The following is a 101059-nucleotide window of genomic DNA, read 5'->3' as shown; positions in this document are numbered from 1 at the left end:
AGGTTTCCAAATGTTCTGGAGTGACTGAGTCCTGTACTTCAGCTGCTACTGGCTGCTAATTCTTTAGATGTGCATTACAGAGTGTTTGTTTGCAGTGTCCACACTCAGTAATTCATCACTTTCAATAAGTTCAGTTCACTGAGCACAGACATAGACAGTTCGGTTCCTCCTAATCGCCAACACCTGTGACTGATGGCATTGACCACTATCACTCTCCTCAGCCTACTGTACCATGCACCCCCTCTAGTGTTAGGGGGAATTATTAAATATTCAACAGAAATCAAATACATGGCTCTTATATGTTCTTTTTTTGACTGTTGTTAAAGGCAAGATACATGCATGTTTTACGTCTTATGCAGATGGAAGAGTTCAGGGAACAAAAATTTAAATTAAGGGAGAGTCGTAATTGTGATTGTAACGTGCTAGTTTTAATAGATGTGCTTTCTCTTGCTATGCAAATGTCAACATTATGTCATCACATCAGCATGTGACTCATGTAGTATTAAACATCCCTGAAAAATATTAGCAGGATCGGTCCACTCTACAAGTAATGGTGACTGGAAAACTGGCTTTGCATAAATGAATTAAAAATTAAGATCCTCATGTCATGCATGTTAATTCTGGTCTGTAAGGAATTACAAATGGTACGACCAGCTGCTCCTGTGTAACACAGGGTCAGTGCTGAATTACACAGGGTCTCCCCAAAAAGTCTGAGCTGTATTGACCATCCGGCTACACTATGATCAGTCAGATGTCTCAGGATATTCTAATTTGTCAAGAGGGTTGTAGAGTATTTTTACGACTTCTATCAATCAAATTAACTAACTGTGTAGACGTAATCAATTCACTTGTCAATAAGGAATGACACAAATGCTCCAACTGGTACATCTGCTGAGTTTTATTAACATTGTCATGTTTTGTACATTATCTGATCACATCCCTGGTATGAAATCGACATAAAAACAGTTGATTGACTGAAATATTGCTGATTTTCCATGAAAACTTAATGTTGTTTTTCAACTGTGTGAGTCTAAAAACTTTCAGTGGTTTTAGATAGTTGACATTTAGGTAGACTGACTAGAAATATTACATATTTAGGTAAAAGAATCTCTGAGTAAAAGTGTAAAAAGTGAAATATGTTACAGATGACCCTAAGCCCACCCTGTTTAATTACTGTTGCTTTGACTGCCAAGCTTTTCATTCTCGCCCTGCACAGATGCTGATGCTCTTTTCTCTAAACAACAGCGGAATGCTGCATATTGCATATGTGCAATACTGACCTAACAGTATGGTTTTATGTGCAATAACTTCAACTGTTTAATAATAATAATAATTCAATATTACAATACACAGGTTACAGTGGCATCACTGCTGCATTTATTTATTTATACTGTGCATTTAACAAGCAGCTGACTTATTGTTGCGATTTAGAGGTATTTCCTGATCATCATCAACTGCTAGCTTAGCTTTGGTGAGACATCCAGCTGTCACAGTGAGAACACAGGATCCAAACACCTTCAAGAGTCTGAACAAAACAGGAGATTTCTGACCTCCAGGCAGAGCAGCAGCAAACACACCAGCCAGGAAGAGACAACATGTAAATACTAACTAGTTATATCATCAATAACTGTGACTGATCTTCTAAATTTCTTTTTTTTTCAGTTACTAGTGTGAAAACAGCCAAACATCGTACATCATTTACATTCATAAATGACACTAAGTAATAATAATAAAGTATGTTGCTGATGACACAAGACAGATTTCTGTGTAAATAATCATATTTCCAAAACGTCAGAGAATTTTAAGAGTCTTGAATATTATAATTTGCAACTTCCTTGTTTACATGGAAGTATTATTTTGTTGCCATTCATCTCTGATGGTTTCTTTTGAACACATTAATATACAACTTTCTTTATTAATATATTCAGTTATGATGGACAGTAATACATGTTTAAAGCTGGAGCTCTCTGCTGATGTGAACATGTGGATCATGTGGAGATATTGATTATTGCTGTTTAATTTATAGTTGTTTGTACTTTGTTTCCATCTCTCGACATGGAGTTCAGTCCCACAGAGTTTGATCCTGTTTATTTGTCAGATAACCAGAATTCCTGCTAATCTGTTCCTTCAGTTTGTTCTTTGGTTCTTTGTTGCATCACTTGTATTTTTATTTATCTGCTGAAGTGTGTTAGCGTGTGTGTTAGTGTGTGTGTGTTAGTGTGTGTGTTAGTGTGTGTGTGTTAGTGTGTGTGTTAGTGTGTGTGTGTTAGTGTGTGTGTTAGTGTGTGTGTTAAAGTGTGTGTTAAAGTGTGTGTGTTAGCGTGTGTGTTAGTGTGTGTGAGCTGTATAGAATATCTGGTACACCAAACAAAATATAGTAGGTTAATCTAAATGAGTAGAATTAGTATTAGAGGGTTTAAGAACAAAAATGAAATATGTAAAATGTAAACATATGTTTGTATAATATTGATTCATCATCCACAAGGTGACCTCTGACCTCTCTGACAGTTAATTTTTTTAAATGTTTCTACATTTTTTTCACATTAAAAAAGCATTACATCAAATGTTTATGCCATTGTTGTTCTCGCGACGAGTTTTGTCCTTAGAGATTATATTTGTTCAAATACAACATTTAATAATTAATAGATTGTGGTCAGACTCAGCCAGGTGAGTGAGTGAGTGTGTGTGTGTGTGTGTGTGTGTGTGTGTGTGTGTGTGTGTTCCTCACCTGAGATCCAGAATCCTGAATCAGCTGAGTCGCTCTGCAGAGTGGAACAGCTGGGCTCGGTGCATCCAGATGTTCCTCCTGTAGAGTGTCGCTCACCATCACAGTCAGCATGGCGTGGGACCAAACCAAATCCAGGATAAAAACCAGTCTGCACATACAGAATAATCAATCAATCAATCAATCAATAACAATCATTCCTGTTTATCTTTCTGAATAAGTTTCCTTATTCATTTTCTCTTCTCAGAAACCAGTCACACATATAAACCATGGCTGTGAGGTAACTGCTGACATCACACCATAAATACAGCAGAGTTTACCTCAATAAAACCAGTGAAGGTCAAAGTTCAAATAATCAGTTTCACAGTTTAATTCAAATAAATTATATTCCTGAGAGACTCAGTGTTTTTTTAAAGTTATATGATGAACATGAAATGAATCCATTATCTGCAGTAGTGGAAAGAGTACTTAAAATACTTAAGAGTACTTAAAATCTGTACTCAAGTACAAGTACTGTTACATAAAAGTACTGGTGTTAGAAATATACTTAAGTAAAAGCGCAGTATTCGTCTCAAAAACTACTCAGAGTATTAGTTACTTTGAACCGCTGACGTCACAGTCACTTCTCCAAACTAGGGTTGTAAATTTAGTGTGTTAAAATAATAAAACTGAATATTATTGAAAACTATTTAAAAAAATTAATACAATTTCTTAGTGTAAAATGTTGCTATTAATATTAGCATTTAATATTTAATTTTAATTTAATTCAAATAAATTTAAAATGTATCATTATTTTGGTGTTACCTAATTATGGCAAAATTTCACAGAAACATTTAACAGGATAAAACAATGAAGTGATGACGTTTTACATTGAAAAGGTCAAAGGTCAGCGTCACTGTGACAGCATCATCCAACAAAACCACTGGAACTTGCTTGTCTCTCCTCTTTGCACAGTAACTGCACTGCAAGTTAGAATCCTGACCAAGAAATAAGAACAAAAAGACAAAACATTAGAAGTAAAAACGATGCGCAGCTCTGGATTTAAATCTGTAATCAGAGCTGAGACTGAACCTCAAGAACATTTTGTTCCACTGACTGATTTTATTTTTCTGTTCTCAAGTAATCCTGCATTCATGTAATGTTGGAATAATTTGAAAGATGAGCTCCCAAAATTCAAACATAACAATGATGTGGAAAGTCTGAGTTCCTCACATGTAGTTAGGTTGTAACTGTGGATCAGATGGTCACAGTCTGAGATTCTGATCTGATTTATGAGCCACAAGACAAAAAACAAGAAAATCCGAACAAATGTTCAGAGTTTGTTCGTGTGAACGAGGTCGAGAACAAGCTGTGGCTCAGCTGGAACAGAGACCTGAGACTGTTCCTCCAGGTCAGAACCAAAACCTGCACAAAATACCAAACAGAACCTGAAAGCAGCATGGAGACACAGACAGAAAACACAGACAGAAAACAGACAGAAAACACAGACGGAAAACAGACAGAAAACACAGACGGAAAACAGACAGAAAACACAGACAGAAAACACAGACAGAAAACAGACAGAAAACAGACAGAAAATACAGACAGAAAACACAGACAGAAAACACAGACAGAAAACACAGACAGAAAACAGACAGAAAACACAGACAGAAAACACAGCCAGAAAACAGCCAGAAAACAGACAGAAAACACAGAAAACAGACAGAAAACACAGACAGAAAACAGACAGAAAACAGACAGAAAACACAGAAAACAGACAGAAAACAGACAGAAAACACAGAAAACAGACGGAAAACAGACAGAAAACAGACAGAAAACAGACAGAAAACACAGAAAACAGACAGAAAACACAGACAGAAAACAGACAGAAAACAGACAGAAAACACAGAAAACAGACAGAAAACAGACAGAAAACACAGAAAACAGACGGAAAACAGACAGAAAACAGACAGAAAACAGACAGAAAACACACAGAAAACAGACAGAAAACACAGAAAACAGACAGAAAACAGACAGAAAACACACAGAAAACAGACAGAAAACACAGAAAACAGACGGAAAACAGACGGAAAACAGACAGAAAACAGACAGAAAACACAGACAGAAAACAGACAGAAAACACAGACAGAAAACACACAGAAAACAGACAGAAAACACACAGAAAACAGACAGAAAACACAGAAAACAGACGGAAAACAGACGGAAAACAGACAGAAAACAGACAGAAAACACACAGAAAACACAGAAAACACAGGAAACAGACAGAAAACACAGACAGAAAACACAGACAGAAAACACAGACAGAAAACAGACAGAAAACACAGAAAACAGACAGAAAACACAGAAAACAGACAGAAAACACAGACGGAAAACACAGACGGAAAACAGACAGAAAACAGACAGAAAACACAGACAGAAAACAGACAGAAAACACAGACAGAAAACAGATAGAAAACACAGACAGAAAACACAGACGGAAAACAGACAGAAAACACAGACAGAAAACAGACAGAAAATACAGACAGAAAACACAGAAAACAGACAGAAAACAGACAGAAAACAGACAGAAAACACAGACGGAAAACAAACAGAAAACACAGACAGAAAACACAGACAGAAAACAGACAGAAAACAGACAGAAAACACAGAAAACAGACAGAAAACACAGAAAACAGACAGAAAACAGACAGAAAACAGACAGAAAACACAGACAGAAAACAGACAGAAAACACAGAAAACAGACAGAAAACACAGAAAACAGACAGAAAACACAGAAAACAGACAGAAAACACAGACGGAAAACACAGACAGAAAACAGACAGAAAACACAGAAAACAGACAGAAAACACAGAAAACAGACAGAAAACACAGACGGAAAACACAGACGGAAAACAGACAGAAAACAGACAGAAAACACAGACAGAAAACAGACAGAAAACACAGACAGAAAACAGACAGAAAACACAGACAGAAAACACAGACGGAAAACAGACAGAAAACACAGACAGAAAACAGACAGAAAATACAGACAGAAAACACAGAAAACAGACAGAAAACAGACAGAAAACAGACAGAAAACACAGACGGAAAACAGACAGAAAACACAGACAGAAAACAGACAGAAAACAGACAGAAAACACAGAAAACAGACAGAAAACACAGAAAACAGACAGAAAACAGACAGAAAACAGACAGAAAACACAGACAGAAAACAGACAGAAAACACAGACAGAAAACAGACAGAAAACACAGAAAACAGACAGAAAACACAGAAAACAGACAGAAAACAGACAGAAAACACAGAAAACAGACAGAAAACAGAGACAGAAAACAGACAGAAAACACAGAAAACAGACAGAAAACAGACAGAAAACACAGAAAACAGACAGAAAACACAGAAAACAGACAGAAAACACAGACGGAAAACACAGACAGAAAACAGACAGAAAACACAGAAAACAGACAGAAAACAGACAGAAAACAGAGACAGAAAACAGACAGAAAACAGAGACAGAAAACAGACAGAAAACACAGACGGAAAACAGACAGAAAACAGACAGAAAACACAGACAGAAAACAGACAGAAAACACAGACAGAAAATACAGACAGAAAACAGACAGAAAACACAGAAAACAGACAGAAAACAGACAGAAAACACAGACAGAAAACAGACAGAAAACACAGACAGAAAACAGACAGAAAACAGACAGAAAACACAGAAAACAGACAGAAAACACAGACAGAAAACAGACAGAAAACACAGACAGAAAACAGACAGAAAACAGACAGAAAACACAGAAAACAGACAGAAAACACAGACAGAAAACACAGAAAACAGACAGAAAACAGACAGAAAACACAGAAAACAGACAGAAAACACAGAAAACAGACAGAAAACACAGACGGAAAACACAGACAGAAAACAGACAGAAAACAGACAGAAAACACAGAAAACAGACAGAAAACACAGAAAACAGACAGAAAACAGACAGAAAACACAGAAAACAGAGACAGAAAACAGACAGAAAACAGACAGAAAACAGACAGCAGTGTGTAGTTTATATCCAACTGTCTGTAACATGGACAAACCACAGTCCACTTCCTCCTCACCACAAAATATATTTAAAAATATATATTTACATAAATTCATGTATGTGGTCACAGATAAATTCTTAAATGAAAATGATTGCAGTATTTTTTAATGACTGACTTAAATAGATTTTTCTTCTTTTCATCCTCTTCAATCACTTTTTTATTTTCAGTGGTGCATAAAATTTGGCACACAGCTGTTTTCTTAAATGAATTTTATTTTGAATGATGTGGAAGTGAGCTCATTATTAATCCACTGACATGTTTAATCCAGCGGTGACCTGCCTGATGAGTTTGTCGTTTCTTCATTGAAGCAAAAAACATTTTATTTCCTTCATGCAGTGAACGATGTAAAAAAAAAAGACCAGAACATTTAGTTTACCGCGTGACAAACATTTTAGCGCCGCAGCGGTCAAACACCTTTTGTCCTTCCGGGTCAAACACCTGACGACAGTAACCCTGCTGCCTTTACACCTGAGCATGACGAAACAACAGCGACACCTCACGTTCAAAACAGTGAACTACAAGTGAAACCTTTGAATATTTCACCAACATATTTGGCTCCTATAAATAATATAACCGGAAGTTTTACTTATGTACCTGTTGTACTTTGTTTAGAGGTAGTTGTACTTACAGACTGTGGCCACTGCAGAAAATCAATACTCCTGCTAATCAATGATTCATTATTATTGAGGACATTATTTTACAACTGCAGGAAAGAAACCAAGAATGATTAGAAACTTATATTTTATTCTAATTCTTTATAGTTATTTTTAATAATAAAAACATTATCATTATTATTATATTTTATTAACTTGTAATATTTCTCTCCTGTTTTATACAAAAACAATAACATTATTATACTACTGCAAGAAAGACAGCAAGGATTCTTTGAAAGGTTATTATAATGTATTTTTCTATTCATTTTTTCTTTTCATTACTGAATTTATTTAGTTTCGATGTAATTCTGTCTGGCTTTATTAATATTAGTTGTAGTTACAGACTGTGGCCACTGGAGGGCACCAACACTCGTGTTCCTAATGACAATACTTTGATACAGGAATTAATCATTAATAATCAATAACAAACATTATTTTACTACTGCAAGAAAGACGACAAGAATTCTTTGAAAGTTAAATTTTATCATAATTTATTTACCTATTTATTTTTCTGTTTTCTTTACTGAATTTGCTTAATTTTCTTTCTCCTGTTTTAAATGTTAGTGACATGATGCTGTTTCATGCCATATTTTTTTTTTTTTTTACTTTTTGTTGATACTACTACTACTACTACTACTACTACTACTACTAATAACAATAATAATAATAATAATAATTATGATAATAATAATTATGATTGTTATTATTATTATCATTATAATTATTAATATACAATAATAATAATAATGATAGTAATAATAACAATATTAATATACAATCATAATTATTTTTATTATTATTATTATTATTATTATTATTATTATTATTATTATGCATTAGAGTTAAGACTCACAAGAAACAATAAAGTTTATTAGTTTGAACATTAAATTTGTCTTTGTTCTGTAATAATTTAATATAGATCAAAGAGGATTTACAAATCACTGCATTCTGGTTTTATGTGTGTTTTTTCTTTTGGAACTGGGGTTTTAATATTAAGGTTTTATAACAGCAAAAAGAATCATCTTATCCTTGTTAGTTTATCAAGTTAACTCTTGACTGGCAAAGACATACTGACCGTTCACCGGACTGGTCAGAGGACTTTAGCTCCTAATAGATCAGTTTTTATTTTATGCATTTAAACTGACAAAGAATTGGAAGTTGTATTGACAGCTAGTGAAATTAGAGAGCAGCTGTTTTCACCCAGAAAGGAGGAGAATCATGATGCAGAAACAAAGTACCTTGATGAGTTGTGATCACTGAGGAGGGTCAAAGTTCAACACTATGATTCCTGATTGTGTGCATACTGCTTGTAACAGTACATACTTTATATACTGCAGTACATACTGAGAGTAGAAAGTATCTGATTTAGAAAGCAGGATCATTGTTTTGAAATAAACAAGTTGCTGACTGATAATCTTGATATTTACTTTTGTTTAGTTAAACTTGAGTTTTAGAAAGTCTCAAACTGCAAATTGTTCTTTGAGCTGTGAATCATGTTTGTCATTATTTGGGTTCTTGAAAATTGAGTTATGACTGAAAATATTCACTTTGATTTATTACATTTTTACAAAAGTTTAAGAAAAAAGTTAAGCTCAAAAGCTTATAGGTTGGCAAACTTTAAAGCTTAAATTTACTTTTGAATCAAAACCCTAAGACAGTTTCCTTGAAACTTTTTACAGTGAAGAGAAAATAACTGCATTTAAAAATGAGTGAAACAAGCTGTAAACAAATATTGGCATTTTATTGATGATACTTGAGTGGGTGACAGAATGGATGAGAAGAAAAGCAGAATATTAACGCGCCTGAGCTCGTTACAGAGGTAGGAGGACACAGGTGAGAAAAGATGTTCAGTGATGACGCTGTTCATCGTCAGGAGGAGTGAGAGCTGCGAGCAGGAGATGTTCGGACACGTTTGTTACGCCGCTGAACACATTAAAATGTAAACAGCGGCTCGATTCATCTTGGATGTGGCGTCTCACATCTTTTAGTCTGTTCACACAAGACGAACCAGAGACATTTTGAGTTTGATGGAACATTTGAAACGCTTCAACTTCCCCGCTGGGGCCGAAGAGGAGGCGGAGCTTCCTAGAAACACTTGCGGTGGACGATGGCGGGGCCGGACTCATCGTACTCCTGCTTGCTGATCCACATCTGCTGGAAGGTGGACAGGGAGGCCAGGATGGAGCCGCCGATCCAGACGGAGTATTTCCTCTCAGGAGGAGCGATGATCTGGAGGAGAGGAGAGAGAACAGGTGAGACAGGAAGTAATGAAACAGAGTGGAATCAAACGCAACGGTCAGAAAAGAGATCCGTTCTGAAGGATTACAAATCAGACTCCCCAGAAAACTAGCAACCAAGTCCGTTCCTTCAGGGCTCTCCTGTACGCTTTCCTGAAAAATATGATTTGAATGATTTTCCATCATTTGCATTAAAAACAAAAACTGTACCTTGATTTTCATGGTGGGCGGAGCCAGGGAGGTGATCTCCTTCTGCATACGGTCAGCGATGCCGGGGTACATGGTGGTGCCGCCGGACAGCACGGTGTTGGCGTACAGGTCCTTACGGATGTCGACGTCACACTTCATGATGCTGTTGTAGGTCGTCTCATGGACACCAGCAGCCTCCATTCCTGATCACACAGAGAACCAGAGGAAGTCAACTTTTAGACGAGAATCTACTCCGATGACAATCCGACACCAAGATGGAAGCTGAGAACTTTCACCAGGACGTGTTCAGAAACTCTAAGATTCTTAAAATCTGTGATCAGTCAAAAAAAGAAAGAAAATAAAAAGTTTTGCGTTTGTGTTGACGTTCTTTACCCACCGAGGAATGAAGGCTGGAAGAGCGCCTCGGGGCAGCGGAACCGCTCGTTTCCGATGGTGATGACCTGTCCGTCAGGAAGCTCGTAGCTCTTCTCCAGGGAGGAAGAGGAAGCTGCCGTCTGCATTTCCTGCTCGAAGTCCAGAGCCACATAGGAGAGTTTCTCCTTAATGTCACGCACGATCTCACGCTCAGCTGAAAATCAAGAGTTTCAAGATTTGGGTTAGAAAAACTAAGTTAGAAGCCACAGATTCTGAACTTTGTGTTAGTGGGCGTTTATTCGTACCAGTGGTGGTGAAGCTGTAGCCTCTCTCAGTGAGGATCTTCATCAGATAGTCTGTCAGATCTCTGCCGGCAAGGTCCAGACGGAGGATGGCGTGAGGCAGAGCGTAGCCCTCGTAGATGGGCACAGTGTGGCTGACACCGTCACCGGAGTCCATCACAATACCTGCAAGACAAAAACAACGTTACAGACAAACTAGAATTTATATTTCATGAGGAAAACGTGAGCGCTGAAGCTGTTAGCTGCTGCAGACACTGAAATCTAAACACCTACATGTCAGATTATGACTTTGTTTACCACAGAATATTACATTAAAGACATGCTGCAGTTGGATTTAAACATGACACTCAGAGAAAGTTTCATTTTATTAAAGTTCTCTTTTGAAGATGTTGCAGCAGACAGAGACCTGTTCGAGTTCTCACCTGTGGTACGACCGGAGGCGTACAGCGACAGGACGGCCTGGATGGCCACATACATGGCAGGACTGTTGAAGGTCTCAAACATGATCTGGACCAAAGAGAAAGTTGATGCGTGTCACTATGGAAACCATGATAACTGAAACCCCTGCAGCTCGTCTCCTTCTTGCACAGAAGTTTTATCAAAAGTTAGAATTCTGACCAAGAAATCAGCATAAATTCCATCTGAAAAACACTAAAGGAAACTCCAAACAGGATTTTTGAGGACATTACTGATCATCAGCAGATACTTCTTCCATTTATGGTGCAGAAATGTATATTAACTGTTGTATCTGCTGCAGAGACAGCATAGTTTATTAAAAGAAAAAAATCTGACTGGCCTTTGTAACTATTGGAGCATCTTTAAAAGTGAAGAACGTACAGCTGTTAATGTCTCAGTCTGGAGGAGTTTTAAACCTTCGTTGAGTCCAAACTGAAGGGCAGTCTGTGCCACTGATCGATTTTTCTTTGTAAGATCGTGGTCAAAATAAAACATCAGACTGAGACTTTGTTTAAAACACACCTGTGTCATCTTCTCCCTGTTGGCCTTGGGGTTGAGAGGAGCCTCGGTCAGCAGGACTGGATGCTCCTCAGGAGCCACACGGAGCTCATTGTAGAAGGTGTGATGCCAAATCTGCAGGACGGACAAACGCTTAGTTTGACTGTTGATCATAAAGTTACTGACATTTCTGTCACATGTACAGAGGTGAGGACGGACAGAATTCATTGAAGTGTTTTCGGTAATGAAAAGGAAACTTGTAAAGTTGTTGTGGTTTGAACGCTGCACATTTAAAGCTGATGCTAAACTGCACTGCTGGGATTAAAAGTTGATTAATATCAGAAATGTATTAAAGACATGAATATTTCAAGGTTGTTGAAAAGCTGAACTTGCTGGGTTAAATTTGTGAGGAGAAGAAGCTGGAGGAGAACGAATGGTTGGAAAATTGTGAGAGGCTTCAACATATGAAGGATGTCTGAACATTTTAAGGTTTAAATGTGAAACGTAAAGTTTAGGTTCATAAGAAAGAAAGTATAAATGAGCAGATACAAGTTGAAAACTTATAGAAAGGAGTATGAATAGCTGAAAAAAAAAAAAAAGGATGAAGGAAGCAAAAGCAGCTGAGGGAGAATGAATTGTGGGAAAGAATTTAATTATTATGAATTTGACTGAAAATTTGAATAAATTTCATAACGTATGAAACATGTTGAAGATTACGGTTTGGATTTCTGGCTGGTTAAAGCTCAAACAAGTTAGCAAATCAGTTTCACTAGTGCAGTTTGAAATGCACACAAATGATCCATCAGCTGTTTCCTCGGCTACAATCAGAGGTTGCCATGGTGATGGAGCCGCTTCCTGCCTCCTGGTTCAGAGACTGTCTGTCTCACAGCAGTACAGACAGTCTGAACCTCCAACACGTCACTACAGACTACAGGAAGTACATTTTTATAGAAATCACAGCTGAACTGGTAGAAATACAGGAGCGTCCTCACCTTCTCCATGTCGTCCCAGTTGGTGACGATGCCGTGCTCGATGGGATACTTCAGGGTCAGGATGCCTCTCTTGCTCTGGGCCTCGTCTCCGACGTAGCTGTCCTTCTGTCCCATTCCCACCATCACACCCTGCACACAAACACTTTGACCATCACTGTTGTGCATTAATCTGAGCGTGTCCAATTTTTAAAGTGAGGACACGCAGGTGACGTTCATGTCGGTCTCAGTACCTGGTGTCTGGGGCGACCCACGATGGATGGGAAGACAGCGCGGGGGGCATCGTCTCCGGCGAAACCAGCCTTGCACATGCCAGAGCCGTTATCAACAACGAGGGCAGCGACGTCGTCCTCCATTTCTAAAAAAAAACAAAACAAAAACACATTTGGTTTAATGAACATCCAATAATAAACCCTAAACTGCTTCACCTTTTTACCCTCCCTCCTACAACAGACCACTTCAAAAAGTTAGGAATGCTCCTTTAAAGTTAAGCAACATCCTTCCAGCATGATGAATCTTCAGACTGATGTTGAACAAACATCTGGATGCACTCTTCTCTTCATGTTAATATCCCTCAAACTTCTTTCTGCAGAGTTTCAAAAGAAGTTTTCCCTCCAGCCGCCCACACGAGGATGACAGCGGTTTGTCAGGTGTGGCATTCTGGGTCGTCTGACCTGCTTAACTTAACTCATGTGACCTTTTTAAGTCCCATTGCTTCAGGACATTTCAAACAAGTTCAGGCAGAGCGGAAAACCACTCCCAGTTAGCAAACGCCTACACGCTTCACACCGTCTCTCCCAACATGGACTTAATGTTTTACATCAGAACTGCACCTTTAATTACATCATGTGAGAGGAGTTATCTGCTGCAACCAGTCTGTTAATGAGTCTGATGAAAATTCAGATGGTTTTATTTTGAGGGTGTGACACAGGAAGTGTTCCTTGATGCAGAAAGGAGCGGTTCTCCCCTCAGGACATTCACACACACTGAGGGCTTTTAAAATAGAGCTGCAACTAACATTTATCTTCATTCAGTGTCAAAGAATCCAGTAAATGTGTAAAGAAGCTGAAATCAAAGGATTTGGACATTCTTAATCTATAATCAATAGTAATATAATCTAATAATAATAATATAATCATTCATCTAATAGTTGATAACTTATTGATACATTGTTGCAGGGACAGTTAAAGTATATATTCAATAGTAGTGAACCAAATATTAACATTAAAGATTAAAAACACAGATTAACTGATGATAAAAGTAAAACTCATCTTTACCAGGTTGGATTTTTCCTCTAAATCTATATATATATTTTTTTATGTCAAAATAAGAACTTCTTATTTCCTGAAACTGTAACTCTAAACTTCACACAAGAAGGTAAATTAGAAAACCCCACAATTTAAAATTAATTAATAACCATGTTGTGATGTGGTTTATAAATGAGCCTTCAACTGATCTGAATACATTTTAAAAGGTTTATTAATTTCAGTTTCATTTTCTTCATGTTAACTTTAAATATTCTTAACAAAAATGGCTTTCATGAGTCACTTCCTTTTTGATTATTTGTGTTATTGTCCTCTGTTACTGATTCCATCATGAGAAATCCATTTTACTTTATTAGAATTTCTCTTTTTTGTCCTTTAAACTGGAGATTAACTGATTCAAAACCACAGACATTTGTGTTCTGATTTATTTATTTATTTTTTTACTTATAGCCTCCGTTACAAAGTTCGATCTTTGCGTTAAACACCAAAAACAACTTTACAAAACGAAGTACAGCTGCTTCATGTGAAGTCAGACTTTTTTAAAGTTTTACAAGTTTTCCAGGATGAACGCAAATCTGACAGATGCATTTTAAAGCTCAACCAGGCGGGTCTCACCTGTCTGTCACACCTGCTCTGATCAGTGTTGATGACTTTTGATCAATAAATCCGTAAAACACCTTTAAACGCCGCGCTGCTTCTTACCTGTTTAGGTGAGTGTCAGGTGCGTCTGTCGGTGAAATCTCGCGGGTGTGTCTGTGCCCCAGCTGTGCTCCTGAATGCAGCATCACAACTCAAACCGCACCGGTTTTATTCGCGCTCGCGGGACTGCTGGCGTTGTCCATAAAAGGTAACGTTCTCTCAGCGGGCGCTCTGATTGGTCCAGGTGAGCGGGATCCATCAGGTTCTCTCAGCTCGCGCCCTGATTGGCTAAAACAAGCATCTGTCAAGGAGGACTGAGCATGCCGGAAAAAAAAACCTGTTCCCACTGTGTCAGAACCCTGCGGGGGTTTTACAGAAATCCGGAGCAGCAGAGCTGTGATTGGCTCGTCAGACCGGAAAGTTTAGTAAAAGTTTGGAGATTTCAAGACAGACAGAGCTTCTCCAACAAGTTTCACTCTGGACTAAATGAAAACTTCTTGATGTACAAATGTTCCAGCTGGTGATAAAAACAATCTGCATTAAAAACCAAGAAGTTTTTAAGAGTTTATTTTACAGAGAGCTCTTTATTCCTCTGTGCTGATGGTTTTTGTTGAAGATGATGGATTAGAAACTCAAACTGACTTTGATTGGATGAAGATCAGAGATGACTGGGATGAGACTGAACACTTTTCATCATTTTCTGACATTTTATGGACCAGATAACTAATTGATTAATGGAGAAAATTATCAACAGATTAATAATAAAACAGGAAAGACTTGAAAATTAGATACAAACACATGAAGCACACAGATGTTTGGTATAATTTTAAACACACTATATTGACAAAAGTACCAGGAAATCTTTCATGACATCCCATTCTTAATCTGTAGGGTTTAAAATGGAGTTGTTTCACCCTTTGCAGCTACGACAGCTTCACCTCTTCTGGGAAGGTTTAGGAGTGTGTTTATGGGACGTTTTGATGATTCTTCCAGAAGTGCATTTGTGAGGTCAGGCACTGATGTAGGACAAGAAGACCTGGCTCGCCGTCTCTGCTCAAATTCATCCTGAAGGTGTCCTCTCGGATTGAGGTCAGGACTCTGTGCAGGACGGTCAAGTTCCTCCACACCAAACTCACTCATCCATGTCTTTATGCTTTGTGCAGAAAGGGGCCGTCCCCAAACTGTTCCTACAAAGTTTGGAGCATGAAATTGTCCAAAATGTCTCAGTGTGCTGAAGCATTAAGAGTTCCTCTCACTGGAACTAAGGGGGCCACACCCTGAAAAATGATTTATTTAGCTTTAAATTCTCATCAGAAGATTCTGAGCGTTAAAACAAAGTTGTTGTCTAACTGTACATAAAACTAAAATATAGACATAGAATAAAAATAATCACACACAACGTAATGACAGGTTGTTGAAACGCCTTATTTTATAATATTTTTTATTTTTTCAAGAAAAAGTATGACCACAATGCAGCTCTGCAGGTCTCTGCATGTAACACACGGCCAGATGAACCTGCTGGAGGCCCTGGGGCAAAGTTGAGCTGATGGGCCCCTGTTAAAGCCCCATTCACCCCACTGACTGTGCACAGTGGGGTTTATGTTGGAATCATACCTGAGCAGTGGTGTAACGTTGTTATCATGGACCCTGCAGCCTTCAGCATTACCCAGAAGTCTTTACTGCATATCACAAAATAACACAGAAAATAGATCATCCACTTAATCAAACTGTTTTTAATAGTTTATTTATTTATTTTATTGGTTTAGTAACAGGGTTAAAATTACAAACTTATTCATCATTTATCATTTATAAGCATGCAGGACAATAAGTTATAAAAAGAAGAGAGAATATTAAATTTATTAAAAACATTATTCATGACATATTTATACTACATTATTTAAATATGAGACACAGAGACTCATAAAACAACACATGCAAATCAAAGAAATGAGGAATATTAATGTTAATAGAAACATGGAATAAAGACACATTCAGTTATCAAACTTCAGGAACACTTTCTGATTCTTGTTCTTCCACCCTCAGTAGAGTTAACAGGATGGAGGAGCGAGGATGGGAGGAGAAGGAGATGGAGGAGAACAGGCTGAACCTCAGTCCAGTTCAGGTGGATGTTCAGCAGGATTCAGACGCAGCTTCGTGACCAGTCTGGATCGACTCACCTCTCCTCTCTCCTGTTCCTGACCAACAGCTCCTTCTTCAGGATCTTCAGCCAGTGGATCTGCATAAAGATCATGATGACAATAGAAGGTCATTTCAAGGTGCTTCAGTGTAAAACATACCAGATACACATCTGCATGACTTTTACAGTTCATGTATCGTATTAGTTTTTGCATTAATCTAAAATAAACTATTTACACGTGAACCAGCTTTGGAGGCGTCCTGCTGAAATCTTTTCTCTTTGTTTCCTCCTGATAAATCCACCATCATGCTGCCGGAGTTCCTGGTGCACCTGCTTCGTCACGGTGACTCTCTGATTGGTTCATTGCATGTTCAGCCTTAACTCACCCATGAATTAATCAAGGAACTTGTGCACAGCTGATGGTGTATCTACTACACACTGCTGGCACACACAGGGGGCAGGATGAGTCATTGATGGTTGAAATGGATCATGACCAGTATGTCAGCAGAGGAATATAACCACAGACACCAGATTTAAAAACTCTGGTTTCTAGAGCTGCATCATATGACCTTTAAATTATATCTTGATAGTTTTAGTAGTGGTGGAGGACCTGAGTCACATGATTCGACTTAAGTCAGACTTAAGTCACAAATTTGAGGACTTGAGACTTGGTTAAAGATTAAAGACTCGACTTGACTTTGACTTGGTATTCATGACTTGAGACAGATGACTCTTAAGGACTTGATTTTTTATTAAATATTTTTATTTTGAGACGGACACACGAGGCAGCGATCATGGAGGGAATCAGTCCAAATCGTTGCAGCTCTACTGTCTTTAAATGTTGAAACTGCAGGACATCATCAGAGTTTTGTATGACTTGAATTGTGACTTGCTTGACCTGATCAATGACTTGAATGGACTTGCTTGATTCTCACCACAGTGACTTGGGACTTGCCGGAGACTTGACGGTTAAGACTTTGCTGACAGTGAATTCTCAGCTCAAACTGTATATGAATTACAGTGAGACTTTTTATTTATTAACAGTCACGAGGTGACATGAAGCATGAAGTGAGGAGGAATGGCATGCGGCCAGACTCACAGTGTAATTACATGGAACAACAAGGGCAGCAGGACACTTTGTGAGTCTTTGTGAGTCTTTGTGAGTTACTCTTTGATCTTGTGAACCTGTTAGCTTGAATCAGCTCCTGCACTGCTTCGAGCTGCAGGGTTTTACACCAAAGAGATGTTTGTTTTGTTGTTGGAACCAAAATGATTTCAAAGTGTGTGAAAGCTGCAGAACAGGCGCCATGAAATTCAACATCACTTGATTAATTGTTGCAGCTCTACTGATCATAGACTCTGGAGGAGCAATAAAATAAATTTAATCAAATCATTTTAAAATGAACATTTTGTGTGTATAAGGAAGTTAAGGAGGTTCAGTAAATTGCTGTGATCTGTTCTGACATTACGGGCCAAGCAGTCGGGATCCTGCATCATCAAGTCAGGGTTTATTTTTTATAAAAAATGACCTGCTCACTGTCCATCATCCCTGACATGGAGCCAACAAAAAACACACAATATAATGAAATAAGTGCATTTTTAAAAAAGCACATTTTACCTTTTGCTTAAAGATTCATATTGCAATTTGACAAATGTGTAAATTCATGAATCTGACAAAATATTTTATTGCTCAGTATTTGTTCTGATTTCACTGACTTTTTTTTTTTTATTTAAATCTGTCTCAGTGATATTGGTCAGATTCTTTATTCTGCCACAGGTGATGTTATTGACTTCAAAACAAAAGGTTGAAAACAGGAACTTCAGTTTGAATGTTTGTGGTTTTGTTCTTGTTTTAAGCTGCGAGTAAATCCTGCATCGATCAGGACCAACAACATGAGCTTACAGGAGCAAAGATCCACTCAGTACAATATTTATTCTCCTCTGACTCTTCTCTCTGATTGATTTGATCATTGATCGTAAATGTTGGAGTTTCCTCCACAGTATTTGAGATAAAGCTGTGGATCTGAAGAATGTTTGGCTCCACACAGATGAGATTTTAGTGAAGAAGAAATGTGTTTCTTGAACATCTTAAATGTGCAGGAGTACAGATATTTGGGAGCAGTCTTTGATGACAAACGTCCTTTTGATGCCAACACTGATTTTATTTTCAAAAAACTGCCTGTCCTTCATATCATGTCCTGTCATCTCTCTGTTGTTATATCTCCAATAAATGCATAAAAATGCCCCCCAAAACTTACGGACAGTACAGAGAGAGTCGCTGCAGAAACTCAAACTCTAAAATTCTCAAATGTTAGCGAGTTGTCTTCAGTCTCAGATGTAAACAGCAGTTTTTAGCAGAATGTCGACTGTTGTGTTGCTGTGGAATTCAGAGCAGCTGGTTAATTGTTGTCTATTTGCTGCAGGCCTCTCATATGCACATTCCCCCAGACCTTCATCCTCCTCCTCCTCCTCTTCATCCTCTGAATCAGTGGCTCTGCATCCTGTCCACATGATCCCTAAACTGATTTGTGAGAAGTTTCAGTGACAAATGATTCACATATTATTTATGTGGTTTGATAATTTAGAGAAGTGAAACGTTTCAATATTGTAATTTCACAACTGCTCGTTCCGTCTATTATGAAATATTCAGATCTTTTACTTTCATATTTTCTTGATTTTGAAGTCTCCTGTGGACAAAAGTGGTAGTGTCTCAGCTGCCATACCCGCAAAAATAAAATGACCTAAATAAAAATCTCTGCTTACTTCTTTTCAACTGGCAAATGTAACTTTAACTGTGAAGACGTAAACACAGGCTCCATAAATCATTTTATCTGATTTCAAGGTGAATCTGATCTGCTGGTATCTGACGGGGCATTAAGATTAAAGGGATCAGAGGAGGACTGGAGTACAGGAGGTGGAAACACGCAAAGGGGTGTTCTTTATTTTAACTCGTCCTTTTTCTGCTCAAATAATCTAATTTAAAAAATAAGTGTAATCTACTGTTCAGTTTGGTTTATTGAATAATATTTGAGGTTGAATTATTATCTATGATGTTGTTTAATGTAAATCAGTCGACTGCAGTGACACACAGTCTGAACAAAAACTGTTTCACCACAGTTTTGCATGGCTTTATGTTGCAGAGGTGTTCCTGTTATTGTGTCCACACCCTGAACCTGCACAGACACGTCTGAACGTTCAATGACAGACACGCGACTGCTCCGCTTTCATTCACTCGTGGAAAGACGCAAAACGTTTTTTTTTTTTTCTTTTTTAACTTCTAACTCGGCCAAACACAGCGCAGGATTTCAGGGTGTTACCTGAATCTGATTTTTCAGAATCCAGGGGGCGGTCCTCGTTAGGTGAGGCCACGCCCTCTGAGTATCACACAGAAACTTCTTCCCATCTGTCCTTGTATGGACTTAACTGCAACTGAAATTCCACCAAACCACAGAACAGCTGCTGCAGCAGGAAGTGAAGGGAGGATTTACTGAAACCTGCTGAACTTTACTTTTACACAACATTTACCTGAAAGACACAGAAACCAGAGAGTGTTCAAGAATAAAGTGATGCTTTAAAGATTCAGAACCTGAAAATCCTTAAATGTCACGAACTGGGAGGAGAAATCAGGGAGTGTACAGTTTGTTGCTTAATTAATGAATAATTTAATGTTTTTGCAGAGAAACATTCTTCACAATGAATTTTTCAACTGTTTAATTTGAACTAATTTTTTACTGCTCATTAATTTGCTCTCATTAAACTGAGAATCTGTGTTTTACCTGTAAATGCTGATTTTGACGGAGACACTGAGCTGCTGTTTTCCTTATATGGATAAAAGCGCAGCTGAGATTCCAGCAGGTGAGGCGAGGCGCCGCTCTGCTGCAGGTTTACACAACATGTACCTGAAGGATGCAGGAAACAGAAAGTTTACACGCTCAGATTCTACCTGAAACACAAACAAGAGGCTAATAAGGTTAAACACCACAGATACGAAAAGTATTTTTACTAGTGAGTATTTTAATTTTCTGCCACTTTCTACTTCACCTCTACATTTCAGAGGGAAATATATGTTTTATATATTTATATTAAAGGAATAGTTCAGGTTTTTTGTGTGAGGTACTTATCCACAGTCAGTGTATCACCTACAGTAGTATTTAAGACACCTAAAAAAAAAAATCAGTTTAAGTGTATGCTATATTTAGAATATTTTCAATGCTTTAACTTGCTGTCAGACAGATTTTTCTGATGAAAACTGCTGTTATAAAGTAATGAGACAAATATCACTCTGGAAAACAATCAAACTTCTTTGACAAAATCAATATTCTTGCCAATTCTTGCTTTATTTCTGAACGCAGCAGTTTTCCTCTCTCGACTGAAGAGCAGGATCTGACTGTGCTGAAGTCTCCGGTTTGCCTCAGCATGCTGGTTTACAGCCCTGACCTGTGATCATCCCCTGCAGTCAGCCACTCCACATTGTCCACATTCTCCGGCTGGTTCGGGCCTGTTCACAGAGCCGGAGGAGCGTCAGTCTGCCACACCACACGCTCACCCCGAGACCGACTGACATGCAGCTACACAAAGACCAAAAAAGGCGTGAACGCAGGAGGAACTTCCTGCCTGGGTGGGAATCCTCCGTCTGCGTTTCCTCCTCAAAAATCCAAATGCTTTTTTATGAAAATCAGCGTGCAGAGACCTGAGAGATGATCCATCACATCTGTCCTTGATGTCTGTCAGAGTTACAGTCTTGTTTTGTGGACAGAATCATGTTGACTGACAGATTAGATGCAGGTTTCAGGTTTGTACAAGTTGATTTACACGATCATGACCTGAAACTACAGACTCATTCAGAAAAAAATGAGTTTGTTAAAAGGTCAGCAGTGAATATCAGTGGCTTCAAACTTTTAATAACTCACACTCCAATATAATAATAAAATAACTCACACTCTTCAGTCTCATGTGCAGTAAATTAAGACTTATGAGTTTCATTTTCACCCAAATCAAGTAAAACTTTGTACATTAAACATTTTTCAAAACCTGTGATAAAGTTACCAAGTTGATGCACATTTTCATACATAGTTCTTACTTCATTATTTACTATTTCTTTTTCTATTTTTCTTTATACATTGCTCTTGCATATATATATATATTGCTGTTTTATAATGTTTAATAAGACTTTTTTTTTATTCCTTTGTGTTTTGTTATATTGTAGCTATATTGTCTCTGGCAAATATTGTAGTAGAATGTAAATATTTTTACATACTTATTTTTTCCAATAATTTCTCTATGTTTATATATTTTTTGATTCTTGAATCGGCGCAACTTTTTTACTTGTAACAGAGTATTTCTGCACTGTGGTAGTACTACTTTTACTTAAATATAATATCTGTGTACTTCATCACTTCTGGTCATTATAGAAGTAAAAAATAGTGTTTGTGTAGCAGAGAGGAAACAGAGTGATCAGCTGTCATCACTGGTTTTATGTCTGTGAGGATTTTTGTTCTATAAAAATGTTTGGATGAGCTGTGAATCTTCACTTCATGTAAGAGATCGACAGCACCTCTGTAGCGCCCTCTACTGGCAGAAGAACATATGTGTCTGCACTCAGTTACACTGTTAGAGATAAAAAGGTCTGCTTTAAAAAAAAAAAAGTGAACAATCTCAGCTGTGTGACTGTTTCTGTGAGGAGAGTCAGGACATTTATCATTTCAAAGTATTTATTCAGGAAGACTGCAGGCGGGACACACATTCATTATCATATGGCTTAACAGTGATTTTGTGTTTCCAGGTGAAGTGTGTGTCTCCAGATTTAAACAATATTGCACAAAAACTATAATATGCAGTGCAATTTATCCTAAACAAAGGGAAAAAGAACGTACTTATCTCCACGATCCACTTAAAACACAAACATTAATAACAGGAATAGGAATCATATGTGATGTATTTTCACAGAGCAGCGACTGAACACGAATCACAAAACTGCTTTCAGAGACAACAAGCTGACTGCTCTGACTCTAAATATTTTATTTTTAAGACATTATACATTTTAAAATCACACAAAGGACGACACACAACAACTCTGTTCTTGTTAAACTGTAACTGACTGAATACTGATCTTCTGAGAATGTGGATGATTCAATGTGACATATTTTTAATTTAGCAGCTAATTAACAGAAAGTACCTGACCTTATCAGAAACATGTACCTTCATGTACTGAGACCTGTTAACTACTAATTATTTTATTTAAACCCATAAAACAGACCGATGGAAAAGGTTATCTTCTTCATCAGGGTTCATGGCTCCTTCTTAGTAAACTAAAGTGTCTGATTTTTGTTATTTGTTATTTTATTTGTTTGTTATTTTGTGGAAAACTACATGATATCAGCAAAAAGGTGGCATGTCTGTACTCTCTGGTACTATAGAAACCATTTTCATTTAGATATCCTGAGGTCAGAGGTCAAAGGAGACTTTTGAAAATGACCAGAACAAGTTTAGCTTTAGAGCATTATTATTATTTACCCCCATTTTTCCTGATAAGATTAAATGATTGGTACCAATGGATGCTTGTAAATCTTTTTACACCTTTTACCCCCTCAGAAAATATTAGATTCTTAAAGTACCATCAGTATGACCGACATTAAGATGCAGTAGTGTAGACTGAACCTATTCAGCTACAGACAGTTTACACAGGAGGCAGCTTTATTCCTGATAAGAAGATTAAATTATTTGTTAAATGTTGTCATCCACACTGTCCAACAGGGTCGCAGCAAAACTGGCACTTTTTATTTCCAACATTTCTACATTTTGTCTCTTTATTTTACTTCGTTTCTCTTGGCCTCACAGTTTAGCTCATGTAACTGTCTGCAGCTGTCATGGATGATGGATGGATGGATGGATGGATGGATGGATGGATGGATGGATGGATGGACGGACGGATGGATGGATGGATGGATGATGGATGGATGGATGATGGATGGATGGATGGATGGATGATGGATGGATGGATGATGGATGGATGGATGGATTGATGATGGATGGATGGATGATGGATGGATGGATGGATGGATGGATGGATGGATGGATGGATGGATGGATGATGGATGGATGATGGATGGATGGAAGATGGATGGATGGATGGATGATGGATGGATGGATGGATGGATGGATGGATGGACGGATGGATGGATGGATGGATGGATGATGGATGGATGGATGATGGATGGATGGATGGATGGATGATGGATGGATGGATGGATGGATGATGGATGGATGGATGATGGATGGATGGATGGATTGATGATGGATGGATGGATGATGGATGGATGGATGGATGGATGGATGGATGATGGATGGATGGATGGATGGATGGATGGATGGATTGATGGATGGATGGATGGATGGATGGATGGATGGATGGATGATGGATGGATGGATGGATGGATGGATGGATGGATGGATGGATGATGGATGGATGGATGGATGATGGATGGATGATGGATGGATGGATGATGGATGGATGGATGGATGGATGGATTGATGGATGATGGATGGATGGATGGATGGATGGATGGATGGATGATGGATGGATGGATGGATGGATGGATGATGGATGGATGATGGATGGATGGATGATGGATGGATGGATGGATGGATGATGGATGGATGGATGGATGATGGATGATGGATGGATGGATGATGGATGGATGGATGGATGGATGGATGATGGATGATGGATGGATGGATGGATGATGGATGGATGATGGATGGATGGATGGATGGATGGATGATGGATGGATGGATGCACGAGGATGCAGTTTGAGAATCTGGGCTTTAGGTCATCTTGTTTGTCTTTTACAGCCTCTGAAAGACACTGATGCTGGTTGTGGACATGACCACGACGTCCTCAAGGATGTCACTGTTGTTGTGTTGAATTAACTTTTTCCAGAGTTTTTCTTTCATTCAGGAGAAAATACAGACAGGCCTGTGTTGAATAACTGCAGCTGTTACCAGCATTAAGATCAAATAATATTTTTATAGATTAAGGTTTTAGCTGATTTTAGCTGCCAAAAAATCCATTCATAACTTGGTTATATGTTCCATGCAGTTCAGTTCATGATGTTAGTTTAGTGGACAGTAACTTTACTGCACCGACCAAGAAAACAGTTTGTTATCAACTTCTTGTTTGAACTATCAGACATTAATAAGATGTTTAGTGACAAACATCAGGCTGTAAATATCAGTCTGTTCTGTGTTAATAATCTGTAACAAAGACTTTCTTTCAGACTCTTTCCAGTTTTAGTTCAGTTTATTAAAGATAACACATGTCCCAGTTATGCAGTTGACAATAATAGAAACAATCTGAGGCGTTTTGACAATGTACACAAAAAAAATGAACAAAATAAATCAAACTGTCAGATATTATTTCATGATCATGGATAAATTTCAGTCTTTACACACAGAAATACAGGATGTATCCTGGTCACTGAATATACAAACAAACATGTCGTCTAGGAAATATTTATATTCTTGTTAAATCAAAATTTTCTCTTATCTATATACAATCAGTTATAAACTTAACTCCATCACATTTGTATGAAATATGTTCAGAATTTTCCAGCAGAAACACTTTGATCTAACAGTGAACACAGAGACGCTGTGTGATCGATGTCAGCTGATGGTCAAAGGAGTCATGACATCCGTTCATACCTGATAAAATCTCCAGGGGATTTCTCATTTATGTTATTAAAAAGTCAACAAACTATTTAACATACTGTAGAAACACAGAGAACAATAAACAGAGAATACAACGCACATTAAGAACAAAACCTACTCATTTTAACTTGTGGACTATGAAATAAAACCATCCCAAAAATAGTGGGTGTGTCTTCATCCCCTTTGTAATAAAGTAGAATCTGAAGAGGTATCTATTCCATCTGGGTTGTTGGATAGAAATGTCTTTAATAACTGCTCAGTGCTTCTCTTTTGTTTTGTAAATCTTTTTGATCGACTGTGATCAGGTGTCCAGATGTTGGATCACAAAGCAGGAACAACAACTTCTCTGGGGGATAAACCAGATTTATTGGATGTGCTGCTCCATCGACAGCATTTTACAGAGTTCAGACAGGTGAATTTCAAGGTTGTGGTTGTTAAATAACTACATGGCTAGATGTAATATTTACAGTCAGTTTGTCATATTCATATATTTGTAGGTAAATAATAAAAAGCATGAAGATAAAAAACGGAAAAAACAGGCAACCCAGACTACGGTACATAAATAAAGATAAAAGAACTGTCTACAAACAGGACTGCGTTTAAAACTGGGCTGCTGTTTGTTCATTAAGTTCAAAAGACTACACTTATAGAATAGAACACTGTGACTCTGGGGTCAAAAGTTCCTTTTTCAGGTCATTCATTTCTTCTTTGTGTTTTGTCTGCAGGTCAGTCGTTTCTTTCTCCTTTCTGTCTCTGTCTTTGGTCAGTTTCTTTTTTAACTCATTCATCTCTTTATCATGTTTTTTCTGTAATTCATCCATTTTTTCTGACACTGTCTGTTTGAATTTAACCATGTTTTCTCTATATTGTGTCTTTAAATTCTTAATTTGTTCCTTCCGATTTTCCTCCTGATTCTCAAAATCTTTTTTCATTTCATTCATTTCTTTTTTCTGTTTTCCAGACAAATCTGTCCTTTTTCCACTCCTGTTTTCTTCGTTCTGGGTCGAAAGTTCCTCCTGCAATTTTTTCATTTCTTGATCATGTTTTTCCTTCAATTTATTAATTTGTTCATTCTCCCTCTTTTTGTTTTCAGCTGAAAGATCTTTTTCCAGTTTATCCAGCTCTTTTTTGTGTTTTTCCAGCAAATTAGTTTCTTTCTCACTTTCTTTCTTTTGGGATCGACATAGTAGAACCAAGTCAACCATTTCTTCTTTATGTTTGTCCTGTAGTTCATTTATAACGTCTTCAAAACTTTTCAGGGTTGAGAGTTTGTTCAAGCAGTAATATTTCTCTTTGAATTCGTTAACCTCTTCAGCTTTCTTTCTGGCTTCTTCTTCATATGTCTTCTTCAGATTCTCCATTTCTTTCTTATAGTTCTCCTCAATCTCTTTTTTCTCTTTTTCCTCTTGTTGTCTTCTGATTCGATCCTCTTCTTTTCTTTTCTTTTCATTATTTTCTCTTTCCTGTTCATATTCTTCTTGCAGTTTTCTAAGTCTTTCTTGTTCCTTCTGTCGTCTCTGTTCATCTTCTTCATATCGTTGGTCCCACCATTCATTTTGTCTTTTCTCCCAGTTCTCTCGTTGTTTTCTCATCTCTTCTCTGCTCTCCTCCAACTTTCTGTCAATAGTTTCCTTTGATTCTGACTCTGATCTTATTTTTTGCTCCAAAGCTTCAAGTTGTTGTTTCCACTCCTGTCGTTTAAGTTCTTCCTGTTGTTTTCTCTTCCTGTCTTCTTCTTCTCTCATTTCTTGTTCTCTCTTTCTCTGTTCACGCTCTTTCTCAATATTTTCCTTCATTTCTTCAAGCAGTTCTTCTCTCAGTTTTCTCTCCTTTTCAATTTTTGCTCTCTGTTCTTCTTCAATCTCTTTCTTCTCTTTTTCCTCTTGTTCTCTTCTGATTCGATCCCCTTCTTTTCTTTTACTTTCATATTTTTCTTTTTCCTGTTCATATTCATCTTGAAGTTTTGTAAGTCTTTCTTGTTCCTCCTGTCGTCTCTGTTCATTTTCTTCATATCGTTTTTCCCACCATTCATTTTGTTTTTTCTCCCACTTCTCTCGTTCTTTTCTCATCTCTTCTCTGCTCTCCTCCAACTTTCTGTCAGTAGTTTCCTTTGATTCTGACTCTGATCTTATTTTTTGCTCCAAACCTTCAAGTTGTTGTTTCCACTCCTGTCGTTTAAGTTCATCCTGTTGTTTCCTCTTCCTGTTTTCTTCTTCTCTCATTTCTTGTTCTCTCTTTCTCTCCTTACGTTCTTTGTTGATTTTCTTCTCCTTTTCTTGAAGTTGTTTTTCTCTCTGTTTTCTCTCCTCTTCAATCTCTGCTCTCTGTTTCTCCATCCTTGTTTTCATTTCTTCCATTTCTTCCTCATGTTTTCTCTGAAGCTCCTCCCTCTCTCTCCTCATCTCTTCTTCTGCCTCGGCCTCTTGCAGCATCTCATTAGTGTAGCAGCTGCCTCCATTTGTCTTCACCATGGTGTCAATCTTGGTTATCAGCTCACTGACTTGTGTGCAGTTTTGTTTTTCACGGTTATTGAACACATGGTATCTTCCTCCACAGTCAGAGATCAGCTTCTTAAAGGAATCATCACATTTCTCTTCAATGTATTCTTCAACTGACATTTCATCATCCTCCAGTTTATCTCCTCTTGTGAAAAGAATGAAGATGAATTTCTCAGCATTCTTCCCAAATCCTTCCTTGATGAGTTTTAATGTCTCCTTCTCTTCTGGTGTAAATCTACCGATCTGCATCACCAACAGGAAGACATGTGGTCCTGGAGCCAGAAGACTGATGCATTTCACCATCTCCTCATTCACTTCATCATGAGACAAAGTTGTGTCAAACAGACCAGGAGTGTCGACCACAACAACAGGACGACCGTCCACTTCACTCTGGGATTTCTGACAACATCTGGTGACTGATATTTGACTTGATTCAGCTCTAAACTCTTTTCTTCCCAGAATGGTGTTTCCTGAAGAGCTCTTTCCACTGCCAGTCTTTCCTATCAGAACAATCCTGAGACTCTCTGGACTCTGCTGCTCATCATCAGCTGTGAAATAAGAAGATCAGGAGTTAATTTAAATACTGACAGAGTTACTTTAAATACTGACAGTTGGAACAATATAGACTGCAGGATATAATGTCTAGGGGGTGTTTTATGATAGGAAATATTACTGTGATTTATTATTATTTATATTTCAAATTGACAGTACTTACAGCTGATCATGGTCTTTGTTTTCAGGTCTTTCAGTTCAGTCTGTAGGGTGGTGATCTTTTCTATTTGAGCAAATACAAATGTTTCTGTTGTGTAGCTGCATGGTTTTTCTTTGTCGGGTCTCTGTCTCCTTTTTTCCACCATGTCCAACAGCTGTGTGATCTGCTGCTGGTCCTTGATGTTGAGGACAACATGTCTTCCTCCACAGCTCTGAAGGAGCTCCTGGATGTCTCTGTCCTTTCTTACAAAGTTAACAACAGCTGGAGCTGCAGGATCTGAGTCCACAGTGAACAGAATCATGGTGAAGTCATTGACTCGAGAGCTGAATGTCTTCTGGATGGTCTTTAACTCTCCCTTGTCTTCATCAGTGAGGGGACCCACAGGTAGGACCAGGATGAAGACATGGACGCCCTCAGGATCACAGAGGGAGATACACCTGAATGATTCCTCCATCACTGCCTCCTGAGGTTTTCCATACAAGGCAGGCAGCTCCACCACAGAAACCCAACGTCCACACACCTCTCCCTGATTTTTAACACACTCTGATGAGTCGGAGACTGAATGAAGATCTGTCCGACCTAAAATGGCCTCGGCTGCTGAAGTCTTCCCTGCTCCTCTCCTCCCACACAGAACCAGGTTTAAAGATGGTTTCATGTGTTCAGACTTTGGTCTCATGGTCTCTTCAGTGAAGGTGAGGAAGGTTCCTTTGTTTTCATCCACAATCTTCTCAGTCTTCTCCATCAACAGTCTGTGGTCATCTTCAGACATGTTGTAGTATCTTCCTCCACAGTCTTTAATGAGTTGATTCACAGTGAAACTTGTTTCTCTCTCTCTATCTGTGCTGATGACCATCGAGTGTTTAAAAGCATCTTGATCAAACAAACTCAGGATGAACTTTAGTGTTTTTCTGTTCTCTTCAGTGAACTCAGATGGTTTCACTAACAGCAGAAGAACATTTGGTCCAGGAGGACACAGACTGATGCATCTCTTCATCTCTTCTCTGACTTTTTCCACAGTCAGACTGAAGATGTCTGGAGTTTTCACTACAGTTAGAGGATTTCCTCTCCACTCTTTGCTCTCCATACTGTGTTTGGTTGTTAAAGGATTTTTCCATTGCTGAGTTTTACCAGTGATGAAGTTTCCAAGTGTCTTTTTGTCCTCTTTTTTCCCGAACAGCAGAATTCTGAGTCCACGCTGAGTCGACCTCACTGCAACAAAAACATAAAACACAGAGACGTTAACATCTGACAGGTTTATATTCGTTAATAAACTGGTAATTATGTCATGGGGGGGGGGGTGGGGGGGGGTTACTGCACATGATGACTCTCACTCTGCATCACTTTCTTCATCAGCAAGATGTTTTATAAAGTCACATGTTGAACTTTTTCACCCACAATTCTGTTTTCACAGCTGATCAGCCTTTTGTGTGTGAAGTTTGTTGTTAATTATGGAGCCAATTAAAATGATCGAAGGTAAAGTGGTACCAAATGACATCAGCACCAACCAGCTGCACTTACAAAACAACTTCATAAGTACATGTGCATTAAAAGAACTGTGTTTCTCTTCACGATGGATCTGTCAGACCCTCTCACACAGCAGAGATAACAGATGAGGGAGAGGAGACGGGAGATTGTCCACTAATCAATCATGCATGGTTTGACTCTTTCAGAGGGATAAAAAAAATTAAATGCCAACACAGACTGCAAAATATACTTGGATGGCTTTTTAAATAAAGTCTCTGTGTGGGGAAAACTGTCATGAGTTAGTGAGAGTGACTGACTGAGACAGAGACAGAGTGGGTTTTATCTAGAGGGGGACCTCAGATCCACCATTGATTTTACCTTTAGAATCAAATATCAAATGAAGAGGATGGATATTCAAGTCTGTACCTCGTTGGACACCATGAGCCCACATTACTACACACAACTGTAAATAGAAAAACAAAGTGTCCAGGAGGTGAGAGGACCTTTGTAAATCTTTGAATTCATGAAGACTTTGCTGTCCTACAGTGTCCTGCAGAGTATGAAGACCCTCGTCACCCAACTTAGGAAAAAAAAAATGGCTTGATGAAAGAATGAATGAAAGAATTTGTTGATTTGTTTTTGGATGTTATGCCACACAGTAAAAATGTGTGATATTATTGGTCCAAAGTCTTGCTTAAGTATTTAGTGCTGGTAAACAGAATTGAACAGTTGACAGTGTTGATCTACTGTACTGTTATTGAACAGGTGTGACAGGCTGAACATAATCTGTCACAGACTAAAAACTCATCTACTTAAACTTTTCTTTGGCCCATGAAATGAAAAAAACCCTCCCTGTCTCATACTGTTTCTAAATGACACTTGCATCAGTGAATCTTAATTTATTTAGATTTTGCCTGATTCTTGCAGTTGTTTTGGTTTGTGTCCACGTGGCTGAATACACTGACTGCTTTTACCCTTTAATTTCATACAGGTGTGTCTTCAGCAGGTAAGCTACACCTTATTATCCTATTATCCTACAAAGATGTCTGTACTTCAATGTATGATTTGCAGTAAGTCTGGAAATGGGTCTATACTTTTTACTATGTGTGTAGCCGATGCTAGAAAAGAATTCAAATCTGGTTAGAAATCTTAAATTCTGAAAAACTGCAAGAAAAAATTCTCACTAATAAAATAACTATGATTATTCAACATGAAAATTCTGTATCAGCACAATAAATATTGTTGGTGGCAAAAAAAGGCATAATACTCTTCCTGTGATAAAAAACTGACATGTCAGCATTATTTCTGAGAGAACGTGCACACAGGCTGAACTGCTGGATGTTTCTTTATCACCTTTATCACAGTCACCTTGACTGTCTTGTACCAAACTGTGTGTCCTCTTGCCCTTCTTGTTAATTTGACCCTTTGATTCGATCACAGGACACAGTGTCTCCTCTTCCTGCCCTTTATGTCCATGTGTGACTGCATCCTGTCTGAGTAACACAACACCTACCTTTCAGTACCTGACAACGTTAACACTACCATGCATAAGGTTAGCAGTTTTCAGGTCGGGTTGGATTTGGGTCATTGATTAGTGTAAGTGTCTGTGGTTGAGGTGGTGTGGTTTGGCTCTAACTACAGATCAGCTGACTGCAGTAAAAACCTTTGACCCACACACTAATAAACAGCATCCAGCAGGTTTCAGTGGGTCCAGACAGGCACTGGAGAGCCGGTCCAGCTTCAAGTGTCAGACGGAGAGTCAAGGGCAGGAGCTTCAAGTGTATAACCCATGAGGGGGTGTTTCAGAGTTGGTTTACTGGTCTGGCTGCTGGGTGTGGTTCCTAGAGGGGGGGACTAGTGAAGGCAAGGAGGCAGAGAGTCCTGCTTACTGAGAGCCAGCTGTGAGTATGGAGAGCCTGCTGGAGGTATCTCATTCATTCAGAAAAATATATAGATATATAAAATGTATATAGATACATAGAATAGTTTCTACAGAATAAGTAAATATTACATATTAAGAAACTGTAGAAAATATAAAATGTAGAAAATACTAAAATACTGAGCTTTGGTTCTGCAGCCTATGAATTAATTATGGTAATAAAATACTATACTTTATACTACAGCTTGGTTGAATACTTAATTATTAATATTTAATGACAGATTTGCATTTTGCCCTGTATGCTGAGCTGAACAACTATTTAAATTCAATATTTCATTGTGTTGATTGATTGCTTTCCATCTTAGCTGTAACTAAACCTTGACTGAGACGTTACATAATTATCATCTTATCTCAGTGTTTCTCACAGAATGAGTGTATCTGTGTATTTTACCTATTATTTTTTGTATTTATTTATTTAAACTACTTCATTTCTTCTCCTCACACACTCACCGTCTCTTCCTGTACACACCTGCTCTCCTCTGTTTCTCTCTCCATGTACAGTTTGTATCTGATCATTTAACTTTCTCCATCAGCAGGATGTTTTATAAAGTTGACAAAAAAAAAAACAGCTTGTGTTTTGGATTTATTCATGCATGACTCTCTTTTCACAGCAGTAACTTGTGGTTGGAGGAGGCTTGTTGTCAATGACATCGTATTGATGAAACGATCAAAACCAAAGTGATACTGAATGACACCAACCAGATGAACTAAGAGCTTAACAGCAGGAGTCTCGCCACAATCACTGCATTTAGAGGAGGACATAATACCAGACAATGTCTCTTTGTCTCTGTGTTTCTCTGCAGAACATGTGTGAGAATGAATGTAATATATATTGTTCTCACAGATACAAACTGGGAACATTGTGTCGCTGTATGTGGAAAACTATCATTTCATTTTAAATAAATACAAGTGTGTGTTCACTTCCTTACCTTTACCTGAAGAAAACCATCTGTGGTTGAAATTATTCCATGTATATTTTTAATGATATGACACAGAATAATAATCATCAGGTTTGAGTGTGTTCATCTTACATGTGTGTTGCAGGGAATAATTGTGTAGTTCTGTCTGATATTAGCCTTTATGATCTGTGTGCAATGTGTGTATAACCTCATTCACTGCCTTGACTAGTGTCCAGTGTGTGTACAACTTTGGCATAACACTGGAGCACTATGAACTTTTACACTTTTTTACACTTTTAAGTTCTGTTATCACTGTGATCTGTAAAACCCTCAGAGTGACAGAACTAATGCTGCTTTATTTTTTATTGCAGTTGGAGAACAAAGACCTGGTTCTGTGTCTGGTCCTGGTCTCAGATTTGATCTGGTAACATATACTGTTGTTACTGCAGATGTGACTGTCAGTAAAAATCTATAATCAAATAAACACTTTGTGTTTGTGATCATTTACTTACTTTTGTATTCCTCTGAGAGAGACGGTGTCTCCATGGTTTCTTTGACGGCGCCCAGATCTGTAAACAGATGACATCATGAACTCACAGCCTCATGTTCTCATGTGATCTATAATGATTTATGTAAAAGTTCTCATATCTTTATTAGAATTGTTGCTGAACTTACCAGCAGCAGAAACAGGATCCATGATGCCAAACTGAGTTTTCTGTTGTTTGGTTCTTTGTTTATCACCAAGTAAATCAGTTGCTTCTTCAAACACGTCACAGCTGACATGTTCTCCATTGTTCTCTTTCACAATTTGACCCAAACGTGTCAACAACTCTGAAACTTCAAGGTTCTCCATCTTCAAGTGTCTGTATCTGCATCTTCTAATCATGTCTTTCATGGGTTGGTGCTGCATATATTTTGTGATGTCATCTGAGCTCTTCTTTCTGTGTGTTGATATCAGAACCAGTGAATGATCAAATGATCGATCACTGAACTTTTCAAGGACTCTGCAGAGTCTCACTTTGTGTTCCTCAGTGAAGTTTTCAGGCTGGAGAACCAGCAGGAACACATGAGGTCCAGGATCAGAGAGTCTCACACAGTCTTTCTCATGTTCTGTCAGTTTGTCTTCAGAGATGTTGGGAGGCAGCAGATTTGGGGTGTTGATGAGAACCATTTCTTTCTCCTTCACCTGTCCTCTTTCTGTCAGACAGCGGTCTGGTTCTCTCTCAGTGTTGAACTTCTTCTCTCCCAGTATGAAGTTCCCCACTGAACTCCTCTGAAACCAGCTGTTCCCCAGCAGAACAACCCTCAGCTCAGACACTGAAACCACAAATGAAAACAGAAAGTTATGGAGGTTCGGTCCAGTTGTGCTGCTACACTGGATTTACAGTTTATAGATTAATCAGAGTAGAAATTCTACCAGGAGGGAAAACTTTGATCATTTATTGGAAACATGATTTTATATTCCCAGTCTGGGAGGTGGGTCACCTTGGGACGTTCTGACAGAAACACTACATTCATGTTAGATTCATAATCAATGTCCTGCCAGTCTTTAGAGACTGAATAACTTTTACTTTCAAAGAAACACTAAACTTCTGTCATTTGATGGAGAATTAGATCAAAGTGGACCAAAATCACTAGACACATTTGAAGAACAACTTTCATCACATGAATCTTAAATTAAATTTTAACTTTGTTCTTGTAGTACGATTCAGTTTGGGGTTTGACTTACTGGTAGGTCGCAGAAATTCATAGCTGCTGCTGCGCTTCACAGGTTGGACATCGTCTGACTCTGTAAGGACACATGAATACATTTATTTATTCATTCATTGACATGTATTTGATAATAGTCCTGTTTATGATGTAATAAAAAATAAAATAAAATTAAGTAAAATGGTGCTCTGAGTGTGCTGACCTCTGTCAGTGTCATTTATTGTATTTTGCACTGTTAACAACAAGTTTCATGAAAATCAGACCAGTAATTTTTCTGTAATCCTGCTGTCAGACAAACAAACAGCATGAAAAACATGACCTCCTTAACCTCGTCCTTGAAAGAGGTAAAAATAAATCATTGAACCAGGTTCAGGAATACAAGACCAAGACTACAGGGGGCCTAAACAACACTTTCTTCAGAGAGCTTCCTAATTTGTCTGGAGCCAAAAACTGTGAAATAACTTTATAAAACTTCCTTTAATGAGGACAACATGATAACCATTTGATATTGTCAATCCTTCTGTCTATAAAGTGGACATAATCCTTCATGACATCAACACATTTGTAATAAACATGCCTTCATTCACTCGATGTTCATTAACATCGTTATCCATCAGTCTTTAAAGATGATATATTATGATCATTTCCAGCTTTATATTTTCATTCTCTGGTTCCACTAGAGTCTCTTTACATCCTTATTTATCTTGTACTGGCCCTTTATTCAGTCCTTCTATTAACCCTCTGTTTGAAACAGGGTTTTTTTTTGTCTCTTAAGGCCACCCTCCCTAAAAGTCCACTGTCTTCTGATTGGGTAACTTTTTGTAAACTTGCTGAGAGACATGAGCTCCACTCTGCATCAGCAGACAGAGCAGAGCAGAGTGTTGGCTGGAAGACGAAGAAAAGGCAAAGGTACAAGACTGTGTAGAATAATTACAGAATTATTTTAAGAGAGAATAAACTACCCATCCCACAATCCATTGTTATTTAATCCATCGTTATTATATTGTTTTCTATTGTAATATCTTGTAGTTTGTGTTTCATATAAATTCTTTTCACTGCAGCAGAATTACATTATTTGTAGGGTTCATGTTAGCTACTTAACTAGCTAGCCAGCTAGCAGAACTGAACAGCATCTCCATAGTAACAGGGAGCTCTGCCAATCACAGACCTCGCTTTTACACTTTAGGATTGTGGGTAGTGTAGTACGTCTCCATTGTGAATAAAACATGCTTTTCTTAAAACAAAGTTGAAATCATACAGACTCTGCAGGAGGTAGAGTTACCAACTTTCTCACCTCTAAATAAGGGACAGGTGCATCATGTGTGAATACAGTGAATATTTATATTCTGATTCAACTGGAAATGCAGAAAATGTGTATATTCCCTTTAATCTTTACTGTATCATTAAGTAACCTCATACAAATAAACCTCAAAGAAAACAAAATTTGCCCCTGTACATAAAAAAAACAGGCAAAACAAGACTTGATGCAGATGGATGTGTGTGAGGGGGCCAGTGATTGGATGACAGGCGGTGTGATCGGCACATGATCTGCCACTGCCGTTTTATCTGATCTAGGACCTGTAGAGTGCAGTCTGCTGTATTTACAAGAGTTAACAGTCAAGATACGGACATTTGAGGTCCAGTATGAGACAAACCAATTTAGGCCAGTTTACGAGATGTCCTGGCTAATATGGGACAGCTGGCGACAACAGCAGGAGGATCTACCATCACTTGATAATCTCATAGCTTGTAATCAGTCCACAATGGCTCGTTATGACATGAGAAGTAATAATCTAAATCCTCTGTGCTGAATATGGATGTGGTTTTCACTTCTGGAACTGTTGAGCTCTTTTCCTTATTGGAGAAGAAACAGCCAGAGTTAATTTTGTCTGATTCTCTGATTGTTTGGTTTTGTGGCACAAATCTGACGCTGAGCCGACTTGAGCGAGCATGAAGTCAAAGTTGAGCTCCAACAGAGTGAAGAGGCTGAGTGACAGAGAGACCATCAGTGTGAGTTTGTGTGCAGCAGTCAGCTGTTCACAGAGCAGGAGCTTATGAGAGGACGAGTCAAACTGAGCCAGCGAGGTTATTATTACAGATTTTTATCTGCTCAAACAAAATGATTCTTTACTTTCATGTCAGTACTCTTCAAAATATAAAGTATGTGTTTTAAAAATAAACTTTTCTGTACTCAAACAGAATCAGACACACACACCTGCATGTGCACACACACACACACACACACACACACACACACACACACACACACACGTAATCTACAGCAGATCTGTTCACCCACCCATATCATCTTATACACCTTTGTAACTACTCTGTATGTTCTCTGTATCTGTATGTTCTCTATGTTCTCTTTATCTCTATGTTCTCTTTATCTGTATGTTCTCTGTATCTGTATGTTCTCTGTATCTGTATGTTCTCTGTATCTGTATGTTCTCTATGTTCTCTTTATCTCTATGTTCTCTGTATCTGTATGTTCTCTGTATCTGTATGTACTCTATGTTCTCTGTATCTGTATGTTCTCTGTATCTGTACGTACTCTATGTTCTCTGTATCTGTATGTTCTCTTTATCTGTATGTTCTCTATGTTCTCTGTATCTGTACGTACTCTATGTTCTCTGTATCTGTATGTTCTCTGTATCTGTATGTTTTCTGTATCTGTATGTACTCTATGTTCTCTTTATCTGTATGTTCTCTATGTTCTCTGTATCTGTACGTACTCTATGTTCTCTGTATCTGTATGTTTTCTGTATCTGTATGTACTCTATGTTCTCTGAATCTGTATGTTCTCTATGTTCTCTGTATCTGTACATACTCTATGTTCTCTGTATCTGTATGTTCTCTATGTTCTCTGTATCAGTACATACTCTATGTTCTCTGTATCTGCATGTTCTCTGTATCTGTATGTTCCCTATGTTCTCTGTATCTGTATGTACTCTATGTTCTCTGTATCTGTATGTTCTCTATGTTCTCTGTATCTGTATGTTCTCTATGTTCTCTGTATCCGTATGTTCTCTATGTTCTCTGTATCTGTATGTTGTCTATGTTCTCTGTCTCTGTATGTTCTCTATGTTCTCTGTATCTGTATGTTGTCTATGTTCTCTGTATCTGTATGTACTCTATGTTCTCTGTATCTGTATGTTCTCTATGTTCTCTGTATCTGTATGTTCTCTATGTTCTCTGTATCCGTATGTTCTCTATGTTCTCTGTATCCGTATGTTCTCTATGTTCTCTGTGTCTATTCTGGTTATGTCACTTTCTTTTGTCACGTTTTCACCAATAAAACACATGTCTTTGCTGAGTCTGCTCCCACCACAGTTTGTGTATTTCAGCGGTGTCATGTCTCTGTTTTTTTATAGGTGGTGAAAAGACTTCTGCAAAGAATACACCTGTGCATCCTGACTCAAAGCTCTGAGGCGAGAACTTTTTTCATCTTCTATAGGAGGCCTGCCTGAAAATACTTTGGAACCACCGTGTTAGACTGACTTTATAAAGAGCTGAGCTCTCTGTCTCTCTCTCTCTCTTTCTCTGTTTGCTGCCACTATAAATCAGCCTCACACTTTTCTCATTAATTAAATCTCAGCATAATAACTGTTATTGTTTCAGTTGTTCTTAAAAAAGATTATCAGAACTCTAAATATTTTTGCTTACTTGAAGACAGAAAGCAGCAGAGCTTGGTTCCTGTTCACTCCAGGATAAACCTGTGATTCTAAGTTAATTAGGATCCTCAAAACATTAATCAAACTATATGTCCTTAAATGTTTGTGTAGTGCTTTATGATGCACTCTGACCACATTCCTCGATGACGTTTCATTTATATTATGTTCTGATTGATGAATGCAGTCTACACCTAATTCAACTGTTATATTCATGTGAGAATCATGTGATCAATTTAACATTAAGGCCAAAACACACTGAAAACTTCAACAGTAAAGTCAATAGAAGCTTCTGTGGTTCACTGCAGGCCTCAGATTTAAAATTCAAACACCACAGAACCAGCTGTATTTTAGGAAAAGGTTACTATTTATATACATTTATTTATTTCTTTAGTATTGTTATTATTATTATATAATACTGCATGTATTACGCCTGTTCATGATAAAACTACAGGATCATTTCCATCAGAGTGTTACAGACCGCTGGCTGCACAGAGTCACTGACAGAAGAAAGATCAATGGCAGCAAATTTAAAAACACACCAGCTCATGATGTGAGTCTATTAAACTTTAATGTTTTATCGCCACCAAGTGGAAATCTGTTGCCTCTGCACCCTTTGATAAAAATTAAAAATTAAAATGTCAGAAAATTGAACTAGAAACATAAAACTGAAAACTGAAAAACTGCATTAATGTTGCTGCTGAGCACAAAATACCAACAAGTGAAGGAAAGTCAATCATTTAAATTGATCAATGATTGAACTCATGAATGACACAAGTCTGAGTGTTACTTCTTCTAAATGAAAACATCTTGGTGAATCACTGATGATAAACTGAAATCATGGTTCTGTAGTATGATGATGATGATGATGATGATGATGATGATGATGATGAAGATACAGTAGAATAAACCAGCAGTAATAAAATGTGATGTAAAGCTGATTGAACAGTGACTGTGGTCTCCTACCTGTGAATCTCTGTCTGTTCTGTCACTCAGCGTCACTTTATAATCTTTCTCACATTTACAGTCACATTAGATTCTAATGAGCTAATTAATTTAATTTAAGTTTAATTTGGGGTTTAAGTGTTTTTCTTATATTTATAATATTTAGACAGGGAGAGAAAAAAACAGGTGTTTTATTCTGATGAATTATTCTGACTGGACTCACCTGATCCTGCAGACGCCATGATGTCACCTGAACCTGCAGTCGCCATGATGTCACCTGAACCTGCAGTCGCCATGATGTCACTCACGACTCATTCACCTGAAGACCAACCAGCTGCTGCTTGAAGAACCTGAAGGAAGAATAATTACAATATTAATAATCTGGTTTATTCACACATGAAAATGTTTTTTCAGGTCGACCACCAGCCTTTCTACTCAGATTCAAACAGTTAATAACATGGAGGTCTGTGTGAAAAATTACATTCAACTGAAGAACTGAAATTATAAAATGATTTAGTCAAAGAAAAATAATATAAATGGATTAAAATGTATAATTTAGTGAGTATAACATGATAACAACATGTGGTTTAATGTTTAATTTTATATCTGTTGAATTTTGTTTCACAGATTTAAAACATTGCATCATTACTTGTTTATGTTTTTAAAATATTTTCATTGTTATTGTAAATACATGTCTGCATAAATAAACAAACATCATTCAGTCACTTTTAACAAACATAATTAAAATAAAATATAGATTTTGTTTACATTATCTTTATGATCTTATTATTTATGATTCTTCTGACTCAAACCACATGTGTTGAAAAAATAATATTTCATAAATGACTTTAATATTTAAGGTAACACCAACGACAAGTGAAAATATATGCGGACTTTAAATAAATACACAAAAGGATTAAAGAATCATTAATCTGTCATTTATGTGTATTTATGAAGTCAATTAATTCTGTTATAATGTAGATCCATAATCTGTGTTTATAAAGAAATATAATTTTATCATCTTATCGTTTCCAAAGTGCTGAGATACTTTAACTACATGTTTTACAGATAAATGTCTGTTGAACTCTGATTATTAATAGTTGTGTAACTTCTCTTCCTGTTTTTTCATTTCTGCTAAAATGGCGCCATGTGAAGCTGAAGGACGAACTACAGACTCACCTTCAGACAGATTCATCCGCTGGACACTCTGACAAAAATATCTAAATATATAATTCATTTAACTCGTGTGTTAATTATTGATGAATATTTCTGCCTCCAACACCTGAACACCTCATCTCTCATTTATTTATATCAGAAATCATTTATTAAATATTGTGACGTATTGTCTCAGTGTCAGTCAGAATAAAGAGGAAATGAACAGAAAACTGTTTGGAGATCAGTTAGTGAACTACAAGCTGTCGACTACATCCTCATCTTAATGAAGATATCGATCTGCAGCACTATTGATAGATTATTGATGTTATTTTGAGGATATTGTTAGAATTTACCTTTAGTTGAGTTCATGTTCGTCTGATGATCCGTCGCTTTTCACCAAAAGACAATAGAAAGAGAAAGTAAAGTTTCTCGAGGTCTGACGTGCAGCAGATTAAAACAGCTGTTAATGTTAGAGCTCCACCTGCTGGACAAAACATCATCAACACACAGAGTGAATCTGTCCTCAATGAAACCATGGTGACTGTGATTAGACAGGAGGACACAATTACATGTAATGAAGATATCGATCTGCAGCACTATTGATAGATGATTCATGTTATTTTGAGGATATTTGTTAGAATTTACCTTTAGTTGAGTTCAGGTTCGTCTGATGATCCCTCGCTTTGCGCCAAAAGACAATACATATATATATATGTATATATGTTGCATATGTTTTATATATGTATATTATATATTTAAATTAGTTATATTGTTCCAACTGAGTTGGCAGTTCAGACAAGCAGCAGTAAAGCCACTGACAGACACTTTTAATTATTCTCTCAGAATATTTCTCCTTCACCTGTTGAAGTTCTCCTCATGTTAAACTGCATACTGCTGTTCTCTCCTCACTAACATCTTCAACAACACAACATACAGGCAGATGTCAGATGATGACGCCTGAAGGCTTCTGTGTTAATGATGACAGGTTTGGTTGATTATAATCCATGTTCTTAACTGTTAACTGTTCTTTATTTAGCGTGTTAGCTTCAGTGAAAGCTAACACGCTAAGTTTGTTCTCTTTTTTGTTTGTTCTGTTGTGTTCTTTGACACTTTCATCACCTAAAATACACAACAAACTCTGTTAGGTACAATAAAGTCATCAGGCCGAGATGCTCTTAAATCCTCCCAGATACTTTTTCTTCTCTTGCAGTTATTGAACCAGCAGAGAAGAGAGACGGTTAAGACAGACTCAGTGTTACATCTGTAAAATATGATCATAAGGAACTTGAAACTTTGACAGGAGTGTTGTGTGCTGCTGAATCCTCACTGAATGCATCACACACACTGAGTGCATCATGTGATTCATGTGTCTCTGTCGTCCCCCTGTGGACCCCTGTCATGTTCTGCTGCTCCTGTCCACCGTCCCTCTCCCTCCTTGTCAAGTCAGTGTAAGGAAAATATACATGGTGGACATAACAAGGTAAGAAATCCAGCTTTCAGTGTGCAAACAGTTTCTGTATCTAAAAACATTATCAGCTCCTTCACAAACACCAGCTGTTCATGCCTTCATCCTTGTTTCAGTTCAGAGTAGAACTTCACAGTAGAACTCTGATGACTCTAGTCCAGGATGCCAAAAACTGCTTTTCCTATCACTAGCTGTTTGCCTTTTTGAATAATGCCTCAGTGTGATGATTAAAATGAAGCTTGTTATCCCGAGATACTTATATTTCTCTACAGTCCACCATCTGTCCCTTGATGATGGTATCTCAGTCTGATGTAGAAGAACTGAGTCTGACCTCAAACCCACCCAACATCTAACTGATCATGCTTAGTTAAGATACGTTAAGGTTCTTCAATTAGTACAAATCTCTTATATTTATTATCTTTTATGCTACAGTGTGTTATGCTGAAAGACTAAAGTCAGCAAAAAGGACCTCAAATCTTCAGACAATAGAAGGAAATTCTAAGCTTTGCAGTCTGTTGGTATAATATGAACCATTTATTATAAAAAACTGTTCTGTATATAACATTGTGTTATAATAGAATGATTCCAGTCTTGATGTTTAAAGAGAACATATATAAAAATGTAAAATCCTAACCTGCTCCTTGGAGGTGCTGCTCTGCTCTCTGAGCTCCTTCCTCCTCAGTCGGCCCTCCTTCAGCTGCAGGAACACCCAGGTTAACATAATCCAGATCACCCTGGTTAACATAATCCAGATCACCCTGGTTAACATAATCCAGATCACCCAGGTTAACATAATCCAGCTCAACGTTCTCCTGTGCACCCTGCTTCTGCCCCCTGCTGGCCTGGAGAGACATGACAGAACACAGATGTGACTTCACTCCTCTGTTCAGTTCAATGAACACTGACTGAGTTCTTCGTTCAGTCGGTCCTCAGAACAACAGACGTGTGTCAGTACCTTACAGTAGAAATAAAGGGCAGTGTTCAGCAGCAGCAGAGTCAGCGGCAGGACGACCAGTCTGATGATGAGAACTGTTGGATCTGATCAAACACGTGGACAGTCATCAATCACATCATATCACACCATCATGAGTTCATCAGCTGATCCTGACATCACTGATCCTGACCGAACACGCTTCACACCACAGAGGCAGTTAGATGTTCAATGTTCTCTACTCCTCCAACTTCTAACCACTCGACTCTGTTCATTATTTATTCATGGTACCTGATAAATCTGGATTTGATCCATCCTTCACCTCATGGATTAAAAGTATTAATCTAAATTGTGTAAATCTTGTGAACAGCTTTCACGTGTACAAACTATCAGATCCAGTCCTTTTGGATCCAGACAGGATGTCATTAGAAATCAAGTAACACATAAAGTATCACGATACACAGATGACTTCTTACTGCAGACCAACTGAACCAATTCTCAGTCTCAGACAGACATTGCAGCTGTTTCTTTACTTATCGGGGTATAAATGTTACACAACTATACAAAGACCTTTATGATCACAACTCCAAAGTGACATTAGAGTGACACACTCAGCAGGATTTCCGCAGAGAGGCGGTGCTTCCTCTGACGCACGCAAAGACGTTCAAAATGAAAATGACAACTGAATAGTCACATAACCAAAACACAAACAAGAACCAGTCCAGGTCTCTGTGGATCTAGCTGGACCAGCTGTTTTTGCTCAGGCTGCAGCCTCTTAAGCTCCGCCCTCACCTCATCTGCCGTGAAGAACGTTTGGGAAAAGCACTTCCTTTCAGTGTTCTGAGTCACTTGACATCAGTTCATTAAAGAAACACGTTCAAAGGTTTTCATTTTGAAAAGATTTGTTAAGCAAATTGTTGTTGTCTGAATTTTAAAATGAGGCGTCTGAACTCTGAAACACAGTCAGTACTGCTGCGATCAACCCGGGTCCATTACTGTCATTCATTATGTCATAGATGATGTCACTGAGGGACTTACCTGAACAGGTGAGATCCAGGACGGAGGAGGAGGAACTTGATGTTGTACAGTCCCTCAGAGCAGATCCAGACTGAACACAGTAAGACCAGATCCACCACGCAGATCTGTGTGAGGACTCGTCTCTCCGCTCTACAGACACAGCAGAACCACAGCCCAGATCTTTACAGACAACAGCTCCTTCCTTCAGGGTCCAGACAGGGTGACCCACTGGTCTCCAGTCTCCCTGATGGTTCAGCTCCAGTGTTCCTGCACAGCGACTGGCTCCTCCCACCAACCTGAAAGGTTCTGAACAGAACAGAGTCATCAGGACAAGAATAAAGAGAGTTTCATTAGAACAGAAATGAACTAAATCAAAGCTGCAGCTCCTCTTCTACCTGAACAGGTGAGTCCTACAGGTGAGCAGGTGTTTCTAACTGAGTCTGATCTTCTACAGTCCAGGAGAGCAGACTCATGGCCTCCACACTGGAACTCTTTGGTCCACATTGGAGCCTCCCCTTCTCCATAGAGCGCCCCCTGGAGGACTGAAGGAGCCCCACAGCCCAGCTCCCTACAGACCACCTCTGCATCCTGCTGGTCAAAGTCATCTTCACACACTGAGGACCACCACTGGTCAGACTGGTTAGACTGGTCAGACTTCACCTCCAGTCTGCCTGAGCACAGACTGGTCCCATCCACCAACCTGACAGAGTCTGGACAGATAATAGAAGATAAAAGTGTGTGTGTGTGTGTGTGTGTGTCTGTGTGTGTCTGTGTGTGTCTGTGTGTGTGTGTGATGTCACTGTTGGACTTACCTGAACAGGTGAGATCCATGATGTAAGAAGAGGCACCTGGTGTTGCACAGTCCTTCAGAGCAGATCCAGACTGAACACAGTCAGGTTTGATCCTCCACACAGATCTGTGTGAGGACTCGTCTCTCCGCTCTACAGACACAGCAGAACCACAGTCCAGATCTTTACAGACAACAGCTCCTTCCTTCAGGGTCCAGACAGGGTGACCCACTGGTCTCCAGTCTCCCTGATGGTTCAGCTCCAGTGTTCCTGCACAGCGACTGGCTCCTCCCACCAACCTGAAAGGTTCTGAACAGAACAGAGTCATCAGGACAAGAAGTGACTTTAATGAAGAAAATATGAAACTAAACTTCTTTATTTCTCTTTTCTTTCACTATTTACCTTCTGAGTTGGGTTTTCCTTCAGTATGAAGTCCTGAGGAGAAAATCAGAAAATAAATAAAGCAGCATTTTGATTGGAGGACAGCTGTGGACAGAACAAATGCCTATGGGATAAATATAAATATATATGTCAGAAATTAAAACAAAAAAAAAAAAAGCTTTGAAAGCTGGACACTCTGTCTTTGAAAGGTTGAAATCTGAAGACAAATGTGTGTAATATTGAATCTTATTTTGAAAGTTTGTATAAGGTTTGATGGGCTGGAAAAAGTTTTTACAGTTTTGAGTTTCAAATTTGTCTCTGTTCTCCAAGGATTTTATTTTGTTTTCCAGTTTGAAAACTTGTGTTCATATGTCAGGAATAAATGTTTTGAAGCACTGAAACTTAGTTTTGAAAGGGCAAATCTATTTTGAAAGTTTCGAAGAAGTACATTTGTCCCCTGCAGTGCAGAATCCTGATTCAGAGCTGATCTAACTTTCTCTTCAGATTTCTCCCAAGTTTCCCCTTTTCATCCACTATTCTATCAACAATGATGAATTTAGATTTTTTCCATTCTTGTTTTGATGACCTGTAGGCTGGATTTCACATCTTGAACGTCTCTTATTAGACCCCTCAATAATGATCTGAATGAGCGATTTAAAGCTTGAGAAATCAGAGACATCATGCTGATTATAACTACAGAGTCATCCTCTGATGAAGATGATTTCTCTTAGATTTAATCCACAGTCACTGATCCTGATCCAGTCCTCAGCATTGATGATGAGATGTGAGCGCCGCTGATCGTCCACGCAGTTTTGGTTCGCTCAAGACGACTTTCAAGCTCCTGATACAGTCAGACCTGTACACACACACACACACACACACACACACACACACACACACACACACACACACACACACACACACACCGCTGCCTTTCATCCCAACTTTGCAGACAACATGGCGGCCTCCAGTTCCGTAGACTGAGATGTGGACTCAAATATGTGTTTTTTTTCCCCTTAGATTAATAGTTTATTTTCAAAGACCGGTTTAGGAGAGGTAACACACACACACGTCTCACGCTGATGACATCATGACATAATAGGCACTGAGGTTGGGGTAACGATGTTCATCTATTTGTATTTTCTTTATTGTGTTTCTTTTAACAGTTGACCTTTTTTTTACATTTGTGTTTTTGAATGAAGCCTCTGGTGTGTCGTCACTTAAGATTTCCTCAGTTCAGTTCCTCTTCCTGTTTTTTGTTCTTTATTTTATCAGACTCATTGCTTTGGGTGTGTGTGGGTGGAGGGAGGGGTACTTGTGTTTAGTAAAAGCAAAAAGATGTCAAAAATATATATACTCAAGTACAGTGAAAATACTTGGAAATTCTAGTTAAGTACTGTAATGAAGTATTTGTACTTAGTTACCTCCCACCTCTGTCTGTCAGATAGAAATTTTATATGAAAGTCGTGGAATTATAATTTCAGACACTTAATCCAAAATTCAAGCACATCTCAAACCTTAAAAACTTTAAACTTCAGGTGTTTTCAAGGATTTCCAGCACCTGTAAGAACCTGGTTTTCAAAAAGTATTTCTGACTTTCCTCTGGTACCACAGTTTGACAAACTAGATTATATTTTAGATTTTAGATTAAACTGATGATGATTTATTTCAAGCATGTTAAAAGAAAATATAATTATATATTACAAAAACAAACAAAGCAAACAAAAGATGAATTTAATAGCAAACATTCAGCAGAAATAAATAACTCGTGTCCAAAAAGAAGGAGGAACAAGTGACTAATGAACTCCTGCCTCCTTTTATATATTTCATCTATTAACTATCTGAAGTACTTGAATATCGCAGCTTTATGCTCCAAATTTCACCAAACAAAAGTCAATCAAATCAGCAAATGTCCACATTCATACAGCAAGAGCAAATAATGAGAAGAGAACAAACAAAACAGCACAAACCTTTAGTTCAGGATCCAACAAACATATCTGAATAATAAGACATGATGTTTAAAGCAGAGTCTCACCTGAAATCCACAGCAGCAGCAGCAGCAGGTGATCCATGTCCAGGTACAGTCTGTGTGTGTGTGTGTGTGTGTGTGTGTGTGTGTGTGTGTGTGTGTGTGTGTGTGTGTGTGTCTGTTCTCTGCTCCGATCATCACATGTGCTGTCCTCTGTGTGTATCTGTGAACAGGAAGAGGTGGGGCTTCAGTTCGACATGAGGAGGCGTCCTGCAGCTGGAGACGTGATCAAGTTTTTCATCATCACCTCAAGTCTGGTTAGTTTTTTGTTTTTGTGTTTTTTACAGTGAATGTATCAACATTATCCTGTAAAAGGTTAATGTATGATTTTATTAGTTTAATGAAACATAAAGGCAGAAACTGAAGCAGAAAAGTTTGTATTTTGAGCAGAACCCTTAAAACTAGCTTTCTATTGTTAACACATCATATCACACGATTAAGGGAAATATTTTTATTTTTGTGTTTTTAAGTTTTATTGTCAGGTAGTGATATGTTGTTAAAACATGTATGTTTTAATCTCAGGTGGTGTTAAGTTTTCCTGCCTGAGTCCTCTACTGTTTTTAAACCTCTTTTAAAGCCACTAAAAACAGGGGATTTACCCTTTTCCCTCTGCCAGGAGACCCCTGTAATTCCTGCATGTTTGAGATGTTTCTGCTCCAACACACCTGATTCAAATGATCAGCTCGTCATCAAGCCTCTGCAGAAGCCTGACAACAACCTGATCATACTTAGTTACCACTGTTTTTTTTTTTATCTGAGACACAGACTGAGCAGGTTAAAGGTTCAGTAATACTTTATTGGGAGTATATAGGCTCAAATACATCGTCCTCTATAGAAGTCAACATAGCATACTTCATATACCGATACATGTGTCATATCTGACCTTATACATACACATATACAGAGATAAAGTGACAGTTGAATTATATTCTGGGCATAAAGCAGATCTCATGTTTATATTCACATTCTTTGACAGTTTGGAGCTTATTTACAGTCACTGATTCTTCAGCTACTCTGATTATTTAACAACATATTTATACAGAAATCAGAAAAAACATTTACAAAGATTAGAAATGTAGATTCTAATATTTTCTAACAGGCGTCAGCTGAACCTGCCTGAGAACCAAAACACGGAACTGAAGAACAACAGACAGAAAACATAACACAATAATAACTAAAATTATTTTATGTTTCAGGCTCTATTTTAATAAGTAATGAGCTTCTTTAAAGGAGTCTGCTGAGCTTTTAGTAGATTCACTGATTGGTCAGTAAAACTGATCTGATGACATCACTCTTGCTAACTTGTTAGCATGTAGCTAATTAAATTAAATTTTAAAATAATGTGCAAACAAGATGTTAAAAATATTATTTGGTGGTTTGTAAAATGCTGATGTGAGATGCTAACGTTGTGTTTTCTGGTTGTAGCATCACACCAACCATCAGCAAGCTAATGTAGACTTAAATGTTAGTGCTTAGGGTTAACACTACTCCACATAGTTTATGCTAAGTGTTAGCATGGAGCTCAACACTTTTTTTTTTCTTTCTAAATGAGGAAACAAAACTATTAGCAAGGTGTAAGGAAACGTACAGAAGCAAAGACTGGACATTTGTGCACTTCCTTTTTTATGTTTTAATAAGTTTATAAATGTTTTTACCATAATGGACAGATGGCAAAACTGATGTCACGACTGTTCAAAGTAAAATTTGAGCTTTAGTCAACATGGTGCTAACCAGCTAATGTCAAACTGCTCACACCAGAAAGTGTCGCAGCAGTTTATGTCTGTGTCCTTGTGAAATACGGCGTGTTAGCATGGTGACATTGTTGCAACTAGCAGGAATAGTTAGTTGGCACTCCGTAGCTAGCTATCCAGGTTAGCTAGCTTGCTAACAAACTTCCTAGTGTGGTCACTGATGGTACAAAAAATTCACACTGTCATTTTCTGAACTGTGAGTAAACCATGTCAGTACATTTCAGCATCTTATGTTCTGTTAGAAGAACTTCAATAAAAGTGAACAGAAACCATCACAGCTAATCGGCTACAACAGCTTTCTGTATTTTTGACTCTCCAGCTGTCTGTTCCCTCATTGGTCAGCTCTGCCAAGATAGTTTCCTGTTGGCTATTAGCATTAATTTGAGAGTAAACGTTTGCTAAAGTTGAAATAAAACTCAAAAAAAAAAAAAAACAGTGTGACTTACATTTTACTCTACAAAATATAAGCTAAGGTGCACACACACACACACACGTTCACACCTGCAGTTGGTGAATAAGTTCTGCATGATTATACTTTCTAGTTTTGGTCGCGAGCTAAGATGAAAAAAGATCAATCATATAGATTCTACGTAGAAACAGAAAGAACCACCTGAGGTTCAGGTTGGCTAACCTGTATGCTAACCTGTATGCTAACCTGTTAGCATGAGACTGAGTGTATGCTGGATGTTTGTGTGAACTGACCAACAGGACGATCTACCAGCAGCTCAGTGATTCCTGTGAAGGAGCCTCGGTGCTCAGACTGCAGCGCCCCCCAGTGTTCGACGCACACATTACAACCACTAACAGAGAACCACCTGCATGCAAACCAGAGCACAACATCATCATCATCTGAAAGATACATGATTTATACTGACGAGTCACAGGCGAACACTGTCCCAGCATGCAACTGTTATATGAAGCATTATAACAACTGTCAGTGTGTGTGTGTGTCTGTGTTGTTCAATAAATGTGTGTGTGCATGCATATAATGTACAAATGTCTGTGTTCAGTTTGTTTTTGATCCATCTGATTGATTTGATGTTCAGATGGTGTAAAACACAGAAGTCGTCTAGTTGTTGTAGGTTTTTTTTTTTTGTTTTTTGTAAATTATGACTCAGGTAATCCAGATCTGAGTCCAACAGAACTCTAAACATGGCGTCCGTGACAGGAAATGAAACTCTGGAACCATTTGAAGTTAATTTGCTGATTGCTGATTTGAAGTGTTTGGAGAAAATCTACTGGCCAACATTCAGTATTACATTTTTTTCAGTCAGTAAGAATATAAGTGAACTCACTGATGATGAGTGGCCACTTTAAGGCTCAGGTTTGACATATTTCACTGATTTGCCAAAATCAGCTGAAGTAAAGTGATGTGATTTGGGGTTCTGACTCTGGGTCAAAGGTTCCTCTGTCGGCATTATGACAGGATGATGTTTCTTAATCCTTACCTACAACTAGACTATTTGATTTGCTGAAATAATCTGAGACATGTACAGCAAGAGAGAGAGATCCTGAAGCACGCAGCTGAAGGCTTCAGCGCTAAGCTGCCGTTAGCCTGATTCACCTGCTACCTGGGTCAATTCAACATGTTCCTCCATGATGGATAAAAATACTCCAAATATTTTAGATTATTTTCAAGATAAAGAGGAAAACTTTTGCATACCTGTAAAGCAGACAGGTGCATAGGAGAGGACTGATGCTTTGGTGGGATTAAAGGCGGGGCGAGTCATTCTGGAGAAAGACAGTCAGTATTTGAACAGACAGCTGCTGAGAGCCGGACAGATGTTCGAGCTTCTGGAGGAAGAAACACAGAGAGCTCAGAGTTTATGTTTCAAAAGGATCTATCTTCACTCTTGCTTCTCAATTTGTCTATGACAGCAACCCACGGAGGAGTTGGTCCAAAGGAGACCCAGAGACCCACTTACAAGAAAGAAGAGAGCTCAGAGTCTGTATTTAAAAAAAAAAAACTTCACACTGTCTTCTCAATGTGTCTGAGGCAGCAAAGCATGGAGGGGTCATGGACCTGTTCACCAGCGAGAGAACGGTTTAAACTTTTAGGGTTAAAAAAAGCAGATTTATCTTCACTCCTGCTTCTCGACCTGTCTGCAGCAGCGACCCACGGAGGAGCTGCGGGCCTCTTTACCTGCAAGAGTGGAGCTCAGGGTTTTAAACTTTTGGGGTTAAAAAGTGGATTTCTCTTCACTCTCCCATCTCAGCCTGCCTGCAGCAGCGACCCACGGAGGAATCACAGACAACTAGACAACAGTGAGGAGATGTTTGCTGAATTTGATTAAATATTGTTTTGGATTAGAACAGCACATCCCACCTTTAAACTTTGTCAGGTTGATTTTAAAAATTGCTGAAATGTTGTTAATAAAATCTTGGATTGCAGGTGCAGAGGACTGCGTGGGAGTCTTTTTACTTTATATTAGTTTATTTTTAGGTTAGAGACGTGTCTGTCTGTGTTTTGGCGTCTGTGTGTCTGTGTGTGTGTCTGTCCTCACAGCACCATGGTGGGTATGTGATGAACCAGTGATGCAGGGTGAGGCATGGCGGTCAGCTGTGGCGGGTGAGGAGGAGGAGGCGAGTGAGCGGCGTGGACCACCACGCTTCCCCCCGCGGCCCCGCTGCTGTCTCCGGTGGGCCGGTGCCGGGCGCTCTTCTGGTGCGCCCGCAGGCCGGCCAGCTGCGAGTACGCGGACTGGCAGACGTGGCACTTGTAGGGACGCTCGCCGGTGTGCAGCCTCACGTGGTTCCTCAGCGTGGACGACTGGCTGAAGCGGCGGTTGCAGAAGCGGCAGACGAACGGTTTGTCCAGCGTGTGGATGCGCATGTGCGAGCGCAGGTTGCTGCGGGAGTTGAAGCCACGGTGACAGATGACGCAACGCATCCGACCCAGACTGGAGGAAGAGGAGGAGGAAGAGGAGGAGGAGGAGGAGGAAGAAGAGGAGCCTTCACAGGTGTGGAACTCATCTGGAGGAGGAAGAGGAGGAGAAATGATTCAGACAAGTTTAGAGCGGATTTAGTTCCTAATAATTGTTAAAGGACAAATCTGGTGTTTTTCTATATTTTTCTTCATTTAGAAAATTATTGCTAGACTCATTAATTCTAACAACATATTACAAACATATAACCCCAGTTTTAACTGGATGACATTGATTACCTGTATGTTTTACAACAGTATTAAAGATTTCATTTTTCATTTTTAAGGCCCATAATGTCCTATAATCTGTTCTGTTGTTTTATTATATTTAATGACTTATCATAATCTTTATTTTGTTCACTTTTACTTTTATGTTTTTATTATAATGCTTTTATTTTATTGTCTTTATTGGATTATGTTTTTATTTTGCTGTTGCAAAGCACTTTGTAACTGTGGTTTAAAAGATGCTTTATAAATAAAATATATAATTATTAATATTATTATTTTATTATCAGAAATGCTTTAACAAATAAAAAGTATTATGTGTATATCAACGCCTGATATCACAGTTGATTTAACAGACTAAATTTAAAATAAATATCTAAAATGTACACACTTCATGTTTTATTCTTCTTGGATGTGTTCACGTCCCTCTCAGCTCTGTTTCTGGTCATTTCTTCAGGGTCACAGATTTTGCTGCAGTTTCAGATTTGTGGACAACAGATCAGTAATCAATAATCTTTACCGCTCTTGGTCTTCTTGCTCTGCTCGTCGTCTCCTCCAGGAATTCCAGGGATTCCCAGGAAGGTGTTGTGGGAGTTTCCGTACCAGACGAGGAGCTCCTGGTCTGGAGGGATCGTCTGAGGAGAGAAACATGGAGGATCAACATCTGTCTGAAGGGCATGAAGACAAGTCTGCATCGTTCACTGACGCGTCCGTCTCACAGTCTGTCATCTGTGTTTATAATCAGTGTATATATGAATCATCAGCCTCTTTATATAGTCGTGTAGTTCAGGTGAGAGAGAAGAGGAAACTGGAGCTGGTTTGTTCCTCACTCAGCCAGCAGAGGGCGACACACTCCTGAACTCCTCCTCATGACTCTTCTTCTTTATGATTATTGCATCTTTTTAAAGTCTGTTCTTCAGTCTGACATGAGTGATTTAAACTTTGAAATTTGGGATTATTTTTTACCCACTTCATTCTGCTTTATTTATGTTTTGTTGTTGTTGTTGTCTAAAAGTTCTCAATATGATGGATTTATATTTAATTTTCACCTTTCTTTGGTTTAAATTTGCTGCCTACAAAGATAAATGTCAAAAAATAAATAATAGGATTTATATAGAACAGTTAGTCCATTGAAAGAAAATTAACTTAATTTAATAATCGATTAATAATTTCAGTCATTTTTTAGTCAAAAATATCAAACATCTGGCTGCAGCTTCTTAAATTTGAGGATTTGTTGCTTTTCTTTTTCATTTCTGACAATAAAGAGTCGTTGGGTTTTGGACTTTTGGTTGGACAAAAGAAGAAACATGAAGACAAACTTTTTCCCTTTTTTCTTTTTTAAACATTTTACAGACTAAACAAATAATCCATTATGAAAATTATTGTTAGTTGCAGCCTAATCTGAAGACATTAATATTATAAAATCTGATTTCCATTATTGATTAATGTCTTGATCATTTAGTAATATTCAGTTTGCTGAGAGTCACAGAGAGGAATAAAGAAGCCAGAATCAAATCATAGAATTGAGATATTTTCTTATTATTGAAAAATTGTATGTTTGGACCAATTTTTCAAGTTTTTCCTGCAATGATTTTTTTTCTTTATTATTGATTAATCTGTTCTTTATTTTCATGATCAATCAATAAGTTGTTTTGTCCATAAAACACCAGAAAATGTTGATTATTGATCCTCAAATGTCTTGTTTTGTCCTCAACTCAAATATATTCAGTTTACTGTCAGAGAGGAGGAAAGAAACCAGAAAACATTCACATTTAAGAAACTGAAATCAGAGAATTTTGACTTTTTTAATTTAAAAAAAATTGACTCAAAAAGATGATTGAGTTATCAGAATAGTTGTTGATTAATATAACTGTTGATTAATAATCGATCTAAGTTGTTAAAAAGACGACAGCAGGACGACACGTTTATGTTCCTGTCCTGTTTGGAAGAAGTGCAGCTGATGTCCTCTAAAGCTGACAGACGTGATGCGTTCACTGACCTCCACTGCCTTGTAGAAGATGCTGCTGCCGATCTGGACCACCTCCAGGTTCTGCTCCTGCTCGTTCCTCGCACACTTGATGTAGGTCATCCAGCTCCTCTGGTCCTCCTGACTCGCATCAATGAAGTACCTGACTGTCCCGTCCTCATTAAACACCTGAGGGACGACAGACAGCAGGAGACATGTCTTCATATCCACTTATATTTATTAGCTGACCTCTGGTCTTTGTTTTATTACCCAGGAGTTCAGATAGTTAGTTTAGTTTTGGTTCAAATAGAAATAACTTCATAAACAAAAAAAAATCAGATGTCGTTATCTTACTGACTAGTATGAAGGGCAGAGGTCACTAATATTAAGTTAGTAAGTTAGAGGATCAGTTCATAGTTAGTTAATAGTCAGTTTTTCCAAATCTGTTAGCTAGCCATAAACCACTTAGTCCAAACAGTCAGTCAGTTAGCTGGTTGATCTGTTAGCATCATAGCCGGCTAACAGAAACTAAGCTAGAGTTGTACAGATACTTACATTAGTTAGTTAGTTACTTACTTAGTTAGTTAGTTAGTTAATTAGTTTACATTTGTTTACCTCCCACATGAGGTTGTTGTTCTTGTACAGGTCGATGTGTTCAGGTGAGATGAGGCGTCCGGTGAACGGTCCCATCTCTGTTCCTGCTTTAATCCACGTTTTAGAGAAAATACCTAAACCTTCACCTGGAAAACAGCAAACACACACAGAGACACTGATATGAACATCACACACACACCTGCTGCAAATATGCATTCAGCTTTACTGTGTAAAAACTACACACGCACACACACACACACACACACACACACACACACACACACACACACACACACACACACACACACACACACACACTGTCTCCTTCAGTTCTGATCTCTGACCGACACCGAAGAGAAAACTGCTTCATCATGTCGGCTGGATCCAAGCCAGGTATCAAACTGAAAGTTATTAATGCAAATATTATTTATTTTATATTTATCTTAAGTATATCAACGAACTCTGATCCACATCAGAGCATTTACAGACTGAGAAACAGTGCAGTTACACAATCGAACAACTCAGTTTCATTACAAAATGACAGAAAACATTTATCATACCTGATCATTCCTGACTGTATTTATAATATCTTGGTTGTAATTTTAATGCTCAATAAAAAAAAAAGACCAATCGAGCAACATAACAAACAAACATGATGCGTCATAAATACAGAGAAGAAGAATTTACCTGGGACTGAACTCTGAGCGATGATCACCTCACTGGGTAAAACCAGACTGGACAACTTCTGCACCTCTGAACACAAAGAAAGTCAAAATACATTTATTGAGTTTCACTTTTTAAACAAATCCAACATCCTTTGGTTCTCTTAAAAAAAAAACCCTAAACGTTCATGACTGAAATTGGAGAATTAAAATATGGTAAATTAAATCTCTGAACTCCGTTCAGATTTTTGCAGATTTAACAGCCATGTTCTGTGAGTTTTATTGATCAAGAACATGATGTTTGTGTTTCTAAGAAGCTCAAGTTTCCCCACAAACAGTGAAAGCAGCAGGAAAGTGAGTTTTGGCGGAGAGAAAAAAGAGGTTAAATGCTGTTTTTCTGCATCACTGGTTCATCACATACCCACCAGCCCGCATCATGTCGCCACCTCCCGCAACGACGACTTCATCATATTAAACAAAAAGATCTGATGTGTGACGAAGAAGAAGAAGAAGAAGAAGAAGAAGAAGAAGAAGAAGAAGAAGAAGAAGAAGAGATAAACAGGATAAACATGAAACATGGAATAAAAGTTGAATAAAATAAAACAGAGAAGAGAAACAGAAAAGCCTCTGCGTGTTTTTCTCGCTCGGGATGAAGCGTGAAACAGTTTGTGACATTTAGGAGAAAAGAGATTGAAGATAAAAAAAAAAAAAAAAAAGTGCTGCAGATTATCCACATTTAAAACCAGCGAAGAAGAAAAGAGAAAACTCATAAACCACCGGGAGGATCGTTCATTCAGAGAAAAAAAAATTCACGGCTTTAAAAGTTCCTGCTGCGGAGCGAAATAATCCAGAAATAATCCGTTAAAAATGAAACGGGAGGAAGAGAGCAGCGGGTTCAACCCGTCACGGATCCACGGAAACTGTTCACAACGAAATTTACACCAAACACGAACGAATTCAAAAAGATCAGTGAATTAAAATATAAAATAACAGACGGAGAAAAGGCCGCATTCCATTTTTTATCGTCTCTGACGATGTGCGCTCGAAAATAAACAGAAACATCAACAAGAACTCCAGACGATTTTATGAATTAATTAACGATCAACAGGCGGCTGGATAATTAATTGATTGATTAATTGTAAGATTTTCGATTCGGTTGCGCGCAGCTGGAAAGAATCTGATCACATCAGTTCATGGCGGTCAAACAGTTTGATCGGTTATTGATAAGGCTGATCGTTATATTGTAATTAATGAGCAATAATTAACTCAAGTTTGTGGCAGATTAAACTCATTTTAGACATTTTTATCTTTAGAGAAGAATTCGCCAAAAATGCAAAAGCATCGTCTTAAATAAGCAGATCACTTTGATTGATTCCTTGAATCACAAGTTGGATCAAAATAAAAGCCACTTCACTTCTAAAACTGACGCAATTTATCGATAGTCTGGTAACGTAACAGAATCAATTTATCTCTTAATTAAAGGTGCAGTTAATTAAAGTTTTACGTCAAAATAAAGGAGAGTATCTGAATTTTTATGGACCAAAATCAAACAAACGCATATTGATCAGCGATGAAAGAAAAATGTTTTACTTTTACTTCACGTTAAACTCCTGCATCTAAAATTCTACTTCATTAAAGTAAAATCAATAAAATGTGATTCAAGTATTAAAAGAAAAGGTTCATGTGTGCGAAGTCTTAATAAAAGCGGAAACAGAAACTGTCAAATAAAAATAAAATTTCCTCTGAAATGTTGTGAAAGAAAAGTTTAAAATGAAAATATCAGCTGAGTGTTTACATTTAATGATCAATTAGGATCAAATATTGAATATCGATCAAGATGTTTAGCTGTATTGATAAACTTGTCTTTTCTTTTCACCCTTTTTAAATTGAAACATTCACTTTTATATTAAATGATTTTATTTGAACTTTTAGAAGTTTAAATTAGATTTCATTGATTAATTGATGTGTGTCGTCACTGACCTCCGGAGAAGGACTGCGCGAGCACCTCCGCGGTGAACGCTGTCTTGGGGCTCGCGCTGGGCGGCGCGGTGCGCTCCTCGTGCTGCGGGTGGTGGTGCGGGTGGTGCGGGTGGTGCTGCTCGCCCAGCACGTGCCTCCAGCGGCCGTACAGGAAGCTGTGCAGGATGTCTGACGTGATGATGTCCGCGAGAGAGAGCGGCTGCTGCGGCTTGAAGGCCGGCTTCAGGCCCAGAGAGGAGCCGGGCAGCACCGAGCCCATGGCGGGGGAGAGAGGGGAGCAGAGGACCGGGGTCAGCTGGACCGGAGTTTGAAAAAGATCCCAGAAGCTCACAGAGTCCTGCAGGAATCAAGCCTCCACCTGTTTCTTCTTCTTCTTCTTCTGTTAAAACAAGAAGCAAACGGTGTCTTTAACGTGTCTGCAGACTGTTTCTTCTTCTGTGGTTTAAATCAAGTTAAAATGAAAGAGTTTTAACAGGAGTGAGAGGAGCTGCTGAGTGTGTGTGTGTGTGTGTGTGAGTCTACATCCACTCTGTAATGAGACTCTGTGATCACCTCCTCCAACATCTCTATAAGAGGAGGGAGGAGTGTGTGTGTGTGTGTGTGTGTGTGTGTGTGTGTGTGTGTCTGCACGCGCTGTTGGCTCGTTCACAGCTCTGGCTCGTGACACCGTAGAGACACTCAATTAGGACTCAATGAGACAACAAGAGGACAGTTAGAGACCTGCTCCTGTCTGTGGTCTCTGAGAAAGAAAGAAAGAAAAAAAAAACAAGACATTTTTACAGAAATAAAATCATTTTCCTGCTCAGATCTCCCACTTCAAAGAAGCAGCATGTCCTCTCTGATGGTCCCTGTCCAGGTGTCCACAGGTGTCCACAGGTGTCCACAGGTGAACAGCTCAGTATGCTGGAAACTGAACTCTGTGATTTAGGCTCTCATGTGCATAATAATCAGCATCTAAAAGTAAAATTTAGATTATTTTATTAATATAAAAAAAACACTACAGTAAGGTGTCTGTAACATGTATTAGTTAACTACCCCCTTATAAAATGCTTATTAACATTAATATATGTAATAACAATTAACGAGTGCTAATAACAGCATAATAAACGTGTATCGATAGACAATAAGACATTTATAAGCATCGTGACAGGAAACTTGTTAACAGTGCTAAGTACCTGCTATAATAAGTTTATGTAGAATCTGAATCAAGTTTATTACAAACCTGCAACAATTACAACAATTTCATTGTTGATTGATCTGTTAATCATTTTCTGGATTAATCGATTATCAATCTTGAATTGATTCTAAATTGTATAATTTTTGTTACAAATGTCTGAACATAAACACATCCAGTTCAAAGCCAATATCAGTGAACAAAAACTTCAATTTCAATATTTAAATTTTGGATTACAACTCATTTCAGTAAAACCTTATATAAAGGTGCCTGTAATAACATTAGTTATTTGTATTAAGGCCTTCATAAGATGCTTATTAACATTATTATGTACCACTAAGACTACATAAGTGTTAATAACAGCATAATAAGCATGTTTGTTGTTAGATGATAAGACAGTTTTAAGCACCTATATAAAACTTGTTAACAATGTTAGTTAAGATTAATTAAACCTTTATTAAACAGTTATTAACACCTTTTAGGCCACACCGCCCTGCCATACTTTGGTCCGCAGGTTGAAAGATGCTTCATAAATAAAGCTGAGTTTGAATTGAGGTGAGTTTGTTTTCTCTCTGCAGGAGTCAACGTCCAATAAAGTCAAAAAGAAAAATGATATGATGCGTCTCTCTGCAGATCAACCGACCTCCACCAACAAAAAACTGCAGTTTTAGCTCACAGAACACAGGAGTTGTTGGTCTGCTGCTGCCGCCATCTTTTAGTTTGTCTGTGTTATTGTGTGACTTCAGAGTTGTTCAGGTAAAAAATCATTTATTGAACATCTTCTCACTTCCTCTATGACTGCCTGCTGGGAAGTAATGAATACTTCTGTATTTTACTTTACTTGAGTTTTTATTTCTATGACAACTTGTTGCTTTCATTCCTACATTTGACCTCAAACATCTAAACTTTCTACTGTACTTACATTTTCTAAACCTAAGGAGACAATAATAAATAGAAAAGATGATTTCTTGTTGTGTCCATCAGTGTATCACATATCAATTAGATAGTCATAACAACAAAATGATAAATGTCATAAGACAAGAAAGACATAAAAAGATGAAAAGATGTCAAAAGACAAAAACACGTAACTAGACAAAAAAGACACAACATGGCAAAAAAAAACCAAAAAACATAAAAGACGTAACAGACAAAGGAGACGTAACAAGATAAAAAAAACAACGTAAAAAGAAGTAAGTAAACAAAAAAATGGAGTAAAAGATGTAAAAAGACAAAAAAGACGTAACATGACCAACAAGATGAATTAAAATGTAACAAGACAAAAAAGACAAAAAAAAAACAAAAAAAACACAAAACAATGTAAAACAACATTCAAAGACCAAAAAGATACAAAGACAGACATAAAGAAGGAAAACTAACAAGATAACAGAAACATTAAAACAATAAAAACTACGTGAAGAAGACAGAGAGGAAGACTCTGGTGAAGAAAAGGTGAAGTCAGTAGAAACGTCCTTCAGAGGACTAATTACTTTTACACTTTGAGGACATTTCAGAGCCTTTTTCACTTTTACTGCAGTAAACAAGTTGTTTTTTTTACACACCGATCTGTACTGAACCTGAACCTGAACATCAGGGATAAAAAAAAAACACCTGAGTCATGATGTAAAGATGAAGATCAGCTTCACATCAGACTCGAACACTAAACTCCTCCATCAGGCTGTAGATTTAAAGACGTGCATCAAGACTAAAACCAGCCTTCATCCTCTGTGAAATAACCCTGTTGAATCTGCACGAGTTCTCTGTGTGTTTCTGTTTTCTGTACAACATTTCTGCTTTTTCTGTCTTCGATCTTGTTGTTTTTGTGCGACTGCAGGTCAAGTTTCCATCATTTGGGAAAAATAATGTCTGAACTGAACTGAATTTCAGTTTATTTGTTGACATCATGACCAGAATAAACTGGTGAAACTGAGATTAGTCAACTTTGTCCTGAAGATCTGTGTGTGCTGCCTTTTTATCTTTTTACCTTTTAAACTTTTATCTTTTTACCTTTTAAACATTTTATCTTTGTTGATTCAACATAAGATAAATGTGAGTTTGGATATTTACACCTTCTGAATGTGTGTATTTGGCCCCAGAATGCAGATTTATTACTGATTGTGTAAATATTATATGAATTAATACATCTGTTGTTTATTTTTTCTATTTTTGAAGAATATTTTAAAAGCATTTTAAGTCAAATGTTCAGCGGTGGAATGTGAGACCAGGAGGAGGAAGAGGAGGAGGAGGAGGAGGAGGAGGAGGAGGAGGAGGAGGAGGTGTGCAGCAGCAGCAGCAGTGTGAGTGACAGAGCAGGAAAACAGATTAGAGGACAGATTACCAAGACAACAGCTGCTTTCTTCATCCCTCCATTCACCCTCCTCCTCCTCCTCCCCCGCCGTCTCTCTACAGGATTATTATTCTCTCTTTCACTCTGATCTGTATTTATGAGCTTTTAAACATTTATTGTCGACACTCGTGAGTGCAACACACACACACACACACACACACACACACACACACACACACACACACACACACACACACTTCTTGTATTGTCGTCAGTCTGTCAGTTGAAACATCAGGATGAATTTAATCTGGTTCCATTCAGAAATGATGAGTTTCTACTTTTTTTGAGACAAAGAATAAAACAGAATGAAGTGAACGTGTTGGAAATGAAATGAAATGAAATGAAATGAAATAAAATAAAAGAAAAATTCACAAAATAAAAGAAAATGAAAGCCAGAGTCACACAGAGCTGAGAGAAGTTATCTGAGAAAACCGTGGCAAAAATAAAAATACAAATCTATGATTCTGAAATTATATGTTTTATGTTTCATGTAAAAAGTTTGTTTTTTATGATTGGGGATTTTTGCAGACTGAAGAAAGAAAGAAAGAAAGAAAGAAAGATCCTCCTTTACCTGTAAATGTCTCCAGATTTGCAGGTATAATATATCAAATATTAATGGTATTTTTTTATGTTGTTTCATTTTCACAAAATTAACTTTCTTTCTTTCTACAACACTCCATATTCTTTGTGATTGTTATTTACTCTGTCCTTTAACATTTTCTACGTTTAAACAAAGAAAATAAACAAACAAACAATATGGTTATTATCTTTAAAATCTGTCCGTATTTAAAACGCATAATTCATTTTTGGATGAATTTAAACGTGTTTTTTCTCCTCAGCTGCAGTCTTCCCTCCCTCCTCCGGATCCAGCAGCTTTAGGGGGCTCGGTGAGACCTGCAGCCGGCTCTCTGTACTCCTCCGGCGGCCTCACCCCGCGCTCTCCCCCGCCGCGCTCCCCGGAGCTCCGTGCGTAACGGCTCGGTGCCAAAACACGGAGGCTGCGCGCTTTTGTCCCACGAGACAGAGGAGAAGAAAGGAGGGAAAATCCTGGAATAATGGCAGATCTGCAAATGTTTCTCAATGGATTTGACTCAATGAACGCTGGATTTTCTTTTCTTTCTTTTATTTTAGAGGAGAGTTTGGCTGCAGCCGCCACGCACGCGGGCCGAGCGGGAGTTTATTAATGGAGAGGCGCGTCTTTATTGAAGGAGGACACGCTTTAATGAGCTTTGGACAACAAAAAGCCTCAGTGAGTGTGTCCCTGTGTCCACACAGCCAATCAGAAAACACTTAGGACCGAAAAGACGACGGGAAGTCAGCGGCAGGTGACTGGCACGCGTAAAGACAAGAGAGGAGAGGAGAGGAGAGGAGAGGAGAGGAGAGGAGAGGAGAGGAGAGGAGAGGAGAGGAGAGGAGAGGAGAGGAGAGGAGAGGAGAGTCTGGTGGATGGATGAGGATGGAGAGGAGGTGGATGGGGAAGAAAAAGCAGAGGGGAGGAGGAGGAGGAGGTGCAGGAGGTGGTGGGAATGAGCCCAAATGGCGCAGTAATATTGTGAGGTTAACGTGATTAAGGAGTGCTGCGGCCTCATCAGTATTCATGCTGATAATCCTCCTTTAAAAAGCCTTTTAATGATCATCAGGAGACAAGCTGTCAGCTGCTTGGCTGTACAAATCAAACGCTCCCTCCTCTTCTTCTTTCTTTATTTTTTCAACAGCTTGATGCCGTTTTCTCACTGCTCTTCATCATCGTCATCATCAGGCTGCAGATTCACCTGCTGGAGCTCACAGAGTTCAAATACAAGAAATGTTTAATTTATCAACACAAACAGCTGATATGTTCAGTATTTATGAATGTGTGAAAGTAGTTTAAAAACCTGCAGGGACAAAAGTATTAAAGAGATTATATTCATGTTTATCTCAGGCTGTTAAATCATCAGAGGTTTATTCAGTGGGACACCGAATGTAAATGAGGGAGAAATTATAATTTTGTTTTTGTACAATCAGATCTAGAAATATTAAAATTTATGCCAGAAAACACAAAACTCAGTCTGATCAATTGAATTTGGGGACTTCAGCCACATAACCAACATAAACCAAACACTGTTAGAAGAGTCTTTATGTGCCGCTCGCAGACTGTTTATTATTCATCTTCATACTGTTACTGATGTCCTTTTCTTGTTTTTCAAAATATTGTCAGGTGATATTGTTTGGAGCTGGTTAATGAATCTATAATAAATGCTATTTGTTCACTTTGTTATTTGCAGAGATTGAAACATTCCTCTTTTAAAAACATATTTCATTTATGAAAATGTTTCTTTCTCCCCTGAGACAGAGAACAAAAATAGACAAATATGCAAGACAAAGCAGAGCAAACAAGCATGAAAAAGGTGCACATTCACATCAGTCTACACAAGGACTGAAATGTCTGCAAACACAGTCCATGCTGCTAAGACAGAGTGAGGTTGAAGAAATCCAGAAAAAATAAAAAGCTGACAGGTCAAAGCACAGAGCAGAGCAGTCCAGAGTGATTAAGTCCCAGTATGACACATCTCCCTCCTAATGTGACCAATAAAAGATCCCCAGATCTTAAGAAACCTGGGATGGGCACTGGACAGACAACATGGAATCTCTTCAGGATACAGACAAGAAACCATTATATTTAGACATTATTTAAGCAGTGAGGGGAAACAGATCTCCACTGTCTCAAACATGAGAGCTTGTTATCACACAGAGGGAAGAAAAGTCAGAGCAACACAGAATCACAAAAGACCTCCAGGGATTAACTGTCAAACCAGAATGTCACACCAGAAACAGCTTGGTCGTGGAAAAGCGCAGCTGATGACTTTAAACTGAACGAGCTGAAGTGCAGAATCAATAGAACATGTTTGAATCCTATTCAACCCTTTCACCCATAACTCCAACCAACCAACCGACCAACCAACAAAACCACCAACCAACCAACCAACAAAACCACCAACCAACCAACTTACCAATGAAACCACCAACCAACCAACCAACCAACCAAACCACCAACAAAATCACCAACCAACCAACCAAACCACCAACCAACCAATCAACAAAATCACCAACCAATCAACCAACAAAACCACCAACCAACCAACCAACAAAACCAACAACCAAACAAAGAACAACCAACCAACCAACCAAACAAACAAACAAACAAACAGACAACAAACCAAACAGCCATCCATCCCACCAATCAGTCAACCAACCCAACAAACAAACAAACAAACAAACAGACAACAAACCAAACAGCCATCCATCCCACCAATCAGTCAACCAACCCAACAAACAAACAAACAAACAAACAAACAGACAACAAACCAAACAGCCATCCATCCCACCAATCAGTCAACCAACCCAACAAACAAACAAACAAACAAACCAACCAACCAATCCATGAAGCCACCAACTACCTGAAGAAACAACCAACCAACTGACCAATTAATTAACAATGTACAATAATTCTGTGTCATTATCATTGTGCCAAAAGTCTCTTTGAGTTTGAAAATTAATCTATTAGTGAAGGACATCCTTTATTTTATAGCTACAAAATATATGAATGTTGTAACTTCAGATTTGAATAAAAATATTTTCCACTATGATGTCATCATCCATCCAGACAAATCCCAAACACTTCACAACAATATCAATATCAGTATCAATCAAATATATCTTCTTGAAAATAAATCAAACAGAAGTTAGTTTAGTGTTTCTGGTTGAAGATGTATTTCTTGATTTTTGAGGTTCTGTGTTGAAAACAGATGAACTGTTTCTATCCAGCACTGGTAGTACTGGTGTTAAACCAGTCAGTGAGTTAATCAATCACTCAGACTGATCAGCTCTAATGGAGCTGCACTAATTGATGACGAGTTTGATTGACAGGTTGATTAAATGTCTGAACAGAGAGAGAGAGAGAGAGAGAGAGAGAGAGAGAGAGAGAGAGAGAGAGAGAGAGCAGTGGTGCAGGAAGTATTCAGATCATTTACTGCAGTAAAAGTACTAAGAACCCCACCACTGTAGAGTTTAGAGTAAAAATACTGAAGTTACTGTTAGAACCATGGATGGAAGAAACAGATCTGCTTTTGAATGACTGAGTTAATTAAAGATGTGACTAATGAATCTGAAGATAAATCAGTCGTGACCTCAGTCAAACTGGATCCACTGGGTCATCATCAGACAGCAACAGCAGCCGGTGATATATGATAGAAAACATATTTCAAAGCCTGCTGCACACTGTTGTGCACTGATTGGAGGAAATATGTTGTTCAATCCAGAAACCAACCAATTAACCAACCAATCAACCACCACCAAAAAAGCAAACAATCAAAAGACCAAACAATGAACAAACCAATCAACCAAATAACCACACACCTGAACCACCAACCAACACCAACTAACCAACCAACATCAACTAACCAACCAACCCACCCCAGCCCATTAACCAACCCACAAACCAACCAACCAACCAACCAAACAACCAAACAACCAAACAGCCAAGTTAAAATCCTGTACAGCTAATTAGCATCAGGAAACGTGTTCTGTCGGACAGATAAAGTCTCCAGGATGATATTTATTAAAATGCTGCTGGCAGAGAAAAATATAATAAATGGCCAAAAGTCTGTGGACACCTCGTTTGCTCTGGTTTGAGTTTCTTACTTCCAGTGAAATTAAATGTTTCAACATGACGACGTCCTCCAATCAAACTGCTGCCATGATGAACTGGGTGTTTGTCATTCAGCTGTCCACAGACTTTTGTCAGTGCGGTGTGGTTGACTGAGACAGACAGTTTATTGCTCCTGTTGGTCCCAGAGCATCATGGGAAACACTTGGACTCGATCCAGATCACCATTACATTAATCTTTAATCAGCTCTGACCTCTACACACACACACACACACACACACACACACACACACACACACACACACACACACACACACACACACACACACACACACACACACACACACACACACACACACAGAGAGAGAGAGTTCATCTGTACTTACAGAGCTCCTTCCTGTACTTTATGACCACTGACACACCGCTGTACACCACACACACACACACACACACACACACACACACACACACACACACACACACACACACACACACACTGCCAGTAACAGTAGACTCCTCAGCTCTTGTTGTTTCCTGTCTTTCTCCATCACTCATTATCCTTCCTCTCTCTCTCTCTTCATCCCTCCATCTTATTCCTCCTCTCCTTCATTTCATCCTCCCTCTCCATCATCCATCTCTTTCACAATAAAAGTCTGTCTTCCTCTCTGTCTCCATCTTCTTCATCTCCTTCTGTTCCAATTTCAGATTCTGGCAAAATAAAATGAGTAACTGTATTTAGAAAATAGAGTGAATCTGAACAAACCCTTTAAAACTAATCAAACTAACAGACTGGTTTGTAAATATCCAGTCATTGTGTTGTTTCAGGATCATGTTTATCACTGTGATACATCAGCTTTTCATGGGGCCTTCACAGATGTGACACTTACCCATGATGCCATGGGCACCAACCAACCAACCAACCAATTAACAAAACTGTGTATTAACCAACAAACAAACAAATAGACAGCCAAGTAATCAGTGTTCCTGAGTCCATGTAGTGTCCTTTATACAATGATGTGGGGGTTTAATGCAGTTTTTAATGCAGTGCTGCCTGAGGGGTCAAAGGTCACAGACATTCAGTGTTGGTTTTCAGAGATTTCTCTGGATTCTCTGAACCTTTGAATCATATTATGGATTGTAGATGATGAAATCTATAAATTCCTGCAGTTTGTGGTTTGAGGTGGGTAAGTTTTGGGTTGGGTTAGACATGAAGAAGGTAATTGGTTGAGGTAGAATAGTAGGGTAAGCCAATCAGAGGCAGAGTAGGGCAGGACAAAGACATCAAATGTCAAAGACATAACAAGACAAAAAAACGATGTTAAACAAAAATGATGGAAAAGACATGAAAGATGTAACAAGTTGAAAAATGACATAAATGACATAGAACTTATCTGGGGTCTGTTTGTGAGGAAGTCGGACTGTGATGATATCCAGCTGCAGGGTGTGGCGCTCAGGGCCAGCGTGTGTCAGCCAATCAGCTTCATGGTGGTGGGGTGGGGGGGGGGTTCAGGAGAACCAGTTCCTCAAAGTTCTTTCAAATGTCTTTTAGAAGCTGCAGATTCTTCAGGCTCAGCGAACGACGGTGGAATCAACCTCTTTATCTGTTCTTCCTCCCTCAGTGACGTTTCATTCATCCCCAGAGGTCAGAAGGTGTGTGTGTGTGTGTGTGTGTGTGTGTGTGTGTGTATGTGTGATTACAGTAATGTCTTAATGACAGATGACATCACACCGTCACTCAGACCATCTGTCTCTGCTCTGGGAACATAAATAAATGATAAATCCCACTTTTCATGTCAGGACATGAAGAGACGCTGCGACGGCAGCTTACACACACTGACCCTGAGTCAGTCTCAGCACACACACACACACACACACACACACACACACACACGTTTCCATCACTTCAGACACTATATCGACTTACATTCTTTTCAACCTTAAAGGGACACTTCACACCAAAATCAAAAACACACATTTCCCCCCCGGGCCTGTTGTACTTTTCATTTCCATCATTGCTTCCCAAACCTTTTTTCTGGGGATCCACTTTTTTAAAACCACTGCGACCCAACTCACACCGTTAATATTTCACAATTTTAATATTAATATTTAACCAACAAACAAATTAACAAACCAACTGACTTGACATATGTATGTACATGTTAAATACTTTATAAAGGAGAAATAAAAGCAGTTCAGCTGAGTTATAAAGCCAAATCACTGATTTTAGTTCCTCATCAATAAAACAAAACGACTCAAAATTTCAAGGTAACTTATTGCAATAGACTTTTGAATGAAACTTTTAGACTTTTAAAAAGTTGTGCCAACTTAGTTAAGATAATTTAGTAACAACAACAACGGTAATAACAATAACAATAACAACAACAATAATAATAATAATAATAATAATCTTTTTTTCTATTTTTAATACCGGTACTATATTTGTTGTCATGCATCGACATTCCACAGCAAACTGTAAAACCCAGTCAAGTTTATCTAACAAAGAAAAGTTAATTGTCTCAACAAAACATCACTAGTTAGTAAAAGTCTTTTTTTTTAACTGAAGAGTTTGAATTGTAAATAGAATAAACGAATCTACTCCATAAATGAGACAAAAAAGTGCATTAAGGCAGAATTCACTTATATACACTCATCTTAAAAATCTGCTGTGACCTTCCTGTTCTCTGTTTGGGAATAACTGATGCAGATAAGTTTTGGTGTGAGATGCAGAGTTTTGGAGAGATGTCTGCCTTCTCTCAGCTTGTGGCGCTCAAGGAGACAAAAACTACATTTGACAAATTCAACAGCAGCGTCTCTTCCCAGAAATCGAGACCTGGTTCCTCAAGATCATCCAAAGACTTTTCTGTGAACAGTTTCATGGAGGAGCCATTTTCTTTCTGCAGTAGAAAAATATATATTCATGATTTTGGGGTGAACTGTCCCTTTAACTTAAGTCTTTGCCCTAAAATTTAATGACTTGCACTGTGGGGACATTTGTCTCCACAGGAAAGGCGAGTCCTCAGTGTGTGAACAGATTTATGTCCTCACAACATGAAATATTCAGTTTAAGATTTTGTGATGTACAGCAGGCAATGTTTTTTTTTTTTTTTTCCAGGATGGTGAAGTCATGACCCCGCCCTGCTCTGACTCTGGCTAGTTTTCACTGGTTTAGGATGGCTAAGTTGGTTGGGATAAGAATATGATGGTAAGTCATCAGAGGCAGAGTAAGGCAGGACACAACTGTGCCAATAAAAAATCGGAAAAAATGACATGAAAATCAAAATAAGATGCAACAAGACGAAACAACATACAAGACCAAAAAAAAAAACGTGTAAAAGATGAAAGAAGATGAAAATGTGTAAAAAATGAGAAAGACAAGACAAAAAACCCGACGTAAAACACATAAGATGAAAACGACGTAAAAGAAGACCAGAGGCAAAAACAAAGATGTCAAAGTCAAAACAAGACAAAAAATGGCATAAAAGACAAAAAAATATGTAACATGATGAAAAACGGTGCAAAGGACAAGACGAAAAGGAAGTAAAAGACAAAACAAGATGGAAACAATGTAAAAGACACAAAAAGGTGTCAAAACATGCAAGATGACGTAAAAGACATGATGAAAATGGCGTGAAATATGAAAAAGACATAACAAGATAAATGATGTAAAAGACGTCTTCTACGTCGTTTTCATCAACAAGAAGATGTAACAAGACAAAAACAACATATAAGTTCAAAAAAAAACAATGTAAAAAAACTACATGAAAGAAGAAGAAAGACGAAAACAACGTAAAAGAAAAAAGATAGAACAAGACAAAAAAAAGACGTAAAAGACAGAACGAGACAAAAAAACATAAAAAATGACAGATTTAACATTAACTGAGAAAGTAATCATTATTGGCAGCCCTAAAAACTTTATATTAGGCAAAAACATTTTCACCTTATTTTATACTGAAGTAATCCAAAAGTAATGGAAAGTAATGAAGTTTCATTACTTTTATATTGTGACACTTACTGACAATATTTTTAACAGGTAATTAGTAACTGTATCAGAATACATTACTAAAGTAACTTTTTTTGTTCGCGGTTCATTTTGGAGCGTTTGTGCAGCAAACATGTTTGTGAAACAGATTCTGGATCAGGACATAAAAACACATCAGTCAGAAAGAATGAGCCTGTTTATTAGCCCTCATGTTAATTATCATCATCATCATCATCATCATCATCCATCTTCCTCTTCCTCGGCCACCGACAGTCTCGTGGCTCGGGTTCATACACAACTCTATCTGTCAATAGAATCTAATAGAAAAATCTGCAGGTTACAGTTAGGACATGTGTCCATTAGAAAAACAACAGAAACCATGAAACCAAAAAGCTCCCCGTCCCCCCTGCAGGACCAGGGGGTGGGACTGGGAAGATCTAAACCGGAGCGGACGGCTCAGGTCGCATCCGGTCCGGCTTCTGGGACGATACCAAGCCGGACGCCGGGCCGCCGTCCACTCCGGCGTATTTAAATCTTTTTTTTTTTTTCGGGGAGTAAAACCCCCTCACTACAGCTCTCTCCTCGCCCCGGAGCCGCGGCGCTAACAAGCTGCGGGACGGTTCAACACGCCTGAGAAGATAACGCTGTGATCACATGGTCCGATTACAGACGCGTTGAAAAAAAAAAAAAAATCCCGCCAACTTTTTAACACGGCGGCGTCCAGACAGACATAAAGAGACATAAAGACGAGGAAAAGAGACAGAGACAGTTAGCCTAGCAGTCTTGAGAATAAAACACACACTCAGCTTCTCTTTGCAAATCGGTGAGACACAACATGTGAATTAAACAATCTCATTTTTAACAGGATAACAAAGTACATTTTTAACTGGAGAGCACCCGCCAGAGAGTGGAAATTTACACAAACCATATCATCTTATCGACAAACTGAATATTCAGAACTGGATGAACAGATTTAAATAGACCCCTGTACAGGAGAACTCATTATTATCATCGTCATTATTATTATTATCGTCATCATCATCGTCACACATACAAGAAGCAGAACCACTGATTCAAGATTCAACTCAACAGCCAGATCTCCCTCAACGCAAGACAAACCTCTCTGTGGTCCGACACACACACACACACACACACAGCGTTCAGCTACCAAACACACACAACACTCAGAAATACACACCAGACAGAGCACACACACGATGCTAACACACATACAGCTACAAGGCTGGAATCGCACCTCGACAAAGATACACAAAGGTCAACGTGATTTTATGGGTCAAGTTTTCTAATTCTAAACAACGAGCAAACAAATCGATCCAAAATCCTGCTGGGAGGTGAGTTTGACAAACAAAAAGCCAAAAAAAAAACCCTTTCACATTTGTAGACATATAAAACAGTCGGGCAAACTGCTCGGCCAACGGCTAACGTTCATGTTCGAGAAGCAAAGACCAACCTGAACACATAACGAGCGCACACGCCGCTCAGCTAACTAGCACACACAAATTTAGCAACTGCACAGATTAACGTTACGTTTTGCAAACCTGCTCACACAACACACAATGTTTAGCTAACGAACATTCGGCTAACACTGATTTCACGTCATGTGAAGAGGAGAGAATCAGGGAACGTGGACACGTTATCCAAAAGATGTTTGCTAGTCACGAAGTTACAGCAGATAAAGGGATATTAAGCAAAATCTTTTATCATTTTACATCGTTATGGCAGTTTGTCAGCTAGTAAAATTAGATGCTAACAGCACATAGCTTCTTTTTAATTATCAGAACTGATTATACTAGTGTTCATATGAGGATTGATGAAGCTGTTAATGCCAGTGACGGTTCTTTGGAGCCACTTTGTCACTGGTTTGCTGTTCTTTTAATTTTTCTTCAAAGTGAGAGATATCTTAGCTGTATGAAGTTCACAATCTCTCTGACTTGGAATTACAACTCGAAGGCTAATATCAAAGTTTTCTCTCAATCTCAATACACTACGAGCGCGCACATTTAGCTAACGGCTAGAAGACACATTCATTCAACTAACAAAAGAATTTAACACACGTTTGGTAAAAGCTAACTCAATGCTCACACGGCAAAACTAACACAACCACATATTGTTCAGACAACAGCGACGTCTTTCAGTTAACTTGTACATTCAGCTAATAAAACACAAGAGTCAGTTCAGCCACCACACTCGTCCTGCTAACAGTTAGCTAACAAACACACAGACAACAGAAACAGTTCAACCCCCACATTCACCACCTAGCATACAGTTGAGGTAACACACATCATTTTGCTAACAAACATCGTTTAGCTAACTTGCGCATTTAGCTAACACGCTTGTTTAGCTAATAAGTTGCTAATAGAATTGATAACTTCATTGTTCAGCTCCTAACACTTCTTCTACAAACAACTCAGCAAAGTAGAAATGCAGAACTAAGTTACAACAACAATAATAAAGTTTCACTCTGTAAGAAAATAGTCATTTTCCCACTTTTTGTAATGAAAGTGCGGGGAAACGTGGTGTGGGCTGCAGGTTAAATCCTGTGGAGGACACAAAGTGTTTGACCACAGAGAGATCTGGCTTTAGACAACGCAATATAAATCGTCATTTATTCATCATTACATCATAAAAACTAAAGAATCACTATAGAGATACAGATATAAGAACTATCATCAAACCAAAAGAAAACAATAAACGCGTCATTGCACCTCCAAGATGGCGACTTAACAGGAAAAATTAGATCGAGAACAAACAGACCCAGCGAGCACAAATTTAGTACAAAAAACAGTTTTGTCTCTGACGGTAAAACATTAAATTTCCATCTGACGCTATTAAAATATTTCTATGCCAAAATAAAAAAAATAACTGAGAGTCAACACACATAATCTGACGCATGCTTTTAAACATTACCATAAACAAAATAATAATAATAATAATAATAATATCTGATTTTCTTACTCAAGACTGCTAAGCCTTATACCGTTTTCTTATTGGAAAATAAAACTAGACAAAATATAGATTATACTGGATTTTTTTTTTTGTTCAAAGCCACACTGATACATCTTTAAGTTCAAGTTTGATAAAAAACAAAACAAAAAGAAAAACCAGGTCTACACTGTGGAGAGACCAGAGGCTAGTCCAAAAAAATCTGCCCGACAAAATATCAACTTTGTAAGGTTAAAAAACAGAAAGAAAAGAGTTCGTGATTTTTCAGTTAATCCTTAGTTTTTCTCTACAAAAGGAAGGAGGAAGCGGCAGAGCGTTGCTAGGAAACCCCGATTCGGTTGCCGTCGACGACCATCCGAGGCCTTCACCGGTGAGGGAGGAGCCTCTAGTGATCCTAAAGAGACAGGAAATGACATCATTGTTTACCGTTTTTCCTCACTGGTGGTTCCTGAACAAGCAGAAAATCTTGTTTCAGGAACTTTTTGATGTATATGACAAACCAGAACCTGCAACAGGTGAACTGCAGGTCTGAAACACAGGAAGTGTTGAGCTTAGATTAACAGCATAATGCAGTAACTTTAACAGGACAAACTGGAGCGAAAGAGAGGCTTCAATCTTAAATGTGACACTTACACTACAGAGGGAGTTAGAAAAAAAGGCCTGGTACCTCTGCAGTCAAGGTTAATAAAGGTTCTGGTCACTATTTGAGGAAATATGGTGAGGTTGCAGGTTTCTGACCAGCGTCCTGTGAGTTACCTGTATCTGGGCAGGGTTCCACAGGTAGGGCTGCTGTCTGTAGTATTCTGCTAACGCTGCAGTGTAGTCTGGCACCGAACTCTGCTGAGACGACTGACCTGCAGACACACAGACCAACATGAAGAAGTTGGTTAACTCTCTCTGAGGAGACTCTGAGAAGACAGATACTTCATGAGTCTGGACAGTGGCGTCTCTCAGAAACATGAAGCTGGCCTGGCTGGGTGACTCGTCTCAAGTCCGCTGCACTGATCGAGTCCCTGCGCTTCCTTTTCCCACGTTACTGAGTGTATTTCTGTCATCTATCATGTCGATATACCTGCTGTTTTTCACCATCTGCTAAAAATAATTAGGGGACACGTACTCATCACAGTATAACACCACGTCAAGTAAACGTGTGTGATATCGATCTGTCCAGTTACAAAGTGTAAGCGACTGTGAATCAGTTTCACCTGCAGGTGGACAGGAGAGGCAACAGCAAGACAACCCTGAAAAGAGGGAATGGTTTTGCAGGTGGTGGCCGCAGACTGTTTCTCTCTCCTAATCCTTCCTGGCTGAGCGTGAGGTGGGACCTGCAGCCCATTCAGGATGCACAGGATGGCACATCTATACAGTCCAGCACGAGAAGAAGACGAGTATGGAGGAGACGGGCCATTACAGGGGGAGAACTGGACTGGGCCGTAGAGGGGCAACAACCCAGCAGCGTGACCACTATCTGCTCCCAGCAGCCAGCTGGAACCCTACAAAATGACGAGGTGATGAGAATGATGAGGCTATGAGAGCCCGACGTCCTCTAATGAGACCCGTACTCACAGCTCCGCCCCATGCAGCTCGACTGGCGTTTGTCAGAGAACACCAGAATTGTCAGGATCCCCACTGGCGCCTCGTTCTCTTCACAGATGACAGCAGGTTCACAATGAGCACATGTGACAATCATGAAACAGTCTGGAGACACCGTGGCAAAAGTGAGGCTGCCTGTAACGTCATCCAGTATGAGCGGTTTGGGTCAGCGATGGGTCATGATGAATCCAAGTCCAATATTCTCTCTCTTTTAACTCTGTATTTGGTCTCCTCCACCTCCTGAGGGAAAGATCCGACTCTTTAGCTGCTAAATGCTCCACTGTGTTCACCAGCATGTCTCGAACTGTGTCCGTCTGCTGTCTGTTGGAGTTCAGTGGCTGTTTCTCTGAAAGCAATGCTATGAGAGCGCTGAGAGAAAATCAGAAAAGGAAAGTTGAAACACCTCTCATCTGTTTCCCAGGCAACTTTCAGCCCCTCCAGGATTTTCACGGCCTTTTCTGGGATTGTTGTGGCCTAAAATATCAAAACATTGATTCGGTTCACTGAGACGTACATATATGACGTTTATGCAGGGGACTGATCTGATTGGCGGCACTCACAAGGAGCATCGTAGATTAGTCAAATTAGTGGAAAAGTTTTGGACAAACTCGCCACGTTACTCAGAATTCACAGGACTGCTGCGACACAACATCACAACTTCCTGCAGGGACCGAACATAAACAACCGCCTTAGTGGTGGAGGACGACGTTCTTTCACCTCTTCTGAATGTTTTTCAGGTAAGAAATTTAAAAAGACAGAAATTATATATAAACAATATATTAAATATGTTTATAAAACCATTTTAATTTTCATGTGTGTTGTTATTTACTGTACATTTAGACAGACAGATGTCATACTTTGTTTCTTGTAGTAGTCCTCCCAGGCCTTACTGTAGTCTGTCATCAAGCTCTGAGGCTGGTTCTGCTGACCTACAGACACAAACACACAGTCAGTCTGACAGAGTTCACACTGAACCACAAATCACAACATTTATTAAACATATTCACTCAGTTCTAGAGGCCTGAGAGGAAAACTGAGTTCACATAAAACACAAAGTGACTTTTAAAGGTGGAATCACCTGCTGCTCTCAACACCAACCTGTTTAAATCTGATTTTAATGTTTAATGTGTCCTTTTTATTTATTTCTTAGCTTGTTTTTATCCTCTGTTTACTTTATACTGTTCTCTAGTTCTTGTTGCTGTGATGTACAGAAACACTCCAGCGTTCAGCATTAAATCTGAATCTAACAGGCTTTTTCGGGATTGGTGCAACTTAAAAACGTCTGATTTCACGGCAGCTTTTCTAAAAAACTGTGATGCTTTTAGGCTTTTTTTTGTGATGAAGCTGTGGGACCAAGAGAAAACTGCAAAAAAATAAGTTTTGTGTAATTCATTAAAAAAGAAGAACAGAATAATAAAAGTGCACCTGGAGGCAAAGTCTCTCTCAAACTCAGTAAAAACATCCAAAATTATTTAAAAAAAAATAAGTGTACTGGACATTAGGGCTGAACAATTATTAGAATTTTTATTGAAATCACAACATGCTCTACTGCAAAACTGTAGGAGGTGAAATGTTTGTTAAAGGCAAAATGTTTGTGAAAATACCATTTTTAATTAAATATTGTTGTACTGCAGAGGCGTCCTGTTCTACACATCAGATTCTACAGACGTTATTTAACATCTTTGATTTGTACAGATCAATGCCAAATTCACATCATAACCATTTTAATATGTTTGTCAATGAAAATGAAAACGATGATGTAAAAATTATTATTCCTTCTAATATCACAACTGCAATATCAGTCAAACTGATCGCAATCAGGTATTTTTTCAAAATCGTTCAGCCCTTCTGAACATTGATAAATGTCAATAATAAAGTATGTAAAATCCTGCAGATGCACTTCTTCATTTACAAATAAAGCATTTTTTTTTCTGCAACTTTCCGATGCTCCCTTCACTGCAAAAAAAAAAAACACCTAAAAACACTGCAACACGCGTCACAAAAGCTGCTGTGAAACCAAACATTTTAGGCTGCAACAATTCCTAAAAAAGTGTGTGTGAAATTGTGGCTGCAGGATGGATTTATTATCTCGGCAAAGAAAACACACTCACTGACACGGATTAGAACACATTTGAGAGAAATAAATCTTTAATGTGCGAGTCAGAGATCTTTGACTTCAACTGATGAAACATGGGAGCAAAAACACCGACACACTGATCAGACAGGAAGGGACACACACACACACACACACACACACACACACACACTTTAGATGAACCTGAGACTCTTATCTCACTGCTCTAACATGAAAACACCTCTGTGTGTGTGTGTGTGTGTGTGTGTGTGTGTGTGTGTGTGTGTGTGTGTGTGTGTGTGTGTGTGGACTTGCCTAGCTTCTTATAGTACTGCTCCCATGCTTTAGAGTAGTCCATCTGTCCTGTCTGAGCCATACTGTGACCTACACACACACAGACACACAAACACACACACACAAAGAGAGTCTTAACTGTTGAAGTCAAACCCAAGTGTGTGTTTACGTGTGTGTGTGTGTGTTTACATGTGTGTGTGTGTGTCACAAACTGAGAACTCTTCCATCCTCTTTGTTTTAAACACTGTGCAGCTCTTTGCAGCAAACTGATTTCTTCCGTATTTGTTGGTTGTAAATGTCTATTATTATGTTGATGGTTCATGACTTTAACAAAATACCAGGACACATTCCTTTTATGGAAAAACCTACTTATCAATAAAGCTGGTTTTGATCAGCTGTGAGATGTTAGTCTGATCAGGCCTGATTATCAACAGACAGAGTGTGTATGTGTGTGTGTGTACAGTATATAAGTGTGTGTGTGTGCGTGTGTGTTACCAGGGTCTTGTTGTCCAGGGTTCTGCCAGCTGGTCTGATAGGTGTTTCCCCAAACTCCAGTCAGGAAGGTCTGACCACTGCCACAGCTTCACAGACACACACAGACACACACACAGATCAATAAAACACACTCCACACACACATACAGAACATCTACAAACACACACTTCATATCGACTGATTCTGATTCTCAGTAACGAGGTCAAATGTTTGGTTGGTCCTGAATCCCACAGTGTGTCTGCTGCTACGAACCAACCAATCAGAACCCAGCAGGAGATGGTGCGGAATCCACTGGGCGATGACACGTTGTAAACGCCAGTTTTCAATAAAGTTTTAACATGTTTTGTTGTTTGGCTGCAGACAGAATTGTAATGTGTCTCTGCTGCATGTTTGTTTCATGTTTATTTCCACTCTGGGGTCTTCAATTCTGCAGTCAGTCATCAATAATCAATCACAAACTGTGTGTGTGTGTGTGTGTGTGTGTGTGTGTGTGTGTGTGTGTGTGTGTGTGTGTGTGTGTGTGTGTGTGTGTCTTACTTCTGGTGTGTAGCAGGACCCTGGGTGAAGGGGCTGAAGCCAAAACCTCCGTTACTCATAATACCTGAACCCTGCAGAGCAGAGCAGAGCAGAGAGAGACAATTTATGTTGTTAAATACATTCTACCTTAAATCAGTCCAAACATTTAAATCATTCCACCTTAAATATGCTGCCACTTCACACCATCATATAAACATCGATAGCATCTCTATGCATCGACTGTACAGTGGTGAGATTTCAGTTAGTTTGAAGTTAAAATGTTTCCTGGTGTGTTTTTGTCAGAAATTCAGTCACTTAAATTGCATGATTTTTGAATGGAGTTTGGTGACACTGAGCTGAATTGTGGAATTCTTTAGTTTTAAACCACATACAGTTTTTATTTAGCAAGTGTTTTTTTGCGACACATCTGTTTCTGTGAGATCGTTCCTTCAATCCAATTTGATAAAAGCTGGAGTTGACACAGATTTGAACCAATATTAGTATTAGATATCAATACCGACTGGATATCAGACTGATGTCACTGATCCACAGTGTACAATCTAAACTCTTTACAAATGATAAATATGCAATAATGCAATTACAAACTAATAACCAAAACGTTGCAGCACACATTAGTCAGTGATTAAAACAGTTCTACAAAGTCTACATATTTTTTGTCAGAGTGAAACAAACCAGCAGGTTCAGGTTCAGACTCAGAGCTAATAAATCTGGACTGTGACGACTTCAAACTGGATGAGGAGGTGTGTTTGCCGCAGGTCTGTCTGACGAGCACAAGGTTTCAGTTAGTGTCACTGTACTGAGGTGCGTTTGTTTTGCGTACCCCGATCTTGTCGTCTATGAGCTGGCGGGCCAGGTCCATCTGCTGGGCGGTGCCTCTGATGGTGAAGACCCGGGTGTTGGGGTCGGTGGAGGGGGGAGGGTTCCTCTGCAGCTCCACATGAGCTCCAGACTGCTGGTTAATACTCTTAATGGTTTCTCCTCCTGCAGACACACACAGCAGATCGTACAGGTGTGACGACTCCACACACACCGACACAAACTCAACTGTTCTACATACAGTCAAATCAGAGTCGTTCATATTCTGAGCACTGCTCACACTCGCAAAAAACCTTAATGCACATATAAAAGTTGGTGAATGTGTAATGTTTCTTTGGTCAATAAAAATATTGATTAAAGTCCAAGATGACGTCCTCAAATGTCTTGTTTTGTCCACAACTCAAAGATATTCAGTTTACTGTCAGAGAGGAAAGAAAGCAGAAAATATTCACATTTAAGAAGCTGAAATTAGAGACTTTGGACTTTTTTTCCCCCAAAAATGATTATCGAAACGATTATTGATAAACGATTATCAAAATAGTTGGCAATTAATTTAATATATTTGTTATCTAATCTTGTTTTAATTAAACTATTTTTTGTTCATTTTTAACTCAATCTGATGCCTGAAATTAAAAAATCATTTGTTTACATGACACTGCTGTGAAAAGGCGTTACTGAATGTGTGTGTGTGTGTGTGTGTGTGTGTGTGTGTGTGTGTGTGTGTGTGTGTAGACAGCAGGACATTCATCAGCATTGTCCAATAGAAAGTCCTGCCAAACAACAGACAACCACATACACACGCACATGCGTGCGTGTGCACGCACGCACGCACACACACACACACACACACACACACACACACACACACACACACACACACACACACACACACACACACACACCATATGGTGTCTAAACTTTGGAGCACTTGACATTTCTTTTTTCTGTCGCTTTTATTTTGGAAGCTGCTGCTCGACCCTCTTGACCTCCACACACACGCACACGCACGCACACACACACGCACGCACACACACACACACACACACACACACACACACACACTCACACACAGGCTGGTGAATGGCTGACGTCTTTAAGAGGTTCTTTAGAGACGCTGATGGAGCTCTCATCCTGGATCTTTGTTGTGTTTCAGGCTGCAGGTATCAGAGTTCAAATAAAGACTCATTAAATCCTCTGACGAATCTTCTGTTCACTTCTTCTTTAGATTAACAGAAACACAAGCCGTGTTTCTGGGGTTGCACCTGACGAGTATTTCTGAAACAATTTATCTGAATAATTATTTCAATTAATCTATCGATTAATACACTGGTTCCCAAGCTTTTTTCCTTGAAGTGTGTTTGTTTGGTTCAGACTCCAACAAATGTCACATCATCATGATTGAAATAGCTTTTTTTTTGTTTCAGTAAAAATTAAAATGATCATGAAAACTAATCTTATCACAGATCAATCACAATTACTTTGATGATACTGAAATTGTGATTATTAAACATGATTATTCATTGATTAGAAAACATCATATGTGTTTAGTGAAGTTTTTTTAACACGATGACTTTGAACTTTCAATATAACTGAAGTGAAAAACAAGAAATAAATGAAAATAAATAATGCGGCGTCAGCTCGTCTCTCTCTCTCTGGCAGTGTAACTCAGCAGCGTCCTGTCACGTCGTGTTTTATCTTTCTTCTCGACCAAGCGCTGCCTTTCTGTCGTCTTCTACAAGTTGTTTCAAATTCAATCAACACAAACTGAAACTGAAACTGACTGGAGAGGAAGGGTGCGCTACATTTACAACACAAGACAAAACACAACATGCCAGCAGAGCGCGCAGCACATCAACTATTTTATGTCCATTATCTTGTTTCAATGACTGTGGGAAGCCAATTGACCCTTTGCTAAGCTCCGCCTCCAAACAGCAACTGTCCAATCATAGGACTTATTTTTGAACCTATTTATCAAGTCTTTTCTGTAACAATTATTTTCATTATCAATGAATCTATTGATCATTTACTCTATTGTCCAAGATGACGTCCTCAAATGTCTTGTTTTGTCCTCAACTCAAAGATATTCAGTTTACTGTCAGAGAGGAAAGAAACCAGAAAATATTCACATTTAAGAAGCTGAAATCACAGAATTTAGACTTTTTTTTCCCTAAAAAATGACTCAAACTGATTAATCGACAAGCAAATTAGTTGACGATTAATTGATTATAATCAGTGACTGAATATGCTGACTTTTATGTTTACACCATCATCACATTAATAAACTCTGTAATACTGCAGCGCACACACACACACACACACACACACACACACACACACACACACACACACACACACACCTTTACATTCTTTACGTCTGGCACACAGGTGGGAACACAGTTTAATGTTCCTGAACACAAACGCATCACGAGACACCGACTCTGAATCAAGTTCAGGCAGATTTCTCCTCCTACCTTTGCCGATGACCAGGCCACACTTGTCAGCAGGGATGGTGTAGGTCACTTCCTGTAGGGGACCAGGAGAGCCCATAGTCCAATCACCACGACCTCTGACCCTCCCACCCCGCAGGGCGGAGCCGAAACCATCACGCTCCTAAAGAAAAAAAAAAACACACACACACAATGTGAAGAGGAATACTGTGTACAAAATCATGTCTTTGTGTGTGTGTGTGTGTGTGTGTGTGTGTGTGTGTTACCTGTGCAGTCTGGATGAGCTCATTGATGAGGTGGACAGCATGCTGACAGCGGTCTGGCTGACCCATCACCATGGCAACACGCTCCGGACTGATTCCATCATCTGCAGGAGACACACTCAGAGGTCAAACTGGATAATAATAATTTACACAGAGCTATTTAATCTGGATTTTTACTGGTGTAAACAGACGAGTTTAAATCTGAGTTATACTGTCGTAAACAGACCTGGTTTTAATATAGACTACACTTGTATAAACTGAATCAAATCAGCGTCAACAGACTGTCAACCTGGTTTATGCTAGTGTAAACAGACTAGTAGTGAACTGTATAACTGGTGAAAATAGACCAGACTGAAGCCGATTTATACTGGTGTAAATGGTAGTGTTCTCAACTGGATTATACTGGTGTAAACAGACCAGTTTAATACAAATACTGGTGACTAGTTTAAACAGGATTAAGGTGGATTATACTAGTGTAAACAGACCTGCTTTAAACTGGATTCGGACTCCTGCATCATTCTGGATCTTCTTGATCATTTCTCCGTTCCTGCCGATCACGATGCCCACAGCAAACCGAGGAACAGGAACCTGCAGAGGGACAGACTAGACATGAATGTACCTTTTAAGTAGTGATTCAATGGACACTCAGACATGCTAACTGCTAACACAGTGTGTGTGTTTGTTTCTGTATGTCGTACGTCCAGGTTGGTTCCTCCCAGCCGAGCGCTGAAGTCGTTGCGTCCTGACCTGAAGTCTCCGTCCTTCTCCCTGATCACCTCCAACACCAACTCCCTTGCTGCCTGAAGGTGCAAAAGAGATTTGGAATTATTTTCTGTCTTTTCTTACTTCTTCACGGGGCTCTTTGATTGGTCCAGACTTGTTTTTATTGTTTGATGAGCTAAGGAATTATGTCAGTGCTGGTTTGAATACTGTGTTTTTCACTGCAAAGTAAAATAAATTGATGATGTGTTGCTGACATTTGCAGTTTGATAACTGGTGAGATGAAACTGTTGTAGAACTTTGCAGGACAAATCACAGCAGTGTGAACCGGCCCATCTAGCACGACGCAAGTCAGGTGACTGTGTCGCCTGTGACTCGGCTTGTCAAGTCACCAGTAGCTGGTTTTAGGATGTAGGGCATTTCGACATTCAATTCCATTCAAAACTGTGACAGTATGGATTTTTTCTGACCGTAGTGACAAAGCAACATATTCCTGTGGAATGGCAGTTTACCACGTCTGCCTTAATAATTACATTTTATTTGACTTATTTGATGCATGCTGTCATTAGCACAGCATAGCTCCTTCAAGGAATGTGTAGCATGTAATGTATGTGCAGCGTGTACACGAAGCAGAACGAGCAGCAGAACGAGCGGCAGACTGACAGCAGAAATTTACATTAAACTGAACACTAAGTTGTCAGTGTGGCAGTAAATGTACAGTTCAGGTAACATTGTGTCAGCTAATAAACACTGCAGCTTAAAAGTGACAGGAAGTGAGGTATGCAGGAAAGGCTAACATTAAGCTAATGGTTATGCTACAGTTTTACAATGTCCGCTCGTTTCCCTTTCAGAAGCCCTGAACTGCGGGGTCTTCTTGAAGGTGCGGTAAAATAAATCCAACACTGAATGTCTTCTGTAGTTATTTATCCATTTCTCCATGTTTAAAACAGTTGTTGTTGTTAGCCGCCAGCAATCCCAAGATGCCTTAGGTTGAGTGTGTCAACCAATCAGAGGCTGTTTCTACCTTGTGTGTGACAGCATTGAACTCAACATGAGATTAACCCTTCAAAATAAAATTTCCAGCAATGACAGTTCCTCCAACTATAAAAGTTTGCAGCTTGGCTCTTAACTGCCTCCAAAAACGTGACGATATTATTATCTTATCTTATATTGGCTACCTGCATCTTTTAGAATGATACTTTTACTCACTTTAAAGGTCGTGTCTGGTACAGTACGTCCCTGCTACTCGCCTCCTATGACCAAACACCCACATTACGTACTTTAATAACCAACACTTGGTTTTTATGTTCGTATATTGCCTTGCTCTGTTTTATCTACAGAACTCTGTCAACTCTTTCAACAGCCAATCAGCTTTTAGTGCTGTCAGCTGGTTGTGTCTGTATGACAACGTCACCGCTCACTCTTTCCTCTGCTCCGCTACGTCACCGTCACTCTGCAGCTCACTCTGCTCAACCACACACTTCCTTTCATGTTTTTCGCTGTTTCACCAACACCAGAAATGCAACTGTCTCAGTAACTCGCTGCCACTGAGCTCAGCGTCAAGACCACCTAAAGTGAGACCACGTCAGACTGAGACAAGACCAAGTCCCATCACATCTGTATTAGAAATGAGTCAAGTGTTTGGTTCATTTGAAGCAGGAGGTTTTACAACCAATCACAGTACTGATCAGACGATACACAGACAGTTATCCTGAGATATCCTCACAGCGGGTCACGACTGGTCTTGACATCAAATCCAGAATCCTCTTTGATTAAAGAAAATCAAAACGATGTATTTTTCCGATGTTTATCCATCGAGATCAGTGATTCCCTGCAGCTGGACATTCACAGGTCATGAAAAATAAAATGTTTGTTTTTTTTTTATTTTCACTGTTTCACTTTTAATTTATTTTTTTTAGTATTTTATTCTCTTTAAGGTGTGTGTTTTGTGCCCAGTTGTGCATCATTGTGGCTATTTGTGTTCTTTAAAACACAACTTAATAAAAAGTAAATAACAAAAAAGGGTTCATTTATTTGTTACACCGTATTTGGTGACCTTTCACATCAACACCAGAAAATATTTTATCGGCAAAATTAGTGTTGTGTTGACTGTCGAAGATTATCAGATGTCAGACAGTTTATATGACGGCAGTAACATGGCACTCAGCTTGAGGAGCTCAAAGCATCAACAAAATACATCTGAAACAGTCAAACAGTGTCTTTTTCCAAAAATCATGACCGGGCTAGTCAAGATACTCCACAGACCTCGTTGTGAGCAGTTTTGTGTAGGAACTACTTTCTTTCTGCAGTAGAATCTACTGGAAGTACTTTCTTTTCTACTAGAATGAAAGTAGTTCCTGCATGTAACTGCTCATAACAAATTCTGTGGATTATTTGAGAAACAGGAGTTTCTGGAAAGAGACACTGCTGCTGAGTTTTTCCAAATGGATTTTTGTCTCTTTGATGGGAAAAAATATGTCATTGTGATTATTTTGACTGACATTGCAATTGCGGTATGATTGGCTATATTAGAAGTAATGATAATTTTTACATCACTATTCTTACTTTGACTGAAATCTGTGGCAAACAAATATGTTTTAAGTCTGTAGAAGCTGATGTGTAGGACATGACTTCTCTGCCTCAACACATTTATTCACTTAAACGCACATTTAAATATGTGTTTTTGATGTGGGGGTGAACTGTCCCTTTTAGACCGAGACCTTCAAAAAATAGTTTCAAGATCAGGACTGATCTTGAGTTCTACAAAACCACACAAATGACACCCAGCTCCTGAAAATCCTGCAGTTAGAGACAGCTGTTGCTATGGAGATGATACACCGTCTCGTCCAGTCATGTGGTTGTAAACCGGCAGGTTTTCAGAACGCTGCAGACCAGACTTGCCAACCTTATTCTTGCGTTTGTCCGTTTTATAGTTTATGCATGGCTTTTAAATAAGTAGGTAAATACTCTTCTGTTTCATTCAGCCCTCAGACACGCTGCAGTCATAATGAATCCAGACAACTTCCTCATGTAGATTGGACTGACAGTTGTTCCAGTTATATTGGTGGACAATTATTTACCTGTTTCCATCACATTATTTTACACCACGTGGATCCTCATATTTATATTCTGAATAGGAAACATGAGGTACCGTGCAACATGTAAATCACCAGTTCAAGCTGATGGGTGCTATGACGCGCAACTACACATGCAAAATGAGGACTGCAGTCCAAACAGCAAGTTGGAGCCACTGACTGTATATTAAATAGGTTGAAATGCTATTTAATATACAGTCTGAGGTTGAAGTGAGTTGTTTCCCTCCACCCCCTCCTCCCCAGACTGAAGTGCTGCAGGAGCTCTGCAGGAGGCTGGAAACAAAAGCCCACTGCTCTTAAAATACACACTCTGCAGTCTGAGCTCAGTGAGACTGTCTGTCTGTCTGTCTGCCTGTCTGCCTGCAGCAGTGACACTGCCTGTCTCACTGCTGCCAAACTACATTAACAGGTTTATCAATTTAAGCCTTACAAGCTTCTACTCCTTTTAAAAGATTATTAATGATTTCTTACTACTCATAAACAAACTTCAAAGTTTCAAAGGAGAACACCATAGCTGCAGTGTTGTTCTCCATGAAGAAAGTATTTCAGATTCTGATGACCTATCATGCTCATTTTATGATTTATTACGGTGAATATATTAGAGATTTCTCCTTTAAGACATTTTAGGACCTTTTAAGGACCCGTATCCACCCTGTTCCAGACTACAAACATCTGTCTGTGTGTGTACCTGCACTTTGTACGGGTCTCCAGAGATGCGAAGAGGTTTGTCGGCTCCTGTCGGCATCGGACCGTCCTGGATCATCATCATCTTCACACCCGCTCTCTCCTAACACACACACGCACACACACACCACATACATCAGTTATTAAAGGTGCAGACACCTCAGCAGCAGCAGGTGTACTTCCTGTCAGTCACTCACCTGCAGCTGTTTGATGGTGTCTCCGCCTCGGCCAATCACCAGCCCCACCTTACTGGCTGGGATCAGCATCTCCTGCACAGAGGCACCACCCTCTCCGTCACCATGGAAACCCGGACCATTTCTACAGCGATCCACGATCTGGACCAGCAGCCGCTTCGCCTGCCTGTAAACACACACAAACACACACACAGAGAAGTGAGCAGCAGGTGGAGGTGAGGAGGTGACATCATCAGAGGAAGTGAAGGTGGATGTAACTCACTCGATGCTCTCTGGAGTTCCGGTCAGGGAACATGGCCGCTCCATGAGACCTCCGCTGTCTGGACACACACGGACACGGACACGGACACAGACACAGACACAGACACAGACACAGACACACACACACACACACAGTGTGATCACAGTTTCTTCTGTGTACCTGCAGTAAATCAACGTGTGTGTTTTCTTTCTCAAACACACTCAGCTGGTTGTTCTGGTCTTTCTGGAAACTGTCTCAAACTGTCAAACTTTAAAATTCAAGACTTCAGAGTCGGGACAATATGGATTTTTTTCTTTTCTTTGTTTTTTTTTCAGCTGATACTGATAACTGACCCTTCGCTAAGCCCCACCCTCCTTAGTTACTGTTGCTACGACTGCTTAACTTTACACTCTCACACTGCTTTTATGCAGTTTACAGTGATAAAGGCGGCAGATTTAACATCGAAATTGTGGCTAACTGTTGAAACACGAGGTCTGTGATTCCTTAGAGACATAAACAAAAACAGATTCTCATTTCTACCATCCAGAGAAATGGAAAGCTTGACAGACCGAGTTATGGTTGCTAAGCTATGATTGGAGAGTTGCTGTTTGGAGGCGGTGCTTAGCAAAGGGTCAGTTACATGCTGCCTGTGGCCAATACCAATAATGTAACAGCTGAAGCAGCTGCTGAAGATATGAAGAGCAGAAGAGGAAAATATTTGCACAAATTAATTAACATCCACAACTGAGGAGCTCCACTGGAGCAAAACGTGTCTAAAAAGACTTCAGTCTCACCGGCAGCAATCTGGATTTTGCAGCCAGACTCCAACTGGATCCTGGTGATCTGTTCACCTCCTCTTCCAATGACTGCAGGAGGAACAGAGGAGAAACGAGCTCACCGTCTTTCTCATCAACGTTATGGATCAACATTTTACAAAGTCTGACTGGATTCTAGATCAGAGTCAGGTGTAGAGCTGCAATGATTAATTCATTAATCAATGTGCTGATCAAAAAAAATTAGTTGCCAATTAGTGTGATAATTGATTGATCATATCTGTCGTTTTTCAAGCAGTAATTTAGAAGATACACACAGATGCAGGCTATCACTCACATTTTAGTGGACAAAATACTTTTTGATGTACAGGCTACAAACTTTTACAGTCACAGAACGTAAGAATCAATTTACACTGAAAAATAAAACTGAGGGAACTCAACATTTCAAGGCAAGGCACTGAAATAGATTTTTGAGCTCAACTTAAACTCTTGAGCTTTGAAACAAACTTTAAAAAGTTTTGCCAGCCTATAATCTTTAGTTGAGATAATTCACTCTTCTTCTTTGGATAAACTTAAATCTTCATGTCAACAAAAGTTCTGTGGTCGGTAAAACTTTCAAAACTCAACAATCTGTTGCAGGACACTGCCTTGAAATTTTGAGTTTTCTCAAATTTTGCTTTTTTACAGTGCAGACCTACATCAATGATAAACGAAAAGGACTGAAGGTTCTCGGTTAATCGCTGAAAACCCAATAGTGAAGATTTAGATCAGTTGAAATCGATGATTATTGATCAATCACGTGTTGTGTGCTACAAAGTGTGAAAGTGTTTAAGGTAATAAAATTAGTGTGTTACAGATACGACCACTGATGTTTTCAAAAATATTAATGCTCGGGCTGAAAATTTGGTACATTTTCACCAAACTTGAAAATATTAATAACTGATTAATCATTAGAAACTAACACGATACTGACTGCATGTTTTTTACTTTCTTTTTAAGTTTCCCTCTTGATTATCGATTAATTAGTTAAATTCTTCACATCTATTGATCAATTAATGACTCATCATTTACATCCCTAATCAACACATTGAGACTTGATGAATAATCACCATTAATGTGGATACAAAGATCACATGGATCAAGGTGAATAATTAGTAAAAGTAAGTTCAGACAATGACGTCACTTTAAAAGACAACACTTACGCCATATCACGACATAAGACGATATCTAGTTTCATATCATGATATGATCAATATATTGAGAGGAAAAGGTTAAAAGGTTCTAATTAGTTTTATAGATTAAGAATCGACACAAAAAGGATGAAAATTATGAAAAAAGATCAACCGAGAGTCAAACTGGAATGTAGTTTTTCCAGAGTTCATATCAGCTGCTTTTAACAACTGAAATCTGATTGGACGGCGGAGCCTTCAGACTCCTGAGCAGCAGGAAGGACTGAGAGGTGGGAGGTCATACTCACTGAAGCCAACCATCCTGTCGGGGACCTTGTAATCCTCTGTGATTACCCTGCTGCAAAACACACACACACACACACACAAACATCCTGGTCACATGGAGAACACACCACCACAGTGTGTGTGTGTGTATCAATAAGTGATTATGTTTATGATGATGACTGTAGGAGGACGGATCTATAAACACTTATCTACTGTTTCACACTGATGTGTATTTGCAAACAAGACGATGATGCTGAACACACGTCATTATCTGTTTCCCTGCTGTGTGTGTGTGTGTGTGTGTGTGTGTGTGTGTGTGTGTGTGTGTGTGTAATCAATAAGAACTGCTGGTCGTACCTTTGATGCCCCATGGCTGCTAGCTGGTTACCTACTGAGGCACAGAGACAGAGATTAGACATGAATTCATTTTCAGTCTCTAAGTGATCTGATGGAGCTGCTGACCAAAGTCAACACACACGTTTCTCCGACACCACAGAAGAAGAAGAAGAAAAGGACCATGGTTCTAGTTTCCACAGCAGCAGTACAAGCGACAACTGGACTGATGTTACTCTAATAAATCCCATAAAAAGACCAAAACCACCGATGTGTTAGTCCTCACAAATATATCAAAATGATTTGTTTAAAACAACGGGCCTAGTAATCCTCTAAAATTCCTGAAAATTGTAGTTTTAAGTTCCGGTTAAAGGTTCTAGGTAAGGCGACATTCTAACGCGGGTGAAAACATCGTGTTTGTGGGAAAGAAAAGGTTCTAGCTCAGGTCAGTAGTTGCAGGTGAAGTTAAAAGGTTGCAAGTTAAGCAACAGGTACAAAATCAGGTCAAAAGATAAAGCTCAGGTTGAAGGTTCTTGGTTGGGTAGAAGGTTCTGGGTTAAATGTTGGGGTCTGGCTCAAGTGAGAAGGTTCTATCTTAGGTGGCAGGTTCTAGATTAAGTGAATGGTTCTAGCTCAGATTAAAAGTTCTTGGTTGGGTGGAAGGTTGAATGGAAGGTTCTGCCTCACATAAAAATACTCTAGGTCAGGTGATGGTTCTATGTGGAGGTTTCTAGCTCAAGCTAAAGGTCATTGTTTGGGTTAAGGTTCTAGGTTCAGCAGAAGGGTCTACTTCAAATGAAAAGACTTCATGTTGGGCAGCAGGTTCTAGATTTGGTGAATGAGTCTAGGTCAGGTTGAAGTTTTGGTTAAGAGTTCTGTGTTAAATGGTTGGATCTGGCTCAAGTGAAAAGGCTCTAGGTCAGCTGGTAGGTTCTAGATTAAATGCAGGGTTCTAACTCAGGTTGAAGGTTCTTGGTTGGTTAAAGGTACGGGGTTCCATGAAAGGGTTTAGCTCAAGTAAAAAGTCTGTAGGGCACACGATAGTTTTGTAGATTAGATGGAGGGTTCTAGGTCGGGTATCAGATTCAAGGATAGTTGGAGGGTTCTATCGCAGGCTGAGACTTCAGACTTCACACCCCCCCCCCCCACCCCCCCTCCTCACCTCCGTCCTCTCCTGGTCGTTTCTGGCCGGGGTAGTACAGCGAGGGCTCGACACTTCCTGAGGAGCTGTTGAGGTGGGACATGGATTCTCCGCCAATCTTTCCCACCATCTGACAGACACACAGACAGAAAGAAACGGCAACGTTAAATCAGATTAAGTTCTGTGTCAAGACGAAGTCTAAAGTTAAAGTCAAGACCAACAAGTCATTAGTTTAAAATCACGTTCAAGTCCCATGTCAAGATCAACAAGCCCACAATCAACTCCCAGATAAAGGCAAACAAGTTCAAAGGCAAATCTGGGGTCAAGACCAACAAGAACCAACTCAAATCCAAAGTTAAAGACAAGTCCAAAGTCCCAAGTCAAATCTAAAACTGAGACTAACAAGTTCCATGTCAAGACTATCAACTACCAAGTACAGACCTACAAGTCCAAAGTCCGATCCCAAGTTGAAACTAATAAGTCTAAAGTTCCAAATTAAGGCTGACAAGTCCCAAGACAAGATCAACAAGCCTCAAATCAAGTCACAGGTAAAGACAAATAAGTTTCAGGTCAAAGCTGGGGTCAAGATCAACAAGTCCCGAGTCAAATCCCAAGGTATGAATGCATCCAAAGACCAACAAGTCCCAAATCAAGCCTTGGTTCAAGACGAACAAGTGCCAACTCAAATCTCAAGTTGAAGATAAGTCCAAAGTCCTAAGTCAAATCTCAAGCTGAGACTAACAAGTTCCAAGCCAAGACCAAGTCTAAAATCAGAAAAGATTACATCCAGAGGCAAGACTAAGTTCAACATGCCTCAACTCAAGTCCAAAGTTGAGACCACCAAGTCCAAATTCAGTCTAGTCATGATGAGGCCTACACAAAACTTAGACTTTTTTTTTTTTTACAAAATAACAGTAATAATGAGACTGAAGACCAAAAGTGAAGTTTAGTCTGAGTCATGTGACTTTTAAAAAGAACAATCAGCCATTAAACTAAATTTATCATGAAAACAAAAGTGAAAATGAGTTTGAATGAAACTAAAGACAGTTTGTCCTGAGGTTGTGTTCATGGCGTCCAGGTGAACGTCCTGTTGATCTGCTGATGTTCCAGCAGAGCTCATGATGAGTGTGAATCAGCTGTTCTCTTCCTCCCTCCTCGCTCTCTGACCAGGAAGGCTCCTAATAAGGTTCCTTGTTTGGCTGCAGACGCACTGAGTTCCTGCAGAGTCGAGTTGGAGCGAACACACCGCACATGCTCAGTCTGTTCGACATGTTTAAAAGATCCTACTGGAGACGTCCCGGGCAGATCCTACAGGTCAGTAGATCAGTACCAGGACTATCCAGGCATATTTTCATGGATTCATGCAGAATCCATTCTTTACTGTGTCTTTACTGGATTCTACTGCCTTTTTTGCTGTACTGCTGACAGTTAACAGTAGGGTTCTAACATTATATACAGAACAGGGCCGCACAATCAATCGCAATAAAATCGCAATTTGGCCAAGAGCAGTATCAAAATTACAGAACCAAACCACAATTTTTTGAAAAAGGAGAAAAGTGTGAGAAAGATCTCCAGACGGATGTTTGGTTCAGACCTCAGTAAATATCATATCATCACGAACATGAAAATTGTAAAGCAAAACACACACATTTTACAATTGCAACGTCAATCAAAGTAATTGCAATATGACTTTTTTTACCAACTGGTGGAGCCCCAACACAGAAAACCATGATACTGCAATAAAAAAATGTCTCAATACCGTAGCAGACTGTGACAACATTTACTAAAATATCACATTGTTAATCATTTTATTTTATTATTTAAAATTTATTTTATAAAACAACTGCTGATGGCTTGTTTTGTTTTGCAGTTTTATCAACAGGATTCAAACATTCACTTCCAGAAACAACAACTGCCAACATCTGGGACCTTTGACAGCAGGAGGAAGAAATCTTTTGTTTTATACAAAGAAAAGACGCTGCATACATCAGATTTATTATTTTAAAAGGGTTTTAATCAACTAGTTAATTTTTAGTTAAAAATACTCAAAACAATTCATTGATTATCAAAATAGTTGTCAATTAATTGATGAATTGTTGCAGCTCTGATCAGCAGCGGCACAAAGTCAACCAGACGATACAAACAGCTGCTGGTCTGTTGTTGAAGTCGTCTGCTCTGTCAGACGCAGCAAAATGTTTGTGAACATCAGAATTTAAGGTGGATTTTATTTTGAAGGCCAGTTATTCCTCCAGATATGAGCGTCAGACCTGCTGTTTTCAGTCTATTGACTGCAGAGTCACTGAGTCAACAGCACCGCAGCTCGTTCACAGATATTAGCTTATAGCTGCTAGCTGACCTCACCTTGGCCAAGAACACACTGCAACAAATACTGCCAACAACACACACATACACACACACACACACACACACACACACACACACACACACACACACACACACACACACAGAGGGAGGTAACCTTGAGTGTCTTCGTGATAAAAAAGAAGAGAACAGAGCAGCAGAGAGACCTGTGGAGGAATCAGCTGCTCTCAACAAACTTTCATACACGACGACCTGCACTCTGAATCACTGCTACACCTGTCCACACCTGCCTACACCCACTCACACCCGCCTACACCTCCTCACACCCACCCACACCTGCTCACACCTGCCTACACCCACTCACACCCGCCTACACCTCCTCACACCCACCCACACCTGCTCACACCTGCCTACACCCGTTCACACCTGCTCACACCTGCTCACACCTGCCTACACCCGTTCACACCTGCTCACACCTGCTCACACCTGCCTACACCCGTTCACACCTGCTCACACCTGCCTACACCCACTCACACCTGCTCACACCTGCCCACACCCACTCACACCCACCCACACCCGCTCACACCTGCTCACACCTGCCTACACCCACTCACACCCACCCACACCCGTTCACACCCGTTCACACCCACTCACACCCATTCACACCCACCCACACCCGTTCACACCCGTTCACACCCGCTCACACCTGCTCACACCTGCTCACACCTGCCTACACCCGTTCACACCAAGCCACATGACGATTTTGATAAAATTTGGATGAGTTGTGCAGCAGCGTCTCCTGCCCGTTTCTGCTCTGTGCTTTGTGAACAGTTCTAAAGTCGAGATGCTGGAAAAATAAAATCCCACATTTAAGGTTGGAAGGAGAAACACGCCTACTTTTAAACTTCATGAACAACTTTGGATATCAGCAGGTTTTTGGATACTTCAGGGCTCAATAATAAGTCTTTTCCAACTTTGGGTAGAATTCTGCCTGACCGGTGGTGGAATATTCATTTTCATGAGCCATGTGAACATCTTAGTACAAATACTGTCTTTTTTTTAAATACAAATCAAAAGTGAAAGATTTTGCACATGTAAACAATCAGTGAGGTTAAACACAGACAGAGACCAACCTGAGCCCAAATCTGGCCCCCTGTGCTGCAGCTACAGACGCTGCACAGACACACAGGGCGGATGGATACACTGTTGTTCAATAAGAAATAGTTCCAGCACACAACTCCTCATAAAACTACAAACTGTAGTTCTTACATTCTGTTCCAAACTGTGCAGATGAATCCTGGTTGTAAACGGTCACCTTCAATCTCTGAGCAGTTAAAGTTTGACACAGTCGCACCTGATTGATTGATTGATTGATTGAACAATCAATAATCTGCCAGGTCAGAAACTCTGATCGTCTGTCTGCAGTTTAAGCTGATCACTGATCAAATTTCACAACATGGCTGCTGTCCTGTTAGAATAATCTGTAGTCAGCTTGTTTTAAAACCACTGGAGTATTTTTACATGTGGAGGTTTTGAGATTTATCTATCCTTTATTTTATTGATTGATCGAGGAACTTTTTGGCTGATAAAATGTCAGAAAACAGTGAAAATCAGTATTTTCCCATAGTCCAAGACCAACACAATCGTCGTAAGGACCTGCTTTTCAAGTCTTTCCTGTAATGATTGATTTCATTCATAGTTGTTTAGTCCATAAAATGTCAAAATGTAAATGTAAAGAGGACGTCATCAGACACCAGAAGGAAACCAGAAAATATTAAGGAAGGTAGAATCAGAGAATTTGGACTTTTTGTTTTTCTTAAAAACGACTCACGCACATTAATCAGTTATCTGAAACTCTACAGCCAGTGTTTGGTTTGTCTCGTCTAGGACACCGTAGAAACATGGCGGCTCAACATGGCAGGTGTCACAATACCGGGATTTTAAAATACAAAAATTTAAAAAATGATACTCGATATACTATACTCATACATGTAATATTCAGTCCTGCAGAATTTCACAGGCTGTTTTAGGGACTGTTGCAGCCTAAATACTTTTATCTCACAGCAGCTTTTCTAAAAAAAAAAAAAAGAAACGCAAATGTTTTTGGGATTAACTGCAGGAGCAAACTTGTTCCAGGGAGAACAAACACTGTTCTGAGGGTTCCACCTAACCTCAACAAAACGCTTCTTCAGAACCACAAGTAAAGTAAAATAATAATAATGATAATAATAGTAAAGAAGAGACCTGAGTGGTTTTATTCATACGTGCATGTTTGACGAGCGCACAGCTGTGATTGGTGGATCTTGTGGGAAGCTACGATGATTCGTCAAATTCGCAGAAAAGTTGCAGTAATTGGACAAAATGACAAGGTCGTGCAGAATTCACAGAGATTGGTTGAAATATGAAACGCGCAGAGTATTGATAAATGTCAAAATCATTAAATTAATCAACAAGTATTGTGATAATCAATCTGTTTGAACCATTTTTAAGAAAAAGTCTAAATTCTACTTCACATTCTATCCATTTTTCAATTAATAAGATTGTGACAGGATTAATTTATCAATTAATCTTTTTGAGTCATTTTTAATTTAAAAAAAGGTTAAAAATTTGAGACATCTGTGGACGATGATCGACATTATTCATTTTCTAACATTTTACATAAATAGAGCTGCAATGATTGATTAGTAACTGATTATTTGAATAATTAGCAACTAATCTGAGAATCGATCAATCCGTTTTGGCCACTTTCAGGAAAAAAGTCAAAATTCTCTCATTTCAGCTTCTTAAATGTGAATGTTTTCTGGTTTTCAAGAACGTCCTCTTGACACTTACATTTTTGTCATTTTATGGACCAAACAACTAATTGATTAATCAAGAAAATGATCAGCAGATTAGCACTCCACATGTCTGAACCCTTTTTTTAAAGTCTTTCCTGTAACAATTATCTGGGATCTATTTTTTTAAGTGAAAGGATGAATTAATCAAGAAAATAAATGTTGGCCGCAGCCCTGATTAGTTCAGAAATCTGTTCTTCCATCGCGTTGAAGAACTACGGCGGCCGCAAAACTCGTGCAAAACATGGAAATCTGTACCTAAAGCCAGTGTTTTGTTTGTCTGCTCAGGGCTACTGTAGAAACATGGCGGCTCCCTCTGTAGACAAAAATGTCTCATGTCAGTTTCCTGTAGCGCTGCAACAATTAACCAAACAATTGATTGTTAAATTAATTTGCTGACTGTCTTGATAATCGATTAATCAGTTTGAGTCGTTTTTTAAGGGAAAAAGTCTGAATGCTCTGATCTCAGCTTCTTAAACGTGAATATTTTCTGGTTTCCGAGGACGTTCTCTTTACATTTTTGACATTTTAACGACCAAACAACTAACTGATTAATCATAATCGTGTCAGAGAACCTGACCAACAGTCTGTGAAAAACATGAAAGTCAGTATGTTGAGTCAGTGTTTGGTTTGTCCATTCTGGGCTACTGTAGAAAGATGGCGGCCTCCATGTTGGAGGAGCTGCTCCCTCTGTAAATATAAAGAAATGTCTCATTCTAAAGGCAACAAAAACACAAGTTTCAAAACACACGGATGAACATTGAAAACATGTCTGACTTATTGTGACATTAAATCTGACAGACTGGACCTTTAAATTAGTTTATGAAGTTGACTTGAAACATCTGAACTGAAACATTTCACTTTAAAGACTGAAACACCTGCATGGACTCACACACACACACACACACACACACACACACTGAGGTGGTTTAACGTCCTGTCTGTCTGTCTGTCTGTCTGTCTCTATAGGAAGCAGACACACCTCCAGCCGGCTGTATATGGCTGTGAGGCTGTTGCATAACGTCAGCCTCGTTTCAACCAACTTACAGTAAACAGCAGCCTGTAAGGGAGGGGGGGTTCCAGCTTTAAGACAGTGTGGACAGGCTGGTTTCACTGTGTCCCCCCTCCCTACCTGGACGGTCCACCTTCCACTGTGGGACATTAAAACAGACTTTAAACTGTGTCCTCAGTGTTTCTGTCCGTGTTTCTGTCCCGCTGTCCAACAGGTTGTCTCCCCGCTGCCTCTGTGACACGTGTGGACAAACTTCTGTCCCGCTCCCCCCTCTTCTTCCTCCCTCCTCCCCGGTCCCCCTGCGCTCCCCTCCGGCTGACAGCTCCACAAACTCCCCCTAAACTCCCTGCAGGACCGGACAAAGTGTCCCGAACCACCAACTCCGAACTGCTCCAACTGCTAGTTAGCATGCTACACTGAGTGTGTGTGTGAGAGAGTGTGTGTGTGAGTGTGTGAGTGTGTGTGTGAGTGTGTGTTGACGGAGCTGAAGTTCGGAGCAGCAGCAGCTCAACACGGAGGAATTCGAATAAAAGTGCTTTGTGTCGGTGTAAACGGCCCGGTGGTGCCCGGGCCGGGTGTGTGCGGACCCCCCGGGTTGTTGTTACCTGCCGGGCTCTCTGTAACACATCGGCCAGGCCGTCTGACTTCAGCCCCGGCTGGTTCATCGAGGCCTGTCCCTGCACCAGCTCCGCCATCATAGCGCCACTAGCTAGCCGTTAGCCGTTAGCTGTTAGCCGGATTAGCTCGGGCTGCTAACTGAGCTGAAGCTGCTGTCAGAGAGCGGCGATAGAGGGAAGAGGTCTCACTCCGAGGGTTTTTTAGAAAACAAAAGGAAGTAGATCTCAGAAAATACAAATATTTTCTCAGAGGGAATTGTTATATTTATATCACTATATACTACAAAATAGTGTTATATTTACAACTTAGATTTTATGTTCAGTGGTATCAGCTCTCTGATGTGTGTCGCTTTGGATAAAACTGTCTGCTGAATAAAACTAAGAGTACAAGAAAATATGAAATTGTAAATTTCAATAAATAAATAAATTACTTACAAAAACCAACACAGTTTATATAAAAGTTTGCATTAAATTAATCAGATCTGACTGAAGGTATTTGATTTATTCACACTGACTCAAAATGATAGAAAAACATTGGAATTAAATGCAACACCTCACATTAAACTTATGAAAATTTACAAAATAAATTTTGGGGTCAGTTATTTTTTGGGGGTGAACATTTTCTGTAAACCTGCAACAATTAATCGAATAATCGATGATTAAAGTAATTGCAAACTATTTTGATAATCAATTCATCAGTTTAAGTGATTTTTTTTTTTTTTTTTTATGAGAACGTCCTCTTGGCATTTACATTTTTGACATTTTATGGACCAAATGTCCAAAATCTTTTTAAATGCCACAAAAATGATAGAATTCAATACAACAGATGAGCAAACGTGCACAGTACAAAAAGTCACGGTGAATACTGTGAAACTCTGTCGCTGCAGCTGAAGCAGTACATTTGTCAAGCTGATCAATAATTATGTCTGTGTTAATTAAATCGAACGTTTCCCTGAATGAATATCAGCCTGAAATTTAACCAGGAATTAAAACATGTAGTTTGTGGGATACACTGTAAAACAAAATGCTCAAATTAATTAACTAAATTAACTGAAAAATATTGAATGCCAGTATAATTTTATTTCTTTTGTGTTTATTAAACTCATCATGTTCAATGAATGAGACAAAATCGCTCCTGAAACACAAACATTTTAATCTAAATATTTATTACTATATTGAATTCACTGAAAACGAAATAATGTATTAATTATCTGTAATCAAAGAATACATGTAACACTTTTTTTTTAGTACTGCTGAGTTATTTGGTTTTTACAGTGTATGTGGTATAATTTGGATTTTATTTGCTCCAATAACTCAACCTGAAAATAGAGGTTTTATTTTTCTACCAGTCACCATGGTAACCGTTTGACATGTGGCGATAAAGTTGAAAAAGACTCTGAGTTTATTATTCCTAGAGTAACATTTTACGGTACTTCCAGTATTTAACACCCGGCAGGTCAGTGTTTTTGTAGATTGCGGTGTTTTTTAAAAACTACAGAGTGGTCCATCGTTATCATAGAGGATCTCTGCCGCTGCTCAGCTGTTGGCAACTCGCTGCTCTGTTTCCGCTTCCGCGTTCAGTCACGTGCTTCGACCAGCTCCACAGGTGGAGAGCGGAGTGAACTTTAAGAAGAAGAAGACGAAGAAGAAGAAGAAGACGAAGTTTGATCGTTGATCAGAGTTAAGATCAGCTGATCTGTCCTCTGTGAGGTCACTGTTTTGTGTGTTTCAGTGACCTCTGACCTTTGACCCCTGAGTGTTTGCTGTCATGTTGTTATAAGAGGTTTTAAAGCGCCACACTGATCCTGCTGGTGTGTTTCTGCTGTTATTGATCGATAAATAACTGTTACAAAATGAAGTCAAGCTGCAGCCAGCTGTTAGTTTCATTATTTTTATTTTATTATCTGATTTATCTGTTTTTTCTTGTTATTTTTAGTATAATTGTGTTGTTTTTACTGTTTTAATCTGCTGTTTCTGCCCTTTATTGCCTTTATTTATTGATCCAACCAACATAAAACACTGCGACCATTAATCTGTTATTAATTGACTATTAAAGTAATATGCATCTATTTTGATAATCAATTAATCACTTTGAGACATTTTACAATTTAAAAAAAAATCCTGATTTCAGCTTCAGCTTTACATCCTTTGCTGGCTTAATTTATGACATCAGAGTCCTCTGATAATCTGCTAAACTCAGTTTTTATTTATTTATTCAGAACTTTATTGAACCTCAGGATGAAAAATCAGTGAGAGGAAACAACAAAAATAAATAGATATGTACATGAGCAGAAATGTGTACATATAATAAAAATGTCTACGTACATTATCAATATTCTCAGTTGCAGTTCAACTGTTGAGCCTGTTTATATGGTTTATATTGTTCTTATTTTCATATTTCCTTTGTTTAAATTGTTCATATATTTTAATATTTCATATTGTTTATATATTTATATTTTCTTCTAAATTTTTATTGATGCTTCCTTATATTTTCTGGCCAAACCAAGCAGGACCTGACAGGTTCGGGTCGAGTCGGTCCTTATCTCTCACATAGTTCACAGGCTGAAGTGGGGTTTGGGCTGAACTTTATTTATTTATTTATTTATTTATTTTCATTTTTCTTCCCAGTTTAGTCGTTGCCAGTTCAAGCTGAAGAAAAATGTCGGGTTTTAATCGGGTTCAGGCTGAAATATGCTAATGAGGGTCGGGTTCGGGTCCGACAGAGTTCTGGTGACATCAGGCCTCGACGGGCCCATTGTCGGACTAATAAAGGAAATAACCAGTGGTGGAAGTAACTAATTACAAATACTAAAGTTACTGTCATTTAGTAGCATTTTTGGGTATGCATTACACTGTAATCTACTTAGTTACTTTTAAAATCATAATTGAGTACAAGTTGAATTAATATCCAAACATTTCATCTGATCACAAACAGGCCAAAAACTAAACAGCAGCAGCTTTGGAGTGCGGATATTAATGATTAATGATTAATCGATTAATCAATAATCTATAAACTGCACCTCATTCAACACGAAGAAATGAAAATGAGAAACAATAACTGAAAGAGAGTGAGAGCTCTTACTTTAACATGGAGGATCACTGATGACCTGCTGTGACCTCACTGTGACATCAGATGACCTGTTGGACAGCACACACACACACACACACACACACACACACACACACCTGGCAGGTGGTGTCAGGTGGTCTCTGATAGAAACATCTGTAAACTCTCTCAGCTGGTTATTCTGGACTCGTCAGGCCTCACTTCCTGCTCAGTTGTTGTTTTAAAAATTTAATAAAAAAGACTAAATTTATCACTTTCACTGAAACAGCAAAGCTAATGAAGGTCAGGGGCCCCTTCAAGGGCCACCAGACAGACGACGCTCCAGAACGCCACACTGCTGTGGATTTTTGTTACACAATGCAGGACTGAGTGTTTCAAATAAATGAGAAAAAAAAAAAATCTCAATTTATGGTTTAAAAATGTAGGAGTAGGGTGTGATCTTATGTGCTCCTTTACGGGGCCCCTCAGGGAGTGAGGGCCCCGACGTACTTCAGCTCATTCTGTTTTCAGCCTTTTGTGTGAGAATCAAAAGACTCTCCTGCAGAGTGGAGCGACCTTCTGACAGCATCCAACTCATTTCATCGAGTGCTTCTCCACTGCGTCGACTTCCTGTCAGTCAAAATAATTTAAAAAAGGAAAATCATCCACTCTGATGCTGCGTTCACTGCCTGCTGCTGCAGTACGGTCATCTGAGCTCCCCACCACTCAGTGAAGAGATGAGAGGCCAAACATTTTCAAAGATCACGCTCTTTCCCTGCTCTGACACACCTGAGATGATCCAGGACTGAGAAACGCTGCTTTCAACAGAAACAGTTGAACGCTGAGGTCAGATTATGGAGTCATAAATTCTTGACTACTTTGTTTGCAGCCTTTTGTGATGCGTGTGATGTCACCAGACTTCCAGGAGAACGAATGTAAACAAACATGGCCTCTGAAGCGGTGTGTGTGATTCTGACGTCTCAGTGAACCTTTCCTCTGTTCCACGGTTCCACCTTGTGACACCAGCAACCTCGTCTCACACAGACAGACGTCCCTCCACAGGGCTCAGCGCTGGAGGACAGTCATACATGTACACATTCAGAAACGGGGTTAAAAAAAAAAAAAACAACCTTGTTTACATTTCTTTAAACCAATCACAAACATCTTAGGGCTTCTGTCTGTTCTGTTCTGTCTGTTCTGTCTGTTCTGTTCTGTTCTGTTCTGTTCTGTTCTGTTCTGTTCTGTCTGTTCTGTTCTGTTCTGTCTGTTCTGTTCTGTCTGTTCTGTCTGTTCTGTTCTGTTCTGTTCTGTCTGTTCTGTTCTGTTCTGTTCTGTTCTGTTCTGTTCTGTCTGTTCTGTTCTGTTCTGTTCTGTCTGTTCTGTTCTGTTCTGTTCTGTCTGTTCTGTTCTGTCTGTTCTGTTCTGTCTGTTCTGTTCTGTTCTGTTCTGTCTGTTCTGTTCTGTCTGTTCTGTTCTGTCTGTTCTGTCTGTTCTGTTCTGTTCTGTTCTGTTCTGTTCTGTTCTGTTCTGTTCTGTTTGCTATCACAGATGATTTTTTCAATAAAATTCAGATACAAAATTTTGAAGATTAGAGTGAAACATCTGACTTCTCTGTTCAGTCTCTCTACCTGCCCGCCTGTGTGTGTGTGTGTGTGTGTGTGTGTGTGTAAGAAGCTCTGCAGAGTGGAAAATGATGGCTTGTGAAGAGGCTGTTGTTGGACGTCAACAGGAAACACTAACAGCCTTAAGTGGCATTAAGACCCATACAGAGTGTGTGTGTGTGTGTGTGTGTGTGTGTGTGTGTGTGTGTGTGTGTGTGTGTGTGTGTAATAATGGGGGTCCTGTTTGTAGGAACATATGGGGCTTTTCTCTCACACAATAATGAAGCAACAACCAGGATTTAAATGTTGATTCTTAGTTTGAATCTGGTTTATATTCAGTCTGAACGTCTTTTTCTCAACATAAAATGTTGCTGCAACATCAACGTGTCACAGA

The 101059-nt window shown here is 39.0% G+C and overlaps 5 protein-coding genes and 2 long non-coding RNA genes across 10 annotated transcripts; 1 reads left to right on the top strand and 6 right to left on the bottom strand.

Annotated features, from left to right (window-relative positions):
- The first annotated feature begins 8274 nt into the window (after positions 1-8274).
- LOC146319755 (uncharacterized) lies at positions 8275-9377 on the top strand. Its single transcript, XR_014771448.1, has 2 exons — positions 8275-8436; positions 8472-9377. It is a non-coding gene; the product is annotated as an uncharacterized LOC146319755 (long non-coding RNA).
- Positions 9195-14640, bottom strand: LOC146319754 (actin, cytoplasmic 1-like). Its single transcript, XM_084727791.1, has 9 exons — positions 14488-14640; positions 12754-12878; positions 12524-12652; positions 11556-11666; positions 11000-11084; positions 10581-10742; positions 10298-10489; positions 9922-10103; positions 9195-9703 (listed from the first exon to the last, which is right to left on the bottom strand). The coding sequence occupies exons 2-9, from the start codon at positions 12874-12876 to the stop codon at positions 9560-9562; spliced, it is 1128 nt and encodes a 375-aa protein (XP_084583917.1). The 5' UTR covers positions 12877-12878; positions 14488-14640; the 3' UTR covers positions 9195-9559.
- A 1557-nt stretch (positions 14641-16197) lies between these two features.
- LOC146319753 (uncharacterized) lies at positions 16198-21544 on the bottom strand. Its single transcript, XR_014771485.1, has 3 exons — positions 20999-21544; positions 20338-20460; positions 16198-16660 (listed from the first exon to the last, which is right to left on the bottom strand). It is a non-coding gene; the product is annotated as an uncharacterized LOC146319753 (long non-coding RNA).
- A 4178-nt stretch (positions 21545-25722) lies between these two features.
- Positions 25723-34094, bottom strand: LOC146319752 (uncharacterized). Its single transcript, XM_084727790.1, has 4 exons — positions 33455-34094; positions 33292-33348; positions 28481-29686; positions 25723-28313 (listed from the first exon to the last, which is right to left on the bottom strand). The coding sequence occupies exons 1-4, from the start codon at positions 33948-33950 to the stop codon at positions 25912-25914; spliced, it is 4161 nt and encodes a 1386-aa protein (XP_084583916.1). The 5' UTR covers positions 33951-34094; the 3' UTR covers positions 25723-25911.
- A 7366-nt stretch (positions 34095-41460) lies between these two features.
- LOC146319751 (CD5 antigen-like) lies at positions 41461-46962 on the bottom strand. The gene is made up of 7 exons (XM_084729403.1): positions 46878-46962; positions 44864-44896; positions 44486-44770; positions 44069-44383; positions 43695-43979; positions 42681-42763; positions 41461-42567 (listed from the first exon to the last, which is right to left on the bottom strand). Exons 1-7 carry the CDS (start codon positions 46912-46914, stop codon positions 42355-42357), a joined length of 1251 nt encoding a protein of 416 aa, XP_084585529.1. The 5' UTR covers positions 46915-46962; the 3' UTR covers positions 41461-42354.
- A 684-nt stretch (positions 46963-47646) lies between these two features.
- On the bottom strand, positions 47647-57495 carry LOC146319750 (PR domain zinc finger protein 12-like). Its single transcript, XM_084727789.1, has 6 exons — positions 56973-57495; positions 55018-55083; positions 54352-54476; positions 53770-53925; positions 52291-52405; positions 47647-51595 (listed from the first exon to the last, which is right to left on the bottom strand). Exons 1-6 carry the CDS (start codon positions 57229-57231, stop codon positions 51123-51125), a joined length of 1194 nt encoding a protein of 397 aa, XP_084583915.1. The 5' UTR covers positions 57232-57495; the 3' UTR covers positions 47647-51122.
- Positions 57496-71725: 14230 nt separating this feature from the next.
- On the bottom strand, positions 71726-96166 carry LOC146319749 (far upstream element-binding protein 3-like). 4 transcript variants are annotated; one of them, XM_084727785.1, is made up of 19 exons: positions 96007-96166; positions 89255-89363; positions 88117-88150; positions 87783-87832; positions 86327-86398; positions 85554-85611; positions 85295-85457; positions 85102-85200; positions 81297-81398; positions 81084-81201; positions 80602-80702; positions 80360-80498; positions 77893-78053; positions 77073-77143; positions 76536-76621; positions 76062-76130; positions 74530-74601; positions 72836-72933; positions 71726-72473 (listed from the first exon to the last, which is right to left on the bottom strand). In XM_084727785.1, the coding sequence occupies exons 1-19, from the start codon at positions 96097-96099 to the stop codon at positions 72465-72467; spliced, it is 1704 nt and encodes a 567-aa protein (XP_084583911.1). In that variant the 5' UTR covers positions 96100-96166; the 3' UTR covers positions 71726-72464. The 4 variants fall into 4 exon arrangements, with proteins under 4 accessions (XP_084583911.1, XP_084583912.1, XP_084583913.1 ...); XM_084727786.1 differs by having other exon boundaries at positions 81084-81186; XM_084727787.1 differs by lacking the exon at positions 76062-76130.
- Positions 96167-101059: the final 4893 nt, after the last annotated feature.

This window comes from Lutjanus erythropterus, chromosome 10 (assembly GCF_056507025.1).
Source record: "Lutjanus erythropterus isolate fLutEry1 chromosome 10, fLutEry1.hap2, whole genome shotgun sequence".
In the NCBI taxonomy this organism is placed as follows: Eukaryota; Metazoa; Chordata; class Actinopteri; order Lutjaniformes; family Lutjanidae; genus Lutjanus; species Lutjanus erythropterus.
This window is presented reverse-complemented; position numbering and strand designations above follow the sequence as displayed.

What these genes read in the sequence shown, in the direction of transcription:
- LOC146319754 (XM_084727791.1), bottom strand. Translation starts at nt 12,876, where the DNA reads ATGGAGGACGACGTCGCTGCCCTCGTTGTTGATAACGGCTCTGGCATG. An exon ending in TGGGTCGCCCCAGACACCAG is followed by an intron (nt 12,653 to 12,753) that starts GTACTGAGACCG and finishes GTTTGTGTGCAG; the next exon opens with GGTGTGATGGTGGGAATGGG. An exon ending in CTTCCAGCCTTCATTCCTCG is followed by an intron (nt 10,104 to 10,297) that starts GTGGGTAAAGAA and finishes CTGTGTGATCAG; the next exon opens with GAATGGAGGCTGCTGGTGTC.
- LOC146319752 (XM_084727790.1), bottom strand. Translation starts at nt 33,950, where the DNA reads ATGGTTCTCATCAACACCCCAAATCTGCTGCCTCCCAACATCTCTGAA. An exon ending in TCTCTCAGAGGAATACAAAA is followed by an intron (nt 29,687 to 33,291) that starts GTAAGTAAATGA and finishes TTTTTGTTGCAG; the next exon opens with TGAGGTCGACTCAGCGTGGA. An exon ending in AACAAAGACCATGATCAGCT is followed by an intron (nt 28,314 to 28,480) that starts GTAAGTACTGTC and finishes CTTATTTCACAG; the next exon opens with CTGATGATGAGCAGCAGAGT.
- LOC146319751 (XM_084729403.1), bottom strand. Translation starts at nt 46,914, where the DNA reads ATGGATCACCTGCTGCTGCTGCTGCTGTGGATTTCAG. An exon ending in AGGAAAACCCAACTCAGAAG is followed by an intron (nt 44,771 to 44,863) that starts GTAAATAGTGAA and finishes TGTTCTGTTCAG; the next exon opens with AACCTTTCAGGTTGGTGGGA. An exon ending in CATGGATCTCACCTGTTCAG is followed by an intron (nt 44,384 to 44,485) that starts GTAAGTCCAACA and finishes TTATCTGTCCAG; the next exon opens with ACTCTGTCAGGTTGGTGGAT.
- LOC146319750 (XM_084727789.1), bottom strand. Translation starts at nt 57,231, where the DNA reads ATGGGCTCGGTGCTGCCCGGCTCCTCTCTGGGCCTGAAGCCGGCCTTC. An exon ending in CGCGCAGTCCTTCTCCGGAG is followed by an intron (nt 55,084 to 56,972) that starts GTCAGTGACGAC and finishes CTTTGTGTTCAG; the next exon opens with AGGTGCAGAAGTTGTCCAGT. An exon ending in CGCTCAGAGTTCAGTCCCAG is followed by an intron (nt 54,477 to 55,017) that starts GTAAATTCTTCT and finishes GCTGTTTTCCAG; the next exon opens with GTGAAGGTTTAGGTATTTTC.
- LOC146319749 (XM_084727785.1), bottom strand. Translation starts at nt 96,099, where the DNA reads ATGATGGCGGAGCTGGTGCAGGGACAGGCCTCGATGAACCAGCCGGGG. An exon ending in CGACAGGATGGTTGGCTTCA is followed by an intron (nt 86,399 to 87,782) that starts GTGAGTATGACC and finishes TTCCTCCTGCAG; the next exon opens with TCATTGGAAGAGGAGGTGAA. An exon ending in CCGAATCCAGTTTAAAGCAG is followed by an intron (nt 80,703 to 81,083) that starts GTCTGTTTACAC and finishes TGTCTCCTGCAG; the next exon opens with ATGATGGAATCAGTCCGGAG.